The sequence below is a fragment of the Megascapheus bottae genome, chromosome 6, assembly GCF_031878675.1.
Source record: "Megascapheus bottae isolate mThoBot1 chromosome 6, mThoBot2.hap1, whole genome shotgun sequence".
Classification (NCBI taxonomy): Eukaryota; Metazoa; Chordata; class Mammalia; order Rodentia; family Geomyidae; genus Megascapheus; species Megascapheus bottae.
In genome coordinates this window covers 5,220,579-5,363,507 of record NC_143514.1, presented here as the reverse complement: position 1 = coordinate 5,363,507, position 142,929 = coordinate 5,220,579, and the positions used below count along the sequence as shown (strand labels likewise).

The following is a 142,929-nucleotide window of genomic DNA, read 5'->3' as shown; positions in this document are numbered from 1 at the left end:
AATGTTGATGCACCATACCAAGGACCCAGCACCTAGCACCCAGGGCCATCACAGCAGTCAGCACGAGAAGGGGTTGGGGGGTGTCGGAGGGGCACATGTCTCCCTCGCTGACCCCACACTGGGGTGTCACACGGAGAGGTCATCCGATCTGGCCTTGCTGCTGGCCTTGCTGAGACGCCGCTTGTCGCCCTGGTACCCAGGCAGCTGGCGGGGTCCGGGCGAGGCCTGGCTGGGCAGCTCCGGCTTCTGGGCGTAATGCATGTGGAGGAAGCCTTCCTCGGGGGCCGAGGCCGGGTCCCCGCCGGGCTGGGCGTCCGGGTGGTCCAGGTCCTGCAGCGGGAGCACGCCGGGGGCGAAGGGGGCGAAGGGGCCGGAGAGCTTGCCCCCGCCCCCGGGGCCGGCCTGCAGGCACTGGTGGAAGTCGGGCGGCGGCGTGCGGCTGGGGCCGGGCCCGGGCCGCCCGCACTCGGCCGCCGCGCCCAGCCCGGGCCGCGCGCGCTCCGCCACCGCCGCGCCCGACCTGTATCGGGCGAGTCGCTGCTTGACCTGCTTCCAGCCCAAGTGAGCGAGCTCGGCCAGGCTGAGGAGGAGCGAGAGCGCGGCCACGGCCAGCATGAAGACGATGAAGACGTTCTTCTCCGTGGGCCTGGACACGTAGCAGTTGACCGGGTGGGGACAGGGGCTCCGGCGGCACACGTGCAGGGTCTCCAGGAAGACGCCGTAGAGCAGGTACTGGCCCGCGATGAAGGCCACCTCCATGACGGTGCGGAGGACGATCGTGCACACGTAGGTGTGCAGCAGGCCGCCCTGGAGGATGACCCTGCCGGCCGCGTCCTCCCAGCAGGCCAGCTGGGCCTTCTCGGCGGCCTCCGGGCTCGGGCCGGGCCCCGCGGCCTCGCGCCGCCGCTGCTTCTCCTGCCTGCGCACCGTGTGCACGGCGTGGCCCATGTAGACGAGCGAGGGCGTGGACACGAAGATGATCTGCAGCACCCAGTAGCGGATGTGCGAGATGGGGAAGGCCTGGTCGTAGCACACGTTCTCGCAGCCCGGCTGCAGCGTGTCGCAGCGGAAGTCGGCCTGCTCGTCGCCCCAGGAGGACTCGGCCGCCGTGCCCAGCACCAGCATGCGGAAGATGAAGAGCACCGTGAGCCACACCTTGCCGATCACCGTCGAGTGCTTGTGAACCTCCTCCAGGAACTCCCCGAGGAAGCCCCAGTCCCCCATGGCGCCGGGCGGCGGCTGCGGGCGCCTCTGCTGGGCGGGAGACAGGAAGAAGAGGAAGAGGGCCACGTCGGGGCGCGCTCCCCATTAGCCGAGTGCCCCCCTCTCCCCCCCGCACACCCACAGCCCGCTCTCGTCTCCCCGGACTCAAAAGACAACCACAAGATCGCAAGCCAGGCCCAGGGGCCTGACTCCAGGGGCAAAGGTCTGAGGATCCAGCTACAGATCAAGCCCAAGAAGAAAATCCTGGGAGATGTTTATCTCTGGTGAGCCATCAAAAAGGCCGGAGTGGAGGTGTGGCTCAAGTGGTAGAGTAACAGCCCCCACTGGGAAAGGCTAAAGGGCATTGCGAGGCTCTGAGGGAAGCTCATAGGGACACACACACAACTGATCAGACAATGCCCTGTCACCTACTGTCAGTAGATCACAGGGTTCAACATCGTCAAATGGGCAGTGACCCAACCATGTGAACATCTGAGAGCAAAGAGGAGACAGAGGAAGGAAGAAATGGAAAGAAGAGAACCAGAAAGGGGAGATGACAAGAGGGAGGAGGCCGGGAATGTAGCGGAAGAACCCACATCATCCTTAAGAGAACACACAGAGGGTGAGCAAGTGCAGTTTGAACTTCTATTCCTCTCTTCTGAGTGTGAATAAATTATTAAATCTGTATTTCACTGCTCTTACCTGGGGAAAAAGGATGAAGAAACTATTACTTAACTCAAAGTGCTTTGTGTGCATGTGTGCGGGTGTGTTTTTTGGGGGGAGGGGTCATTAAACATAGTGCTGACCCTCTACCACTTAGACCACAGCCTTTTGGTGTGCTTTTTGGTGGTCAGTTGTTGATGAGACTCTCACAGACTTTTATGCCTTAGCTGGCATCAAACCTCAGTCCTTTGATCTCAGCCTCCCAAGTGAACTAGGATTTCAGGCCCGAGACACTGGTATCTGGTGTTAACTCAGAATGCTTTGAGGTGATAAGGAACACTGAATACAAGGGTCCACATTTAAAAAAAAAATGGAATAAAAGCCATTACTCACAGGGAAGAATGGATTCAGGAAAAGGAAAATACGCATCTGTCTGAGTAAAGTGCATTAGAAAGAAGAAAAGGAGCCAGGTATGGTGACTCATGCCTGTAATCCTAGCTACTCAGGTGGCTGGGATCTGAGGATCACAGTTCAAAGCCATCCAAGGCACTAAAGTCTGTGAGACTCTTATCTCCAGTTAACCACCAGAAAATCGGAAGTGGTGCTGTGGTTCAAGGGGTAGCCTTGAGCTGAAGAGTTCAGGAATGGTGTCCAGGCCCAGAGTTCAAGTTCCATGACTGACCAAAAAAGAAAAAAAGAAAAGAACGAAGAAAAGGGAAAGGGGGGGAAGCAAAGGGGAAAAAAGAAACAAGAAGAAATGGAAATTAAAAGGAAGACAAAGAAAAGAAGTAAGGAAAAAGAGAGATAGAGAAAGTGACAGCTTACATTACTCCAGGAGTGGGGATAATTTTTCACACTTACTCCCTGAAGACCTTTCTCCTCATCTTCTCCCTCTGTCTTTCATCTTTTGCAAGTCTCCAGGGATGCATAAAAGTAACTCCAGACAAAGAATGTACCACTTCTGTCTGCCAAGAAGCCTGAACACTGCCCACCTGGCTTGTGATCAAGCGATGCTATTTGCAAGGAGACTAGTACAAGTTCAAGAAAAGAGCATCTTGGGGTTGGGGTTTTTTGGTTTTTTGGTTTGTTTGTTTTATTGTCCTAGTCCTAGGACTTGAATGTAGAGCATAGTCTTTCCTGCCCAGGCTGGCTTAGAACAGTGATTCGCAGATCTCAGATCTCAGTAGGATTATAGGTGTGAGACACAGATTCCCCAGCAAGAAAAGAGCCGCTTGGAAAGGCAGAAAAACACTGCTAGGAGAGAAGTATCCTCGTGAGCTGAAGAGATGTAGGCTTGAGAAAGGACCGCCCCTCCTCCAGGACCCTGCAGAGGAAACAGAATGAAGGACCTTTCCTTTATGACTTCCTACTGACCTTCCTTCAAGGTCAGGGACGTTAAAATACCAGCCACTCAGTTCTGTGACTAAAGCTGGTTTTCCAGGACATTATCTCCCTTGGGCTACTTACAACATCAACAAACAAACAAACAAACAAACAAATGGAAAAACAGAGTTGTTGCTCCGCTGTTTTATGGGGTGTATAGAATGTGAACTCCTTTGTGGATTTCTTGGCTGGAAGAACACAAAGGAGGAGCAAAGGAAGCTTCTGGTGCCATGAAAACATTCAGATACAATGGTAATTTCCTCATGCCTTTGTTGCAATCTTCCCTGGCATGCTGGCATGTGTGTGTGTGTGTGTGTGTGTGTGTGTGCGTGCGCGCGCGTGCACGCGTGCGCGCACACACACATACACACACACACGCCAGTCCAGAGGCTAGAACTCAGGGCCTTGCACTTTAGCCTAGTTTTTGCTCAAGGCTGATGTTCTACCCTTTGAGTCACAGCTTTCCTTGCTCATATATTGACTTAATAAGGGTTTGAGGTGGTTCTAAGGTACCAGGACTCATGCTAGGCATTGGGAGTGTGGAAGGAAGGGAGAGAGACAAGGATTCTCTGGTTTAATTGCTTCTTTTTTTTCTATGAGGGCAGAAGTGATGTGTATGGGCTGGGAGGTTGACCTAGTTGGGAGAGTGCTTGCCTAGCATGCATGAAGACCTGGGTTCGATTCCTCGGTACCCTATATGTAGAAAAAAGCCAGAAGTGGTGCTGAGGCTCAAATGATAAAGCTCTACCCTAGAGAAAGTCCAAGGACAGTGCTCAGGTCCTGAGCTCAAGCCCAGGGCCTATTACTATTAATAGTAATAAGAATGCAATGTGTATTAAGAAGGAAGTTCAACTGGATACTGGTGGCTCATTCATGCCTCTAACATTAGCTACTCAAGAGGCTGAGATCCTAGTTCAAAGTCTGGATCCTGGTTCAAAGCCAGGCCAGACAGACAAACCTGAGACTTTTATCTCCAGTTAACCAGCAAAAATCCCAAAGTGGAGGTTTGCCTCAAAATGATAGAGTGCCAGCCTTGAGTGAAAAGGCCAAGAAAGAGTACAAGTTTAACCCCTTGTACCAGCACACACACACACACACACACACACACACACACACACACACACACACTGAATACCTCTGAAATTATAGACATTCAGTTTTTATTGCTGAGTGGATTTTTTTTAATCGCTGTGCAGTAATTGTTATCGCTTGTTTTGCAGAGGAGAAGAAACCTTATAGAAAACATGATTTGGTTAAAGAAACAAAGATGAATAGCAGAACTGGGGCTTTCCCCTAGTTCCCTGTCTGGGGTGGGGGGGTCATTATTTCTTAGGTCTCTGCTCCTGGAATTTCATGAACTGCTAAGTCCAGAGCACTGAGTGGCATCAGAAGGGATTCAGCTGTTGAGTAATGAGGTCAGCTTTTATGCAACCAAGAGAGCACTTGGCAGGGCGGGGGGAAGAGTCTCACAGACTTTCCTGCCAGGCTGGCCTTGGCCCCCCCAATCTCAGCCTCCTGATGAGCTAGGATTACAAGCGTGAGCTTCCACTTCTTTATTGTGCTTTGCACTGTATGGAGTGCTGAGGAAAAGAAATGCGAACGTATCCTTCGATTCAGTTTCATAGACATTTACTGAGCGTGTGTGTGTGTGTGTGTGTGTGTGTGTGTGTGTGTCCTGGTGCTTGAACTCAGGGCCTTATATTGCCCCTTAGCTTTTTCACTCAAGGCTAATGCTGAGGCTCTACCACTTGAGCCACAGATCTACTTCTGACTTTTAGCTAGTTCACTGGATATAAGTCTTACTATGACCTTGCAGCTGGTGGTATGGATTTTATATAAATAGCAATGGATGGAGGAGCGTCAAGGTCACTCAGAACACCAAATCCCACACAGATTGAGGCTGGTCCTAAACCTAGGGGGCATGCGGGCCCCTGATTCTCATCAGAAATGGGGCCTCCTGAGAAGCTGGCTTAGGACTCCCTATCCCATGACTAAGGGGTGCAGAACACCATGAGACAAGCACTAGGCCCTCCTTCCCTCTGGCCAGCTAAGCAGGGCTAAAGTTGTCCAGTGGGGGCCATCACTATACTCCTTCATGTGTCTCCCCTCAGCTTAGGGGGTTTCTCCAAGCTTGTCAAAATTAGATTGTAGGACCATTCCATAGCATCTAATTCTGGAAATGACACATGTTCTAGACAGTGTCTAAGAGGCTTCTGTTTCTCAATAAAGATGGTTATTCATAGTAATAAGAACAATACTCTGGGCCTGTGCTATTGTTCTGTTGGTCTTCCAGTGGAACATGGCACAGGAAGATGGTAAGAAAAACTTGTTTCTCAATGAAATCTTTTATTTTATATTCATTTATTTATGTTTGTGCCAGTCCTGGAGCAGGAACTCCAGGCCTGTCCCTGAGATTTTGTGCTGAAGGCTAGCGCTCTACTACTTGAGCCCAGCTCCACTTCCAACTTGTTAGTGGTAAAGTGGAGATAAGAGTTTCATGAACTTTCCTGCCCAGGCTGGCTTAGAACTGTGCTCCTCAGCTCTCAGCCTCCTGAGTAGCACAGGTTACAGGTGTGAGCTCTCAGCAGCTGCTTCAGTGCAGAGAAAGCTTTAAGAGTCCCAGGGCTCCTCTTCAATAATTCCTACAGCACAGATTCACGTCAGTCCCGATCACTGGAGAAGGTATTTGCTAAGTACCTACACTACGCTGGGCATAACAAGTGACTCCATAAAGAATACAAGCCATGCATACTTTTCTGGTTTCCCTTCACCCAATAGGGTTTTTTTTTTTGCTAAAATGGATTATGAATCCATAAAGAAGTACACGACAAGGATGTTGATTTTCAGCTACCTCAGTAATTGTTATTGGACTTTGAGAATCTCAACCACATTTTCTAGTTTATCCAGAATTTGATTCAAACTAGAATTTGAATCCAGGCGATAAAAAGATAAAGCTTGACACAATGGCTCAAGCCTGTAATCCTAGCTACCTGGAAGGCAGAGACTAGGGGATGATGGTTCAAGGCCAGCTCAAGCAAAACTATTCATGAGGCTGTATCTCAACCCACAGTTGTTCATAGGGCAAATGTGCCTGTGATCCTAAGCTGCGGGGACAATGCACGGGCTAGGACCACTGATACATTGTCATCCCTGTAATGCCAGGAAACACAAATAGAAAGATCAATGTCCATGCCAAAAATACCCACAGCCCAAAAGACTGAAGGTATGGCTCCTGTGGCAGAGCATCCACCTTTGTAGAAAGTACAAGGTCAAGTTCAAAGCCCAGTCCTGCCAAAAATGAAATAAGGATAATAATAATACTTATTAAGATGATCCTATGTACCAGGCACTCTGTAAGCTTATATGTACGTATATGTGGTATGTGTGTATGTGTGTGTGTGTAGATATGGATGCATATATTTTTGTTCATTTATTTCTGTTTATTTCTTTCTGACAAACAACTTGAAGAAACAAGAACTTTTGTCATCCTTTACAAGACCCAGAGAGGTTAAACTTGAATAAAAGCTGAAGTCAAATCCATGGGTCACATGCAGCAAAGTCTGCCCCTTTTGTTTTTCAGCCCGTCCTGGGACTTGAACTTAGGGCCTGGGCACTGTCCTTGGACACTTTTGCTCAAGGCTAGCACTCTGCCACTTGAGCCCCAACGCCACTTCTGACTTTTTTCTGTGTATGTGGTACCAAGGGATGGAACCCAGGTCTTTGTGCATGTGAGGCGAGCACTCTACCCCTAGGCCAAACTCCCAACCTATCTGGACTTTTTTTATTTGGCAACTTCTTGCCAATCAGAGGCCCTTACATTAAGGATATAAAGTTCTCCCCTGATTTAGGTTTAGGCTAGCTACATCAATCTCAGGAGAAATGACCAGGACGTAAATTCCTACTTTCTAACAATTAGAAGTGCAAGGCAGGCACCTGTGGCTCCCGCCTGTGATCCTACCTACTCAGAAGGCTGAGATCTGAGGATCCTGGTTCAAAGCCAGATCAGGCATGAAAGTCAGTTCGCCTCTTATCTCCAATTAATCAGCAAAAAGCCAGAAGTGGAGGTGTGGTTCAAAATAGAGAGTGCCATCCTTGAGCAGGTAAAGCTCAGAAACAGTGCCCAGGTTTGAAGTCAAACCTCAATACTGGAACAAAAGAAAAAGAAAAAGAATCAGAAGTCCACTATGGACCAGCGTCCCTGAATTTGATCTCCACAGAGATGAGAGAGAAGAAAGAGGCAGATGGGTGAGATAACTTCCCTTAGTTTTCCTCTTGCTCAAGCCCCTGGCAGAGAACAAATTCATCTACTCACTGACACACCGCTAGTACACAGTTGTCTCAAAGCCAGGAAGGTAGAAACAAGCCAACAGAGGGAAGCAAGTGATTCTTGATAAATGCATTTCTTTTTCTTTTTTTCTTTTTTTTTTGTAGGGGTGCGGGGCAATCCTGGGGCTTGAACTCAGGGCCTGAGCATTGTCTTGGGCTTTCTCCAGGCTAGAGCTCTACCACTAGAGCCACAGTACCACTTCCAGCTTTTTCTATGCATATGGTACCAATGAATCGAACCCAGGGCTTCGTGCATGCTAGGTAAACACACGACCGCTAGGCCAAACTCTGGCCTGCTTTTCTTCTTAAAGTGTTGGGAAGTATTTGTAAGATGTGGATTGAAAGGAAGGGAATTGGAGAAGCTAGAGACCGCTCAGATAGTAGTTTTATATAAGATACGAAAGTTAAGAAGTACTATGAAAAAACACTAGGTTGAAAGCCAGAAGTACTTTAGGATTATACTCTTTTCTTTTCTTTTTTTCCGGGACTGGAGTTTGGACTAAAGGACTTGTACTTGCAAGATAGGTGTTCTACCACTTGAGCCACACCTCCAACCCTCTTTGCTATTTACTTTTGATTAGGAAAACCCTAATTTTTTTTTTGTCGGTGATGGGGCTTGAACTCTGCACCGCGGCACTGCCCCTGAGCTCTTCAGCTCAAGGCTAGTACTCTACCATTTTGAGCCACAGTACCACTTTCAGTTTTCTGGTGGTTAATTGGAGATAAGAATCTCCTGGACTTTGGTGCCCAGGCTGGCTCAGAACCATGATCCTCAGATCTCAGCCTCCTGAGTAGCTAGGATGATAGGCGTGAGCCACTGGCCACTTGGATTCTTTTATTTATACTTCCCAGGTAGCTGAGATGACAGACACATACCTAGTGCTTTATTGTTCAATAGGGATCTAGGCTAGCCTCATAGCTAGGATTATAGATGTGAGCCACCCTGCCCAGCCACAGATATACTTCTTCACTTCCCATTAAGTGCACTGGGAAACTGTATTATCTTATTTTACAGAAGATGAAATAGAGGCTTGAGGTTAGATGACTCATGAGAAGTCTCACAATTAGTGAATAAGTGACAGGAACCCGATCAGCCTCATTCCAAAGCCGACATTCGCTCCGTGTCTCTGAAAAGGAGATGAAAGGTTGGCTGGTGAACCTGTGACCAGAACACCAGTCCCAACTTGTAAACAGGGCTCTGCTCACTTTTCCTGATGCCATATGGGAGAGGCTGCAGGGCTTCCTCCTTTTAGCTTCTGGTGTACTGGCGGGCCAGCTTTAGCATATGCTGCACTGGGGACCTCACCATCAGGGTCAGGACTCCCAGACTTCAGCATCTGCCACCATTTGGCCAGAATTCACATATAGAAAGCGATTTCCTTTTTTAGCCAGTCAGTACTGTTGGCTGAGGCCCTGTCTACTGCTGGGCTCCCGGCTGGCCAGACAGAGGGCTCTGGTGATGCACTGATGTCACATTCTAACAAAAACAGCAAAGATGCTCATAGCTAGATGCTAAGACTCTGAACTGCTAGGAATAGTGAGGCGAGGGCCTGGCCCCACACCCTCTGGTTGGGTGACTTTAAGGGCTGATCACGCTATCTCAGAAAATTAGGGGTATGTTTGGGAACTAAAGACTATGTATGTGGAAATGCCTGGATCAGTGCCTGGCCCAGGGAAGGCATCTGACAAAATGGCAGGACTTGAACTCAGGACCTGGGCATTGTCCCTTAGCTCTTTCTCTCAAGGTTAGCACTCTACCACCTGAGCCACACCTTCACTTCCAGCTTTTTGATGGTTAATTAGAAATAAGAGTCTCATAGACTTTCCTGTATGGATTGGCTTTGAGCCATGATTCTCAGATCTCAACCTTTGGAGTAGCTAGGCTTACAGGTATGTGTGCCACCTGGGCCCAGCTCTACCATGTCTTCTTTTCTTTCTGGTTGTAGGGCCTGGGCACTGTCCCTGAGCTCTTTTGCTCAAGGCTAGCACTTTACCACTTGGGCCCACAGCTCTACTTCTTGTTTGCAGGTGGTTAATTGGAGATAAAGAATCTCACAAACTTTCCTGCCTGGTCTGCTTTTGAGCCATGCTCCTCAGCTCTCAGTAGCTAGGATTACAGGCGCCAGCCACCAGTGCCTGTTTCTTTCATGTCTTTAACTCAGGCTGTTAGGCCCAAGTGTGCATGATAGGATTTCTCCCTTCAAGAAGCCGGGTGCCTTCACAACAGCACCTCCACAAAAGCAAAGTAGAAGAGAAATATGGAGGATGATGACGCCAAGGGGGAGAAGACTTATTGACTGCTGGCCTGCCACCTGTGTGCCCTGTGCTAAAGTTCCGAGTCGTGCACTTTCTGGTCAGGAGTAAGTTCTGGGTTCCCCCTGTGACAATGCAGGGCTATCATTTGCTTCGAGAGGCTCTTTCTCATGCCAGCTGTTCATTGTGGGTTTGCATAAGAGACCTCCCTGCCCCTGGATGTCAGTACACATGTGTGGCCGGATAGTGGCTGAGAGGGTCAAGCTCTTAAGTTCAGAGTGTGTGACTGACTGATTATTATAATATGGCAAGTTAGTAGCAGAGTACAGTGACTCATGCCTCAGGAAACTGAGACCTGAGGATCACAGTTTGAAGTCAGGCCCAGAAGACAAACCCAGCCCCAGGGAAACAAATCCATGGATTCTCATGTCCAATTAACCACTAAACGTGTGGGTTCAGTGGTAGAGTGCCAGCCTTGAGGAATAAAGATAAACAAGTGTGAGAGGTCCCGAGTTCAAACCCCTCCTTGCCAGAATGCAGAGTCTGATTTTCTGACTCCTCGCTAAGAAGACTGCAAAAATAGTTCCGAAAAAGAAAAGAAAGAAGAAGAAAAAAGAGTGGTAGTCATAAAAATGAATCAGTACTTGTTCAGAATTAATTATATGTCATAGCTAGCCTGCACTGTGGATAGTCCTTTTCATCCAATGAGATACAATCCAGAGAGACTTGGGCTGAAGTGATCTGAAGTCTCCATTATTATTCTGTTGCTAGGTGAGCACCTACTATGTGCTGGCACTTAAAATAGCAGACTGGGGGTGTAGCTCAATGGTTAGGGTGTTTATTTAATCCCTACTACCGGGAAGGTGGGGAAGGAGAAGGGAAAAGTCTATTTCATCTCTAGCAAACTTAATAGGAAAGTGGTATTAACCTCTTAATAGCATCTGAAGAAACAGAAGATGAGAGAAAAGTAAGTCCTCTTAAGTAACACAGCCAAAATGTCAAAGCAAATGTGACTGAAGAGCCCAGGTGGTTTGTTTTGCACTAGCTCAAGCTATGAGAGCCCTTGGTGGCATGTCAGTCTCTTTGATTCAGAGACCTTACAACATCCTTTCCCTTCACATGAATGAATGAATGCCTTTTTCCTTGCCCGTTCTTTGCTAATACGTCAGCAACAAGTGATTCAGAAAGTGTTAGCAGGCAGTCCTGACCAAGATCCAGCCTCTTCCAGCCATAGAGAGGAAGACCATGTCTTTTGTAAGAGCCCAGAAGATTTTCTGGAAAAGAAATGCTTCTCCTTCTTGGCCAACTCAACCCTTCAGGCAGGTGGGGTGGGGTAGACTGGTTGTTGGGGAAGCTTTGAGAATGCCCTGTGGGCAAGTCCCCTCCTGCTTGGGTAAGGTCTTGGACTTGCACCTCACAGGCCCTGAGTGAAGTCTGCAGATCTTCTATTCCTTCCATTTCTGTCCTGTGGAATCCACATACAGGATTCTGACTAGTTGCATTAATTGGGCCCAAAATGGAGCCATGAGGCCAGCTGGCACCAGTTGGTAACTCATAGCCATGGTGGCTGCTGGCCTATGCCCAACCTCTGCCAGGAGGACAGGCAGGAAGGTGGGTATACCATACAGACCAAAGCACAGGACTGATTAGATGTTCAAATGAATGCTCAAACGGGTACCCAGTGAATCACACCTGCCATCCTAGAGACTCAGGAGGCTGAGATGTGAAGATGGAGTTTCAAAGCCAGCCCAGGCAGAACAAGTCCCTGAGACTTTTCTTTCCACTAGGGAGGATGGATGCTCAGCTCCCGGCCTTCTCAGGTCTGCGTCTGCATAGGCTCAGAGGGACAGTCCAGGAGCAGGCTCCAAACAGCTCTGCTGCCCCCGGGAACTGGACAGGAAGGTGAGAAGTTCACTCCCGTCTCTGGAGAGTAGTGACTCAGGCACAGGGGCAATGGATGGAGGAGTGGAGGCCTTCTGTCCTACACACACCTCCAGGCACATCAACAGAGGACCCGAGCCTCACCTACTGGTCTGCATTTCTTTTCTGCTCAGTTGATTTCAATTCCAGATCTCCTGACTCCCTGTCCAGTGCTCTGCACACTGCCCTTCTCTTAGGCTAAGTGGACCCTGGTATGCAGAGCCTTGGTTTGGTAATCTCCTCCAGGAGGGTATGCTGAGGTCTAAGAACCGGTAAGGTGCCAGTAGTTCATGCCTGTAATCTCAGAAGGCTGAGATCTGATGTTCATAGTTCAAAGCCAGCTCAGGCAGCAAAGTCTATGAGACTCTTATCTCCAGTTAACCATTGAAAAGCCAGACATGAAGCTGTGACTCAGCCATGAACAGAAAAGCTCTGAGACAGCACCCAGGCCCTGAGTCCAAGTCTCTGGACCAGCACAGAAAGAAAGAATGAAAGAGGAGAAAGGAGGAGGAGGAGGAGGAGGAGGAGGAGGAGGAGGAGGAGGAGGAGGAGGAGGAAAAAGGGGAAGTAGAAAAGGAGAAGGGGGAGGAAGAGAGGAAGAAAAAGAGGAAGAAGAGACTCTATTATGACGCAAAGAGGAATTAGAAAGGCCTCCATTATGAGGTACTGGTACTGGGTGGAGTGGGGCATAAGGGAAAAGGGAAGGGCTATTCAACCTTGGTCCCTCTTCCTTTTAGAATTGCATTTGAGCCCATACAGCTGTAAACTCATGCAATGTCCTATTGAATGCCTTCAAGGAGATTTTTCTGCTAGATTCATTTCCAGCTGCAAGAAGACGAAATTGAGGCTCAGAGAGAAGAGTATCCAGCTCAAAGTCACACAGCCAGCCAAGCCAGGGGACCTGGCCCAGGTTTCATGGCCCATGTCTTGGTTCTTCTCCATCTCCTGCCGCATACTCTCCTAGATGCCTGTCTCCTCAGCCTGACTCTGGGGAAGCCTAGATTCCAGATTGGTTGCCCCCCCCCCCCGCAATGTGGGACGTGATGCTCTTCAGAAAACTAAGCAGAGAATATTTTTAAACCACCAGACATGCCTTACCAAGGGAAAAAGAAAAAAAAATCAAAACACTCTCCTCCATGCTATGGAAAAGTATTTTTAAAAAGATTCCATGCCTAGAGAAAACATCGTAAAACAGAGTTTGGGGTGGTTTTTTTTTAATTTTTTGTTTTTAAAGGTCCAATTCTCTCTTCACAAAAATGCTGGCCAACAGACAGTGGGACCCCGTTCTAACGTTCCCAGAGCACCCTATAACTGCAAGGAATCCCCCTCCCCTCCCTCCCCACTCCCAATTCTACAGCTGCCTAGAGATGAAGTCCACAGTGCAAACATCTCATTCACTCACTCGCCTTAATCTATCCAGAGCTGGCCCAGAGGCCACATGGTGGCAGGTACAGAGAACATTGCTCTGCTACTCCCTGAGGAAGTCAAGTCTCTCTGTCTGTCTGTGTCTCTGTCTGTCTCTGTCTGTTACATCCTATTCACTCTTCTGAAAAGTTCAAGGCCACCCTTACCTGCTTCTTTTCCTCCTCCCTGGAGCTTCTGTTGCTTCTCTGGGCTCTGGGTGCTTGCTCAACTGCCCACTGCTCTTTGCTCTTGAGGCTGTCAGTGGTTTGTCGGCCACTCTCTTTTTAATCCCTGTCGCCCTCCCTCCGCCCACTTCTTCCTCCCCTTTCTCTCCCCACCCCTTTCCCCCTCTGAGTCCCTCCCAACTACCCTTTGTGCTTAGGACCTGCTGCATTCATCAAGTTTTCTGCTTCCTTCCCACCTCTGCAGCCTGTCCTCCCTCCTCCCTTCCAGTGCTGTCCTTCCCCAGTCTCCTGCCCTTCTCACAGTGGTTCTTGAGGTTTGACGCTCGTGGTCCCCCCCCCCCCCCCCCCCCCCCCCGCCCCGCCGCCAGGGGCGGGGAAGCTGCTGCCTGGGGCATTGCCTCCTCACCTCTTTTCCTGTCCACTCTTCATTCTGCTGAGTCTCTCGGTGTCCCCATGTCACCATTGCCCTAAGAAACTGACAGAAAATTGGCCTTGCTCAGTGAGATTGTCCTAAGAAAAAGAAATGTTCTAAGCTGGGTGCCCATGGTTCCTGTCTGCAATCTTAGCTACTCCTGCGGCTGAGATCTGAAGATCTGTGGTTCCAAGACTGAAAAGTGTGTGAGACACTTATCTTCAATGAGCCATAAAAAGCCAGAAGTGGAGGTGTGATTCAAGGGATAGAGATCCAGCCTTGAGCAAAATAGCTAAGGGACAGTGCCCAGGTCCTGAGCTCTCAGTACCGACACACACACACACACACACACACACACACACACACAGACTGGGAATTCGGCCTAATGGTATAGTGCTTGCCTAGCATGCACAAAGACCCAGGTTCGATTCCTTGTTACCACATGTATAGAAAAAAGCTGGAAGTGGTGCTGTGGCTCAAGTGGTAGAGCTCTAGCCTTGAGAAAGCCCAAGGACAGGGCTCAGACTCTACTACAAGCCCCAGGACTGGCAAAAAAAAAGTATACATGCACCTCCACTGCACCCACATCAGTGAGCTGAGCACCCACAAAGCTTCAGAGGAATATGTTCACAAAATCCCAGCCATCCAGCATCCAGAGTAGACACCAGGCATTACCTGAAGCATAAAAGAACTTAACCTCTGAAAGTAAAGTCAAAAGGGAAAGGGAGAGGGGAGGAAAGGGGGGGAGAGGGAATGGGAGGAGAGGGAAGGGGAGGGGAGGACATGGGAGGGGAGGGGAGAAGAGGTGTTCACCATCCAGCATGATCTGTCTCTTCTCTAAGAAGACAGCACCTGCTGTGTGCAGGCTGTAGGTGAGGGGCCTCATTACATATAGGGCTTCTTATGTATGTGTACCTATAGAGAAAGATAGATGTAGATATAGACATATTTTTGTTTCAGTCAGCTATTCCAATTTCTAACTCTGCCCATTAGGATTTTTTCTTAATTCCAGTAATGAGACTTGAACTCAGCGGATGGCGCTGTCCCATCAGGTTTTCACTCCAAGCTCTTTTGAGCTACACCTTTACTACTGCCTTTTTGGTAGTTAATGAACAGACCCTTATCTGGTTTTGAATCGCAATTCTCAGATCCCAGTTTCCTAAGTGGCTAGATTACAGGCATGAGCCACTGGCACCTGGCAGTAGTCATTTTCTGCAAATTACATTTAAGGAAATTCAAATTCAGAGAATTTAAGTAACATGATCACAGCAGCCCAAATTAGTAAGCAGTAGAGCTAGGATGAAAAGTCTTAGCCAACTGTAAAACTCATCTCTGTTCTTGCCACAAAAGCATTCAGGTCTCCCAGTAGAACTGAACCAGTAAAGTTTTGTTAGATTACGTGACAAATTCAGAAACTGTGGGCATTTCTCTCCTCCACCATCTTCTCCCAACCCAGTAACTTAAGCACCCAAGGGGAAGGGATTCATTCATTCATTCATGGTGATTTTTCATCCAGGCACACAGTGTACTGTGATCGAATTCTCCCACGATGTTTCTTGGTTTACACCTATCACCTGATGTGCATCTTCCACATAAAGTGCAAGTCACAAACATTCCAACACTCTGTAAGTTGTTTCTATAGGCTAGATCTTCCATGAGTGAATAAGCTTAGGATCATAAAGAGGAGGGAAAAACATAGGGACAAACTGCCATATGGGGAGAGGCAAAAGTCCTAGAAAAAATCAAACTAAAGACTCTTGATTCTTTACCTGAGTTCCTCTATTTTTTTCCTGAGTAGTTTCTAGGCCCATAGAGCTGAGTTTAAGTCTTGACTGTCACTTACTAACTGGGTGACATTGGGTAACATAACCTCTATGTACCTCAGTTTCCTTAACTATAAAATGTGTGTGTGTGTGTGTGTGTGTGTGTGTGTGTATCCTTTAGCTAGGCACTGGTGACTCACACCTGTAATCCCAGCTACTCAGGAGGCTGAGATCTAAGGATCTTGGTTTGAGTCTAGCCAAGGCAGACAAGTCCAAGAGATTCTTTTCTCCAATTAACAGGCAATAAGCTGGAAGCAGAGGTATGGCTCAAGTAATAAAGAGCCAACCCTAAACAAAAAAAAAAAAACAAGAAAGAGGTCAAGATCCTAAATTCTAGTCCTAGCACTGGTTGCCTGTGTGTGCATGCTTACACACACACCTTGGGATGGATATGAGACAGGAGGGCAATGTGAACGCTGGTTGGTGCAAGGACTGGTTATGCATGGAGCCGCAAAAGACAAGACAATATAACACAATACACCACCAGTCTCCTCCCTGTTGTCATTAACCACCACTGGGACATAGTTCAGCATGTGAAACCATTGAAAGGCTTGTGCGTGTTCTCACACTATGGTTTTATGCCTACATCTCAGCTTCTCCACAAAATAAGGTACCTGGAAACATTGCTAACTAAGAGAAAGCTAGTTTATAAAAGCCACTAGAGTCAGGCACTGGTCCCTCATGTCTGTAATCTACCAGCTGTGGAGGCTGAGATCTGAGGATTATGATTCAAAGCCAGCTCATGCAGGAAAGACAGTGAGACTCTTATCTCCAATGGACTACCAAGAAGCCAGAGGTAGTGAGCGCTAGCCTTGAGCAAAAAACCTAAATGAGAGCACAAGGTCCTGAGTTCAAATCCTTGTACCAGAACACACACACACACACACACACACACACACACACACACACACACACACATACAGAGACCTTAAAAAGTCAAATTGTAGTTAGATCTGAACCTCCAATTTTCCAGTATCCCTCTTTCTTCCAAACCTCTAGCAACTTTGGTCAACTTTAAAAGGGCTTTCAGAGTTAATCTAACCATCAACTTTTGGGACAGCTTATTTTCTTTTGGAGAAACCCTTCCCTATCCTGTCCCCTTCAATTAGTGGGGAAGATGCCATATCAGGACTGCTAGAACCTACTACCACACAAGGAAAATTTGCCAGTATGAGCAGGGTCCCACAGAGAAACAGGTGTTGACTTTCTCTCTTGGCACTCAGCAGCAAAATGACAGTCTTCAGGCCCTGAACACAGTCATTTACACACACACACACACACACACACACACACACACACACACACCAGTGGCACCTTTAAAATTCCCCTGTCCTCTCTACCCAATGAGTCTCTGATTCTCCAAACTCTTTTCCCAAGGCACTGTGGTCCACATGCCTTCACAGCTCCCTCCCTTACAGCTTACATGGTGCCACGTGCAAATAACTTGTGTTATCGAATCTAATTGCAAGAGCAATGAGTCCCCGGAGCCTCATTGGAGGACATAAATGGGTAATTGGAGCCGAGGTTAGTGGGCTGAGGTCACACTTTTCTGTTGCTCGCTATGCAGACAGACACAGCAGGCTTTTTCAGACACAGGCTAAAAAGGGCAAGAACACTTCCAAGAAGCAAAAAACAAAAGAAATACCAACTTCCGGGCTCATGTGTGCGTCCATAGTCAAGGTCAAGTTCATACAGGTACTTCACTTGGGGCTTATTCCAGATGAACTCTTTTGGAATCTGTTCTAGGGGCCAAGAAGGAACAGGAGGAGGAGGAAGAAGAGGAGGGCAAAACCAGTGCCCAGAAGGCCTGATTCTTTCCCACTGGAGTCACAGCATAAATGCAACAACTGTGTTCAACCTTCACTTGAACTCCAAGAACCCTCAAATGGAGAATCTCAGCTCAACAAATGGGACCTTCACTCAGGAAATCCTGGATGGTAGTTTTTGTTGTTTGTTTGTTTTATATATATAGATCTAGAAGGACCTCCTTGAAAGCCATGCACTGGTAGCTTATGCCTGTAGCTGCACAGGAGACTGAAATCAGAGGATCCTAGTACAAGGGCCAGACCCAGGCAGAAAGATCTCTTGAGACACTGCTTTCCAGTGAGATCAGCCTGGAGGAGAAAAGAAAGAAAAGAAATGCTAAGCCAAAGCACAAGGTCCTGAGTTCAAACCCTAGTACTGGCACACAGAAGAAAAACTCAATGGGGTCTAGCCTGATTCTAGAGAAAGCCCGTGGGGATATTTCTGGCAGCAAGAACTGACCAGCCTCTTCCTCTTAGAACCTCCATCAGAGACACCTCAGGTAGAAGGTTCCAAAATAGTCCCCATCCCAATACGAGGCTCAGTGCAAACGGAGCTTTGGAGTATAGAGACAAGAGGATGGGAGACGTGGATGTTTCACAACAACTCCATATTCAGATCAAATGGCCCATCTAACAGGAAGGTTCAGCTCTTAGGACAGATTCAGGACACACACAAGGCTCCGCATTTGTAGGTCCTGTCTTAGACTCAGAAGATCCTAGATAGAATCCAGTCCTGTCCCTTACTTGCCATGCAATCTCTGGCAAGGCATTCAAGCCTTTAATGGTCATAATAGGGTGAGGAATGTAGCCTAGTAGTAGAGTGCTTGCCTAGCATGCATGAAGCCCTGGGTTCCATTCCTCAGTACCACATAAACAGAGAAAGCTGGAAGTGGTGCTGTGGCTCAAGGGGTAGAGTGCTAGCCTTGAGCAAAAGCTCAGTGTCCAGGCCCTGAATTAAAAAAAAAAAGGTCATAATAGTTGGGCACCAGTGGCTCACACCTATAATTCCAGTCCCTCAGGAGGCTGAGCTCAGAAGACTGGAGTTCAAAGCCAGTCTGGTCAGGAAAGTCCAAGAGACTCATCTCCAATTAACCTCCAAAATGCCAGAAGTGAAGGTCTGGCTCAAATAGTAGAGCTCCAGCCTTGAGCTTCAAAAGCTAACGGACAGCCGGGCGGGGTGCCTCACACCTGTAATCCTAGCTACTCGGGAGGCTGAGATTTGAGGACCACAGTTCAAAGCCAGCCTGGACACAGACATCCATGAGACTCCAACTAACCAACAGAAAACCAGAAGTGGCACTGTGGCTCAAGGGGTAGGGCGGTAGCCTTGAGTTGAAGAGTTCAGGAACAATGCCCACGCTGACAAAAGTCTCATGGCTGACCAAAAAAAAAAAAAAAGCTAAGGGACAGTGCCCAGGCCTTGTGTTCAAGTCATAGTACCAGTGACAAATGACAATTGTCTAATGACATCATTTTTCCCATATACCCGTGGGCACCAAATGTTTTAGTTATGACATGTTGTAAGGATGTGACTTCAGGAGGAAGGCAGAGCCACACAGGATCCCTCCATTCACGGAATTTTGTGTGACTACCTTCAGAGCTTCCTGTCTACCATCCTTCATGGACCCTTGTTTCCTCGTTTCTTGTGTTATTTTATACTTATGGCATGTTGACTACTATTTGAACCACAGCGGCACTTCCAGCTTTTTGGTGCTTAACTGGGAATAAGACAGACTTTCCTACACAGATGGGCTTTGAGTGGCTAGGATTACAGGCGTGAGCTACTGGCTCCATCTTTGATACCTTCTTAATAAAAAGCAATCTTAGCCCCGAGAGCACTGCACTCAGGAGCTGGCCAGCTTCTGGGTCTCAATTTGTAAAGAAGGAATTCCAAGGCTATCTAAAAGGAAGTCAAATTGTTTTCGGAAAACAATAGCAAAGTAACTACAAGTCATTAGCTTCCTCCCTAGGGCTTGAACTCGAGCTTGTCTGGGAGCTGGAGGGCCATTAATACTGTTTACTTAAAGACCTGGGGACAGGATCATAAATTAATTTCTGTGTAGCATTTTCTGGAATGAGAAGAAATGAGTCATGGAAGTGGGAGAATATTTGAGAGCAAAACAGAGACTTTTTTTTTAAGACACAGAAGGCTCACCTGCCTCTTTGCCTTTTCTGGTCCTCAGGTTCATTCTAATTTCTCTCTCTCCTCTCCCTCTCCCTCTCCCTCTCCCTCTCACCCTTCCTCCCTCCCTCCCTCCCTCCCTCCCTCTCCCTCTCCCTCCCTCCCTTTCCTCTATCTCCCACCCCCCTCTCTCTCTCTTTCCCAAGTCCTCTTCTGAAAGCAGAAAACCAAAAAGCCTCCATTTCTGAGTTCCCTTTAGAAGGTCTCAGAGACTGCAATTGCTTCTCAGAGGACTGCTACAGAAATTCCTTTCTCACAGGAGCTATTGTGGTGACAGGAGCAAGATTAACATTGCAAGTCAGGCACTGGGGGCTCATACCTGTAATCTTAGCTATTCAAGAGTCTGAAACTTTCCAGTCATAGTTCAAAGCCAGCAGGAAAAAAAAAAAAGAAGTCTGTGAGACTTAACAAACCAGCAACAAGTCAGAAGTGGAGGTATGGCTCAAATGGTAAAACATCAGCCTTGAGCCAAAGGAGAGTGCTTGGTCCTGAGTTCAAGCCCCAGTACACACACTTAGGCATATGCACAGGTGCACGCGCGCGCCTGCGCGCGCGCGCACACACACACACACACACACACCAGTAAAAAAGAAACCCCTGGCTGGGGTCCAGTGGTCCACCCCTGTAATCCTAGTTACTCAGGAGGATGAGATCAGAGGATGGTGTTTTGAAGCCAGCCTGGGCAGAAAAGTCCCTGTGAGATTCTTACCTTCAATTTACCACTCAAAAACAGGAAGTGGAGCTGTGGCTCAAAGTGATAGAGCACTAGATTCTCTGAGTTCAAGCCCCACACTAACAAAAAAGAAAAGAAGGAAAGAAGGATAGGAGGGAGAGAGGGAGGGAGCGAAAGAAAGAGGGAGGGAGGGAAGGAAGGTAAGAAGGAGGGAGGAAATTACAGAACTTATTGCAAAGCTTTAGGGGAAGAAAGAAAGCCTATAGTCTTGATCTATTTCCCAAAGCACTCTTAACCCAGAAAAAGTCAAAAGGTCATTGTTTTAGGTCTATAAAGGATCCAGAAATTATTTTCTACACACCTCCAAAGTTACTAAAATCCGCATGAAAAAGTGAACACAAGCCAAGCTGATTTACCCTTTCTTGAACCTAGAAGTCCCTTACCAAAAACAGTAGGTGGAAAGCAGGTGAGTTTCTAGGTTTAATCTTCACCTGTCAGGTATGGAAATACCAAGGACGGTAAGATTATCTATGCCTTTCTCGACAGCTTTGGTAAACTTGAACATCAAGCAGGAGGCAGTGCCCTGCTCTCCTGTCTCACCTGCCCTGGCCTCCACTGCTGTACATACTTGCCAGATTCTTGGGACACAGCTTTCTAGATAGCACTGAAACTATCTCAAATTCTAAGGAGCCTCAGAATTACAGGATCTAGCCTGATGATTGTGAATTGAAAGTATATTGAGTAAATGAGTGCACACCCCAATGCAAATAATTCTTTCCTTAAAGCCTTTCTCAACAGCACAAGAAGAGAAAATGAGGCCCAAGACATCACTGTCATGGTACCAGTTGGTCAATTCCAAAGCAACAATGAGAAGTGCTAGTCATTTAACTACAAGGTGCCAGTCTCCAAGATCTCATCAATATTAAACTTAAAATCAACATTACAATACAAAAAATACTTAGATTGTACACTGGGTGGACAAACCTGTCCCCAAGTCTGCAATCTACTACTAAATAACTCTGTGTGTGTATGTGTGTGTATGTGTGTGTGTGTGTGTGTGTGTGCGCGCGTGCGCGCTCACATGTGCACGTGCGCGCGCTTTAACTCAGGGCCTAGTGCCCTTGCTTGGCTTTTGCACTCAATTCCAGTACTCTACTATTTACAGCACACCTCCAGTTCCAGCTTTCTGCTGGCCAATTGGACATAAGAATCTTAGATTTGTCTCCCTGGATTGGCTTGAAGTTAGAATCCTCAGAACTCAGCCTTCTGAGTAGCTAGGATTACAGGTGTGAGCCACTGGTGTGTCACACACACACACACACACACACACACACACACACGTATAGGGAGAGAGATAAAGAGATAGAGACAGAGACAGAGAGAAAGAGATTTGGATTTACATTATGAACACATTTTGTACACATTTTTCAGTATTGTGCCAGGGAAATTTTCCATATCAGTAGATACACACCAGCCTCATCTTTTTGGCAGTGATCAGAAATATAATAAGCAAAAATGCACCACAGGCTTAAAATGTGGCTAGGTCTTCTCTGTCTACAAAGATCTCATCACCACTAGAAATCTCCAAAACTGGCATCTGGATTGCTATGGGAGATACCATTTCTCCCCTTGGCTATATCCTTGGGACCCACAGTTTTCTATTCTGTGGATTTACCAAAATTCATTCAGCACTTTTTTATTAAGAATTTCTGGCTTTAGTTAACCAACAAAACAAGTTTGAAAATACCTTTTAATTTCTAGTATAAAATAAGCCTTAGAAGTTAAGCTGTCCTAAGTAAGTTGCCCATAGGATTCAGAGCTTCCTTTCAAAGCCTTGCCAAAAGTTGGGGATGGGGGTGGGGGATAATTTCTGCTTGGTGCCAGTTGCTCATGCCTGTAATCCCAGCTACTCAGGAGGCTAAGATCTGAGGACTGAAGTTTGAAGCCGGCCTGGGCAGGAAAGTCCATGAGACTCTTATCTCTAATTAACCACCAAAACAAGCCAGAAATGGAGCTGTGGCTCAAGTTACTGAGCAGGAGCCTCCTGTAAAAAGCAAAAAACAAAACACAAAAGAAACACCAGGATAGTGCCCGGTCCCTGAGTTCAAGGCCTAGGACTGGCACACACACATACAAAAAAGCTATAAGTGGCAGTGTGGTGTGGCTCAGTAGTAGAACACCAGCCCCTAAGCTAAGGGACAGCACTAAGGCCCTGAGTTTCAAGCCTAGTAGCACACACACACACACACACACACACACACACAAAGAATTCCTGAACAAACCAATTCAAAACAAAACCAGAAAATTATTAGCCTCCTCCATTCAATAAACTTTTCCTCCTCACATACATAAAATGCCAAAGGAAGGAAGTGTACTTACTGAGTGACAGGAGACGGGGTGGGCGGGAGGGGGAAAGAGGGTGAGAATGAACTTGGCAGACCCTGGGAAAATATGTCATGAGCCTTGAAAGATTTCTAAGGGCAGAGTAGAACTTTAATTCCTGAATAGCTAAACCATGCTTTGAAAACCTTGGTTTTCCTTATTATCCTTCTACATCTTAAAAATATTTCATGTATTTATTGTGCCCTAGTCCTGGGGCTTGAACTCATAACCTCGTTTAGTTTGTTTTTGTCTCCCCAGGGCTGGCATTCTACCACTTGAGCTCCTGGGAGCTGGATAGACTCGATTCAAACATGGCATCCAAACTAAGAGACCCCAAACCAGGGATGCATACGCATCCTCTGATAGCCTCTGATAGCCACATGACCAAAGCCACCAGTGAAACTCCCACAGGACTAGCTGCACAACTAGCTGGAATGAAAATTCTGTCTTGGGGCTGGGAATGTGGCTTCATGATAGAGTGCTTGCCTAGCATGCATGAAGCCCTGGGTTCCATTCCTCAGTTCCACAGAAACAAACAAACAAAAAGGCAGAAGTGGATCTGTGGCTCTGGTGGTAGACTGCTAGCCTTGAGCAAAGAGAAGCTCAGGGACAGTGCCCAAGGCCCTGAGTTGAAGCCCCAGGACTGGTGCCCACCCCCCCCAAAAGAAAAGAACAAAGAAAGAAAAGAAAAGATTCTGCCTTGGTTTAGATCACCAATACTACCAGGACAGGATGGCATCAAGACTGAGAGAACTACTTCTTGTCGGGTTCTGGCCGTGGCCGTGAGGGACCTGTGAGGATCTGTGCTACTCGGCCATCACATCAGGTGATGGTGAAGTTGAGCAAAGAAGCCAAGCAGAGGCTGCAGCAGCTCTTTAAGGGCGGCCAGTTCACCATCCATTGGGGGTTTATCCCCCTCATCATTTACCTGGGATTTCAAAGGGGTGCAGATCTGGGAATGCCTGAACCAACAGTTTTAAGCCTACATTGGGGATAAAGGACCGTGGAGTCATCTGGACTTGGAAGCAGTCCTCGAACAGAGATAGCATGGAACGTGTACACGCTGGGTGGGATAAGACCTGGAACAGATGGCTGGTCTTCAGTTGGATAGCACAGGGCTCTTCTCAGATGCATCTGTGGTGGAGTGGAGCCTCTACTGACTTATTTATAACAGACTATCAAAATAAATATTTTCAACATTGCTTAAAAAAAAAGATTGAGAGAACTGAGTGATGATGCATGCTGTGGAGAAATCTATGTGGCCCTCTGATCTAAGGGGAACATAAATCGCAAGTAGGGGTCTGTCACCCAATCTATATACATAGGGGGGCAGGGGGCTCTGACACACCCACTGTAGTTACTGTGTACTTACACATGGCCTCATTACGATGATTGGTGCTGATGAGCTGGAAGAGGTAAGGATCATGGCAGCTACGTAAAAACATGTAACGAGAGTAATAAAATAGCTAACACTTACGTGTGTGCCAAGCAATGGGCGGAGTCCTTAACACACATTAGCTCATTTCATTTTCTCAAAATCCTGTGACTTAAGCTGGGTATAGTGGTTCATGGTTGTAATCCTAACTATTCAGGAGGCTGAGATCTAGGGATCATGGGTCAAAGCCAGTCTCAGGCAGAAAACTCTCCGACTCCTGTCCCATTAACTAGCAAAAAGCCAAAAGTAAAGCAAAAACATCAAGAGAGACCATGTAGCTCTGAGTTCAAGCCCTGGTACTGGTACAACATGTAAGCAAACAACAACAACAAAAAAAAAAAACCTGTGAAGTAGAAGCTAAAACAATCTAAATGAAAACAGAAGTTTATTTTCCTTTAAGTTTCCACAAGGATCTCAGAAAGGCCTTCTGTTGGAAGTTTCTTTGGACCTAAGGTGGAAAGACAGGAAGTTGGCTGAACAAAATTCGCCCTCGTATGCTCTTCCAGTTCTGCAGGACACACCTGCAGCCTGACCAAACATAAGGCTAAGACTGCGTCCAAAAGGGCCATTTTAATCTTACTAATGTAGAAAGAGAACTCCAGGTAAGAGAACCCTCAGGTCACCAGCCAGTACTGGGCTTAAAGTCCAGGCCTAGCTGCTGTCCCTTAGCTTTTTCCTCAAGGCTGGTACTCTCTTGAGTCACAGGCTCCACATAAAGCCTTTGACTGGTTAACAGGAGATGAGCGTCTTCTGGACTCACCTGCTGGCTTTGAGCAGTAATCCTCAGATCTCAGCCTCCTTAGTAGCTAGGATTACATGTGTAAGCTACCAGTGCACGGTTTTCACCTGTTTTGGGATGCGTATGTGTGTGTGTGTGTGTGTGTGTGTGTGTGTGCACATGCGCACACGTGCATGCATGTGTGTTTTTGCCAATCCTGGGCACTGTCCTTGGACACTTTTTGCTCAAGGCTAGTGCTCTGCCACTTGAGCCACAGCACCACTTCTGTTTTTTTTTTTCTGTGTATGTGGTACTGAGAAATCAAACTCAGGGCTTCACGCATGCTAGGCAAGCACTTTGCCACTAGGCCACATTCCTAGCTTGAATGTTTTGTTTCCGGCCTGTGGGTTATTTTAATGTCTGTGTGACCATTAATAAAGGACCACTTGGAGGCCCTGGGACCACAAGAACAAAGCTCAGCAACAATCCCAGAGTCTTCAGAACAAGGGGAGTCCCCAGGAACTGTGAAAAGTGCGTGGTGTCCTGGGTCTTGTGTGATTTATTTGGGACAAGTCCTTAAACTCCCAATTTTAATGTCTTCATTTGTAAACATGATGCTTCTGCCTGTGATGATCCATTGCCAGTTCATACTGTCATGAACTAACAAGGTCCAGACTACAATGTCTCTGCTCACAGCACTGTTCTCAGCTCTTCCTGTGCATGAAACTATACTCAGGCTTGTCAGTGGTCTGCAACCACCACAAATGGCAAAGCGCGGTGGTCGGGCAGTAAAGTTCAGGAAGTAGTGTCCAATCAAGCACAGATTTCTCCCCTGCCCAGCACGAGTTTCCTTCTGACCCATCTCCACCTTCAGACCCAAGGAGTGGAATATACCCAAACTCTGGAGTCTACGAAGTAGGTAAAAGATGGCAGCTGGGACCGGTTCCAACTTTGGGGATAGAGGATGGAAAAGAGTCAGCAAGATGCAGGAGGAGAGTGACCCCTCTTGAGGGAGGGAACAGGGGAACCAATCACAAGCCCCTGCCCCCCAGAACCTGTCCATCCCTCCACCAACCAGGCCAAGAGCATACCAAGGGGACTCCTCTTGGTAAGAGGCGTGCCTTGCTAGTTTCTTTCCTTATTTCTTTTGCTTTCAAGTAAGTCTGCTCTGCCTGCTTTGAACACTTTCCTGCTCTTCAATTCTTTAATCATCAGAGAAAATGACAGTGTCACTTGGAGTACAGACCCTCCTTGGGGTAGGATGCAGAGGGTATATTTCAACCCAACACCTTATAAAAGGTTTGAGTTTTACTTGGGACAACTCAGTAAGACAAGAAGGCTGGAAATCTAAATGACTTGGGACTTTCCAGTTGGAGCAGTGGAGACAAAAAGAGAGCTTGCACCTGCCCCAGAAGAGATCTACAGACAGCTCAGGGGCTGGAAGAAAGAGACATGAATGCAACATCTCCCTGTATGGAAATTTGCCAAGAAAAGGATGCCTTGATTTATTTGGGCCCGTTCAAAAAGATGGAGCCAGATCTGAATGAGGAGGAAGAAAGCTAACATGAATTCACTCTTCTTGGGCCCTGTTCAAAGTGCTTCATGAGTATTATGACATTCAGTCCTCACAACAATACCATAAAATGGTAACTATTATTATCAACTGTTTTACAGATGAGGAAACCAAGGCAGAGAGGCTAAACAAATTGTCTAGGCACAAAGCAACTCAGTAATTGAGCCAGGCTCCAAACCCAAACATTTCAGTTCCAAAGTCCTATAAAGATATTTTGGCCTAATATGAAGAAGAACTTTCTAAGAATCAAAGTTTGCCAATTTTTCAAAAATGGAAGGCTGTTTTATAGAAGGCTTTAAACTGAGGCTCTGGAAGTATTTTCAAGGAATGTTGTCACAATAAGTATTTCTTGACAGCAAGTTTCAGGCCGGGTGCTTATACCTGTGATCCTGGCCATTCAGGAGTCTGAGATCTGAGGAATAAATATGGTGCCAGCTCAGAAAGGAAAGTCCATGAGACTCTTATCTCCAACTAACCAGCAAAAAAACAAAACAGAAGTGGAACTATGGCTCATATGATAAAGCTAAGTGAGAGCATGAGGTCATAAAATCAAGCCCTGGTACTGGCACAAAAAGAAAAAGAAAAGAAAGGGAAAAAAAAGGAAATAACATTACATTAAGCTGAAAAGGAAAGAAAGGAAGGAGACTACAGTGGGGCAAAAGACAAAGAAAGAACTTTTCTTTTGGAAGTGGAGTATAGAATAAAAGAAATAGTTGAACACTCAAATTAGGGAGGACCAGGAAAAAGGAATGCCCAGGGTCCAGAGAACTCATAGGAGCCGATTCACCATTTCCCCAGGGCATGATTGCCTAAATAAATCAGTTCTAATGGGTTTTTGTCTTTTTGGCATTCTGCTCAAGATTGAGTGCCAGGAAAAGAACATTCCCTTGGCCTGGCTTTGGAAAGATTGACAATAAAAATCACTGGCATTTACGGTGTGTTTATTTTCTATCAGGCACTGTTCTAGCATGCATTTTCTTCTTACAGAAATGCCATGAAGCCAAGAAACTGACAGTGAGAGCGTAAGTTACCTGTCCAAGTTCAAGGGATGGTTTAGGGGCAGAGGATTCAAAGTGAGACAGCAAGAACTATACTCATTCGTCCCAGCTCAAAGGATGGAATCAGAGACAAGAAGTGCAGCAAAAGCTACACTTAGATGACTGTCTTGCAAGATTAGTTGTCTGATGACAGGCTTTTCCTCTAAGATTACAACAAGCAATTTTATACTCCACTCGTGAGGGTTCACCCCCAGTTCTTCATTGGTCAAGTACTATGGGGTTATATTCTTTCCTTTAGGTGATGCCTAAGTTGTGATACTTTCTATTCAGATCTAAGCCCCTCGTGAGGCTGGCTGGATTTTAGAAGTGGGCTTTGGGGCGCCTCTTTGTTCTTTTGTGGCAGGAAGGCTGTGTGCTTCCCAGCACATACACATACACAGCCAGAAGCCATTTTCTCATTTTATTGCAGTCCATTTTTCCCCTTGCAAATGCCCCTGACTCTCTCCCCATCAATCCTGTCCCCAAGTAGCTATGCAAGCAAGTTACTGGTGATTTTTCCATTCAGTGTCAAATGCCTTGTCTGGAAAATGGACCACCACTCACTTTATTTCTAATAGACTTCATCAACTAACACTTATTTTTAATATCAAAAGGAAAAGCACAGGTCCCAAAGTAAAACATTGATATTGACAAAGGAGGATGAGTGCTGCAATCTATGATTGATTATACATAAGCTATATAAAAGTTTGCTCCTCAAAAGTGGCTTCTGACACAAAAATTCTACATGTAAGTTGATCTATTTACCCTTTGACCATTGCAAGGAGAAAAGGAAAGGGAAAAAATGGGGGGGGGGAGTGGAAGCAAGGGACAAAAAAAGCAACAGAAAAGATAGAAGTCAGGCAAGGTGATATGCATCTAATCCCAGTTACTCAGGAGACGAAGGAAGTTATTAGCCAAGGCTATCTCAGGCATAAGTGTGAGAGCCTATCTGAAAATAAGCAAAAAAGGGAGGAGGAGGAGGAGGAGGGATGGATTACCAAATATCAACATTTGAGAGAGGAAAATACACCTATAAAAGTATACTTGAAACTAGGCACCAGTGGCTCACACCTATAATCCTAGCTACTCAGGAGGCTGAGATCTGAGGATCACAATACCATGCCAGTCCAGGGAAGAAAATCTATGAGACTCTTATCTCCACTTAACCACTAGAAAACTGAACTGCACTGTGGCTCAAAGTAGTAGTGTGCTAGTCTTGAGCAAAAAGACCCAGGACAATGCCTAGGTCCTGAATTCAAGCCCCACAATACACACAAAAAAAGTATCATTGAAAAATAACTAAGTGTCCATGTACTACAGAACCCTGAGATGCTAACGTGAATTGAAGAAAACCAAACAGGCCGATTCCCCCCCCCCGCCCCCGAAAGGGAAAACCAATGGGAAACCCCAAGCACTAGGAGAAGCTGGATCTGATCAGGGCAGGAGTTGACCGTCAGCTTTGCCTCCACATCATCACTTACGTCCATTTGAAAAAGTAACTCAACCTCTTTGATGGATGCCTATTTCTGAGGAATGTTGAGGGAAATAAGGCAGGAGGGATTGCTTTTAAAATGTATTATTATTATTACTACTACTACTACTATTTATTATTATTATTATTTTGCTGCTGCATAGCTGGGATTACAGGCACAGGCCACCACACCCACTCAGGACAGCAGAGATCTTAGTGCCACATAGGTCAAGAAAGGGCAGTACTCACAGATGTAGGCCCACAATACATAGATGAGCAGGTGAAGAGAGGAAAAAGATCCCCAGAGTCTGAGAGTCTGGAGAATGGAATGTCAGAAATGAAGCATTGAGGAAACATTGTTCCAAAAATATGATTGTAAGAACTCTCGCTGTGTCACTCTCAGAAAACCCCTCTGAAGTCTCTGGGGAGAATGCAAATGGAGCCTTGGGCTGGCATTCAGGAATCCCAGGTTGTAGCTCCTGCAGATACCAGCCAGGCTTTGAGGGCTTGGGCAGGTTATTCAGCTTTCATGATTGGAGGATTATTTTTTCTGCCAGCCACATTTATCACATCATTTAGGGGTAGGGACACACAAAGTTTTCACCAGACTCCAGTGGCTCCCATCTATAATTCTACCTGCTCAGGACACTGAGATATGAGGATTGAAATTTAAAGCCAACCCTGGCATCAAAGACCATAAGACTTATCTCCAATTAAACATCAAAAAGTGAGAAGTAGAGCTGTGGTTCCAATTAGTAGAGCAGTAGAGCATTGTCTTTGAGTGAAAGAGAGACAGAGGCCTTGAGTTCAGACTCCAGTATCAGGACACACACACACACACATTGAGAGAGAGAGAGAGAGAGACAGACAGACAGACAGACAGACAGACACAGAAAGAGAAACAGACAGAAATCTATAAAGCACCTCGTGCTTTGTGGATCTTGAACAAATGATTATCTTCCTCTTTCTCACCTTAGTTCTGAAACAATACAGCTAACAGCAATCGGTGCGGAGCAAGAAGAAGCAGCTAAGTAGATGGTACATTGGTGGCCAGCCTGGAATAGCCTCTCCACTCTCCCTGTTCTGCCTTCATCTATTCCCTGTCTAGCAAAACTGCCTCTCCTTCAAGACCAAGTTCATTACCACTATCTCAAAGGATTGTTTCTGAGAATTCCCTCTGCATGGGATTTGGTCTTCAATTTTCATACTGATTTCCCTCTGCTTCACACTGTAATTAGTTCTGAGAGAGGCCAAGGGATTATCATATTCACCTCACATGACAAAAACACATCACACGTTTCTTTCCTGAAAGTTCTTTACCTTAGGGAGGGGAGAGCCTCCTGTCACCCAGATTCCTGGCCCCTTCTGCAGCCACGTCTATACCTTGGTCCTGATATCACTCAGCATTCCCAATGAAAGGCAGGGGGTCTCCTCAGGAATTGTAAAAATCAAGATTATCTTGATTATCATTTTGTTTTGCCTGTCCTGGGGCTTGAACTTAGGGCCTGGACACTGTCCCTCAGCTTCTCTTGCTCAAGGCTAGCACTCTACCACTTGAGCCACAGCACCACTTTTAGCTTTTTCTGTAGTGAGGAATCAAACTCAGGGCTTAATACATGTTAGGCAAGCACTCTACAATTAAGCCACATTCCCAGCCCTCACCGTCCTTTAAATGGTCAACAAAAATGTTTCAGTTTTCAAATCAATAGAAAAAAGGTTTGAAGTCAAAGAAAATGTTTTAAAATATATTAATAATGTTCTTCTGGGATGCTAATACACATGTAATTTTTTTTACTACTTATATGGAATTAGTATTTAGTATTTATTTTCTGCCAGTACTAGGACTTGAATTTGGGATCTCATGCTCTTGACTGGCTTTTCTCTTCAAGGCTAGCCTTCTACCACTGGAGCCATGCCTGTACTTCTAGCTTTTTTGCTTATTAACTGGAAATAAAAGTCTCTTAGATTTGTCTGTCTAGGCTGGCTTAGAACTGTGATCCTCAGCTCTCAGCTTCTTGAGTCATTTAGGATTACAGACATGAGCTACAAGTGCCTGCTTTTGACTAGCTCTAAGCGAAGAGGGGCCCATGAAGGCTTCAGTGACCATCGTCCACAAAACTCACAATGCACTTTTGTGAGCAAACTTCCCTCGGCCTCTCCCCACCTTCCTCCTGAGGATCTAGAAGCCTGCTCCGCCTGCTCCGCATTCACAGGGAGCTTAGCCAACGCCAGCCTTGCTGAATGACCAGGAGGAAACAAAAGAAAAACCCTATTACTGAACACCCTAAATCAGGCCTTTCAACTGGCCTCTGACTGGCTTCTCTGTCTCTTAAGTTTTCTTAACTTGGGCAGGGAACAGGAATGTTATTCACTGAGTATCATGAGGACCCTTTGGTGGCTGAAGGCTTGGCTCAGTGGTTAAAGCACCATCAGGGTTCAAATCCCAGAACTGCTAGGGGAAAAAAAAAAGCCTGGCTATTCATAGAGGCTGAGACCTGGAAGATTGCAGTTTAAAGCCAACCTGAGCACAAAAGTCTGTGAAGTTCCATTTATTTCTTCTGTTTCTTTTATTTTAGTGTTATTTTTTTCTGCTAGTCCCGGACTTGAGCCCTCTCCTTGGGTTTTCTCAAGGCTAGAACCCCACCATTTGAGCTATAGCACCATCTCCAGCTTTTTCTGATTATGTGGTACGGAGGAATCAGACCTGGGTCTTCATGCATGCTAGGCAAGTACTCTACCACTAGGCCAAACTCCCAGCCCTGTTTCTTTTCTTCTTTTAAGTCCAAGACTAGAACTTGAAACCTGATGCTTTCACTCAGTACCCGATGCTTTTGTTGAGCCACTATTCCAAACCCTCTTCTTCTAATTAACTAGCAAAAGGCTGAGCTGAAGGCATGGTTCAAATGATAGAGCACAAACCATACTATGAGAAAGCAAGTTGAATGAGCATGAGGACCTGATTTCAGGCTTTGGTACTGGCAAGTGCAAGCATGCATACAAACACACACACACACACACACACACACACACACACACACACACACACACACACACACACTCAGAACCTGACCCAGGACAAAGGGCAGGAGTTCCACCTTGGGGAAGTATAACCCTCGCTCACCCCTGTTCCCTACACATAGTGTCTGGGGGCTGCTCAACCCAGGGCCTGCTCTAACTTCCTCTATTGTTTAGCCTTCACCATGCTCTGGAGACCCTAGTGGTTGGAACCACTGCCCAGACAGCCTGAGCTGACTCAGGCCAGGAGTACAATCTAGAAAGGTCTCTCTCTCACCAGAGGCTGGAGCAGCAGGCTGAGGTCTGAAGAGATTTCACTATGAAGCATATTGAATCACCCACCACGAAGTCAGGATGTTGACGAGTTTTGTAAAACTAAAGAAAACTGCAGGACTCTGGTGGCTCTCATCTATAATCCTAGCTACTCAGGAAGCTGAGCTCCAGAGCATCATGGGTTCAACCCATCCTAGGCAAGCACTCTACCACTAGGCAATGCTCCTGGCCCCACACTCTACTACTTTAAGTCACAGCGCCACTTCCATTTTCTGGTAGGTAATTGGAAACAAGAGTGTCCTAGACTTTCCTACCAGACTAGCTTTGAACTGCGTTCCTCAGATCGCAGCCTCCTGCGTAGCTAGTAGTACAGTGAACCACTGATACCCAGCTCCAAAAATATATATATTTTTTTGTTTTGTTTGATTTCAAGATTGGGTACTATGCTTGGTTCAAGGCTAGTATTGTATCATTTGAGCCATCCCTCCACTTCTTATAGTTTAGTAGTTAATTGGAGATGGAAATCTCATGGTTGGTGAGAGTATGGCTTAGTGGTAGAGTAAAGCCTTGGCTTTGATTCCTCAGTACTACATACACAGAAAAATTCATAAGTGGTGCTGTGCCTCAAATGGTAGAGCTGTATCCTTGAGCAAAAGAAGCTCAGGGAGAGCACCCAGAACCCAGTTCAAATCCCAGGAATGCCAAAAAAAAAAAAAAAAGAATCATGGTCATGGAATTTCCTGCCTTGGCTGACTTTGAACCTTGAGCCTCAGATGCACCCATGCCTAGCTAAAAGAAAACTCAGACACACATAAACTATGAAGTGCCAGGTGCTGGTGGCTCACGCCTGTAATCCTAACTACTCAGGAGGTTGAGATCTGAGGATCATGGTTCAAAACCAGCCCAGGCAGAAAAATCCCCATGAGACTCTTATCTCCAATTAACCACTCAAAAACTAGAAGTGGTGCTATGGCTGAAGTGGTAGAGACTAGCTTTGAGCACGAAGAGGCTCAGGGACAAAAAATAAAAACCAAAACACACACGCTATGAAGCTGAAATAATCAGCCCGCATGTTCTTTGACTATCTGTATCACTACAAGTTATTCTGTATAGACACATAGATGCATACGTGACTTTTCATAAACTCTGTGTACTTTTTCTAAAAGTTCGCTGTTGTAGATATTCCTGGTCCAAGGAAAATGTATGTCAGATTTATCCATCTATATATAACTAGACGTAGAACATAATAAAATATCTCTAAGTAGATAGATATTTATATAAATAGCTATATACAACTGCCTAAATAGAGATCAGCTTATACGATGTGTATATTTTTATTTGACACTCTAGTATGAATTCCTATATTACCCACCAATCATTATACGTGCTTAATCAAGAATATGACAGACACATTCTTAAAAAAAATTCAATTTCTTGCCTGTGATTTGTTGTTTTGAAGGTTCATCTGACATACTTCACGAGATAGTTTGTGACCTGGCATCTGTCAAGACCTCAAATGAAGAGATCCTATGATCTCATTCTGAACCTCTGACCGTGTTCAAAATTCAAAACCCTAAACTGACCACATCTAAAAACAAGAACTCAAAGACACAAGCAGAAAACACCACATCTGCAAAGAAATTCAAAGCCTACCCACTCCAATCACTCAATTGAGGAAGGAAATAATTTGAAGAGCCACACACAGTGTGCTAGACTCGAGGACTGGCCCGCCTACACACACACACACACACACACACACACACACACACACACACACACGTGACGCCATCCTGTCTCAGAACAAGTGATTGACTCACCACTGCAGCCATCCCACCTCCCCCATCCCACACATCTGTCCTACTATGTGTTACACCAGCCACAACCCTTTCTTCCTTTCTCTGCACGGAAGTGTCCAGCAGACACTGACCTCTATTCAGTTGATTTTTGGAAACTGAATTGAATGTAGCGAGAGGAGGCGCAGGGCCCCTGAGAATCCAGATTGCATTGCGTGCAGGAAGATGAAAGCAGGATGCTAATGGCTCCCTTTGTCACCCTAGCTACCCAGGAAGCTGAGATCTGAAGATCTAAGGTTCAAAGCCAACTGGGACAGAAAAGTCAGTGAGACTTTTATTCCAGTTAGTTGTGGGGGGGAGGGTGCAGAAATGAAGGCGCGGCTCAAGTCATAGTGTAAAAGCAAAACAAAAGAGCAATTCCCAGCATCAGACCAAGAGCAAGAGAAGTACCACGTGGACCCATTTGCCAGTGGAAGTAGCCTGGCAAATATTTATGCCCCACCCTGGGCACTCGGTGCTTCTACAAATCTTCATTCTTGGTCCAGTAGCCTGGATCCTGTGCTTCCTCTCAGCTCCCTCAATTTTGAGCTCATTGGATGCCTCCTCTGGCTGCCATTCCACTCCCCAGAACCCCATTATCCAAAGGCAACTCTACATCTAGACGCTGGATTCTTCCATTGGTCAAATCACAGACCAATTTGCTTTGCTCTGTGTGTGTGTGTGTGTGTGTGTGTGTGTGTGTGTGTGTGTGTGTGTGTGTCAGTCCTGGGGCTTGTACTCAGGTCCCTTAGCTTTTTCACTCAAGGCTGGTGCTCTACCACTTGAGCCACTCTTTCACATCAAGCTTTTTGTTTGTTAATTAGAGATTATCTCCCAGATTTGTCTTGCCAAACCAGCTTCAAACTGTGATCCTCAGATCTCAGCCACCCGAGTAGCTAGGATGACAGGCGGGAGCCACCACGCCCCACAGCACTGCATTCTTCTTAGACTCCCAAGTCCCCTCCAGTCATCTTCTAAGGACACAGCAAAGGTGGAACTGGCTATCAACTGTGAGTGGAACCAAGATGATACCAGAGCTGCCTGTCACCGCAAAGGCCTAGAACACCAGCCCCACCCCGCCCCCTGCCCTGTCCCTTTTTCAGCCTTTCTAGGATGAGTAAGTAGGCGCCACTTCCCATTCAAGGGCCCCAGCCTGGCCTGCCACTCATGTGAGGTTGCCGCCCTGTGGTGGGAGAGGTCCCTGTCCCTCGTGGAGGAGACGGGTGACAGATGCAGCCTCTCTGAACAATCACAAATCAGAGAGAACGAATCAACACAGACAGAACACCTGTCGTGGCCCATGGAGGCCTCGAGTTATTGAACCTATCCACATAGTTTAGAAAGCCCTGGGGGAATTATTTTTACATTGGGATATTTCTGCTCCCGAAGCGCTCTGGGGCCTTCGATCATTCTACATGCCTGGTTCCTGAGAATGGCAGCTTTCCAAGGAAGCTCATGTATTGGGGTGACAAAGGCCACAGACTCTGAGTGTTTCCCCAGTGATCAAGACCCACAGAAACAGAAAGGGCTACAAGCAAATCTCCCCATGGAGCTGCTTGTTTCTGGGGGATCCGGGCTCTGATTCTTTGCCATATAGGGACATAGGATTTCTTCTCAGCCCCAAAGGGGCATTGCATTCACCCTCAAATATGAAGACTGGAGCCCCGCTATCTGATCCCACGACCCCAATCTAGGTGTTATTCTGATCTGTGGGCCCTCGTTGGAGGCATATTTATATCTCAGTTCCTAAGAAATGACCAGTCTCTGTGCAGCTATGACAGATAAAGAACATAGCCTTTTAGGGCTTAAAGGATCCAAAGATGCTGGAAAAATGTAGCATGGTCTGGAAATGTGTAATCTAAAAGAACATTTTCTTGATTGTCACCAGATGTTTGGGAATTACACTTAGGAAGTACTACAGCACATTTATTGAGCAACTAGAATGGTAAAGAGAACTTAGCAAGATTACTAAGGCACAACTCAATCTTCAAGATGTCTTTGCCTAGTGATTTGGGTCTAGATGAACTTGTCATGATAATACAAAAAGGGGACAAAAATTTAAACTAGACACCGAGGCGCATGCCTGTAATCTTAGCTACTCAGGTGACTGAGATCCAAAGATCTGAGTTCTGAAGCTAGCCAAGGAAGACAAATGTGAGAGCTTCTTATCTCCAACTAGTCAGCAAAAGGCCAGATGTGGAAACATGGTTCAAGTGATAGGACACCAGCCTTTAGCACAAAAAGAAGCTCAGGGACAGCACCTAGAACCCAGTTCAAATCCCAGGACTGCCAAAAAAAAAAAAAAAAAAAAAAAGAATCATGGTCATGGAATTTCCTGCCTAGACTGACTTTGAACCTTGAGCCTCAGATGCACCCATGCCTAACTAAAAGAAAACTCAGCCACACATAAACTATGAAGTGCCAGGCGCTGGTGGCTCACACCTGTAATCCTAGCTACTCAGGAGGCTGAGATCTGAGGATCATGGTTCAAAGCCAGCCCAGGCAGAAAAATCCCCATGAGACTCTTACCTCCACATGTGGCACTGAAGAGCTGACAGTGCCCAAGCTGAGTTCAAACCCCATGACCCACCAAAACACACACACACACACACACACACACACACACACACACACATACACACACACACAAAACACTCCATACTTGGGCCATTTAACGTGGTGTGTGTATGAGTGCACACGTACCTGTGTACACACTCACACAGGTACTGGAGCTTGAATTTAGGGCCTCCCATTCTTGTGTGGCTTTGTGTTAAAGGCTAGCACTCTACCACTTTGAGCCACAGCACCACTTCCGGTTTTGTGGTGGTTAGGTGGAGATAAGAGTCTCATGGACTTTAGTGCCCGGGCTGGCTTTGAACTGCGACCCTCACACCTCAGTCTCGTGGGTAGCTAGGGTTCCAGGTGCATGCTCCCAGGGCCTGGGATTAGAAAGACCACTTTCGTGTGGAGTCTGTGACACACATCTGTGGTCCCAGCTAATTGTAACTTTTTGATCTAAGCTGGGCCTGGGCAAAAGTGTGCGAACACACACAAAAGCACTGGGGTGTGGGCTCAAGGGCTAGAGAGCTTGCAAATGAAAGATCCTCAATCCAGTATTTTAAAAATAAGGAAAGAGAATATACTTTCATGCCACATATCATGAAATCTCCATAAACATTCAGACATGAAAGACCTGAAACACCAATGGAAACATCTTAGAAGTGACAATAGGTGTGTTGTACAACTGCACAATCGAACCCAGCAACTTGATTCAGAGGAAGGCTTATCTGCTTTCTTAAAAATGAGATTGCTTGGGCCAGGGATGTGGTAGAGGGCTTGCCTATCATGCACCAAGCCCTGGTCATATCCTCAGTACCACGTATACAGAAAAAGCCGAAAGCGGCACTGTGACTCAAGTGGTAGAGCTCTAGCCTTAACAAAGCTCAAGGACAGTGCTCAGGCCCTGAGTTCAAGCCCCAGGACTGGCAAATAAGAAAAAAAACAACGAGGCTGTTAGTCACCATGTACTGATACCAATTCAAAGTGAATCAAAGACTTGAGACTGCTGCAAGAGAGAGTAGAAGCATTAGAATGTATAGGTACAGGCAGAAACTTCTTGAATAGAGTCCCAGGGGCACAACAGATAGGAGGAGAAAGACTCAAGTCTGAATACATCAAAATGAAAAGTTTTGGCATAGTTACTAAACTAGAAAGATAGCCACCAAACTGGGAGAGGATCTTACCAGCAATGTCAGACATGGTCTAAAACCCATCATATACAAGGAGCTCAAGAAAGGAACCTCTCTCAAACCTAAGAAACCAGTCACTAACTGGACATAGAAGAAGAGGTAAGAATGGCGACAAAAGACGAAGAAATATCCATCATCCCTGGGAATAAAGGAGATGCAAATCAAAACAACTATGGAGCTGGGCACAGTGGCTCACGCCAGTTATCCTAGCTCCTCAGAAGGCTGAGATCTGATGATCGAGGTTCAAAGCCAACCCGGGAACTAAAGAAGGTGAAACTCTTATCTCCAATTAACTATTAGAAAACCAAAGTAGTGCTGTGGCTACAGGGGTAGAGTGGCTGAAGAGCCCAGGGACGGCACCCAGGCCCAGAGTTCAAGCCCCACGACAACAACAACAACAAACTATGGAATTGCGTCTCACCTCAGATTGGCCAACATTCTGAATTCAAATAGCAACAAATGTTGGTGGGGATGTGGGGAAAAAAGAACTATTGGTAGGACTGCTGGAAAGCAGTCTGGAGGTTCCTCAACACACTAAACGTAGACCTTCCCTCTGACCCAACCACAGCTCTCCTGAGCATCGACCCTGAGCATCTTGAACCAGGATGTGATCATGGCACCTGCACAGCCATGCTCATCGCTCCATTGTTCACAGTAGCCAAGACATGGAAAGAGCCCAGATGCCCCCCAATAGATGAGTGGATCCAAAAATGTGGTAGCCACACAATGGAATTTTACACAGCCATTAGAAAGAATAAAATAATGTCGTCTGCAAGGGAAATGATGAAACAAATCATGGTACGTGAGGTAAGCCAAGATCAGAGAGACAAATGGCATATGTTCTCCCTGATATGCAGAAGTTGGATCTAGAATGCACTGGGATATGACAAATTATACAGGATTCTAGATCCACATATTGAGACCAAAAGAGAGTAGTCTCGGGAGAGAAGCACACAAGTGCTTCTTTATATTTATAGAAAGTAATACACATGTTGAACTCCAGGATATGGAATAAAAACTTACTTTTTTAGTTTGTGGTTTTGCTGATTCTGCCTTCTTTTCCTTATGTATGGTATATTCACATGTATATCCTCGGGAGGGTTAAGGGAGGACACACAACTCCATGGGAAAGGGGTAGAAATGTGTAGCTTCTGGACACTGAAGACAGTGAACTATACAACTTGTGGCTGGACACCGGAGGGAGGGACCAAGAGAGAATGCCATCACCTGACTCACGTCACTGTAACCCCCTACACCTCACCTCTACAATAATAGTGAAGTCAAGTTTTCTGAAATGAGGCTGCAGGGCACTGGAAGCCCGTGTTTGTCATCCTAGCTACTCTGGAGGCTGAGATCTGAGGATCGTAGTTCAAAGCCATCACAGGCAAACAAATCCAAGTGACTTTTATCTCCAACTAATCAGAAAGAAGCCAAAAGTGGAGGTGTCACTCAAGTGATAGAACACTAGCCTTGAGTGGAAAGGCCAAGTAAGAGCATGAGGTTCTGAGTTCAAGTCCAGGTACCCCCACCAAATGAAGATGAAGAAGAGGAGGAGGAGAAAAAGGAGGGAGGAGGAGGGGAGAGGAGGTGCAGGGGAGTGGTGGGCTGGGGAGGGGTGTGGAGGAAAGGGCTGTCTTCCCCTGCGCGTATCACACACTGCCTTGGCTCTCTCTTTCACGGTGACTGAATGGTATCTGTGGTTGATGGTGGATCAAGCCTTCCTGCCGTCTTCTACCTCTGCCTCTTCCTCCACCCTTCCCTGGCCACACATGACTTTTTAGAAACACTCTAATCTCTGTATTTGGCTCTGGATACAACAGTGTACTTAAATTACATGTTGTGTTTATGACCTGCTTCTCCTACAGCGCTGGGCTTGGGTGAGTAGGGAGGCACCATCTCCCATCCCGGCTCCATCAGCTCTAGGAACAGTTGCTGGCCAACAGGTGCTTGGCACTGAAATGTTTGCTGAATGAATTCATCATCTTCCTGCAGCCTCTGCCTTCCCTGATCCTGAGACTGACCTGTGGCTTTTAGAAGCTAGTTTTCTTCTGATTGCAAACTGCCCAAGACCTTGGAAATCTAGCCCTGCCCACCCCCCCCCACCCACACACACACCACTGTGCCTCTGTTTCCCCTGAAGTACAGTGAGGGGCTTACTAGATGGCTCGGAAAAGAGTATAACCATTCTCAGAGTTAGTACAATCCATTCTCAGGGCTCACCCTTAGCTTTTTCCACTCAAGGCGGGTGCTCTACCACTTGAGCTACAGCTCCACTTCCAGCTTTTTGGTGGTTCTTTGTAGATAAAGAGTCTCATGATCTTTTCTGCCCAGGCTGGCCTTAAACTGGGATCCTCAGATCTCAGCCGCCTGAGTAGTTAGGATGATGGGTGTGAGCCACCAGTAATAAGCCAAAGTCCTCTCAGCATAGACTGTAAGTGAGCCAGCACCATCCCGCTCTCCTGCCTGCCTAGTTCCCAACAGAATTCTGTGGATCTCCTGGCTGCTCCCAGTGAGACCCAGGAAGGATCGGATACTATAAATAAAATAAAAATCCAACATAACCCAAACGTCAGCAGAGAGACCTTGGCCCTCCAGATCCTGATAAGATTGACTTAAATCTCCAACCCACATCCCCTGAAGGTCAGCGCCTGCCCGGATGCCTGTGCATTCTCAGAGCAGTTACATTTCTGTGGAATCTCTGGTTCCAGAATTAGTTCACTCTATCAGCATCTCATCTTTCAGGACAGCTGCCCCCTTCTTACCCAGTCCTTTAGGTAAGAGCTTCACACACACACACACACACACACACACACACACACACACACACACACGATCATGGCCTAGTGGTAGAGTGCCTACCTAGCATGCATGAAGACCCAGGTTCGATTCCTCGGTAACAATCACATAGAAAAAGCCAAACGTGGTGCTCTGGCTCATGTGGTAGAGTGCTAAACTTCAGGAAAAGGGGCCAGGAGTTTGGAGTTTGGCCTAATGGTAGAGTGCTTGCCGAGCATGGCACAATGCTCTGAGTTCAATTCCCTGGTACGGCATACACTGAAAAGAAAGCTGAAAGTGGTGCTGCGGCTCAAGTGGTAGAACGCTGGCCTTGAGGAAAGTCCAAGGATAGTGCTCAGGCCCTGAGTTCAAGCCCCAGGACTGGCAATAAATAAATAAACAGACAAACAAACAAACAAACTTGAGGAAAGCCCAAGAAGAGTGTCCAGGCCCTGAGTTCAAGACCCAGGACTGGAAAAAATGCACACACATGCGGTCATGCACACACAGGAACATACATACACATCAAATCCTGCAAGATACTTACTGTTTTCATTACAACAATGGAAACAAATCCATTTACCATTAAATTGTCTATGGGGTTTATATGTGTGTGCGTGTGTGTGTGTGCATGTGTGTGTGCATGTATGTATGTATGTACTTATGCCACTACTGGGGCTTAAATTTAGGGCCTCATGCTCTTGCTTTGCTTTTTATTTGGGGCTTGAACTCTGGGCCTGGGCGTTGTCCCTGAGCTCTTCAGTTCCAGGCTATCATCCTACCCCTGGAACCTCAGCGCCACTTCCAGTTTTCTAGTGGTTAATTGGAGGTAAGCGTCTCACGTTCTTTACTGCCTGGGCTGGCTTTGAGCCTTGATCCTCAGATCTCAGCCTCCTGCATAGCTAGGATTACAGGAGTGAGCCACGGCGCCTGGCTTTGCTTTGCTTTCTAAGTCAAGGCTGCTACTCTTCCACTTGAGTCACAGCTCCACTTCTGGCTTTTGGGTTGTTAATCAGAGATAAGAGTCGCATAGATTTTCCTGCTCCATCTGGCTTTGAACCATGATCCTTAGATATCAGCTTCCAGAGTAGACAGGATGACGGGCATGAGCTACCAGCATCCAACAAAAAGTATGTTTGTAACGGGTCCCTCTGCTTTTCATCTTTCTCCCTTGCTAAATCTTCTTAGCCTCTCTTCTCTTTCTCACCCTGTTTATTTCTTAGGCAGAACATTTGATCAAGTACATTTCTTGTTTCTTGCTATCCTAGGATTTCATCTTCTAGAACCAAATTTCTGTCCAGTGATTGTTATTAAATAACCATGTCTAAGCCAGGACCAGTGAGCAGGCCTGTAACCCCAGCTTCTGAAGAGGCTGAGATCTTCTGCAGTCAGCCTGAGCAGAAAAGTCCATGAGGCTCTTATCTCCAATTAACCAGCAAAAAGCCAGAAATAGAGGGATGGCTCAAGCAGTAAATGTCGGCCTTGAATGAAAAATCTAAGTGAGAGCCCAAGGTCCTGAGTTCAAGACCCAGTCCTGGCACAAGGCAAAACACAAAACAAACACAAAATACCCAAACTATTTATTCTTCACAGGAATTCTGCCACCTGTGATTTTTGCTTTCATCTTGCTCCACTAAGAACTATTACACAAGACTGTCATATGTAAAGGACAGACTAGAAGCAAGAGAACTGAATGCAGAGGAGTAAAAAGAAAGGAAACCAACCAACAAACAAAAAAGGGGCATGAAGCTGGGTGCCCGTGGCTCACGCCTGTAATCCTAGCTACTCAGGAGGCTGAGATTTAAGGAGGGTAGTTCAAAGGCAAACTGGGCACAAAAGACCAGTGAGACTCTTATCTCCAATTAGCTATGAGAAAACTAGAAGTGGAGCTGTGGCTCAAGGGGTAGAGAAGCAGTCTGGAGCTGAAGAGCTCAGGGACAGTGCCCAGGCCCAAAGTTTAAGTTCCACAACTGACAAAAAATAAAAGGGGCATGAAGCTGCTTTGGGGATTTCAAACAGTATTGCAGACAAGAAGCAAAGCAGAGATTAGGGAAATCCAAGCAAGTGACCGAGTTCTGACTGCTTGTGCTGAGTCGCTTCTGTGAGATCTCCCCGGAGGCTGACAAAAAGCAAATGTCTAGAGGAAGGATGGCCCAGGAAATCTCACAGGTGTGGGGGTTTGCTGTGGGCTCTTTTCCTGAGGTCATATCCTGCCTGGGTCTTGGACTCCTTATCTATGAAGTCAATCAGTACTCCTTTCCCAAAAGGCCATCACCAGATCTTAAGTGATGTTTGCAGTTTGTTTATTTTTGTTGTTTTCGCCCATGTTTTATTAATAGCAGAAGAAGCCATAGGAGGGAAATAATCTAATAATGGTAAGGAAGAAAGCAACAGGAATTTTGAAACTTCTCCAAAATAGGTGTTGACCTGAAGATGTTAAATGAATTGATTGGCACAGGAGTTAAGATGTTCTATTCTATATTTTAATAATTAATACATAAACTTTTTAATATTTTCATGGAAAAAGATATAATTCCCAACAGAATTGTATACTAAGTGTTCAAGACTCATCTCCTGCAGGAAACCTGGTAGATACTATTTCGTACCTTCTTTTTAGATATAATGTCCCCAAAAGAAGACTCAGCTGGAAGCTGGTGGCTTGTGCCTATAATCCTAGTTACTCAAAAGGCTGTGATCTGAGGATCATAGTTTGAAACCAACCCAGATAGAAAAGTCTGTGAGACTGATATTTCTAATTAACAACCAAAAAGCTAGACATGGAGGTATGGTTCAAGTGGTAAAGTGCCAGCTTTGAGCACAAAAAGCTAAGGGACAACACAAGGCCCTGAGTTCAAGCTCAAGTACTGGCCCCCAAAACAAATATAAAGAAATAAACAAATAAGTGGTTTCTTTACAGATAAGCCTTGGATAAAGAGTTTTGCACTTAAGACATCTGTTACGTGATCTATTCGAGGAGAGCAGTGGTGGAACAGTATCCTCACTTGTAAACAGGGTTAGTCGCCATCTCAGAGAGCAATTGTGAGGCTCAAATGAGACTGTGTGTGAGACACTTGGCCAAAGGCAGGACAAGGAAGAGCCTCTGGAAATCAGCTCTTTCTCCTACTTCTCTCACCATTCTGTAACTCTAGGCCTCACTTTGGAGAACCACTATACCAAAACACCTATGTTACTTCTCCGAGTCTCAAGTAAGAATTTTGCTAACATAACACAAAGAAGCTTTTGCTTCTGGGTTTTTGTTTTTGGATTTGGGAGTGGAGGGTGGATATGTGTTGGTACAAGGGCTTGAACTCGGGGCCTAGGCCCTGTCCCTTAGCATTTTGGCTCAAGGCTGGTATTCTACCACTTGTGCCACAGCTCCACTTTCAGCCTTTTGGTGGTCATTTGGAGATAAGAGCCTCATAGAACTTTCCACTCAGCTTTAGACCTGAATTCTTACATCCCAGCCTCCTGAGTAATTAGGTTTATAACCATGAGCACCAGGCCTGGCTAAATTTTGATTTCTCACTATGTCCCTAAACTGAGTTTTCCTGGAACAAATATTGAAACCTTATGGCCTCATCAAATGAAGAGTCAATGAGATTCTTTTTTAAATACAGGAATTTACGTTACAAGTTTTTTTTAAAGACATAGTAATTAAGCTATATTCCATTATGCATTGAAAGAAGCATCTTTTGCAAGAATGAAATGATGTCAAAAGAGCAAATTCAGCAGAATGCTTGATTATTTGAGATGGGACTGTGGGAAACAGCAGAGTCATGGCAGAGACATTCTTCATTAGCTGACCACTAATGAGGTGTTAGAGTGGGCTGCCCACACTGCAAAGACCCCCAGTCTGTGTCATGGGTGACCTTTCTTTGCCAAGCAATCTGGAACATTCTGGCCCTTTGCTGTGTTCATTGAAGATTTCATGACATCTAACTCTGGGTGTTACTGAGCCAAAATGCCTGGAGAATGGGCTGAAGAATAGAGAGTTAGAGAGGGAGACATTTCCCCCAAACAGGAACAGAAACACGTGAGTAATAAGTCAAATTGCTGTATTATTTTTTTGCTTTAATCACTTCTGGCTGGGGCTTATTTTTCTCTCTATCACTTTTTATATCCTTCAGCCAAAGCTAAGCCTGGGGATTCCCACTATCCTCTCTCTCTCTAAACTCCTTTCTGCTATCTCAGCCTCAGGCTGCTTGAGGCCAGTACTGTATCTTCCAATATAGCATTTCAACTAGACAGTCCTCCCTGAATGAAAGCTGTCATTCACTACTTGACCTTGAAGTACGGACTGGATGACCTACAGTTTTGGCCACTTCACTTTGGTTAATATTATTCATAAAGCTAAGCCCCAATGGCAAGAGAAAGTTTTTTGTACATATGTATGTCAGTACTAGGGCTTGTATTCAGGACCTTTAGTTTTCACACTCAAGGCTGGTGCTCTATCTCTTGAGCCACACTTCCATTCCTGCTTTATGCTGCTTTGTGGGGCACATCACATCAGGGAAATGGAAACCTATGCTGTAGAAAAGGAGGCCTACCTCATGGCCCAGTGCTCACTTCCTGGTTTGGGGACCTAACTTGCCTGTCACCTGGTTGGAAGCCTTGGCTGTGGTTTGTGATGTAAAGTAAGGCTACCTCTGGGATTGGCCCTGAACACTTCCGCCCTCTCAGACAGCACCTGATTCCCCTTCTTTACCTCCCTCCCCCTGCCCTGCCCACCTTTGTGCTGATAGGCTCCTGCATCCTATATTAGCTAAATGGACTTCTTCAATAGACGAGTTCCTGCCTTGACTGGTCTCCCTGACACCTCTGATTGTCCTCCGACGAGGGAGGGCTGGGGGGCCATCAGTCGACCCTTTCCTTTCTCAGCTCGTCCTGGTTGGGGCATGTTCTATCCCTCTTGCAGGTCCAGAGGGACGAAGGACTAAAAACCCTGACACTGGTTAATTGGAAATCAGAGTTTCATGGACTTTCCTGCCCCAGCTTCAAACCATGATCCTCAGATCTCAGACTTTCTGAATTGCTAGGATTATAGATGGGAGATTTTCTAAGTCCTGGTCTCAACACCAAACCTGGCCACTAACCCTTTAAGCCACTTTGTTAGTGTGCTCTGTGAACCCAGAAAATCGTTAATAAAAAATGTCAGCTGGGACTTGTGGCAAAAGCCTAGAGACTTCCTTTAATGTTGATACAGATTTATTAATCCACTGTCTTGGTGAGGGATTGTTCAACCAATTGTGAATCTGCTGAACTGTGTGGGCCCGCCGTCTGTAGCCACGGAAACCCATCAGCCAAGTCAATGCTGTCGACCGAGGAAATGAGCTTAATTTGGCATCACCAATTCTGCATGAACCCCTATTGTTTTATGAAACTAACTGTGGTGGTGTAAATCCTGAACCCACACTGCTACTCCTGCTGGTATCTGCACCGTAGCCTGAGACATGCAGTAACATGATGAACTACTTGCAGTCGCTCCTCAAGCCCTCCAAGTCCAGGGCCCCAAATACCTTCCTTAATGAAAGTATTTCAAAGAACATCAACCGAAATGAAAACGGTGACTCAGGCACCTGTGAGACACACCTGTCATCCTAACTATTCTACAGGCTGAGATCTGGACGGAAAAGTCCAGGAAGATGAATCTGCAAAAAGCTGAAAGCAGAGGTGTGGCTCAAATGGTAGAGTGCCATCCTGCCGAGAAAAAGCCACTCGAAGGCATGAATTTCCTAAGTTCAAGTCCTAGTACCTATAGACCAAAAAAAAAGTAATAGAAGAGATACACTTAATCAAAGAATATGATATGCCTGTTTGCACCATTAATATATCCAAACAAAAAAAGAAAAAATAAGGTAATGCACAATGCGAATGGAAAGACTTGTAAGTAGAATTTGAAGTCCCTTTTGGCAAGAGGGGGTTTGCCAGGTGGAAGCCCAGGACATAGATAACAATCAAGAGAATAATCAGAACTAAAGCCGAGTCCTGAAATCAGACAGAGCTTCAGGAAGGCTGGGCTGCAGAGAACGCATTTATATCATGCAACAAAATCACAGCTAGGCACTAGTCAGTGACTCACACCTTTAATTCCAACTACTCAGAAGGCTGAGATCTGAAGAGCTCCAACGTAGGATGGACAGGAAAGTCTGAGATTCTTTCTCTCCAGTTAAGCAGCAAAAAGCCAGAAGTGTGGCTGTGGCCCAAGTGGTAGAGCACCTCATAGAAAGGTCATCCCACATATCCTCTCTCCCTATTTTAGGGTTCTGGCATAGAGCTGTCCAAGAGCATAAGAAAGGTTTAGTCCTAGAGCTCCTGGGGTTCAAATGGGTTGGTAATCATAGTCTGGTCTGGGTCTGCCTCCTCTACCCATGGGCGTGGGAGGGGAAATATGTTATCTTCAGTTACCAAAGTTGCTGACTAAGCAAGCACCATAATTGTCCCACCCCAGGGTGGCGGGGATGGAACTGAGAGCCTTGCATGTGCTAGGCAAGCATCTACCCAGAGGTCTCCCCCCACCCACAGTCCTTATGACTGAGGTAGCCCAAGGGTCTCTGTTCCCCCTCTCCAGTACAATAGCCCAGAATCTTTTTTCAGGAGGCAAGCAAAGGGGTCTGGAGTTAGAATCCTGATAAATCACTTTTTCTTCAGCGTGTGTGTGTGTGTGTGTGTGTCTGTGTGTGTGGTTCCTAAGGCTCAAACTCAGGGCCTGAGCACTGTCCTTGAGCTTATGTGCTCAAGACTGGCTCTCTATCACTTGAGCCACAGCTCCACTTCCAGCTTTTGGGGGGATTAATTGGAGTTAAGTCTCAAAGATTTTCTCACCCTGCCGGCTTTGAACTATGATCCTCAGATCTCAGCCTCCTAAGTAGCTAAGATGACAGGTGTGAGCCACCCAGCTTTAACACATATTTTAAAATGTTTAATATACAGAGAGCGGTGGGGAACAGATCCTGGTATAAAGCAAGAAGAAATTTTACAGAGTGGACACCTCTGTTCAAGTAAGGTCCCCACCCTTCCCGCGTCTTTGTCAACTTACTACCTCTCCAAGCCTGAGCTGGCTTCTAGCACACTAGATTTGTTTTGCTTCATCTTTAAACTTTAAAACCAAACAACCCTGTGGTATTTCCTCTTCACATGTATTGTCTGTGGGATTTATGGGCATGGGTGAGGATGCTGTTAACTGACCATTTTTGGAAAATTGCTGCTGCGTTAGCTGGCTGTCTCCAGGGCCTTGGGTGTCAGTGACCTCATATGCAGACGTCAACTCAGAGAGCAAGGCCTTGAAACCTTTGTTTTATTTACCAGAAAACTAGACTCACTGAGTTTGAACCCCACCCTTTAGTTAGAACACACTAAAACCTAGTTACTCTAGCAACAACATTAGTGATAAGGAGCAACTTCTATTTCCTGAGGTAAATACTGTTAAACCCAGGTGCTGATGGCCCACAATTGCAATCCTAGACACTTAGGCGGCTGAGATCTGAGGATCATAGTTCAAAGCCAGCCTAGGCAGGCAAATTCCTGAGACTCTTCTCACCAATGAAACATCAAACATAAATCTGAAATGGAGCTGTGGCTCACATATAGAGCAGTAGCCTTGAGAGAGAAAAAAACAATCATCGTCATAGTTGCTGAAAATGCTTGCCTCCAAAACAGAATTTCATTTGTTACCAGACTTGGGTGGTTGAGAGTTGCAGGGGTAATGGGCTGGTGATTGACAAGAACATTCACCTGAATGTTCCCAAGAGAGCCACCGCCACCCAGTGCAGAAGCCACTAAACATTTGTTGCAGCCTGGGATGAACCTGGCTTAGGGCATCAAGAAAACAGTGGGAAGTTACAGGTGCAACTAGAGGTGGCAATACAGAGACTGCTAATAAAGACACCAGTGCCAGTGGCTCACACCTGTGATCCTAGCCGCTCAGGAGGCTGAGATCTGAGGATCACAATTTAAAACCAGCCCAGGAAAGAAAAGTCCATGACGCTCTTATCTCCAATTAACCAGCTAAAGGCCAGAAATAGGCATGGTTTGAATGGTAGAGAGCCAGCCTCCAGTGAGAAAGATAAAGAACAGTACTCGACCTCAGTTTAGTACACACACACACACACACACACACACACACACACACACGGATGTCTTAATAAAGGACAGGCCCTGGCCCTGGGCTGGATGAAGAATGCCAAAGAGTCATACCTAAAACATTTCTACTCTTCCAAAAATGTGCCTGAGAAAAGCCATCTCTTTGAGGAAACTTATTCGAGATTAACTTGCAGGTCCCGGGAGCACCCGTGGTCATCTGATAGTGCACTATCTGACACCAGAGAGTGGGGTGAAAGGATCTAGAGGTGTAAAGTCAGAAGGAGAGAAGAGACAGCTCACAGAATTCCTGCCTTTCAGCTGTTGGGTGTGCAAATGGAAAAAGAAGGACCCTGCATTCCAGCAGTCTCTGTGGATGAAGAGATCACTTGGAAATGTCTCTTGTGGTGATTAGCCAGTACCCACAGAACCAAAAGCGTTCTGGACATACCTGGAGGCTGTGTGGAGTCATTGAGAGAGGCAGGGAGGTGACCAGAGAAGCCCAAAGCCCGATGCCACCAGAGGAGGAAGAAGGAACCACGAGGGCCACTGGGTGGGCTGGTGGGCCAGCCTGTCTCCCACTGAATGTGTCTGCTTTACTCTGTTGCTTTCAACCCAACCACCAATCCTTTTATAAAGCACTGGACAGTGATGGGGAGGGCAGAGGGAAGAGGAGAAAGCAGATGGAAAGAAGCAGGGCAGGCAGGCGGGCGGGCGGGGCAGGGAGGGGGGGTGGGAATCAGAGCAAAGAGAAGTTGAAAGATTGCCAGGATTTGGGGAGAAAAAGGATTGTGGGACTGAAGAAGAAGAAGGACAACCCACACCCATAGTATCTGTGCAGAGTAGATGGCAGGTGAAGCGAAGCCACCAAGAGGCATTGACGTGGGGGGGGGACAAAAGGGGCCCCAAGGGGCTTAGGATGGAGCTTTGACTCCACACTGCATCCTGGCATTGACTCAGCCTGTTGAGGTCTTTTGGGAAAAGCTACTTGATGCTCAAGGCTGAGAATTCTTCGCATCAAAAGTCTAAACAATTGTGTGGATCTACGTACATGGGGCATAGTTAGGGATTGCAAAAGCGATGGAAATAACTGAGCACAGGAACTCACACCTGTACAGCTAGCTACTCAGGAGGCTGAGATAGGAGGCTCACAGTTCAAAGCCAGCCCAGGCACAAGTCACTGAGACTCTTACTATATTTCCAATGAACTACCAACAGCTAGAAGTTGGAGATATGGCTCAAGGGGGAAGAGTTCCAGCCTTCAGCGAAAAAGTTAAGGGATAGCACCCAGGCCCTAAGTTCAAGTCCAAGTGCCAGCATGTACGTGTGTGCGTGCACACACACACACACACGCACACAGAGTGAGAAAAATAGATGTATTCTCCCTGCCACAGTTAAGACACAGTATGGACGCCACAGTAAATGTATCATATCTCCGACTTTAGTTTTTCTGCCACAACAGGAGGCCTTGAGCAAGCTATGTGTCACCTTTCTGAGCTTCCTCTCCATGAACATAAAATAGGAAAAAATAGTTAAGGAAAGAAAGATGATTATGGAGGCCATGAAATCATTAGTACTTGTCAACTGTTTTGTTAATTGAACAAAAATAACCTATTTCCTATTGGAAAATTAGATTTGCATTTTTTTCTGGAAGTAAGCTGGAATTCACTGAAGAGCAGGCTCATTTCCCTGTCAGCTGTTCTGTCTAGGTCTTTAAAGGAAGCTGCCTCAAGATACCACATTAAGAGCTCCCAACACTAAGAGAAAAGTGCTGCCAGGATCTGGGCTTCCTACCTACCGTCCCAGCTATTCAGGAGGCTGAAATCTGAAGATCAAGGCTTGGAGGCAACCTAGGCAGACAAATCTGAAACACTCTTATCTCTAATAAACCAGCAAACATCCAGAAGCGGAAATGTGGCTCAAGCAGTAGAACAGCAGCCTTGAATGGAAAAGCTCAGAGTTCAAGGCCCTAAGTTCAAGCCGCAGCACTAGCACATATAACCAAAAGGCTGTTCCTCACATACTTGTATATCAAAGAAGGAATAAAATTTTAATACCGTATTCCAATTTGGGGTGAAACTAGAATCCCGTGTGCCACCCCCCCCATTATTCTTCCTGTGTCTCCCACCAAAACCAGGATGAGAGGGTGGGGCCTGCCACCTCCACCTGGAAGCTGCTGAGCATACTCTGAGACTACGCTAAGGAACTCAGCCTCCCAATTTTTTTTATTGTACCAGTAATGGGGCTTGAACTCAGGGCCTGAGCACTGTCCTTGGGCTTTCTCAAGGCTAGAGCTCTACCACTTGAGTCACAGCACTACTTCTGGCTTTTTCTATGTATGTGGTACTGAGGAATCAAGCCCGGGTCTTCATGCATGCTAGGCAGGCAGTCTACCACTAGGCCAAGCGCCAGGCCCCCACTTTCAGCTTTTGGGTAGTTAATTAAAGGTAGGAGTTTCACGGACTTTCCTGCCTGAGTTAGCTTCCAACCTCAATTCTCAAATCTCAATCTCCCGAGTAACCAGGATTCCAGGTGCAAACCACCAGTGTCTGACTCTCAGCCCCCAAATATCTGTCCTCCCAAGCCATCCTGCCACCAAGTTTCTGTCTCCGTGACCCAATAAGCTTCTCTCTCCTTAGAAGGCCCCAACCAAATGCAAATATGTGTGCGGTATTCAGCATATCAGGCAACACAGGTTTTTATCAGCCTCAGCACCTTTGTAATCAGCAAACGCCTGGACTCAAATGATTTGACAACTTTCAGAATGTGTGGGAACGAAATCCTGCTTTGTCCCTGGGAGGAGGAGGTGAAAGGTGGAGATAAGGATTTGGAGAATGTAAATCCAGGAAAGAATTGTTCCAGCAGACCAAAGCCTAGCCTCCCCTAAGCTGGACCCCTTTTTGCATACTCTGAACTCATGGAATGGAGGGGTTGGAGAAAGGAGGGGCAGAGATGAGATCGAAGAGCTGTTACCATGGCCCAGAAGAGAAAGTGTAGGTACTCAAGAAATGACTGGTCGGTTGGATTCACAAACTTTTTGGATGGGGGGATTAACCTTGGAGTTTTGAGTTCAGGGTTTTGTGCTTGTTAGGTATGCCTCCAGCTCCTTTTGTATTTTGTTTATTTTTCATATACGGTCTTGTGTTTTGCCAGAGGCCAGCCTCAAACTGGGATCATGCTACTTGTAATTCCAGGCATGTACCACCACCATTTCCAGCTCTTTTTTCGAGATAGGGTCTTGGTAACTGTTTTTGTTCCACTGGTCTTCCCATCTCCAATTTACTCTTGTTTCACTTCCAAATTTACAAATTTACCCTTAACCACTTCATGCCAGACTTCTGAAAGTGTCCAGGGAATAGTTCCATTGTGGAACCGTGCTGGCTGTAGGAGGTGTTGCTGTAAGATAGAAGTCATTGCAGTAGCTAAGGAGAGGGGGTTGTGACAATCCAGGAAGGTAGGGGCCCTCCTGTTGGGGTTCACCATTGATTGGAGGTCTTTGCCTCTAAACACATCTTCACATGGGCTCAATATAATGGCATCCATCACTACCCACTACCAATGAAAGACTCAGTGGCATGTGAATGTCGTGCTGTAAATCTGGACTCCTCACCTCACTCTCCAGCCTTCAGTCTATTCCCCTAAATTTGTTTTGGATTTGTATACTTATACTAGGGCTTGAACTCAGGACCTTATCTTCTCATTAAGTTTTTCTGCTCAAGACTGGCATTCTACCACTTCAGCAACACCTCCACCTCTCACTCTTTGCAGGTTAATTGGAAATAAGAATTCTCACATGTGTCTGCTGAGGCTGGCTTCCAACTGTGATCCTTACATCTCAGTTTCCTGAGCAGCCCAGGGTATAGGTATGAGCCAACCAGTGCCTGGCTTATTCTCAATTCCTTCAGATGTTTTCCACTAATATATTTTAGAATAGCAAAGACAATGGCTTGTTCAAAAATTATTTTAGTTTTTTGTTTTGTCAGTCGTGGGACTTAAACTCTGGGCCTGGGTGCTGTCCCCGAGCTCTTCAGCTCAAGGCTACGGCCCCCTCCCTTGAGCCACTGGTTTTCTGGTGATTAATTGGTGATAAGAATCTCATGGCCTTTAGTGCCCAGGCTGGTTTTGAACCTCAATCCTCAGCCTCCTGAGTAGTTAGGATTACAGATGTGAGCCACCGCACCCGGCTTCAAAAATTGTTTTTATGGGACACCTCATGCTTCAGATAATTGATCACATCAAGGTAAAGGTCAACATATAAAATTGAAAATATGGCTGGGTATAGTGGGGCCTGCCTGTAATTGTAGCTATGTGGGAGACGTGGGTAGAATAGTCAAGGTCTGAAGCCAATCCTAGCAAAAACATAAAACCCTATACTAAAAATAACTAGAGCAAAAGTAAAGCAAAAACATAAAAACCTATATATTAAAAAAACTAAAGCAAAAATAAAGCCTGGCTCAAGTAGTAGAATATCTGCCTTGCAAATGTAAGACTCTGAGTTTAAACCCTAGTACAAAAAGGAAGAGGTAGAGGAGGAGGAGGAGGAGGAGGAGATCTAAAAAAAAATGTCATCCTAATATTGTAAAAGTATGCAATTCTATATATATGTATAAAGAAAAAATTCTAGAAAGAAAATACATTAAAATATTAATGTAGTCAGTATCAGTATTAACCACGGATATTTCTGGCTTCTATTACCCTCCATTAGGTTCTGCTGTTTCTCTCCTGATTCCTGGTGATCCCTAGTCCACGTGCCAGAATCTCTCACCTGGACTGCTACAGTAACCTCCTGACATGCTACTCACCCCAGACAATCAAGGATAGCCGGGCACCGATGGCTCACACCTCTCAGGAGGCTGAGATCTGAGGATGATTGTTTGAAGCCAGCCTGGACAGACAAATCCCAGAGACTCTTATCTCTAATTAACCAGAAACCTTGGGTCCTGACCCATGGGCCATTTGGGGCCTGTATGAATGAATAAAGCCAGTACTGTTGGTGAGGATTGCAGGCAAGGAAAAGGAATGATATTTTCCCAAAGATGGAGCTCCCTGTGTGCGGCTCAAGGCCTTCTGCCATCCATATGCTTCCAGAGCCACTGACAAAGGCTTCTCCCTCACTGTCGTCAGAATTTCGTTCTCACCTGTAACCCAGCCATCAAATCAGCGTCTCACACTTTAGAGTGTGGATCTCTGCCCTCGGAGTCCTCTCCACCAGCCAGGCCCTGGTCCCACCTCACGACACAGTTCCTTGCTGACTTTCTCAAGAGATGTCCGGCCTTCCCCCCACAAGTGTCTAGACTGCTTACAGTTGATTCTGCTGCAGAGTTAACAGCTGCTTGCCCCCAATCCTGCAGTCATTCCTAGGAATTAATTTAGGAACACTGGAGATCCTTGAAAAGCAGGATAGAGCTCTGGTGCCTCTTAGCTTTAGTGGGATTTAGCATCCTTAGTAACAGACTAAAAAGAAAGAAACAGAAAATCTATTAATAATTGCTTCTGAAAGATCTGTGTGCAGGCTTGGATGAGAGTAAGAATGCCAATTCTCACCTGCGATAGGAAAATAATACCATGAACTCTTCCCTATTATCAAGGTGTATCTGAGGATAAACGGAGCACACTTTGGTGTCTTGGGTTCTGTATTTATGGAACACAGCCCATGAAGCCATTTTCTGTATTTATTCGGTGCTGAGCAGAAAGAAGCAATGTAAAAACCCTAGTCCTGCATACAGTACGATGTGCCGGGTGCCATGGCTCCTGTCCATAATCCTAGCTATTCAGGAAGCTGACATGTGAGAATCATAGTTCCAAGCCAGCCTGGACAGAAAAGTCCATGATACTCTTATCTCCAATTAACCAGGGGAAAAAAGGTGTGGTTGTTTGTGGCTTAAATAATAGAGCACAGCCTTGAGCAGAAAAAAAGCCAGGCAATATCATGAGGCCCAGAGTTCAAGCCCCAGTACTGACACCAAAAACAAGGATGAGGGGAGAAGGGTAGCTGGGAATATGGCCTAGTGGTAGAGTGCTTGCCTAGCATGCATGAAGCCCTGGGTTCCATTCCTCAGTACCACATACACAGAAAAAAGCCAGAAGTGGCTGCTGTGGCTCAAGTGGTAGAATGCTAGCCTTGAGCAAAAGAAGTTTAGGGACAGTGCTCAAGTCCTGAGTTCAAGCCCCAGAAGTGGCAAAAAAAAAAAAAAAAAAAAGAAAGAAAAAGAAAGATTCCCAAGGGCACAGTATAGTAGTGTATGAGCAACAAAGGAATTTCGTATGGCTTAGCTGGCAGCCAGGAGTCAGTAGTTACCTCATTGGACTTCTGGCCCAAAGGAGTGCCTGGCTGACCCCCCACTCACTTATCAGCAACAAAGGACTTGAGGTGCACAGTTCCCAAATTCAATAGCCTTTTTTTTTTTCTTCCCATTAAAAAATTGCTCAGGCCTAAGCTACTTCCGTTCTCTATTGGCATCTTTTCACTGTGCCCAGAGAAACAATCGTATCACATTCAGGAAAGCAAGAAGCTGCCATGGCCTGCAGAGAAACAGGAACCTCCCCCGGGGGAGACAGCCAGGGGCTGGGAACAAAGACTGGGTGAAAAGGAGGGCCAGCCTTCACAGAGGCTCCAGGCTGGGGGCTGGGCCTTCCCAGCATTCAGCACAACCATCAGTCACAAAATCTGGGAACATGTCATTCTAAAGCAACACACTTTTCCTTCCCCTGCCCTCAGTACACATGCCCCGACTCCTGGGCAAAAATCTCACCAAAGGCACTGCACAGAATTCTCTTTTGTTTTCTCATTGTTATTATAAGAGTGATGTACAGAGGGGTTGCAGTTACATAAGTCAGGCAATGAGAACATTTCTTTTCAGACAATGTCTCCCTTCCTCTTGCTCTCTTCCATTTTTTCCTTCTTGTCCTCATCCACAAATTGTAAAGTTCATTTTTCCACATATTGTGTAACTCTTTAGGTCAAAGACAGGTTGATTTCTATGTGTGCCTCTCTCTTTTTTAATTAATTAATTTTTTTCAGTGCAGGTACTAGGACTTGAACTCAAGACTTAGCACTCTTTTTCAGCTTGTGTGTGTGTGTGTGTGTGTGTGTGCACACGCACGCACGCGCGCGCGCCAGTCCCAGGGCTAGAACGCAGGGCCTGAGCACTGTCCTTGGGCTTTCTCAGGTCTAGAGCTCTACCACTTGAGCCACAGCCCACTTCTAGCTTTTCTCTATGTATGTGGTGCCAAGGAATCAAACTCAGGTCTTTGTGCACGCTAAGCAAGCACTCTACCACTAAGCCAAACTCCCATCCCCTGGCTTGGCTTTTTCACTCAAGCGGGCTTGAGCCCCACTTCCACTTCTGGCTTTTTGGTGGTTGCTTGGAGATGAGTCTCTCCAATGTGTCTGCCTGGACAGGCTTCGAACCTGGATCCTCAGATCTCAATCTCCTGAGCAGCTAGGATTACAGGCATATGCCACCAGTGTCCAGCTCCAAATCCCTCTTGAATCATCTCTATAAATTTAACTGCAGCTGGGCTGCTCAGCTCCCAGCGCCCACGTCTGTGTCAGGCTCAATGGCACTCTCTCTGCTCCACCCATCCCTTCTTCTACACCCACCCTGCCCTTCCTTACCAATTCAGTGTCACCAGAGGCCCCCATCCCAAGGTTCCAGGGTCACTGCCAGTTCCCCAATCTCATTTTCAAACTCCAGCAGCACTTCCTAACTCACACCTTTCATGAAGTAAAAACCAGCATTCACAGCCAGGTGCCAATGGCACATACTGGTAACCCCAGCCACGGCAGAGTCTGAGATCTGAGGATCCAGGTTTGAAGCCAGCCCAGGCAGGAAAGCCCCTGAAACTCTTATCTCCAATTAAGCACCAAAAAGCCAAAAGTGGAGGTATAGTTCCAGGGGCAGAGCACCAATCTTGAGTGACAGTGTACAGGTCTTGAGTTCAAGCCCCTGTCCTGGAACAAATACATATGTGTGAATGTGTGTGATATATATATGTATATGTGTGTGATGTGGATCTGTGTGTGAGAGATATGAGTGTGTGTGTGTGTGTGTGTGTGTATAAGAAGTCAGAAGCAGGCGTGGATCAAACCAGCAGACAGATACGAAGAGCATAGAAAGGGACCAAAATCCAGAGGATCACAGAGAAAACGACGCACATAGGCAAGCTGGAGTCCCTGCTGTTTAGAAGCACAACTGTCTTCCTCTGGCCTTTCTTGGTAATGTGAGCTCTGCCTGTCATTTCTATGAACTCTGTGCCTTTATGCCTCCCTATGTAATTAGATCCAACCTTTTAAGAAAAAGGGTCCTGGCAGCTATGTCTCATGGTTTATGCATCAGCCAGTTCCTTTTATGTTTCCTGCTATAAACGGATGATTGGAAATTGCATTTTGGGGATCCCATTGTAAACGGACTGGAGGCTGGGCTGTTTCCTTATAACCAGACCAGTCGGCTGCTATTTAGCTGATTACTAAAGTACTTTTGGAAAGGAGATGCTGGAGAACCAGGCAGAGACAGTGAGGGAAGGACATGGGAAATGTTCCTGTCTGGCCAGTTTTGGTCTCCAATCATCTTAAGACATGGCATCAGGGAGGGTTTTTCTGAGAAACACAACCAATGGATAGGAAGGGTACATAGATGAGCAAGTAGTCAGACATGCAGACCTAGATAGAATGAGGGTTAACTTCAGGAGCTGCTCCTGCAATTTTAGAGACTCTAGATGCCCTCTGAGGCCTAGTGAACCAGGAGAAGTCCTCTTTGAGTACTAAGGTTGAGGCCTGAGAACAGGATTGGATGGAGTAAGGGCTGGGGTATAAATTGTAGAAGCCTGAAAATGAGGGCTTCTGAGACTGGGAGTAAGAGAAGGTGGATGTCACCATGAAAGAGGAGAAAGAACTCACCATTTCTCCCCCCCATACCCCAGTTCGATTCAGGCCTTCATTATTACATGCTTAATCTGCTGCATAATCTCTTCCCCAAACCCCTCCCTGACATGCCCAGAAATAATGTTTTGCAAATTATCTGGGCAACTTTTAGTCCAACCAAGTTGACACTGAAAATGAGCCACCACAGAGGTCAGCCTTTAACTACTGTCTTATAAACCAGTACATTTACAACCGTATGATTTTTTTTGTTCCGTAGCCATTTCTTCTATTCCTGGAGATGAAAAAGCTTTAGTCTCTAAAGACAACTTTTTCTCTCTCGTGTTAATTTTAAGCTTAATGATTTTCATAACATCCTTAAACTAACTGGTCTTTGTTCCCACTGGCATAGTCAAGTGGAGTTCATGTTTATACCTGCTTATAAGATAATTAGCTTAGTTTAAGAATAGACTTTATGTGGCTCTATCTTTCACTAAAGAACATGAAAATAATAAGCACAATACTGACAATGTGGAATTTAATCACTGAAGTAAGTTTTACAGCAGCGTGGTGGGGGGGCTGCATTTATTGTATTCATCTCAATATACTCATTTGTTGAACCAACAATGACATAAAGTCTTTTATTCTTGACAACTTGTTCAAAACCTGAGTGTTCAGAGTGATCACTCTAGTCTCTGAAAAAAAAATACAGAAAAAGAAAAACAATGGCTGATAAGCTGTGCCTATCTCAGGGCATAATTCCGTGAACGTATGAAACAATTATTGGCCCAGTTTTTACCCTGGAAATCCCAACAACATGACAGAGCACAGGAAGACAGAAGGATTCCCATCGATATTCAACAGAGCCAACCATGTACCAGACGGGAAAACAACTCACCAGAGGCTGATGTGTTTGGAGAGCGGTGCACTGTGGGCCAGCTGTGCTGGCCTCCCTCAGGTATTTCACTGATTGAAAGAATTTGACCCTTCATGTTTTATGATTGAGGGGTGTGTGTGTGTGTGTGTGTGTGTGTGTGTGCGTGTGTGTGTGTGATAGTCCTAGGGCTTGAACTAAGGACCTGTGCATTGTCCCTTAGCCTATTTTTTTTTTTTTTTTTGCTCAAGGCTAGCACTCTACCACTTGAGTCACAGCTCTACTTCTGAATTTTTGGTAAATTCGTAATTCTCAAATCTCTGCATCCTAAATAACTTAAGATTACAGTCACCAGCCACTGGCATTTGCCCCGACTGGCTATATTTTATCTCTGACTCTAGTGGGTAGGTGAAAGAATACATTTTCCACTCCTACCTCAGAGATATCTAGAGAGTATTTGCTCATTCTAGGCTCTTTCCTACCATGCCAGTTTCTTTCTTTTTTCCTTCCTTCCTTTCCTTCCTTTCTTTTCTTCCTTTCTTTCTTTCTTTTTTTTATTGGTCATGAGGCTTGAACTCTGGGCTGGGTGCTGTTCCTGAGCTCTTCAGCTCAAGGCTACCACCCTACCCCTTGAGCCACAGCATCACTTCAGGTTTTCTGGTGATTAAGTGGAGATAAGAGTCCCACAGACTGGCCTGGGAGTTTGGCCTAGTGGTTAAAGTGCTTGCCTAGCATGCATGAAGACCCGTGTTCGATTCTTCGGTACACATACATAGAAAAAAGCTGGAAGTGGTGCTGAGGCTCAAGTGGTAGAGCTCTAGCCTTGAGAAAGTCCAAGGACAGTGCTCAGGCCCTGAGCTCAAGCCCAAGACTGGCAAAAAAAAAAAAAAAGAGTCCCACAGACTTTGGTGTCCTGGCTGGCTTTGAACCGTAATCCTCAGATCTCAGCCTCCTGAGTAGTTAGGATTATAAGCATGAGCCACTGACACCAGAGAAAGCCACCTAGGCACTTGTGGCTTATACCTTTCATCCAAGCTACTCAAGACACTGAGATCGAAGGGTCACAGTTCAGGCAGAAAAGTTCACACACACACACACACAGAGGCCGGGATTTGGCCTAGTGGTAGAGTGCTTGTCTAGCATGTACAAAGACCCGAGTTCGATTCCTCGGCACTACATACATAGAAAAAAAAGCTAGGAGTGGTGTTGTGGCTCAAGGGTAGAGCTCTAGCCTTGAGAAAAGTCCAAGAACAGTGCTCAGGCCCTTAGTTCAAGCTCCACAACTGGCAACACACACACACACACACACACACACACACACAAACCAGCAAGGGCTGGGAGTTTGGCCTAGTGGTAGAGTGCTTGCCTAGCCTACACGAAGACCCAGGTTGAATTTCTCAGTACTGCATGTATAGAAAAGGCTGAGGTGGTGCTGTGACTCAAGTGGCAGAGCTCTAGCCTTGAGGAAGCCCAAGGACAGTGCTCAGGCCCTGAGCTCAAGCCCCAGAACTGGCAAACAAACAATCAACAAAAAAAAAAAAACCAGCAGCAATGGAGGTATGGTTTCAGGGATAGAGTGGCAGCCTTGAGAGAAAAAGCCAAGTGATGTTGCAAGGTCCTGAGTTCGAGCCTCAGCACCATTACAAAATGCTCCTAATCATTCTTAACAGAATTTGGGAGGGGGTAGACATTCAGGTAGAAACGGTGCTGCCCCAGGCTTTACAAAGGGGAGATCTCATGCCTGGGTGGAGAATGGCCAGGAAGGCAGGAGAAGAGCAGACAGGCCCCCATTGGCCAGTCAGCGCATCACAGCGCTCAGGACCCCTGCGCAGGCCAGCTCTTCATTATCTGCACCTTTAGCACTGCTTCATGTCTCCTTCATGATGGCAAGACCAAATACACAATGAGTTAAACCTGGTCTAACTCATGGGACTCCCAGCCTGGTGTCTGGTACATGCACATCTGTTGACTAAAGAGGAGACAGAACACCTTAGGCTCATCAATCTAGTAAAATATTTTAATGGTGCTAATAACTATAGCTGGAAAATTAGTGGACTGCCAGAACAAACATCACAACATTTTCCAGGTCTAATGTCCATAAATACCCTCTCACATAATCCAACCTACTGCTTCCCAGACAATCAAAAAACCCAGACACTGAACTCTTTCCATTAAAAGCAGTCAGCATTGCTTCCCAATTGCAGGTCCCTGGAAGGATGGCACATTGTTAACTGCTGACAACTCGTTTCTCCAAATTAACCCTCATTCTTCCTGAAAGATTTGCAACAGGGCACCCTTGACTCATGCCTGTAATCTTAGCTACTCAGGAGGCTGAGATCTGAGAACTGCCATTCAAAGCCAGCCCGGGAAAGACAAATCCGATAGATTTTTTTTTCCAAATAATTGCCAAAATGCTGGAAATGGAGCTGTGGCTCAAGTGGTAGAGTATTAGCTTAAGGGGAAAAGCTAAGGGACAGTGCCTAGGCCCCGAGTTTAAGTCCCAGTATTGACACCAAAAAAGAAAAGACAGAAAAAATAGGAAGGAAGGAAGGAAGGAAGGAAGGAAGGAAGGAAGGAAGGAAGGAAGGAAGGAAGGAAGGAAGGAAGGAAGGAAGGAAGGAAGGAAGGATATATTTGTTTAAGAAAAGAAAGTTTGTAACACATTAAGAAATTTGACTTATTTAAGTGGAGATCTGGGCTAGTGCCTCACATCTGTTATCTTAGTTCTCAGGAGGTTGAGAAGTTTGTCCTTCAAAGCCAGATTAGGCAGACCAATCTGAGACTACTGCCAATTAATCAGGGGAAAAAATGGAAGTAGAGCTGTGGCTCAAGTATTAAAATGCCAGCCTTGAGCTAAAAAGCTAAGCAAGAGTGTAAAGCTCTGAGTTCAAGCCCCAGTACCTGCACACACACACACACACTCACACACACCACACACACACCACACACTCACACACTCACACACACACACCACACACACACACCACACACACACTCACACACACTCACACACACACCACACACACTCACACACACACTCACACACACCACACACACACACACCACACACTCACACACTCACACACACACACACCACACACACACCACACACTCACACACACCACACACACACACCACACACACACACACCACACACACACACACCACACACTCACACACTCACACACACACACCACACACACACCACACACACACACCACACACACACTCACACACACACCACACACCACACACACTCTTAACACACACACACACCACACACACACTCTCACACACACACACACCACACACACACCACACACACACACACCACACTCACACCACACACACTCACACACACACTCACACACACTCACACACACACCACACACTCACACACACACTCACACACACACTCACACACACACCACACACTCACACACACACACTCACACACACTCACACACACACTCACACACACACCACACACCACACACACTCTTACACACACACTCACACACACACACTCACACACTCACACTCACACACACTCACACACACACCACACACACACTCACACACACACCACACACACACTCACACACACACCACACACACTCTTACACACACACACTCACACACTCACACATACACACTCACACACACACACACTCACACACACACACCACACACACACACACACTCACACATACACACGGCCCAGGAGGACTAGAACTCATAGATATTATAAAACTTGTAGAAAATTTGAGAGATGGTTCTAAATTGCGCTGATTTTTCTTTCACTTATTTATTTATTTGTCAGTTGTTAGGCTACCACCCTACCCCTTGAGCCACAGCCACACTTCTGGTTTTCTAGTGGTTAATTAGAGATAAGAGTCTCACGGTCTTTAGTGCCTGGGCTGGCTTTGAACCATGATCTTCTGATCTCAGCCTCCTAAGTAGCTAGGATTGCAGGTCTGAGCCACAGCACCTGGCTCACTTTTTTATTCTTTTCTTGTTGGAAACTAAAATTAAACAGTCAGAGACACACTATAGAAGTGCTAGGCTATAGGGCCGGGAGTTTGACCTAGTGGTAAAGTGCTTGCCTAGCATGCAAGAAGATCCAGGTTCGATTCCTCGGTACCACATACAGAGAAAAAGCCAGAAGTGGTGCTGAGGCTCAAGTGGTAGAGCTCTAGCCTTGAGAAAGTGCAAGGACAGTGCTCAGGCCCTGAGCTCAAGCCCAGGACTGGCCAAAAAATAAAGTGCTGAGCTACTCTATTCCCAGCCTTGCCTCTGACTGACTGCAGCTGTGCCAAGACAGCCACTGCAGGACCCAGATCTGCTCGTGTGTGTGTGTGTGTGTGTGTGTGTGTGTGTGTGTGTGTGTGTGTGTGTGTGTGTGTGTATTGGGTCTTGAACCCAGAGCCACCGTGCTGCCCCTGAGGAGAAGCCTGGAGTCCCTGTGCCTGCAGCGTATGCTAGGGGTTTCTGGTCATTCTGGGGACCCAAACCTCTACCCACACTGCCCCTGGCAACAGAGGCTATCAAACCTGCCTCTGGTTTGCAGGCTGGTAAGTCAAATTCACGCCATCTCAGCCAGGACATAAATGATGAGCCATCATTTTCCTAATCAATAAGGCTCCCAAGAATTTCTGTCTCCTGACCAGCCTGTCCAGGTGACCAGACTCCACCATCATGTGACCCCACCATCACGAGATCCTACCTGTCCCTCTGCCCCTGGAACAGTCCAGGGCACAGGATGAGAGGAAATGGAGGCAGGTGTGGGAGAAGAAGGGAAGGTGGCAGAGAATCAGGCTCTACAGTTTGGTGATTTGAACTTGGAGGATTGGTGGGAGATAGGCAAAACACTTCAGTGCTGAGAAAGACTTCTGAGTAGGCAGCAAAGGCAGAGGAGGAAAGCAGGGTGGGGGGACTCCCTCTGGGGTGCCTCGCTCCACCACCATGGAGGTAGGATCATTCAATAGGAGAGGACGCAGGAAGCTCCTCCTGGGAAGTAAATGCGATTATAGAACAGAATGCACCCCAACCTAGTATACTGCTGGTGGGAATGTAAACTAGAGCAGCCTGGTCCAGCCATACCACGCTTGGATAGCTATCCAAAAGATTACAAGCCACTTGCACAGCCATGCTCAGTGCGACACCATTGGCCAGAACCAAGTTATGGAAATAGCTCAGAGGCCCTCTAATGGATGAGTGGATCGAGAAAAACAAAATGAAATTTTTGCTCATCCATCAGGAAGAATAATATTATGCCATTTGCAAGGCAAACGGATGGAATGGAACAATTATGTTATATGAGGTCAGCCAGCTCAGAGAGATACCGCATACATGTTTTCTTTCATATATATAAATTATATCCAAATTATAAGCATTTATGACAACATATACAGGATCATATACAGATAAACACAACGCATTGGTTAAACAATGGTACAGACGAGAGAGAGAGAGAGAGAGAGAGAGAGAGAGAGAGAGAGAGAGAGAGAGAGAGAGAGAGAGAGAGAGAGAGAGAGAGAGAGAGAGAGAGAGAGAGAGAGAGAGAGAGAGAGAGAGAGTGAGAGAGCGCCAGCCCACTAAGGCTGGAACTGTTTTGTCAGGGTGGGAGGATGGACATGAAAGGGGGAACAGACAAATGGAAGAGGAAGGGTAGGTGACTGAAGTCATCCCACCCATATGTGAAAAAGGAACCAGGTAACTTGAGGGGATGGGAGAAGTTGGGAGAAATAGGAAAAATGAGGGAAGGGGAGACATTGATCAAAATACTTGGGATTTAAGCCTGGTGCAGGGCTCATGCCTGTCATCCTAGCTACTCAAGAGGCTGAGATCTGAGGATCATGGTTCAAAGCCAGCCCTGGCACAAAAGGACCTGAGACTCTTATCTCCAATTAATCACTGGAAAACCGGAAGTGGTGCCATGGCTTAAGGAGTAGGGTGGTATCTTGAGCTAAAGAGTTCAGGAACAGCACCTAGAGTTTAAGCCCACAACCAACCAACCAAAAAAAAACCCAAAAACTTGGGACTCATAAACTGACATGTTGAATTGAAACCCCTCTGTCCAATCACTTAAAGACTATGGAAGACAATTAACACACTAACAGGAATCCCTAATCAAAACCCAGCTCAGCCTCTCCTTCCCCACCCTGATCCAATGCACATCTGTCCGGGTGCTTCTGAAGAGTTCACTCCACACTCCATTCAAGCCTTAGGTGGGGCTACAAGGAGGAAGCGAGAGGCAGCACTGCCCCCCAGTGGTGCAAGGCAGACTTCGGCGATGGTGGGGCCGCTTTGCTGGACTGCCAAGGCACAATCGTGAACCAGCGTTGGAGTGGAAATTCAATCCTCAGACCCACTGGGCATCCAAAAGGGACTCTCCAGTCTTTCACCTTCCCAGCCACCTTTCAGGCAGATCATTTAGAACGGTTTTGATTGTTTTTGGTGTGTACTAGTGCAAAGACTTGAATTCAGAGCCTGAGCACTAACTCGGAGCCTGGGCACTGTCTCTTATGTTGTTTTTTTGGTTTGGTTTGGTTTTTGTTTTTTGCCAACCCTGGGCTTGAAATCAGGGCCTGGGAATTTTCCCTGAACTTCTTTTGCTCAAGGCTAGCACTCTACCATTTGAGCCACAGCATCAGGCTTTTTGCTGGTCAATTAGAGATAAGAGTCTCATAGACTTCTCTGTCTGGACTAGCTTTGAGCTGTGATCCACAGATCTCAGCCTCCTGAGTAGCTAGGATTACGGGAGTGATCACCCTGGCTCCTAGAGACCTTTTAATGACGGGGGTGGAGGAGAAGGGATAGTTCCGTAACTCCGCAGATCAGAGCTCAAGTTGCATCCTTGGCTGGGCACCCGTGGCTCACACCTGTTATCCTTGCTACTCAGGAGGCTGAGATCTGAGGATAGCGGTCAACGCCATCCTAGGTACAAAAGTCCATGAGACTCTTATCTCCAATTAACCACCAGAAAGCTGGAAATGGTGCTGTGGCTCAATGTGGCAAAGCACCAGCCTTGAGCTGAAGAGTTAAAGACAACACCCAGGCCCAGAGTTCAAGCCCCACAACCAACAACAACAACAACAACAACCAAGTTGTGTCCTTGTTTCCATTTTGGTTCACTTTGCCAATTTGCAACGGAGTGATTTTCATCCTCCTTAAATCAAATAATAAATAAATAGATCTCTTGGGCACTGTGGCTCATGCCTATAACCCTAGCTACTTAGGAAGCTGAGATCTGAGAATTACTATTGGAAGCCAGCACAGGAAGGAAAGTCCCAGACTCTTATTTCCAATTAACTACCAAAAGGTGGAAATGGAGGTGTGGCTCAAATGGTAGAGCACCAGCCTTAAGCAAAGAAGTTAAGGGACAGGGTCTAGGCCCTAAAATCAATCCCAGTACTGGCACAAAAAGGAAGGAAGGAAGGAAGGAAGGAAGGAAGGAAGGAAGGAAGGAAGGAAGGAAGGAAGGAAGGAAGGAAGGAAGGTTGGTTAATTCAGAGACCCCCCCCCCCTCTCAACCAGGACTAGGCTGAGTAGAGAAGGCAGTGAAAGAATTCTGTTGACTGATACAGGTCTGGGCCTTTAGTTCAAAAGCCAAAAGAGACAAGAGTGGAAGTCTGGTGCCCACTGAGCGGTGAAGAGTCCCCTTTCTGTGCTGTCTCTCTGGACTGTGGGTGGCTCTGTCCCCACCCAGGGGCTGCCCTCCCCTCAGTTCCACGTCAAGGAAGTGGGAGGCTGGTAGACACTCCACGTGGGCAGGCATAGCTGAGCAGCCATACTCACAAACACAGAGCCTAGACTGAGGACCCGGCTGCTGCCGAAGGCAGAAGGCAGAAGTGAGAGAGGCGGAGGAAGCCAGGAGCCAGCCTGTTTCCATAGATACGGATTTCAGTTGCATTTTATGACAGCTGTGCCAAGCTGCCTGGAGAGGCATTGTTCAGATGCCTGGGGACCCACACAGAAGGAATATGCAGTAAGAAGCATTTTTTTTTTAATCCACATCATTTCCTTTCCAGTTTCAGACCAAGAGCCCCATAGGCCTTTGCCCTTTCTGGCAGTCTTTAAACTAGGCGCAATCTGAGCAGTGCCCCCCGAAAATCACAACATGGATCTGGGTACTGGTGGCTCACACTTGTAATCCTAGCTACTCAGGAGGCTGAGCACTGAGGACCAAGGTTCAACACCAGTCCAGGTAAGAAAGTCTATGATACTTTATCCCCAGTGAACCAGTAAAATGCCAAAAATGGAGCTGTGGCTCAAGTGGTACAGTGGTAACCTGCCCTGAGTTCAAGTACCAGCAGACACACACACACACACACACACACACACACACACACACACACACACGCTCCTATTTGCCAAACTTTCATAAAATAAACATGACTAAGAAGCATTCCCTGCCCTCATAAATCTCATAGACTGGTGAGAGAGACAGACATAAATAAATCACTGGAAAACAACAACAATAACAACTAGATAGAGTCAGGGGAGAATTCCTGGAGAAAATGAAATCCAAATTGAGCCGTAACCAATGAATCAGAGTTGGGAAGGGGAAGCTCAGTGGATGACAGCAGAGGCTAAGAGCAAGCATGGAGGCTAGAAAGAGAGAAGATGATGGGGTAAGGATCTCTGAGAACCAGGTCGGGGACAAGATGCAGGAAGAAGCAGTGCTTGGGCATCAGAGAACTCCAGGTACCATGCTAAGGAGAACTCCAGGCTCCAACAGGGCACTGGTGGCTCTTGCCTGTTATGTTTGCTACTCAGCTGACTGTGTTGATGGCGCCATCTTGTGGTAGAATTGCAGCATGACCCCCACCCCACCAAGGTTATTTCTGAATAACATTTAGTTCTAAAAATCTGTAGTCACCTATTTAAACCACAATATAGTTCAGCAAAAGAATGATTATATGACTATTGAATCTATATCACATGCCAAGAACCGGAGAGATGAACAGATCAATCTAGTTGTTTGGAATCTCTGTGAGCTGGGGACCATACAGGGCTTCCGTGGAAGCTCTGGCTGGCTGGGCAGTTTTGACTCAGAAGTTTTCCTGTTCCTGCTTCAGGATCCATGGCCTTCAACTTCAATCTGGACTGATTCAACTTTATTTGAATCGAATGGTAAATGACTAAAAGAGAAGCAAGGTATTCTGATTTGCTTATTTCTGCCAGTCCTAAGTCTTGAACTCAGGGCCTAGGTGCATGCCCTTAGCATTTTGCTCCAAGCTGGCACTCTACCACTTGAGCCACAGCTCTCTTTTTTGCTTTTTTGGGGAAAGGGGGATAACTAATTGGAGATAAGACTCTCACAGACTTTTCTGCCCATTAGCTTTAAGCCAGAATCCTCAATCTCAGCCTCCTGAGTAGCTAGGATTACAGATGTGAGCCACTGGTGCCTGGTGAGAAGCAAGCTTTTTTAAAAAAAAATATTAGAGCAACTGACCCAAACTAAATCTAATCTCGTTGTCATCGAAGCAAGCCAACCAAACAGACTTGAGGCTAGTAACAGGAAAAATACTTAGGAATTTGAGCATGAAACCAGTCAGATAACTACTTAAGCAATGAGGTAGATTTTTTGGTTTGGTTTGATTTGGGGTTTTTGGTAGAAAATATGCCCCTTTGGTAGAAAATAGGCCGGGAGTTTGGCCTAGTGGTAGAGTGCTTGCCTATAAGGCACAAAAACCCGGGTTTGATTCCTTGGTACCACATACATAGAAAAAAAAAAGCCAGAAGTGGTGCTGTGGCTCAGGTGGTAGAGTTCTAGCCTTGAGAAAACTCAAGGACAGTGCTCAGGCCCTGAGCTGAAGGCCCAGGATTGGGAAAAAAAAAAAGTTTGAATCATAGTTTGAAAATTATACTTTATGCAACTTTAGGAGTCACATCTGCTACTCTCTTGCTACAAAGCTCCTTGTATATTTGTTTGTATTGGTTTCCTATTGCTACTGCAATAGTTATCATAAACTTAAAAATCTAAAACATTACACATTGCCTGGGTGGTGGTGGGTTATGCCTACCAACGTAGCCACTGAGGAGGCTGAGACCTGAGGGTGTGGTTCAAAACCAGCCCAGGCAGAACTACGTATGAGACTCATATCATTAATTAACCAGCCAAAAACCAGACATGAGGGTGAGGCTCAAGTGGCAGAGGACCAGCCTTGAGCAAAAACAGTTAAGCAAGAGTGCAAGGCTCTAAGATCAAGCCTTAGTCCTGGCATAGGAAAAATAAAAATAAAGAGATAAGTTGATCTGTGCTGCTAAAGTTGCCAAGATGAAAGTGAAAAGAGAATTAATATGCAATTTCTTGGTCTCATTTCTATTTACATGCATAAAAAGGGGTTGAGATGGTCCCACAGAAAACTCCAACACAGTCTCACTTGGGATAGCAAAGGATGAAGAAAATAAAAAGAAACCTTTACATTCTACCCTGCATAAGTTCTATATTATTTCATTTGTTTTCGTGGTACAAATATTTGTGCCTTATGTTTGTCTTTTTTGCAAATGTAAGTATGTGCAGACCAAATACAAGTGTGTGCAGACTGGATTCCCCTTTAGTTATCTAGAGAATGTTCACAGCTATGCTGATTTTTTTTTCAGAACAACAACCCAAAACAACTGAACACTTTTCAAGTGCTAACTGGTGATCACAAAGACAGGAGACCCCAGTGCCCTGAGGGTCAGCACTGTAGACTGGACTTCCATAATCAAAGGAGACAGCATGGGCAGCCAGAGAAAACACAGGCTTTGGAGGCAGGCAGAGATTCTTCCAGACCTGGACCTCCTCTTTCTGTCTGTGACTGGAAGCAAATTGCTTAAATCCCTGAGTCTCCATTTTAAAAAGAAATGGAGCTAAAAGTGCCTACCCTCTGCCATGCACGTGCTGCATGGATTCCAATGGTTCAGGTTGAGGGAGAAAGGCAGAAACACAAAGGTTCTGGCTATCGAGGTCAAAACAATGAACAATTCCAGTAGCTGAAACTCCCTGCAATCTAGTTGCAGGCATTTGCCTTGTATTGGAATCACCTGCAGGGTTTGTGAAAATGCCTGGATGATTTCTATCTTGAGGTTTTCATTCAGTCCTGGGGTGGGCATTGGAAATTTACACTTGTCACAAGCCCCTGGGTGATGGCGAAAGCAGCTGGTGAGAGGAGCTGCTCAGAGATGCATCCATGAGAATGGATCTCAGAGAATCCTCCATGGATGGGGTGCTTCTCCTCACACTTCCCCAGACCCCAAGAATGCCACAGACACTCCCTCATCTGTGTCCTGTTCAATTTCTGACACCTGGCTAATTCTGCCCAAAGTAAGTGAGCCCAAGGACTTGGAATGGTTCAGGTGAAGAATTGGATGTAAAAGTGAGAGCCAGCCAGGCCTGGGCCAGGCCTGCTGTGTGCTGGGCAGAAGGACAGGAAGTGTGCCCCTTTCTGCATAAGCAGATTGGGAAAGATAACTTTGTTAGCAGAAGGCTGGGCCGAGGGGCCTCGCTCTATAGAATGGACACAATCTGCTCTCATGCATGAGCCGCTCTGCATAATGGAAAGCCTGGCCTTGCTCTGACAACTCGTCTGGGTTGAAAATCCTCTCACCAGTGAGGTGCCTCCAATTCCCCCTCCAGACCCCCCCCCCCCGCCCCTCAGGGCACCCGAACCCTTGAACTCATGGTAAAAAAGAATCTGTGGCTCCCCACCGAATCAGCCAGGGAGGAGGGAGACAGAAATGTGACTTCTCCTCTAGTTCTCTCCAGATGGACCAACAAGAAAATGTTCTCCTCCCCAAGCTGGCAAAGCAAAGGGATCCCCGGATTTCTCCCTAAAAATGGCCATGCTAGAGGGTGTGTACAGGGGGAGTACTAGTTGGGCTTGAACTCAGGGCCAGAGCATTGTCCTTTAGTTTTGTCACTTAAGGCTACCACTTGAGCCACACTACCACTTTTAGATTTTTGCTAGCTAATTGGAGTTAAAAGTCTGTCAGGGCTGGGAGTTTGTGCTAGCGGTTGGTGCTTGCATGCATGCATGAAGACCTGAGTTCAAGTCCTCGGTACCACATACATAGAAAAAAGCCAGAAATGGTGCTGTGGCTCAAGTGGTAGAGCTCTAGCCTTGAGAAAGCCCAAGGACAGTGCTCAGGCCCTGAGTTCCAGGCCCAGGACTGGCTAAAACAAAAACCAAAAAAAAAAGTCTTTATTGTTATAAAGGTAATGTAGAGAGGGGTTTCAGTTACCTAAGTCTGGTAATAAGTACATTTGTTTTTTGGACAGTGTCACCTCTTTCCTCACTCCTCATTCCCTTCCCTCTCATTTCCCACCTCTAGTTGTATAGTAGTGTCTAATGAGTATCACGGCTATATTTGTTCACCCCTTGTCCCTCCATTTCTGTGCCCCACTCCCAAAAATATACCAATGAACAAACAAGACAAAAGGAAAAGAAAACCAGAAGAGCAAAATGGGCGGGGTGGGGAGGGGTCTGGAGGAACTCTCTTGTTTCCATTTCCTGGGGTTCATTTTGGTAAATATTATTTTATATGATCAGATGCACACGTGCATTGTGTCTTTTTAAAGATAGATATTGCTCAACTAGAGGTTTCAAGACACAAGCACATGCCCCCAGTGGAAACCAGCCTGGTTTGAGAGGGGCCAACCAACCACTGTCAGGGGTTTTCTCTCACTAGCCAGCTCTTGCAGGGCACACATCCAGTGACAGTACACTTAACACAGAGACCAAAGAATCATGAGTTTGAGCCAGGTGCAAGGGGCTCATGCTTGTAATCCTAGCTATCCAGGAGGCTGAGATCTCAGGATCATGGTTTGAAGCCAGTCTGGACAGACAAATCTAAGAAACTCTTATCTCCCATCAACTACCAAAAAAAAAACCCCAAAAAACCAGAAGTGGAGCTGTGGCTCAAGCACTAGAGCACTAGCTGTGAGTGCAAAAGCTAAACAAGAATACAGGGTCATGAGATCAAGCCCCGGTATTGGCACACACGTCACACTACATGTGCACACGCACCTCACACACCCCACACACACATAGACACACACACATACACACACACCACATACACACACACACACACACACTATCATGAGTTTGAGGCCAAACTGGACTCCCTAGTGAGATCTTGTGTAAGAATAAAAAGAAACCCCAAAATATTCTCCGATGATGAGGAAAGGCGGCTCTGGGCTGCTGTCACCAGGGATGGTGTCCGGTGGCCCAAGTCCATCGTCCCTCCCAAATCGGCCCTCCCACCCTCCCTCAGAGCCCCACACAGCGCTCCCATTCTCTCCCTCCTATTGTGTCCCTCACATCCCTCCCTTCATAAAAGCTGTCTGGCTGGGAGCTTAACATCTTGCTGGTCAGTAAAACCTCCCCATCAAGGCCCATCCAGTCATATCTGCTCAGTCGTGCAGCAAGGGAGGGCAGGGTGGAGAAGTGGGAGGTGGGCTTTTATTTTAGATGTCAAAGGAAAGTCACCAACATTGGCATTTTGCTGCTGAGTGCCAAGAGAGAAAGGCAACACCTGTTTCTCCGTGGGACCCTGTTCATACTGGCAAGTTTTCCTTGGGTGGTACCAGGTTCTGGCTGTCCTCACTAAACGAAAAGCGGAAGGAGGGAGGGATGGAGGGAGGAAGGGATTTCCTTTGAAAGAAAATAAATTTCCACTAAGGTTGACTTAGATTAGGAAAGCTTGATTCTAACTCTGAAAGCCCTCTTGGAGTTGACTGTAGTTGGTAGAGGCTTGGAAGAAAGGAGGATACCAGAAAATGGGGGTTTAGATAGAAGAGACTTGACTTCTTATGGTGGGTTTTTTTCCTTTCGCTTTTCTTTTCTTTCTTTCTTTCTTTTTTGGTAATAGGATTTGAACTCAGGACCTCAGCCTCTTGCTTGGCTTTTTCATTCATGGCTGGTGCTCTACCACTTGAGCCATACTCCACTTGCAGGTTTCTGCTGGTTTCTTGGAGATAAGAATCTCACAGACTTTTCTGCCTGGGCTAACTTCAAACTATTATCCTTGGATCTCAGGTTTCTGAGTACATAGGATTACTGGCATAAGCCACCAGCACCTCGTCTTTGCAATTTTCAGAATGAATTAACAAGTTCCAGGAATCCAGAAGGCCTTCAACCAAGTATTCCATTTGTGAATGAGTTTTGTTTCTCTTTTACTCAGACTCCGCAATCAGAATTAAAAGTGGTCATTGTTGATTGCTGTGTGTATAGGAGGATTTGTCCACTGTGTTTCCAACATGAAATCATTTAATGGAGCACAGGAATGAATCAGGCCCAGGCTCAGAAACCCTTTCTGGGAGTTTCAATTCTGTTGTCTGTTTGAGAGCAGCCGGTTAATAGCTTCACTGAAAACAAGAATGTTAGTACATTTATGACTGTATTACAAACCACAGTGGTAGATGGTCCTCTATGGCTTGGAAAAATTTGTGAACATGGATATGTATGCAATATTTTGGGCTGTCCTCAAAGCCAGGACAAGACAAGGCTCCACTTGCCTGTAAATGCACCTGGGCTTGGAGCTGGAAAACCAGGTCTCACGTTCCACTCTGTATGCTCTTCTAGCTGAATCTTATTTATCTTGGGAATCTTATTTACTCTCCAGTGTTTCCTCCCTAGAAATGGTGCCTCAGAAGGCCTCATTCCCTAGATCTCAAAAACGTGACTGGAAATGTCAGTTCTAGCTCAAGACTGAGTTTTCAGCTGCTGTGATGACAATAATAATAATTAATAATAATAATAGACCATGAAGTAAATAATGTTGAACATTTTTCATCAAGTTAAATATGCTCCGTGTCAAGACTTCTGTCTTTTGGTCTATAATCATGTCTTTTTTGATTTCATGCTATGAAAAACATCCCTTTATGCCAGGCACTGGTGGCTCACATCTGTAATCCTAGCTACACAGGAGGCTAAGGTCTGAAGATCTTGATTTTAAGTCAGCCCATGTGGGAAAGTCTATGAGACTCTTCTCGCCAATGAACCAGCAAAAATACAGACGTGGATGTGTGACTCAAGTGGTAGAGCACCAGCCTTGAGTAAGAATGCTCAGGGACAGTGCCCAAGCCCTAAGAGCTTCCCCCCCCACAAAAATCCCTTTTGGCCAGTCCCAGGGCTTAAACTCAGGGCGTAAGCATTATCCTTGGGCTTCCTCAAGGCTAGCACTCTACCCTTGAGCCAAAGCACCACTTCCAGCTCAGTAGGTGGGACTGAGGAATTGAACCCAGGGCTTTGTGCATGCTAGGCAGGTACTCTACTGCTAGGCCATGCTCCAAGCCCCCCACAAAAATCCCTTTTTAGGAAAGAATGGTGACAACCAACTGTAGTCATTTAGTGATTTCCTAAGTTTCTTATTTTTATGTCTTTGTTCGGCAAAATACAGACTGACCAGCATTATTTTTAGTTTCCTTATTTTCTTGGGAAGTACTCTAGTCTGTTGATTCCAATGCCAGATGACTGGGCAGCTCAGAGGTGACTCTGAGGCTTGAGACGAGGCACACAGAAGCTCAGTGAGTACTGGAGGACTATGTCCTAGTAGCCACTCAAGTTCTTGTCATCTTCCTCCTGTGCAGCGTTCCCAGAATGCGGAAAGCCCTGGCTTAAATGCTTAAATTCCATCAGTATGCTTTCTATCTGGACTAGGTCTGCTCACTTGTTTTTATTTTTATTTTAACTAGTTGAATAATGTGCTCACTAAATGTATACTAACAACATAAAACAGAATTATCCCTACGAAGAAAGGTTCTTCCTTCGGTTTAGATTTCATGTGTACCAATGGATTCTCTTGCTCAGCTGATTTGACTTCCTTCAACTTTCCCTTGTGTGTGTGTACAGAAACCTGAACTCTAGGTTTCAAGTCCTTACTTGACTTGTGTACTCAAGGCTGGCACTCTGCCATTTGAGCCACACCTCCACCACTAGCTTTTTGCTTGTTAATTGGGGTCTTGGATTTGTTGGCCCCAGATAGCTTTAAGCCCTGATCCCCAGATCTCAGCCTCCTGAGTAGCTAAAATGACAAGTGTGAGTCAGTGCTCAGCTTAAATTTTCATTGAAAATCAAGAACCAAGCAGGAAATTAGACACCAATAGTTCACACTAGCTACTCAGAAGGCTGAGATCTGAGGTCATTGGTTCAAAGCCAGCCTGGGCAGGAAAGTCTATGAGACTCTTATCTCTAATAAACTATCCCCCAAAAGCCTGAAGTGGAGCTGTGGCTCAGATGGTAGTGTGCTAGTTGGGATAGCATCCAGACTCTGAGTTAAAGTCCCAGAACCAGCATGCATGTGCGTTCACATGAACACACACACACACACACACACACACACACACACACACACACACGAATCAGGCAGGGGCTGGACTTCAGCATTTGCCTAACATGTGCAAGGTCCATTAATTCCATCATTACCATTGAAAAATTAAAAGGCAGGCGCTCAAGATGTTTTCCCTTAGCTCTTCTTGACTTCCTCCCCTGTAGTTATTCTGTTGTATTACCCTGACATTGGAAAGCTTATGCCCTTAATTATCCCCTTCAATTATCACAAGATAATTTGTAATTAGGAAAAAATAGCACTGATGGCTCATACCTGTAATCTTAGCTGTACAGGGGGCTGAGATTTGAGGATTATATTCAAAGCTATCTTGGAAAGACAAATCTAAGGAATCTGTATCTCCAAAAAAACCAGAAAAAGGCTAAAAGTGGAGCTGTCTCCCAAGTGGTAGTGAGCCAGCCTTGAGGAGGACAGTCAAGTGAAAATGCTAGATTTTGAGGGCAAACACCAGTATCAACATACACACACACCACCTCCGCCACCAAAAACTCTTAAGACTGGTGCAGGTAGGACATGCCTATAATCCTAGCCATTCAGAAGTCTAAGATCTGAGGAGTGCTGTTCAAAGTCAGCTTGGGCAGGAAAGTCTATGAGATTCTTATTAACCAACAGAAAGATGGAAGTAGAGCTGTGGCTCAAATGGTAGGGCACTAGCTTTGAGCAAAACAGCTCAGGGACAGCACCCAGGCCCTGAACCTATGCCCCAGTACCAACACACACATACACACACACACACACACACACACACACACACACACACACATGCACGTGCGCGCACACACACACACACAGTAGACTACTGGAAGGACATACTTTCTCTTGGCTTTCATGTGGAAGTTGTTAATGAGACTGTCAGTGTCATAAATGTGTATTGTGGCATTCATATGACAAGACTCATTGTTCTTCCCATTTATATTTTTCATCTTACACAAAATAAGCCTTTTGTCCAAAACAGCTTGTTTGAGATGAGCTGGCTACCTGATACTTAGTATTTCTCTGAAAGTTACTCTCATAGAGCCAAAGGGAGAAAACTAGGTTTAGGGAACTGAGCAGCTTGGGGATTTTGTCGTTGTTGTTGTTCTATTTTGTTTGCATGTGTATATGCCAGCATTGGGGCATGAACTCAGGGCCTCGTGCTCTCATCTGGGTATTTTGCTTAAGGCTGAAGTTCTACCACTTGTGCTACACTTTCACTTCTGGCAATTTGGTGGTTACTTGGTAAGAGTCTCACAGACTTTCCTGCCTACTGGTTTTGAACATCAATCCTCAAATCTCAGCGTCCTGATTAGCTAAGATTATAGGCATGAGGTATGAACGCCCAGCCCAAAGCTTACACTCATTATTACCTAATTATTAACTCTGACGTCTATGGAAATCTCACACAGTGAAGCATTTTATTCTATGGTATGGTGGCTCATGAAAGATAAAACCAGAATAGTTCCTATAAAGGATTTCTAGATTTCAACCTTGAGAACAGAAAACATATATTAAGAGTACAGAAGTTCTCAAATTGTATGACTCTGATCACAGGCAGTATTTCTTTTCTTTTTTTTTTTTGTCAGTCATGGGGCCTGGGCACCGTCCCCGAGTTCTTCAGCTCAAGGCTAGTGCTCTACCACCTGAGCCACAATACTACTTCCAGTTTTCTGGCAGTTAATTGGAGATAAGGGTCTCAGGGACTTATGTGCCCAAGCTGGCTTTGAACCATCATCCTTAGATCTCAGCCTCCTGAGTAGCTAGGATTACAGGCCTGAGCCACCGGCGCCCAGTGTACTTTAGCTTTTTTGTTGAAGACTAGAGCTCTACCACTTAATCAGCACCCCCACTTCTGGGTGCTTTTTTTTTCGGGGGGGGGTGTTGATTGGGATAAGTCTCATGGACTTTCCTGTCTGAGCTGGCTTTGAAGCACAGTCCTCAGATCTTAGCTTCTTGAGTGCTAGGATAAAAGGTGTGAGCCACTGGTGCACAGCTACAGGCAGTATTTCTTAACTACTGGTGTAGGGAAAAGAACCCAGCCTTTAGAATCAGGCACAGTACTTCTGGTTGATTGCGGTCCATTCTTAGACTATCTAGTTGCTCAAAACATCAGTTTTCTCATTTTGGAATCAAGTTAGTAAATCCTTAAGCACCTCTTGTCTATCCCTCAAAACGTACTCAAAAAATAAGAGCGGGATGCCAGTAACTCATACCTGTAGTCCTAATTATTCAAGAGGGTCCAGGTTGAAAGCTAGTGCAAACAGAAAAGTCCAAGAGGCTCTTACCTCCAATTAAATAGCAAAAAGCTGAAAATGGAGGTTTGGCTGAAGTGGCAGAGCATCAGCGTTGAGTGAAACTAAGAGTTCAAGATCTGAGTTCAAGTCCCAGTACCAGCAAAGAGAATGAGAGGGAGAGATGCAGGGGGTCTCTTCCATATTCCAAACATTCAAACATACAATTACTACATATTCCAAAATAGTCAAGATTAAAATAGCTAGTCAATTCATACATAGAAAAAGAATTTGGGGGAGCTGAAGGTGTGGCCTAGTGGTAGAGTGCTTGCCTAGCATATATGAAGAAGCCCTGGGTTTGATTCCTCCATATCACATACACACAAAAAGCCAGAAGTGGTGGTGTGGTTCAAGTGGTAGAACACTAGCCTTGAGACAAACCCAAGGTCAAGCTGCAGGACAAGAAAGAAAGAAAGGAAAAAAGAAAGAAAGAAAGAAAGAAAGAAAGAAAGAAAGAAAGAAAGAAAGAAAAGAAAAGAGAAAGATAGTGAAAAAGATAAGGGATGATGCCCAGGCTATGAACTCAATCCCCAAGATTGGTATGGACACATACACACACACACACACACACACACACACAAAAAAAAAAAACTGGGAGTAAAGCCATGGCTCAAGTGGTAGAACGCCAGCCTCAGTCCAAGAGGGACAGGCCCTGAATTCAAATCCCAGTCCCAGCAACCAAAAGAAAAAAAAATGAATGGAGCCTGCTGGGTGGCTCACACCTGTAATCCTAGCTCCTAGCTACTCAGGAAGCTGAGATATGAGGATCAAGGTTCAAAGCCAGCCTGGGCACAAAAGAACCTGAGACTCTTATCTCCAATTAACCTCTAGAAAAGGTGAAGTGGGGCTTGGCTTGAGGGTAGGGTGGTAGCCTTGGGCAGAAGAGCTCAGGGACAATGCCCAGGCCCAGGGGTAGGGTGGTAGCCTTGAGCGATAGAGCTCAGGGACAGCGTTCCGGCCAAGTTCAAGGCCCATGACCCCCCCACACACACACAACACAAAATGAATGAAAAGATATACCTAATTCAAGTTACCAAGGAAGCTAATGGAGGCAGATTGCGTGCATGCGCGCGCGTGTGTGTGTGTGTGTCTGTGTGTGTGTGTGTGTGTGTGTGGCGTGGGATTTAAACTCAAGGCCTGATGCTGTCCCAGGGCTTTTTTTGATCAAGGCTAATGCCACAGCTCTACTCCCAGCTTTTTTTTTGGGGGGGGAGAGGGATGGTTAATTGGAGATAAGAGCTCATAGATTTTGCTGCCCAGGCTGGCTTTGAACAGCAATTCTCAGATCTTAGCCTCCTGCTCAGCCAGGATTAGAGGTGTGAGCTATCAGAGCCTGGCCAAGGGGCAGATTCTTTTGTGTGTCTTCTGTCCCCAGAACTAGTCTGCACAAAGAAAAGAAGTCTCTTGACACAATGATGGCTGCGGTCATTGAGAAAGAAAGAAAATTAAAGGCTAGGGGTTGGAGAAGTGGCTCATTTGGGAGAGGGCCAGTCGAGGACCTAGAGAGAAAACAAACAAACAAACAACATGCCAGGAAACCCCCGCAATTGGTGTGTGCAGGTCTACTCAACATCTGCTGTCTCCTCCCTTCCCCTCCCTCCCCCTTCCCTCGCCATCCTCCCGCAGGGGTGGCGCCATGGGCGACTGGAGCTTCCTGGGGAACATCCTGGAGGAGGTGAACGAGCACTCGACGGTGATCGGGCGCGTGTGGCTCACGGTGCTCTTCATCTTCCGCATCCTCATCCTGGGCACGGCGGCCGAGTTCGTGTGGGGCGACGAGCAGTCGGACTTCGTGTGCAACACGCAGCAGCCGGGCTGCGAGAACGTGTGCTACGACCAGGCCTTCCCCATCTCGCACATCCGCCTGTGGGTGCTGCAGATCATCTTCGTGTCCACGCCCTCGCTCGTGTACGTGGGCCACGCCGTGCACCACGTGCGCATGGAGGAGAAGCGCCGGGAGCGCGAGGAGGAGCCGTGCGCGCGCGCGGGCGCCGAGGCGGAGCAGGCCAGCATCCGCAAGAGCAGCAGCAGCAGCAGGGCCACCAAGAAGTTCCGGCTGGAGGGCACGCTGCTGCGCACCTACGCGTGCCACATCGTCTTCAAGACCCTCTTCGAGGTGGGCTTCGTCGTGGGCCACTACTTCCTCTACGGCTTCCGCATCCCGCCGCTCTACCGCTGCAGCCGCTGGCCCTGCCCCAACGTGGTGGACTGCTTCGTGTCCCGGCCCACCGAGAAGACCATCTTCATCCTCTTCATGCTCTCCGTGGCCTTCGTGTCGCTCTTCCTCAACGTCCTGGAGATGAGCCACTTGGGCCTGAAGGGCCTCCGCTCCGCCTTCAAGCGGCCGGCCGGGCAGCCGCCCCCCGGCGACCTCCCCGAGAAGCCCCTGCACTCCATCGCCGTCTCCTCCATCCAGAAGGCCAAGGGCTACCAGCTGCTGGAGGAGGAGAAGATCGTCTCGCACTACTTCCCCCTCTCCGAGGTGGGCGTGGTGGACGCCGGCCCGCTGTCCGCCAAGCCCTTCGCTGCTCCGTTCGAGGGCGCCCTGGCCGACGCGCCCCGGGCCTACCCGGAGACCCTGCCTTCCTACGCCCAGGTGGGCGCCCCGGACGGGCCGGGCGAGGAGCCGCCCGCCGACCCGGCCGAGCCCGAGAAGACCCCCGAGGGGCCCGAGCCGGCGGGAGGGCCCGAGGGGGACGAGGCCGAGCCGCCGGGCGTGGCCAAACAGGAGCTGCCGGCCCAGACCCTCTCCAGACCCGGGCTCCCGGCCGAGAAGGCCCCCTCGCTTTGCCCGGAGCTGACCGCCGACGACAGCAGGCCTCTGAGCAGGCTGAGCAAAGCCAGCAGCAGCCGCGCCAGGTCGGACGACCTAACGGTGTGAAGCGGCTCGGCGCCGGGCAGCGGTGACGCCGGGAGGTGCCCGCCGGCCTCCCGGGATTCTTCCCCAGCCCTCCGCCCGCCGCACCCCGTCGCGCCCCGCCCCTCCTCGCCCTCCTCGCCCCGTCCCATCACCGTGCGTGCTAAGAAGTCCCTCTGTAAACGGCCCCCAAAGTACAGCCATTGTCCAATAGAGGTTTCCGCTCCGGTGTTGACTGTCCTGTTTCTCTACCCCAGCAGCTGTGGGTAGATTTCATTTGTATCCCCGTTTCTCCATGGAGACCCCACAGAACGGTGGTTACCTCACAGCTTTTCTTTTCTTTTTTTTTTATGTCCTGTCTCAAGCTCGCACCCAGCAGACTCCATCCATGTGACCACATATCAGGGCTGTCAACCCCGAATGGCAGCTTGGTGCTGGTGGCTCACACTTCTAATCCTGGGTAACTGGGAGGCTGAGATCGAAGGATGGAGATTGGAAGCCAGTCTGTTTTCTTTCCAAAGGACTCTCTCCAGTTAACGATACCGAAGCTGGACTGGAGGCATGGATCAAGAGATAGCGTCAGTCACGAGTAGTGAGCACCAGAAGCCCAGGCATGAGGCCCTGCTGCTGGCTGGCACACACACACACACACACACACACACACACACACACCATATATATATAATATATATATATATATATTATATATATATATATATATATACTACAGGATCCAGGCAAATGATCTCAATTGCTAACATGGGCCTGTTGTAATTCCCTGGAAGGAGATGGGGCCCTGTAAAATCCAGTGTTACCTGACTATCTGATTTTTCAGGAAAAGCCAGAACCAAGCATTGGTGGCTCCTAACTGTAATCTGAGCTACTCAGGAAGCTAAAATCTGAGTATCGATGGTTCAAAGCCATCCCGGGCAGACAAAATAAATCGCGAAAGTCAGAAATGGAACTGTGGCTCCAGTGGGGCAGTGCCAGCCTTGAATGGAAAAAACCAACCAAGAGCACAAAGCCGGGGGTTAAAGCCCCTGCACGAGAGAGAGAGAGAGAGAGAGAGAGAGAGAGAGAGAGAGAGAGAGAGAGAGAGAGAGAGAGAGAGAGAGACTAGAAATTGGGACTTTTAATTGAGATTTCCAAAAATATTCATGTTGGTAACCAAATAACTGTGTCCAAGCCAAATTTAACCTATGGGGCACCAATCTGTAACCTCAGCCCAACAGTCCTTTAGAATTTGTCCAATTATTTGTGGTCTCAACTTGTTTTTGTGGCTTCCAAAACTCATTTCACTGCTCTGGAATGTTTACTTTAAATTGTCAGTCCAAACGTCTGACCATTTTGGGGGGATCACTGTAGCCCCTGGGGTCTGAAGCAACGACATGCTTTCTGTTAGAAGGAATTCTTCCCTGGGCACCATCAGAGAAAGCCAGCAAGATGCCAGATGAAATGCTCTGGCAGTGTGATCACAATTTTTTTTCCCATAAAGCAACAAAGATCTTTTTTTTTCTTTTTTCCTTTTTAAATTCTCCTCTTCCAATATGAGTACTTAACTGTTATTACCTTTAATCCGAAGCTGGGAACGAGCTTGAGGAGATCTGCTCAAGGCCCGTAGTGAAGACTGTCAGCTCCTAGGCCTGGGTCCGGCCTAGGGTGACTACCCAAAGAGCCCTCCAGCCAGGTGCCGGTGGCTCATGCCTATAATCCTAGCTACACAGGAAGTAGATCGGAGATCACATCTTGAAACCAGTGAGGCAGACAGACCCTATCTCCGGATGAGATTGTGAGGCTCTGAGTTCAAGTCCCAGTACAGGCACCAAAAGCAAACAAACATGAGAAACTAAAAAGAGCCACTATAGGATACTAAAAGGGAGCCTCGTACTCTGATAAATGGATGCTAAAGCATTCAAGCACCAGACAGGGTCAAGCTTTATCCCTGAAAGATATATAGAAGCTAAAAGACTCAAGAGAAATCCCATAAGTCTTCTAGCTTGTACCCCCCTCAAACCAGCATGTTTCAAACATAAAGCCAGTCAAGGGACAACTTTAAATTCAAGTACATGTCTCATGTGGGGCAATTTTATCCAAAGCCAATCAATTTTCAGATGAGAAAGTAATAACTAAGATAATTCATCTAAAACAAAACCATGCCAAAATTGTGGACTGACATGCCAGGAATAGGAGAGTAAGAACCTAGACTAGAGACCAGTAGATCCCCCTACCAAAGGGATCTTGTGTCCTGCCTTCTCCCCTGCCAACACCACCCCAGAGTTTAGAAGTCATTTTCACTCCCTTGTTACTGTTAACACAGTCATTCCAAAGCAAGCCTCTCCAAAGCAAGCCAAACTATCCCTCATTACAATTAGTATTCTCATTCTAAAACAAAAGGACCTAAAAATTGTTTCCTCTAATATGAGGCTGTTTGAGGCTGTTCACTCCTGCGGAATGATATTTAAAAGAGAAAACCTGTAGACCTCCTAGTCTGGAGGTTGAGATCTGAAGGTCATGGCTCAAACTCAACCCATGTTGACAAATCCATGAGATTCTGATCTTCAGTTAACAAGCAAAAAAGCTGGAAGTGGAGCTATGACTCAAGTAAGTGGTAGAGCACAATTCTTGAGAAGAACAAAAGCCAAGTGAGAATGCTAAACCCTGAGTTCAAGCCCCAGTACCAGAAAAGGAATGAATGAATGAATGAATGAATGAAAGCCTCAAATGCATTTTGCCTAAGATAAACCAAAATAACAAATGTTGAGTAGTAGGATGTATTAAGATCTGGTCAGTTGAAATAAGGAGACATTTATCTTAAAGACATGTGACTTTCTGGATAAGGCTTGAATCTCACCCTTGCAGGGAGTTTTTATTCAAACACAGACTTTGTGTGTGTGGTTTGAGAAGTAACTACATTTCCAAAAGGAGAACCAAAAAGCTACAGTTTTAAGAAAGTGTTCATGACCAGTACCAGAAAAGTATTTATCTCCATTTATATAAGGAAGAAAGAAAAATAGAAAGGAAGGAAGGAAGACATCCTGATTTAACTGTCTGTGGGTTTGTTTGGAGCCACAGAGCTGCAGCTAAGAGCTGTTCGTTTCTTGGCATCCACTGGAAAATAACTGAATTAGCTTTTTTTTTCCCAAAGCAGCTCCCGTCTTCAATGCTTATGCCTGCTCTGCCTGCATAGAAATTTCCATTTTCCCCCGTGATTCTTCCCCATAAAAACAGGAAGCTGCTGAATGTCAGTAGGTCACCTTGGCTATCAGTCTGTTACTCAAGCTCAAGTTGTAGAGCATCATCCCTGAACAAAACAAAAGGAAAGAAAGAAGGAAGGAAGGAAAAAGACAAAAAGGAAAAAAAATAGGCAAGAGTTATAGGCCCTAAGTTCAAGTACTGGCACAAAAAGCAAGAGGGAATCTATTTTGGAAGAAATAAACCTAGGCATCAAGTGACTGGTGCTCTTTCTAAGTCTGCCATGTCGTATCTGTGCTTTCTGTCTACAACCTAGACATGGCATTTACCACCTAGCCACCTCTACGGGAATGAGTTGCCCCCTACACTTGGAATCTGCCAAATGGTGCCTACTTCCTGAGAGATTCCTCCAACTGCAGCTATGCCTGGCAGTTACCTGGCCTGGCAGTTACCTGGCAAGAATTTTTCAATGTTAGTATATACTCTGAAGACACAACAAAATCTTGATCCATATATTTATTAGGAACTTTCATCAACCACATGAAATGACTGGGGATGGGGTACCCATACCTAAAGCCCATCATCCTAGCTACTCAGGAGACTGAGATCTGAGAACCACAGTTCAAAGCCAGCCCAGGCAGACAAATATGAGAGACTCATCTCCAGTTAACAAAGAAACTGTAAGAAGTGGAACTGTGGTTCAAGTGGTAGAGCATCAGCCTAGAGAGAAAAAGCTAAGCAAGAAAGGAGGCCCTGAGTTCGAGCCTCAAGTATCAGCATTTAAAAAAAATCAATTTCAGGCTTGGAAATGTCATCCCTAACCTAATTTCTGGGTCATTGCAGAAAGACCTCTCTGCTTCTCACCATGACTTAACAGAGGAAGTACCCATATCACAGTGGGTAACTTCTTGCAAGTCCCTAAAGAACACATAAAGAGAAGTAGCCACCCCTGGGACAGTCTCTCACTCAAGGCAGGAGAGAGTTCATGGCCACTGAAAAAACTTTCTCCTAGAACTTGTCAGCCCATACCTCATGGAAGGCCAAGGGCGAGAACAACACACACCACTGCTCCATCCAGCATTAGGCACGTATGATGTAAGAATAGGTCCAGGACACACAACAGCATCTCCCTTCCCACTCCTCCAAATCCTCTCCCCTCCCCCTGCACCTTCTTCCCTTGACCCTGATGAGCCTTCTATGCATATCATAGTACAAATTATTGAAAACCCAAATTAGCAAAGTCTAGATGAAAGAGGGTAGGAGAAAGTTTGGATGGAAAAGGCTTGAGTTCAAATGAGACATGGAAGATGTAGCAAGTGTATGCCTGGCAGTCATTGTGAATAGATGGAGAGGATTTCCCTTATTGTAGTTACATTATTAACACTAAATATGGACATGGGAGAAGGAGAAGAAAAGGAAAGGAAATTTGAGGTTCACAGTTGGATAAGAGGCCACACCTGTAATCTTAGTTACTCAGGATGCTGAGATCTGAGGGTTGAGGTTTGAAGCCAGCCTTGGGCAGAGAAATCCAAAAGATTCTTACCTTTAATTAACCATCAGAAATGCTGGAAGTGGAGGTATGGCTTAAGTGGTAAAGTGCTAGCCTTGAGCAAATAAAGCCTAAGTATGAGGCCCCAAGTTCAAGACCCAGTCCCAGCACCAAAACAAAGTGCTAAAGATCCTCCAAATAGAATGGACTCACTATAGATGCCAGCATCAAAGCCCGCCCTAAGTTCCCCCAGAGCAGTCTAGAATGCTTCAGTATCCCCCAGAGTTACCTAGAGAGAAAAGCAAATCGTTCCATTGCCTTGTCTGTATCTGCATTTTGTTTTCCATCTGTGAAAAAGGATACTAAAAGTTGAACAAAGAAACAACAACCTTCACAAGCATCCTGGGCAAATCTGCTAAAAGAGGCATTGGTAGACTATCAGACCTGTTTTCTTCAACCCTCTCCATACTGTATCAGACTAATAATCACTGTTAGACTGTTATGAAACAAATAAAAACTAACTTTTCACCATTCTTGTTGTTTTTTTTCTTGATTTATCAGCAGAACGAGGTAATGAAAAACCTGTCTCAGTCTCTAGATGTTCTTCTTTTGGGGATGAGGACCTTAGAGGGGACAGAAGTGGAATAATGATGAACCTTGAACAATGAACTCTCTGTAGGATAAAGAAGTCCTAGCTAGAGGCTGGTAGCTCACGTCTGTAATTCTAGCTACTTAGAAAGCTAAGATCAGAGGGTTTCAGTTTAAAACCAGTCTGGGGAAGGAAAGTCTATAAAACTATTATCTACAATTAACCAGAAAAAAAGGCCTGAAGTGAGCTGTGACTCAAGTCTAGAGCATCATCCTTGAGTAAAAAGGCCAAGTAAGATCGTGAGCCCTGAGTTCAAGCCCCAGTACCAGCAAGAAATAAATAAATAAATGAAAGCTTAAATTTCAAATCTTTCTTCAAAGAAAAGTTTACATCATGATTCACTCAAGACAAAAAAAGAAGAGCTTTGAAGAATTCAAGAAGGCAAAAAGGGAAGGGACTAATAATGAATAATGACATTTAATTACAAAATAGCACAAAGTTAATTAAATGTAACTATAATAATCCTCTAGACACATACTCCCCTCACTCAGGTACTGGGACTTGATCTCTGGGTCTCAAATCTGCTAAGCAGGCTTCCTGCTACTTGAGCATACCCTAGGCAAATAATTTTCAGACAGGGTCTTGTATTTTCAATTTTTATTTTATTTTTTGTTGGTCGTGGACCTTGAAGTCTGGGCCTCGGCACTGTCCCTGAACTCTTCAGCTCAAGGCTACCGCCCTACCCCTTGAGCCACAGCACCACGTCCCGTTTTCTGGTGATTAATTGGAGTTAAGAGTCTCACAGACTTTAGTGTTGGGATGGTTTTGAACCTCGATCCTAAGATCTCAGCTTCCTGAGCCACCGTGCCCAGCTAAATTTTATTTTTCATTGTTATTATAAAGGCGATATTCAGAGGGATTACAGTTACGTAAGTCAGGTAATGAGTACATTTCTTTTTTGGACAATGTCACCCTTCCCTCGTTCTATCCCAGATTTTCCCTCTCATCCCCACCCACAAGTTCATTTTCAACATAGTGTCTGGTGAATACCACTGCTACATTTGTTCACCCTTTGTCTCTCCATTTCTGTGCTTTGGGTCTTGACTTTTTTTGCCCCATTGGCCCAGTCCACAATATTCCCATTCATGACTCCTGCATAGGTGAGATGACTGGTGAGTATCACCCAGCCAAGGGCTTTGTTGTTGAGATGAGGTCTCTTAACTTTTTGTTTAAGCTGGCCTTGAGCCAAGATCCTCCAATCTCTACCTCCTAAGTAGTTGGGCTCACAGGGGGGACAAGAAGGGTGAGCAACTACAGCTAGCCAAATGTGATTTTTTTTTTTTTTTGCCAGTCCTGGGGCTTGAGCTCAGGGCCTGAGCACTGTCTTTGGGCTTTCTCAAGGTTAGTGCTCAACCAACTAAGCCACAACACCACTTTTGGCTTTTTTGTGTGTATGTGGTACTGAGGAATTGAATGCTTTGTGAATGCTAGGCAAGCACTCTACCACTAGGCCACGCTCCTGGCTCCCAAATGTGATCATTATTAATAATATTTAAGCTAAGATTAAAAATCCCAGATCATGTCAGGTGCTAGTGGCTCACAACTGTAATTGAGGTTTGAAGCCAGCCTGGGCAGAAAGGTCTGTGAGACTCTTAGCTCCAATAAATGACTCAGAAAAATCTGGAAGTGGTACTGTGGCTCAAGTGGTTGAACGCACAGAGATTCAGGGACAGTGCCCAGACCCTGAGTTCAAGCCCTAGAACTGGCAAATCATCATCATCATCATCCCAGATTATACTAACATAAATTGTGTGGAGTGCAAGGAATAAGAGAGAATATGAAAATGCATGCCTCAATTTTCTTAACTTACAAGACTATTATTAATTTCTGTTAGTAAATAGAAAATGGGGTACAAAGTTTATTTTGAAACAAAATACTTCCAAACTACTAAGGGAAACAAATCAAACAACTGATGGTGGCTCACACCTGTAATCCTAGCAGCTCAGGAGGCTGAAATCTGAGGATTGCAGTTCAAAGCCAGCTGGGGCAGGAAAATCCACGAGACTATTATCTCCAGTCAACTACAAGAAAATGGAAATGGAGCTGTGGTTCCAACTGGTTGAGTATTAGCCTTGAGCAAAAAAGAGCTCAAGGACAGCGCCCAAGCCCTGAGTTCAAGCCCCACAACTATATATATATATATATATATATATATATATATATATATATATATACACACACACATATATACATATATATATACTTATACATATAGAGAGAACATTGAATCAAACACATGATCATTAAACAAAAAAATCCATCCATATAAAATATAAAAAACATCCATCATTTTTTTGTAAGAAAAAAAAATGAGACCTCGGACAATATGAAGCCCAGAAGTATAGACAGGAGCAGAGGGTTGGTGGAGCACACTTGTAATCCTATTTAGGAAGCTGGGATCTGAGGATCAAGGTCCAAAGCCAGCCCAGGTAATAAAGCTCAAGAGATTCTCTCTCTAAATAACGAGGGTGGGGAGGAGAGCAGCTGGAGGCACGCAAGGCTCAGATGGCAGAATGCCAAGCCAAGCAAGTGCCAGCATAAAAACAAGAAAAGAACCGTGCCTTCTGTGCCAGTACTGGGGCTTGAACTCAGAACCTCACTCCATTCTCTTCCCTTCCCTTCCTTCCTTTCCCTCCCTCCCTCCCTTCCTTCCTTTCTCAGTGCTCCACCACTTGACCCACGCCTCAGACCTCAGCCTCTGCCCCAGAGCCTGCAGAGTTGGACTTCCGGTCCCTCCCATCGACGCCCGCCCCTTTCAATCCGGCCGCCCCGCCTTAGGCCCCGCCCCTGGCGCCCGCTCTAGCCGAATGTGGCCGGATGTGGCCGCTGATTGGCCGGCGAAGTCGCAGCTTGATAGCGTCACTCTGGAGCCCATACAAGTCAGCGACTGCCGGCGGGCAAAGGCCGCTCGCCCGCGGGTGCCGGTGGCCCTAGTGTGGCGTTGTCATGGGGCGTGGGGAGCGGAGACTTCACCATGAGTTTCCTGATCGACTCCAGCATCGTGGTCACGTCCCAGGTGAGTCACCGGCGCCCCACGCGCAGCCTCACTCCGGCGTCGCCCTCGGGGCGTTGAGAGGGGCGCCCCGCGCCTGCCCCCGCGCCAGTCACTCCTGAACCCCGGGAGAAGCCGGCCTCTACCCGCGCCCCCCACTCCAGCATCCATCCCGGACTCTCCTGGCCACTGTGGGGGGCGTCACCCAGCCTCAGCGTTAGGAGCTCGTACCCCGGCGAGGGCGGGTTCCCACAGGTCCCGGGGCTCCGGGACCGCGAATGGACCGGGCGCGGGCATTGGGCGTGCAGGTCAGGGCTGAACGCCCTGGTTTGGGGTGCAGAGGTGTTGTCCCAGAGACAAGGGTTCGTCTGTGCATTGACACATCACCCTTCGCCCTCGGATCCCTCTTTTCTGATCGTTTTCAGTCCCGTGTTTCTTAAGTCGTCCACCTTCGTTCATTCCTACAGTCACCATGGATCATTTCTTTAGTCCCACCGTGCAGAACTCTGAGCGTTCAACAGGTTAAGACATGGCCATCCCTGCACAGTAGGCGCCTGTCTGTTGTGCTTTCTGCTTTTGGGTCGTTGCTCAGGAGGACAATAATGTCCTCCTGGTATTGGTCACTTAGGTATTTATTTTTCTGAGATTCTGTCTTCCTCCTAAGGTGTAGACGCACCTCCAAATGAAAGCTCTAGAGAAGCAATTATTGGAGCTGCTCACAGGTGGCTCGCACCTGTAATCCTCGCTATTCAGAAAGCTGAAAGCTGTAGATTGTGATTCAAAGCTAGTCCGGGAAGACAAGTCCTCCAGACTTTTACCTGCAGTTACCCAGTAAGAGCCTGAAAGTGGAAGTGTGGCTCTAGTGATAGAGCCTGAGGCTTAAGTGAAAAGGCCAAATAAGAGGGTTAGACCCTGAGTTAGTGCCCCAGTACCAGCATCAAAAAGAAGAGAGCCAGGCAACGTGGCTCAAGCCTGTCACCTTAGCTGCTCAATAGGACAAAATCTGAGGAAAGCTGTTCAAAGCCAATGTAAGAATGCCAGTGCGACTCTTATGTACCATCAACCGCCAAAAACCAGAAGTGGGGCTGTGGCTCAAATGGTAGCCTTGAGCAGAAAAGCTCAAGAACAGTGCCCCAAGCCCTGAGTTCAAACACACACACACACACACACACACACACACACACACACACAGAATAAGCTTTAACTTTCACATATGTATCCACAGGAGATACTAAAGTTAACTGTCCAGCCTGCTCAGAACTAAGATCCAAAGAACTTTTATATAAAATATTTCCTACCCATTCTTTGTCATTTAAATATTAGCAAAAATTTAAAAAAAATACCACTCTAGGTAAGTTTTACGATCAAAGTAGTCTTTCATTCTGGCCACCTTTTTCATTTCAGTATTTGATTTTCTTCTTAACATTGTTATTGTTTATTTGTGTGGTTTTATGTTTTGTTATTTGTGGACTTTTCAGATCCAAGATACAGTCTTTCTTGTTCTCTCTTTTACTCCCTAATATCTGGCCCAGGACTGGCAAAAAAGAAAAAAAAATTCCCAACTAATTCAAGAATAAAACCGGAATTAGTCAATGTGTGTGTTTGTAGATAGAAGGTTCTGTTTACTAGTGAAAAAACAACTGCCATGTAACAATTTGATTCAGAATCAGCAAAGATGGGATCCTGCACTCTTGTCTTCACACTGAGATGAAAAGTACTTCTCTAGATTCAGCTGGGTGGTAGAGAAGCTAAGAATAGTCTCTGAGGGGCCGGGAGTTTGGCCTAGTGGTTAAAGTGCTTGCCTAGCATGCATGAAGACCCGGGTTCGATTCCTCGGTATCACATACATAGAAAAAAGCCAGAAGTGGTGCTGAGGCTCAAGTGGTAGAGCTCTAGCCTTGAGAAAGTCCAAGGACAGTGCTCAGGCCCTGAGCTTAAGCCCAGGACTGGCAAAAAAAAAAAAAAAGAATAGTCTCTGAAGCTCACATACAAAAAGGACTGTCTTTCTACCCCTCCTCCCTTCTTCATGTTCCCCCTTGTTTCCATGTACTTAGTGTGTTTGGGGCTGAGAATGGAAAATGGTTCTCCCCATTTCCAGAAGAAATGCATAAAAGTTAACCACAAGATGCAGAAGAAAAGCAGTTGCTATTTATGCAGTTCTTTGTCAACTTCTCCCTGGAGTTTTTGTTTGTTTTTAATATTTGATAGCAAGGATCACCTATAAGCCAAGAGTCCCTTACATGGAAACTTGTCTGGTTCATAAAGTGATTATCAAAACATTATTTCTCTAGCCTTAAAAAAGCCCAAGGACAGTGCTCAGGCCTTGAGTTCAAGCCCCAGGACTGGCAATAAATAAATAAACAAAGCATTTCCCTGAAGATGCGTATTAATATTCTTTCTTCTTTCTCCCCTAGATTCTGTTTTTTGGATTTGGATGGCTTTTCTTTATGCGCCAGTTGTTTAAGGATTATGAGGTAAGGAGAACTGTGTTCTGATTTTAAGTATATGAATTTAAATTATTTAAACTGGGACAATAAAAATGCTCTGTTAAAGAAAGCTCATGTTCATTTCCAGGACAGCAAACTTTGCCAAATGAGACTGTTGTATGTAGTGGTGAGGCTCCAGCCTATGATTTGTGCGTTTACAAGTAAAGACATGGGCCGGGAGCGCTGCCTAGTGGTGGAGGGCCTGCCTAGCATGCACAAAGATCAGGGCTCCACACCTCAGTACCACATACACATAGAAAAAGCTGGAAGTGGTGCTGTGGCTCAAATGGTAGAGCCCTAGCCTTGAGAAAGCCCAAGAACAGTGCTTAGGCCCTGAGTTCAAGCCCAGGACTGGCAAAAAAAAAATTGCCTATGTAGCTGTGAACTCATCAGTTTCACATTTTCAGTTAATGCCAAAATCCTAAGGCTAAATCTGTTTTTTAATTTTTTTTAGTCATGTGGCTCTTCAGCTCAAGGCTAGCACCTTACTCCTTGAGCCATAGCACCACTTTCACATTTCCGGTGGTTAATTGGAGATAAAGAGTCTCATGGACTTTATGCCCAGGCTGGCTTTGAACTGCGATCCTTAGATCTCAACCTCCTTAGTATCTAGGATTATAGGCATGGGCCACTGGTGCCTGGCTTAAAATCTGGTTTTTATTTGTAGCCTCGGATTTTGAAAAATCACAACCTTCAAGTGGACATTTCCTAAGTAATTTTCCTTATTCACTAATGATAGCAGTAGTTATAGATTACTGGGTCATTTCTAGAACATTCTTCATTAAGCCTCCCTAGATAATTTGAGTTGGTGTCAGAAAGTATCCAGAGCTCTGGAGATTCTCTTCTGTTCTATACTTGATGGCTTCTGTCAGAAGGTTACAGAACTGATGCAAGATCTGCAGAGGGCTAGCTGATGGGAGCACCAAGTGGCGAATTCAAGCCCTGGTACTGGCACACCAACAAAATAGTGGGCAGAGCCGTGGGTGTTTTTGTCAGTGAGTATGGGAATTCTGAGTTCTGCTCTGATCCTTTCCCTCCAGCCTGCGTTGTCCTCTAACCACAAGAGAGCAATCTGGCATTCACAGTACTTCCCACCTTCATGTACCTTTGCCCCAGGGCCCACTTCCAGTGTCTTGTCTATTTCTCCATCCTAAGTAGTCTGACTTGTCTCTTGGAAGAGATTTTCCATTAACTATTTCTCTTTTACTTTCAACAGGTGCGCCAGTATGTCGTCCAGGTGATCTTCTCTGTGACTTTTGCGTTTTCTTGCACTATGTTTGAGCTTATCATCTTTGAAATCTTAGGAGTGCTGGATAGCAGGTGAGGAAGAACCTCCATAGTTGTCCCTTGAGGAGTCTTCCCGTTCCCTATGATAGGTCACCTGAAGCTCATGACAAAATGCCCACCCTGGGGAAAGCTCCACCTTGAATCCTGCAGCAGTCTTCCCACCTGTAGGTCTCACAAATCTGTCAACTAGTTTGGGGAAGATTGTGAGTTATAGGAAAAAATGTGAAGAACTCACTATGAGACCCCCCAGTCCCAGCCTCTCTTCTAGAAGCTCTTTTTTTTTTTTTTGGCCAGTCTTGAGCTTGGGCTCAGGGGCTGAGCACTGTCCTTGGACTTTCTCAAGGCTAGAGCTCTACCACTTGAGCCTTAGCACCATTTCTGGCTTTTTTTTCTATGTATGTGGTACCCAGGAATCGAACCCGGGTCTTTGTGTATGCTAGGCAAGCACTCTACCACTAAACCAAACTCCTGGCCCCTAGAAGCTCTTTTTTTGTGTGTGTCAGTTGTGAGACTTGAACTCAGGGTGCTGTCCTTGAGCTTTTTTGCTCAAGACTAGTACTCTACCACCTTGAGCAACATCTCCACTTCCAGTTTTCTAGTGGTTAACTGGAGATAAAAGTCTCATGGTCTTGCCTGCCTGGGCTGGCTTTGAACCCCAGTCCTTAGATCTCAGCCTCCTGAGTAGCTAGGATTACAGGCATGAGTTACCAGTGCCTAGCTTAACATTTTTATGAAAGTGTGTATTACATTGTTCAGAAGGACTTGATTGTGGTACTTCACATGCATGTATACCATACTTTAATCAGATTAAACCATGGCTACTCACTTCCCCTAACCCCTAAGATCTTTTGGAAGACTAAAAGGAAAGAAAGTTGCCCCTCAGTGCCTCCCCTCCAGTGCAATTCCCTGATGTTTCTTTCAGCTCCCGTTACTTTCACTGGAAAATGAACTTGTGTATTATTCTGATCATCTTGGTTTTCCTGGTGCCTTTTTACATTGGCTATTTCATCGTGAGCAACATCTGGCTGTGTGAGTATGCGCCTCCCCCTTCCTGCCAGCACACACTGGTGATGGGGATTGCTGTCCTGCACAGCTGCATGTCCATATTTCCACAGCTGCTGTTATTTGGAGCATCTCCAGCAAATTAGACTGTTCACAAAAGGAGTACTCAACAGAGAATGAGAGCTTTGTCCTGCGAAGCTTTACTTCTGCCCCTTCTATGCTGAGTTTTGGTGGTGCTGGTAGTACTGGTGGTGGTACCAGTACTGGGCTTAAACTCAGAACCTCAAGCTCTCACTTGATTTTCTAATCAAGGATGGAATCCTACCACTTTAGCCACACCTCCACTTCTGGCTTTTGCTAAATATTTGGAGATGTCCTAGTTGGCTTTGAACTGTGATCCTCATTTCTCAGCCTCCTGTGTAATATGGATTACAGGCATAGGCTACTGGCACCATCTATATATACTGTTTCTTTTCTTTTTCCCAATCCTGGGTCTTGAACTCAGGGCTTGGGTACCAAGGAATCGAACCTAAGGCTTTGTGCATGCTAGACAAGTATTCTAGGCCATACTCCTAGGACATTCTTTTTTTTTTTTTTTTTTTTTGCCTGTCCTGGGCTTGAGCTCAGGGCCTGAGCGCTGTCCTTGGACTTTCTCAAGGCTAGAGCTCTACCACTTGAGCCTCAGCACCACTTCCGGCTTTTTTGTATGTATGTGGTACCAAGGAATCGAACCCGGGTCTTTGTGCATGCTAGGCAAGCACTTTAACCACAAGGCCAAACTCCCAGCCCTCCTAGGACATTCTTTAGTCATGTCTAGTGCTTGAATTCAAGGTTTGGGTGCTCGCTATTTCTTAACTTGAGCCAAGTTTCTCTTAGGGTGTGGGGGTATATTCACTAATACTTGAGTAGTGAAATCACCTGTCAAGTTAGCAGCCAGCTAAATACTAATTTGTATTAGCATAAGTGTATATAGAGATAGATAGATAGATAGATCGCTCACTCGCTCTCTCGCTCCAGTCCTGGGAGTTGAACTCAGGGGCTGAGCACTGTCCATAGGCTTTCTCAAGGCTAGAGCTCTAGCACTTGAGCCACAGCACCACTTTTGACTTTTTTATATATATGTAGTACCAAGGAATTGAACCCAGATCTTTGTGCATGGAAAGCAAGCACTCTACCACTAGGCCAAACTTTCAGCCATAAGGTAATATTTTTAAGTAGAACAAGCTGTGTAATATCTGTTTTTTCTAATGAGCTTTTCTCCTCTTAGTACATAAACAGCAACTGCTTTTTTCCTGCATCTTGTGGTTGACCTTTATGTATTTCTTCTGGAAACTGGGAGAACCATTTCCCATTCTCAGTCCCAAACACGGTGAGTACATGGGAACAACTGGGAATGTGAGGAAAGAGTTGACTTTTTAATTTTGAATAAAAAATAGATGTAATTTTTAATTTTTTTTCCCTAAAAGACACCTGATTTTGAAGCCAGTTGCTTTTGGCTTAACACCTGTAATCTTAGTTCCTCAGGAGGCTGAGATCTGAGGATCAGGGTTCAAAATCAACCCACTTACCTCTAATTAATCAGCAAAAAGCCAATAATGGAGGTGTGGTTTAAGTGGCAGAGTATCAGCTTGAGTGGAAAAGCTAAAAGACAGCACCTAATCACTAAGTTCAAGCCTAAACCAGACAAACAAAAAACTTACACATTTGTCTTAAAATTATTTACTCATAAATTCAGCACATTTATTTTTTATTTAGTTTTGTTGTTGTAAAAGTGATGTACAGAGGGGCCGGGAGTTTGGCCTAGTGGTAGAGTACTTGCCTAGCATGCACAAAGACCCGGGTTGGACTCCTCGGTACCACATACATAGAAAAAAAAAAGCCGGAAATGATTCTGAGGCTCAAGTGGTAGAGCTCTAGTCTTGAGAAAATCCAAGGACAGTGCTCAGGCCCTGAGCTCAAGCCCAGGACTGGCAAAAAAAAAAAAAAAAATGTACAGAGTGGTGACAGTTACATAAGTAAGGTAATGAATACACTTCTTGCTGAACATTGTCACCCCCTGCCTCATCTTCCCACTGACTTACCCCCTTCCACCAAGTTGTTAAGTTCATTTCCAACATAGTGTCTTGTGAGTATCGCCGTTGCATTGGTTCACGCTTTGTCCTGCAATTTTGTTATTCCCCTTTCCCAAATCATATAAATGTATATACAGGACACAGGGTACCAAAATCAAAGCCAGTGACAACAGGAGATAAACCAAAGGAAAAAGAAAAAAGAAATAACTTCACACAGTACATTAAAAAAATAAAACAACAGGGACTGGGAGTTTGGCCTAGTGGTAGAACCACTTCCAGCTTTTTCTGTGTTCGTATTACCAAGGAATTGAACCCAGGGCTTCCTGCATGGAAGGCAATCACTCTACCACTAGGCCTCCCCTAATTTTTTTTTTTTTAATTTTCACACCTTTTTCTGAAAGCACTTTGCTTTGTTAGAGTCATGCTCCCTAAACAAAACCATTAAGTAGTACTTACAATAACTGCATTTTGCTGTTGTCATGTCCCATGTCTGTGCCTTTCTATATATGACAGAGAAGCACCACATCAATCATTAAGGTCAGCTGCTTTGAGTTAGGTCTGTGTATTGGCAGGTGTTGTGAATGATGATTGTTTTAAGATTGGAGGGGGAGGCTGGGCACAGTGTCTCACACCTGTAATCCTAGCTACTCAGAAGCCTCAGATCTGAGGATCAAGGTTCAAAGCCAGCCCAGGCACTCTTATCTCCAATTAATCATCAGGAAACTGAAGGTGGTGCTGTGGTTTAAAAGGTAGGGCGGTAGCCTGGAGCTGAAGAGCTCAGGGACAGCGCCCAGGCTCAAGAGTTCAAGTCCCACGACTGACCAAAGGAAAAAAGAGGGTGGAGCACCATCTGGTCGCATTGCCTGACGGTGTGCTTTGGCGATTCCAGGCATCTTATCTATAGAGCAGCTCATCAGCCGGGTGGGCGTCATCGGGGTGACCCTCATGGCCCTGCTGTCTGGATTCGGTGCTGTCAACTGTCCCTACACCTACATGTCCTACTTCCTCAGGTAATGCATGCAGTCTCTCTCTTCCATGGCTTGAGTGTGAACCCCACCTTGCCACCATCTTCAGTAGTTATGTCTGGATCTGTGACATGGCCTGTTTATCCCTCTTCCTATGGGTATCAACTTGGAATCTTTCTAAATGAGTCGTAGCACTTAGACTGTGCTATTTGTCCTGTATTCATTTTTTTCTTTCCCTTTTCATTTTTTTTTGTGTGGGGGGGGTTATACTCTGGTTTTCACTCAAGGCTTGCTAAGCGAACACTACCATTTGAGCCACTCTGCTGGTCTTTTTACATTACTTTCAAGATAGAGTAATGTCTCTAGATCAAAGCTAAGAAAGTTAAGCACTTCTGCTACACAGAGACCCCAGAAAAATTGGTAATAAGAAATGAGAGCTTCCAGATGCCAGTAGCTAACACTGTAGCTGCTCAGGAGGCTGCGATCTGAGGAGTTATATTTGAGGCTAGTTTCAGCAGGAAGGTTCATAAGACTGTTATCTCTAACTAGCAGAAGTGGAGGTGGAGCTCAAGTAGAGCCAGCCTTGAGCAAAAGATGTAGGGGACAGCTCCCAGGCCCTGAGTTTAAGCTACAATATTGGCACCAAAAAAAAAAAGTCAGTGATTCACATTGTAATCCTGTAATCCTTGCTACATAGGAGTCTGAAATGGGAGGATTGCAGTTCAGATCCAGCCTGGGCTAGAAAGACCATGAGCTGCTTATCTCAAGTTGACTACCAAGAAGCTAGAAGTGGAGCTGTGACTCAAGTGGTAGAGCACTAGCTTTGAGCAAAAAAGCTAAAGGACAGTGCCTGAGCCCTGACTTCAAGTCCCAGAACTGGCACACAAAAAAAGAAATGACAGCAAAAGTATTTTGACTTAGTTTGGTCATTTAATATCTTCTGTAGAAAGGCAAGATCACAATTAGGGTGAATATGTTTCTCCAGCTGGCCTGTGTTGTGCCCGGGCACGGCCCCCAGCCCTGCTAACCATGTACACTTTTGCAGGAATGTGACAGACACAGATATCATGGCACTGGAGCGGCGGCTGCTGCAAACCATGGACATGATTGTGAGCAAGAAGAGAAGGTGAGGGCGGGCCTTTCCAAGTCTGTGCTCTGGTCTGCTGCTGGGTGCTTGCCTGCACCCTGCACCTGGATGCAGAGGCAGAAGTGTGAGGCCACAAAGATAATACTAGTATGTTAAGACCTATAGAACCCCTAGAAGAGCGAGGACAACCATTAAACTTACCACTACTTGGTTTTCATTCTTGGCCTTCATATATTCATTCATTTAGTTGTTTTAGAAAACCTAACATCTAAGCTGAGATCTGAGGATCGTGGTTCAGAGACAGCGTAAAAAGTCTGTAAAACTCTTACCTCCATTGAACAACCAGAAAGCCAGAAGTGGTGCTGTGGCTCAAGCGGTAGGGTGGTAGCCTTGAGCTGAAGAGTTCAGAGACAACGCCCAGGCCCAGAGTTCAACCAAAAAAAAAAAAAAAAAAACCACACCAAAAAAAACCCCTGATATCTGCCAGGCACTAGATTCCAGGGCTAGAATAATGAACAAGGTAATCATTTCTCACCTTCACAGAGTTTATTAATCTACTGTTTAAATTATTGCCAGGCACAGTGGCCATGTTTGTAATCCCAGCTATTTAGGAAGCAGAAGTCAAGGCAGTATTGTCCATGGTTAGCCTAGGCAAAAAGTCCAAGACACTATCTTAAAAATGAACTAAAGAGGGCCAAGAGTCTGGCCTTGTGGTAGAGTGCTTGCCTAGCATGCACAAAGACCCAGGTTCAATTCCTTGGTACCACATACATAGAAAAAGCTGGAAATGATGCTGTGGCTCAAGTGGTAGAGCTCTAGCCTTGAGAAAGCCCAAGGTCAGTGGTCAGGCCCTGAGTTCAAGCCAGGACTGGCAAAAAAAAAAAAAAAGTAAAGCAGAGAAGTACTAGAGCTGTAGAGTACTTGCCTGCTACCAGACCCTGCATTCAAGCCCTAGTCTCACCATACAAATAAATGAATAAAAATAAAGTCATTGTTTTAAGTATAACCATAAAAGGGGCTGGTAGTTTGGCCTAGTGGTAGAGTGTTTGCCTAGACCCAGGTTCGATTCCTCAGTCTCACATTCATAGAAAAAAGCCAGAAGTGGTGCTGTGGCTCAAGTGGTAGAGCTCTGACTTTGAGAAAGCCCAGCGACAGTGCTCATGCCCTGAGCTGAAGTCCAGGACTGGCAAAAAAAAAAAATATATATATATATATATATATTTATGTATATAGATAGATAGATCCATAAAAGTAACAGTAGTACTGTTGATGGGAGTGCAAACTCGTTCAACCACTATGGAAAGCAGTGTGGCAGTGCCTCAAAAGACTAAACATAGGAGCTGGGAGTTTGGCCTAGTGGTAGAGTGCTTGCCTAGCATGCACGAATACCCGGGTTCGATTCCTCGGTACCACATACATAGAAAAAAGCTGGAAGTGGTGCTGAGGCTCAAGTGGTAGAGCTCTAGCCTTGAGAAAGTCCAAGGACAGTGCTCAGGCCCTGAGCCCAAGCCCAAGCCCGGCAAAAAAAAAAAAAAGACTAAACATAGAACTCCCCTATGACCCAGCAATTCCACTACTTGGCATTTACCCAACCATCCAAAAACAAGGTCATACTAAATCCACTAGCACAACAATGTTCATTGCAGCACTATTCACCATAGCAAAGATATGGAACCAACCTAGATGTCCCTCAGTTGATGAGTGGATCAACAAGTTGTGGTATTTGTACACAATGGAATTCTATGCTGCTGTCAGAAAGAATGACATCGCCCCATTTGTTAGGAAATGGAAAGACTTAGAAAAAATCATATTAAGTGAAGTAAGCCAGACTCAAAGGAACTTAGGCTCAATGGTTTCCCTCATTCGTCATAATCAGTAGAAACCTTGGGCTCTACTAGCAGAGATCTGCAATAGAGCAAAATCTGGATACATAAGGCCATATAATGTGAAGCTAATTGAAAGGACCTCCAGGATATTGAAACAAAAGCCATATAATGAATGATTGTTGTCCTTAATGTACTATGTTGTCTCTCATCTCCTTTGCTGTCCCTTGGTTATCTCATATTGGTATAGTATCTCACTTTGTTTTCTGATATAGAATTTATTTGTATTTGGATATTTGAAATTTGATAGGGAAGGGGGGAAAACCAAGACGGGTGGGGGGTGTGGGGGGGAGGGAAATGGGTACCAAGACATGTGAAAGGGTATCAATGTATGTGAATTAATGCACCTTCTATCTGGCAAATATCATGTAACCCTTTTACTAATTACAATAAAAAAATAGAAAAAAAAAGTAACAGTAGTAAGAGATAGTTATATAGAAAGAACATTATTTGAGCTTCCAAGGTTATTCTCCTGTTTCCTACATTTTTTTTAGTCATTGACAATAATTAAAGGTGAAGTTGTAAGCTGTGACTCTGTAATCCTAATTGCTCAGGAGGCTGCAATCTGAGAATTGTGGTTAGAAGAAAGCTGGAGCAGAAAAGTCCATCGGTTATCTCCAGTTAACCAGCAAAAAGCCAGAAGTGGAGCTGTGACTCAGGTGGTTAATCACCAGCCCTGAGGAGAAAAGGCTAAGCAAGAGCACAAGACCGGGCCAGGAGTTTGGCCTAGTGGTTAAAGTGCTTGCCTAGCATGCATGAAGACCCGGGTTCGATTCCTCGGTACCACATACATAGAAAAAAGCCGGAAGTGGTGCTGAGGCTCAAGTGGTAGAGCTCAAGCCTTGAGAAAGTCCAAGGACAGTGCTCAGGCCCTGAGCTCAAGCCCAGGACTGGCAAAAAAAAAAAAGCACAAGACCCTGAGTTCATACCACAGTACCAACACCAGAAAATAAAAGTTGTGACAAAAGCAACAACATTCCCAAGCCTCTCATACCTGTTGCAGTCCGAGTTGGCTCTTAGCTGTACATGTTATAGTTCAGTTCTCCTGTCAGCCCTTGTCTGATCAGGGTGAAGGTTTGCAGTCCTTTAAGATTTCAGTATTATTTATTAAGCTGAATAGTTCTCAGAAGCATCAGCCTCATGACTTAATGAGCACAGTCTTCCAGTGGTCTTACAGGCATAGAGGCAGCTAACATGACAACACTGGCTCCTGGGATTCATTAACATCCTTTCCACTTAGTCCAATCTAGAACTAGTTTGAAAATTCTCATTCTTGAAAAGTAGGGACCAGTATCTAACAGTAGAGGGCGACAGCGAGACAGTGAGCATTGTCCAATACTAAATAACCTCTTGGCTGAAACAGTAGGATGAACACTGGATAAAATTTCTTTGTGTGCCCGGGAGTTTGTCCCAGTGGTAGAATGCTTGCCTCGCATGTATGAAGACCTTGGTTCGATTCCTCAGTACCACGTACACAGAAAAGCCAGAAGTGCTGTGGTTCAAGTGGCAGAGCACTTTCCTTGAGGAAAAAGTCCAAGTTCAAGCCCCAGGACTAGCAAAAAATAAATAAATAAAATAAATAAATTTGTGTATGTGGGGAGGGTGGTGTGCATGCTAATATTGGAACTTGAACTCGGAACCTGAGCATTATTCCATAAGTTTTTCAAAAAGGTAGTATTCTACCGCTTGAGCCACAGCTCTGTTCCTGCCTGTTTTGCATTTTTATAATTGGAGATAAAGTGTCTCATAGACTTTCCTGTCCCGGCTGGCTTTGAATTATAATCCTCAAATCTCAGCTTCCTGAGTAGGATTGCACATGGTTCTTTAGGTGAATAAGCTATTTTATTCTTTCCTCAAATGCCGGCTGTAAATATAATTATGGCCCTTTGTAGTTGACAGTATCTGTTCTGATGTTATAGTGGTCTGATTGTTACAAACATGCAGAGATGAGGGATTAGAGCTCTAGCTTCTATGGAATAGAGCCTGTTCTCAAGTGGATGGCCTACACCAAATTCTTGGCTCCTCAGCCAAGGCCGTGTTGCTTCTGGGAGCATGTCCCCCTAAGTGCATGGCCCTACAGACCAGTGCTGTAGTGGGAGACTGGACAGTGCTGGAGGCTGGAAGTGACTGAGACCAGGCAGGGAAGCTCTGGACTGACATTTATGTTTTCTTTCAGGATGGCCATGGCTCGCAGAACCATGTTCCTGAAAGGAGAAGTGCACAACAAGCCCTCAGGCTTCTGGGAAATGATAAAGAGCGTTACTACTTCAACAGCAGGAAGTGAAAGTATCCTTTGCCTCTCCCTCCTGTGGACCCCTGGCAGAAAAGAACAGCAGCATGAGGGGTAGACCCTTGTCAGAGTGAAAGTGGTATCTGAGTCCACGCTGCCAGGGCAACGCTCAGGAAGTCTAGTGTACAGAGCCATCTTTCCACACTCACACAAGACCATGAAGTCATTGCCTTTGGTCCTAAAAAAGTCAGTCTTTCCATTTTACAGAGAATAGACCCAGCGAGAAGATGCCTCATGGTAGTTTGTGGCAAAGCAGGGAACAGAGCTGTGAGTGATCTCTGCTGCTGAGTTCTTTGATTAGTTTTACTATATTCCCCAACTCTGGAAAAACATAAAACATTTTGGTTCTCTTAAACAGTGGCTTAATGGGATGGCCCATTTCTAAAGTCAGCAGTATTCTTTTTTGTGTGTGTGGGGTCATGGGGCTTGTACTTGGACTAGACGCTGTTCCTGCGCTCTTCTGCTCAAGGCTACCACCCTCTCTTGAGACAAGCCTCACTTCCCGTTGTCTAGAGGTTAATTGGAGATAAGTCTCAGATCTAGGCCAGAAGTTTGGCTTAGTGGTTAAAGTGCTTGCCTAGCATGCACGAAGATCCGGGTTCGATTCCTCGGTACCACATACATAGAAAAAAGCCAGAAATGGTGCTGAGGCTCAAGTGGTAGAGCTCTCTAACCCTGAGAAAGTCCAAGGACAGTGCTCAGGCCCTGAGTTCAAGCCCAGGACTGGCAAAAAAAAAAAAAGAGTCTCAGATCCTTTTGTGCCCGGGCTGGTTTTGAACCATGATCCTCAGATCTCAGCCTCCTAGGTAGCTAGGGTTACAGGTGTGAGCCACCATACCCAGCATCTTTTTAAAAAAAAAAAAAATTATTGGGGCCAGGAGCGTGGCAAGCCCGGTTTGATTCTTCAGGTGGCCCTGTGGCTCAAGTGGCAGAACTCTAGCCTTGAGCAATTTGTCCAAGGACAATGCCCAGGCCTGAGTTCAAGCCCTAGGACTGCCCCCCCCCCCCAAAAAATGCATATATATACACACACACACACACACACACGAGGTAGTTATATGAAAGGGTTTCAGGGGTTGGGAATTTAGCCTAGCATGCATGAAGACCCAGGTTCCATTCCTCTGTATCATATACATAGAAAAAAGCCAGAAATGGTGCTGTGGCTCAAGTGGTAGAGCTCTAGCCTTGAGAAAGCTCAAGGACAGTGCTCAAGCCCTGAGCTCAAGCCCCAGGACTGGCAAAAAAAAAGGGGGGGAGGGGGGCTCAGTTCCATGAGCCAGAATGAGAGCAGTGTGTGTGCATCCAGTTGCCCTCCAATTGCCTCCCGTGGTTCCCCCTGACCCATCCCATCCACACCTTCCACTTCCATGCACTAAGCAAGCACTCTACCACTAGGCCAAACTCCCAGCCTGAGAGGTTAATGTTTCTAGAGAAGATACTGATCATAAACCCCAGCCTGAGTTGCAAGTCATTAACTGTTAGGTCCCTGGTCAAACATTGAATTTATTTAGGTAATGTAGAAGAAAACTGTACCTTGTTAGAGGTAATAATACAACAAGTGATGTTGACTCACACCTGTAATCCTAGCTCCTTAGGAGGCTGAGACATGAGGATTATGGTATAAAGCCAGCCCAGGCAGAAAAGTCAAGCAAACTCTTACCTCCAACTAACCATCAAGAAATTAGAAGTAGAATTGTGGCTGAAGTAAGAGAACACTAACCTTGAACAAGAGAACTAAACAATAGCATTTACCCACTGGGTTCAAACCCCAGTACCAGGACCAAAGGTATATTATTATCCAACCACTTTAGATTGTATTTGGTTTAGTAAATAAAGCAAAACCATCTCTCCTAAATACCAGGACTGGGAGAAGCCGCATAGATAGGTGTTTGGATTTATGTTGGTAGGAAAATGGCTCTGAGATAGGAAATGTGAATACGCAATGCCTGGGATCTGCTAAGCAGAAAAATCCAAGGACAACTGCTTTCTCCATGGCTGTTTTTATACTTCTACATGATTTTAAACCTTGATGCCCATTTTGTACCAGATCTTATGCAAATCCAACAGGAAGTAGATTCTTTGGAAGAACTAAGCAGGCAGCTTTTTCTGGAAACAGCTGATCTCCATGCTACAAAGGTACAGAACTGTGATTTTTACTTACGGTTGAAGAGAGAACACCACTAAGTGGTTTTTCCGGTTCTTCTGTGACCAAACAATGAGTAAGACAGACAGCTCACAGCTGCAGTAAGCTGTGAATCATTCGCAGGGAAGGGCTTCTTTATGTGAAATCATGCCTATTGCTGGCAAAATCCTTAACATTATCCAAAGGATTGTCAGAAGAGGCTTTTCAACATCTGGGAAGCTGGAATACACCACTTCCTGTTGACCCAGAATAAAGATGGCAGTTTCTGTGGTGCCTTTTATTCCCTAACAAATTAGTATTACTACAATAGTAGAAGGTACCTCTTTGCCATGGTCCAGCGTTATGCCTGTAATCGCAGCCACCCAGGAGAGTAAGATCTAAGTGCTACCTAGTAAGAAAGTCCATGAGATGTTTTCTTCCAGTTTCCACCAAAAAACCAGAAGTGGAGCTGTGGTTCAAGTGGTAGAGTGCCAGCCTTGAGTGAAAAAGCGAAGGGACAGCACCCAACCCCTGAATTTAAGCTGAGCATTGATAATAAGATACTTGTCCTAGTCTCTGCCTTGAAAAGCATTTGATAAATGTTGGCTACTAGTATTTGATACACATTACTATTATTATTTAATGTTATATGTACTTTTTCAAATTGGTCTGGAACATTTCTTTAGCAATGATAGACAAGTTTACATTTTGTTGAGACTAACCATGTTTTCTGTATGTTTTTCTATGTTTTTCTTCAGGAGAGAATAGAATACTCCAAAACTTTCAAGGGAAAATATTTTAATTTTCTGGGTTACTTTTTCTCTATTTACTGTGTTTGGAAAATTTTCATGGTACGTATGTTGCTTTTTAACGGTCAGTGTTGGGCAATTTTCCTAGGAATGGGGCCGGGAGTTTGTTTGGCCTAGTGGTAGAGTGCTTACCTAGCATGCACGAAGGCCTGGGTTCGATTCCTCAGTACCACATACATTAAAGAAAGAGAGAGAGAAAGAAAAAGCCAGAAGTGATGCTGAGGCTCAAGTGGTAGATCTCTGCCCTTGAGAAAGTCCAAGGACGATGCTCAGGCCCTGAGCTCAAGCCCAGGACTGGCAAAAAAAAAAAAAAAAAAAAAAAAAGATTTTGTTGTTTTGGGTTTTTTTCTGTTGGTCTTTGGGCTTGAACTTAGGGTCAGAGTGTTGTCCTTGAGTTATTTATGCTCAAGGCTAGCACTCTTACCACCTGAACCACAGTTCCACTTCCAGCTTTTAATTGGAGATAAGAGTATCATAGGCTTTACTGCCTAGGCTAACAGGCATGAACCACTGATGCCTGGTTATTAAGATGGATTTGATTGATGTGTTTGTTGTATTTGAGTCCCAATTTTATTGAGTGTTGACTCAATAAGAGACAGTGTAGGCTCAGCCTCACGCTTTTCCCCTCTCCTTGGTTCTTTTAGAAGATCTAGAAAGGAAAGTTGCATGTTTCTTCTCAGAAGTCATTAATGAGCCATGTATAGGTGTATGAATTGATTTCACAGTTGTGTGTGTGTATGTGTGTGGTTTTTTTGTTGGTCATGGGGCTTAGACTCTGGACCTGTGCACTGTCCCTGAGCTCTTCAGCTAAAAGGCTAGCGTTCTACCACTTTGAGCCATAGTGCCACTTCCAGTTTTCTTGTGGTTAATGGGAGATAAGAGCCTCACAGACTTTCATGTCTTGGCTGGCTTCCAACCTGATCCTCAGATCTCAGCCTCCTGAGTAGCTAGGATTATAGACGTGAGCTACCAGCACCCAGCTCACAGTTTATACTGTTTTTCATATAACTATAATCTCAACTCCTACTTTTCAAACCAAAATAGAAGTGCCTCACCCTTTTGCATAGTTCTTATACCTAAAAACTTAAATGTAATATAAATTCTACAATGCGTTTCTGTAGATTGTTTTCTGCACACATCACTCTTACTCTTTGGTGGCTCTCCCTTAGTCTTACACTCTCTGGTTTTCTGTGCATTTTTGGTACGTGTGTGTATGTGTGTGTGTGTGTCTTTCCTCTGACTCAGCTGTAGGCATTCATGGATTTCAATGTCACCATGGAAAAGGCTGATTGTACTTTCCACTTTGGTGACTTCCCTATTGGGGCTGGATTTGAACAAAGAGGAGCTTAGTCAGCTTGTTTGGTAATTTTGAACAATGTGGATGAACGGGGGATTTTGAGTATAATAAACTCAGTACCACTCAGATGATGCTGGGAAATCTTACTTCATTCAGTGAGAAGGGCTGGATGAAGATCCTAGCTACTAAAATGATGTATCCTGAGATGCAGCCTTTAGCAGAGCTAATCATGTATTAAAGCTTCATTGTAGCAGAAGTCACTTCAGGTAAACAGCACTTATTTTAAAGTATGCAGTTTGGCTGGCACTGGTGGCTCACACTAGCTACTCAGGAGGCTGAGGTCTGAGAACATGGTTTGAAGCCAGACCAGGCAGGAAAGTCTTTGAGACTCCTATCTCCAAATAACCACCAGAAAATTGGAAGTGGCACTGTGACTCAAAGTGGTAGAGCGCTAGCCTTGAAACAGAAAAGCTCAGTGATGGCACCTAGACCCTGAGTTCAAGCCCCATGACAGACCCTCACCCCCCTCCCACTCCCAAAAATGCATTTTGGTAAGCTCTGCATTGGTGTATACGTGTGTAACAGCTATCATCATAGTTAAGATTGAAAATAGCCACTTGCAGATTTCCTTGTACTTTCCTCAGGCAACACCCAATCAGCTTCTTAGAATTGTCAGCCATTTGTAGAAATATAATACTCTTTCATCTGATTTATTTTCCTCAGTGTGATAAGTAAAGTTTGAATTATTGTGATATCAGTCATGTATTCCTTTTCCACTGGTGACTAGTATTCCTTCCTGTGACTGTCCTTTCCCCTAGAGTGGCTGATAGTTTCCGATGTGGGCCTGTAAGATGTGCTCTGAATACAAGTCTGTCTACGTATAGTCATTTCTCTTGGGATCAACATGTAAAGGCGGTGTACACTCAGCTTTTGAAGAAAGATCCTATTTTCCAGGACTACAGTATTTATGCTCCTGACAGAGTTTGAGGTGTCTGGTCATTCCATAGCTTTACTGACACTCAGTGGCATCAGTCCTCTGTCTTAATGGACTAGAAGGATCAGGGCAGCAGGGCAGGAAGGTTTTGTTTTTGTTTTTATGCCCATCCTAAGGCTTAAAACTCAGGACCTGGGCACTGTCCCTGAACTTGTTTTGCTCAAGGCTAGTACTCTACCACAGTTCCATTTCTGTCTTTTTCATGGTTAGAGATATTAGTATTATAAACTTTCCTGCCTGAACTGGCTTCAAACCATGATCCTCAAATCTCAGCCTCCTGAGTGACTAAGATTATATGTGTGAGCCACTAGCACCAGGCTGGGTTTTTTTGTTGTTTTGGTTTGGGGTTTTTTTGTTGTTGTTTTTACCAAATTACTACTACTACAATTTCTGAACATTTTTATTAGAGCCGAAATAAGTATTACACTCATCATATGTGGGTAAGCCTTTTGCCATTTCTCCCCAAGGTGTAGGCAGCTTTCTATCTTTTGGTTTCTTATACTAGACATTTCATGTAAGTTGAGTGTGGTGTTTGTGGTCTTTGTGATTGGCTCCTTTAACTTAGCATGAAGTTTTTACACTTCCCCCTATTAATAATACTGTTGGGTTTTGTTTGTTTTAGTAGCTCAATAATGTCCATGCTGTTATATGGATAATACCATACTTTGTTTTTCCATTTACTACTTAATAAACATTGAGCTGTTTCTACTCTTGAGCTATTATCAGTAATGCTATATAAACATGCATTGGGGCAGCCATTTTTCAAAGGATGTGTGTTTTTATTTCTCTTACATATATGCCTAAAAGTGGAATTGCTGTGCCAAATATTAACTATTGTCAGACCATTTTCCACCGTGGTGATAGTAGTTCACGTTCCTGTTGGCCATGTGTAAGAGCAGTGCCACCTTCCCCACATACATGCTAAACAGTACTTGTTGCTGTCTGTCTTGCGTTTATTATATAGTAGATAAGAAATACTAGCTCATTTTTTTTTCTTTTGGTCGGTATGTGCCAACCTAGGCCTTGAATTTGGTGCCTCATCACTGTCCTAAGCCTTTTTTTTTTAATTTTCTTGCTGCCACTTCAGCCACACTTCTACTTCCAGGTTTTGGTTAATTGGAGATAAACGTTTCACAGACTTTCCTGCCTCCTGCTGGCTTACAACCATGATCCCAGCTATTAGGCTCCTTAGTAGCTAGAAGTACAGGCATGAGCCACCCAGCTTTCTCTCATTCTTGATATTGTTAACTGGAGGCTTTTCCCCTTTTTAAAAAAATCCTCATATCATTGTTCAAAGCCTGCCTGGGGGCCGGGAGTTTGGCCTAGTGGTAGAGTGCTTGCCTAGCATGTACAAAGACCCAGGTTTGAGCCAGAAATGGTGCTGAGGCTCAAGTGGTAGAGCTCTAACCTTGAGAAAATCCAAGGACAGTGCTCAGGCCCTGAGCTCAAGCCCATGACTGGCAAAAAAAAAAAGAAAGAAACAAAGCTTGCCTGGGCACTAAAGAACCTGATAATCCTAAGGGTAGGGTGGTATCCTTGAGCTAAAGAGCTCAGGCTAGAGCCTGAAGAACTCCCAGGCCCAGAGTTCAAGCTCCATGACCCACCAAAAAAAAAAAATCCTCATATATATTATATATTTCATAATTACAATCCTGGCTCTTTTTTGTTTTGTTCTTATTTTTTCCAGACCTGGGGCTTGAACTTAGGGCCTGGGCACTGTTCCTGAGCTTTTGCTCAGGGTTCACACTCTACCACATAAGCCTCATTCCCAGCGGTCTTTTTGTTCTTAACAAGGAAAAGAAAAAAAAAAACCAAACTATTAGTGGTTTAATAGGTTTTATTGAACCTTTCTAGTAACCAACTCTTGGTTTCTAATGGTATTATTTTTCTACTTCCTATTTCATTATTTGTTTTCAGCTCTTTATTATTTTCTCTTGCTTATTTTGGCTTATATTTCTATTACTACAGAAGCTGAACTCATTAATTGGAAGCTCCTTCTGATAAGGGTGTTTTATAGCTGCAAATCTCTTGTAGGCAGGCACTGGTGGCTCACACCTGTAATTCTAACTACTTAGGCTGAAATCTGAGGGTCATAGTTCAAAGCTAGCGTGGACAGAAAAGTCCATGGACTTCCTTCACCAGGTAGCCAGCGAAGAAGCTGGACTAGAGCTGCAGCTCAAGTGGTAGTGTGCCAACTGTGAGCACAAAAGCCAAGTAAAAGTTTAAGGCCCTGAATTCCATCCCCAGGACTAGCACAATTAACTTTTTTCCTTTCCTTTTTGGCCTGTCTTGGGTCTTGAACTTAGGGCCTAGGCACTGTCCCTGAGCTGCTTTTGCTTAAGGCTAGTGCTCTACCACTTGAGCCACTGCCCCACTTCTGGCTGTTTCTGTGTATATGGTACTGAGGAATGGAAGCCAGGGCTTCATGAATGCTAAGCAAGCACTCAACCACTGAGCCACATTTCCAGCCCCTAATTAATTTTCTTGTATATTCTTTAAACTGCTTCTCACAAATTATAATTTCTTGTATTTATTTAAAGATGCTTTTCTATTTTCTCTCAATTTCTTCTCTGATTCATAGATCATTTTCAGGTACATTTTAGAGTATCTAGGGCTGGGATGTAGCTCGGTATCTAGCAAGTGCAGCCTCCGGGGTTGGATCCACAGCACCCAAAACAAAAAAAGACAAAGTACCTGGGGAATCTTCCAAGCACATGTCCCCCGTTCCCCTCACCCACAACTAACTTGGCCTTGCACTTTCTCAGTTTCCTTGCCTCAAGCTGGCACTCTACCATTTGAGATACCTCTAGCTTCTAATAGATCTTTAATTTCATGTAGTCAAAAGGAACATACTGTATATGATTTAAATTTTTTGAATCTTGTTGTGGCTCTGTCCTCACGTAGCCAGCCTTCAGCATGGTAAATGTTCTCTGTGCCCTTTAGTAAATAATGTCATGTATTTCTAATGCTGTGTGTTGTTTTACTATCTAGAACATTTTATAATTGTCAGATCAAGTTGATTGATAGTGTTGCTATCAATTTTTGCTTGATATGTGTTACAGCTTTGTTATTTGCTAAACATTTTGAATCATTATATGTCCTTGTTGGAAGTGATCTTATCCGTATGAAATGCTTCTTCTACTATCTGGCAGTATTTTTACTATAAAATCTTCATCTAATGTTAACGAAAGCTTTCCATCATTCTTGATTAGTGTTAATGTATTTTTTTCTTTCAGCCTGTTTGTCTTTTATTTTCACATTTAAAGTGGCTATCTTGTGCATGACATGTACAGTATAGTTGGGGCTTGCCTCTTTTTTTTTTTTAATCAGCTCTAACAGTCTGCCATTTCAGAGTTGTTTAGGCCAGGGATTAGCAATCTATAGTTCCCAGGCAGAATCCATAGCCAGGCCCATTCAGTTCTGTGTTATCTGTGACTGCTGTCACACTACAGTGGCTGAGTTTGCTGACCCAGGACTTAGTCTATTTGCATTTAATGTGATTATTGGTATTGTTAGATTTAAAACTACCATGTTGCTCTTGGTTTCTAATTGATCCATCTCTTCTTTTCCTTTTTTTTTTTTTCCCTCTTCACTTTGTACCAGTACTGAGGCTTGAACTCAAAGCTGGCACTCTGCCACTTGAGCTAGAGCTCCACCTTTGACTTTGTACTGACCAATGGGAGATAAGAGTTCTAAGACATTCCTACCAGGCTGGCTTCAAAATGCAACCCTCAGATCTTATCCTCCTGAATGACTAGCATTATAGGCATGGCCTTTTTGTTTTTGTTTTTGTTTTGGTCAGTTGTGGGGCTTGACCCTCAGCCTGGCTACTATCCCTGAGCTCTTCACTCCAGGCTACTGCCTTACCCTTTGAGCTACAGCACTACTTCCAGTTTTCTAGTGGTTAGTTGGAGATAAGAGTATCATGGACTTTAGTGCCCAAACTGGCTTTGAATGGATCCTCAGATTTCAGCCTCCTGAGCAGCTAGGATAACAGGCATGAGCCACTGCGCCCAGCTCCCCTCCTTTTTTCTTAGGTTGCCATATCTTTGCTCATAGAACATTCAGAAAATAACCTTGGAATTTTTCTATAATCTTTCTCTTGATTCCATCTGCCAGGATGTTAGCTTTCCAGCATCCAATAAATTAAGAATTAAATATGCTGACTCTTGAAAGGAAGTGTGAAAAGCCAAAATAGATTTCTTACTCAGTGGTGCTAGGTTTAATGTAGAACTTCATTTTTACAACATTGACCTTAAGATATATTAAGATTTGTTAGGATTATTAACTCTGTTTCAGATGACTTTTGAATAGTGATTATGAAGGTATTCTAATGATGAGGTATCTCGATCTCTGCAGGCAACCATCAATATTGTTTTTGATCGAGTCGGGAAAACTGACCCTGTCACAAGAGGCATTGAAATCACTGTGAATTACCTGGGAATCCAATTTGATGTGAGAATTATGTCAAGATCCTGGTTTGTTATACTTCTTTCTGTTTTATCTGCTGTAACTCGTGAAGGTTTTTCTTCCTTTTTGCCACTACGGATGCTTCCTTTTTGCCACAAGGGTGGCACTCTACTCCTTGAGCCACAGCTTTACTTGTGGCTTTTTGGTGACTAATGGGATAGAAGTCTTTTATCTGCCCAGGATGACTTTGAGCTGAGATCACAACCTCCTGAGTAGCAAGAACTGCAGGCAGGAGCCACCAGCACCCAGCCATAAGGATGCTTTTGAATTAAGCACAGGGTCACCAAACTGCTTAGGAGTAAAGGCGTCATTGTGGGATTCCAGTGAACTTGGCTATTTCCTAGAATTTACCTAAGAATACCCATGTTATTTTTTTTTAATTCCTTCAAGTTATATGGTCGAAACTTCATAAGTATTAGAGATAACCAACCCCATTTTGAGCTCACTTCCTAATAATCCCTTTTCTTCATAGCACATCAAGGCTGCATCATTAGCTGGGTTGTTGGGTTTTGTTATTGTTGTTTTTCATGATTTAATATACCTTCCTTTTTTTTTTTTTGGTCATGATTGGATTCATTTTTTAAGGGAGATAGCCACTGCAGTCCTTCAGTAAATGCTTGCTTTATTGATTGATTGATTGATTGATTGATTGGCCAGTCCTGGGCTTTTTATGCCAGCGCCTGAGCACTGTCCTTGGGCTTTTCCTCAAGGCTAGGGCTGTACCACTTGAGCCTCAGCACCATTTCTGGTTTTTTTCTATGTATATGGTACCAAGGAATCGAACCCGGGTCTTCATGCATGGTAGTCAGGCATTCTACCCCGAGGCCAAATTCCCGGCCCAGCAAATGCTTTACTTTTTACTCATTCTTTTTCTTCCCTGAGAAGGGAAAAATCAAAGCTAGGTGCCAGTGGCTCACATCTACAACCTTAGCTACGCAGGAAGCTGAAATCTAGGGGATCACAGTTCCAAGCCAGCCTGAGCAGAAAATTCATGACAGTCCATCTCTAAAATAACGAGAAACCAAGGCATCAAGATGGCAGAGTAGTGACCGATTAATCCAAGCTCCCTCTGATTAAACAGAGGCATGAGGCCTCTTAGCATGGACCTCCACTTCATATGACGTCACCAAACAAACAGGAAATAACCAGTGTTGGGCAACAGCCATGAAGATTCAAACTTAAGCATCTAGAAGAGGGGAAAAGAGAAACCAAAGCAAGTGCCCAGTGCTGCAGACTTCAGCAAGAGCCATCCCAACTTCTTTTTCTTTTCCTCTCCCCCCTCCATTTTTCCCCTTACTGCAAAGTCACCAGCAGACAACAACAACACAGTTGTGACCAAAAGCTGAATCTGGGGACTGGAGAAGGCAGCACAGCAGCATGTTCCAGTATCGCCATTATCAGACAAAACAGCTACACAAGGAAAGAACTCCACAGGGAAACTACAAGAATCCAAAGCGGCCTTCAACCCCTAGGAATAGTTTCAGCAGGGCCCAACACCAAAGAGGGCAACAGTGAGTCTCAAACCCTGGAAAGGGCCTCAGTGTAAGAGTCATAACGCTGGTGAACAGACACAGTGGGGCCTCTAAGAGCTCGCACATGCCTTCCTAAGGTGGACACCGCCAGCACCCAGCTGGGTTCTGGACCCAGCCCAGCCTGCCCGTGCATCCCCACAGGGGGACATTACTGGTGCCCCCAGCATTGAGGGTTGCTCCCAGACAGTGCCAAAAGCCACCAGGGCATCCCCGAGTGGAACATCTATTCTTACTGCGTGGGGCCCACACCTCGCAGGCCCCTAAAACCTATCGGTGTTTTGCCGCACAGGACACCCTCACCCACAGCGCCCCGGGGCCTGCACCCACCTGCCTCAATATCCTGTGCTACATGCTGCTCAGTGCAGTGGTTTGCATCTAAATGAGCAAATACAAAAGGATTGAGATAACTCCATGTGTTTTGTCTGATCACAGTGGAACTGGATCTCAACAAGAAAAGAAACACTCAAACACACAGAAACTGAACAGCACACTGTTAAACAAGTGAGACACAGCAGAAGTAAAGGAGAAAATGAGAAAGTCCTCAGCATTCAATGAAAATGAGAACACTTCCTACCAGACCCTCTGGGATACAGCAAAAGCAATACTTCGAGGAAAACTCACAGCTCTAAGCACACACATATAACAGAAACAGCTCAGGTAAATAATTTTACGATTCAACTAAAGTTGCTAGAAAAAACAGGAACTAACAAACCCCAAACTACTAGATGGAGAGAGAAAGCAAAGATTAGGGCAGAAATCAATTAACAAGACACCAAAACAGCTACATAAAGTCAACATTTCAAAAGCTTGCTCTTTTGGTGTGAAATTGACAGACCACTAACTAAACTGACTCAAACCAAAATTAGAGATGCCAAAGGACACCACATAGTCCAAGAAATACAAAAGATTATAAAGGACTGTTTTCAAATCCTATGCCCAATAAGATGGAAAATCCAATAGAAATGGATAAATTTCTAGATACATAGAAGTTGTGTAAGTTGAACCAAGAAGACAAACCACTTAAACAGGCCCATACATGCAAAGAAATATAAGGAAGTAATCAGAAGTCTTCCAACAAGGAAAATCCCAGGTCCTGATGGACTCATAGCTGAATTCTATAAAAGCTGAACTAACACCAGTACTCCTCAAAATTTTACATGAAATAAAAATAGAAGGATCAATTACAAACTCATTTTAAGAAGTCCCCATTGCATGCATCCCAAAACAGATGGGGGTCCAGTAAAAAGAAAAACTATAGCTCAATCTCTGCAGAGCTCTGCAATAAAATACCAAATCATTCACCAAGTAATCAAAAAAGTCATACATTATGACTAGATGGGTTTCATCCGAGAAATATAAGGTTGGTTTAACTTTTAAAAAAATCATTAACAGAGCCAAAGACAAGAACCACCTGATCATCTCTAGATGCAGAGGAGCCTTCAACAGAATCTAACATCTACTTATATGTTACAAACTCTGGACAAGCTAGGAGCAGAAGGAACAGACTTCAGATGAACTCCAGGAAATGGAAATTAATGTCTTCCTTAGTTTTTTATTTCCTTTTGTTGATGTTTGTTCCTTTGTCTTTGGGAAAATAAGGAGGGACATAAATTGAAGGACAGAGGGTTTATGAACTTAGCAGTGGTACTCACTAAACACTATGTAGAAAATGAACTATACAACTTAACTTTTTTTGTTGGTCATGGGGCTTGAACTTAGGGCTTGTGCACTGTCCTTGAGCTATTTTCTCAAGGTTAGCACTCTAACATTTTGAGCCACAGCACCACTTCCAGTTTTCTGATGATTAATTAGAGATAAAAGTCTCACAGGGACTTTCTTGCCTGGGCTAGCTTTGAACCACAGTCCTCAGATCTCAGCCTACTGAGTAGTTAGGACTATGGGCATGAGCCACCAGGGCCCTGAATTATAATAACTTAAAATTTAATGAAAAAAATAATAAAGGCATCATATGAAAGGTGAATGCCTAAAAATATTCCCTCTAAAATCAGGAACAAGGCAAGAAAATAAAGGCATTCACATAGGAAAAGAAGTCAAGCTGGGCATGGTGGCTCATGCCAGTAATCCTAGCTCCTTAGGAGTCTGAGATCTGAGGATCACAGTTCAAAGCCAGCTGAGGCACTGAAGATTGTGAGACTCATCTCCAAGAGGTGCTAGCCTTGAGCTGAAGAACTCAGAGATGATGCCAAGGCCTAGAGTTCAAGTCCCACAACCAACAAAAAAGAAAGTCAAACTATCCTTACTTGCAGATATGATCTTAAATCTTTTATGTCTTAAGGACCTGAAAGACTCTATCCCCAAGCTCCTAGAGCTGATCAATAATTTTGCAAAGTAGCTGAATATAATTTTTTTTTTTTTGCCAGTCCTGGGGACTGAACTCAGGGCCTGGGCTCTGTCCTTGGATACATTTTGCTCAAGGCTAGTGCTCTGAAGAATTGAACCCAGAGCTTCATGCGTGCTAGTTGAGCACTACCACAAGGCCAAACTCCTGGCCCAAATACAAAATTTATCCACAAAATCAGTACCTTTTCTCTTCTACCAACAATATGCAAGCAGAGAAGGAAAGCAGGATACAACTCCATTTGCACTAGCCTCAAAAGAAAAAGAATTTGGAAATAAACCTAGCCAAGGAAGTAAAAGGCTTTTACAGCAAAAACAATCCAAAAATTCATACGGAACAACAAAAAAGCCCTTGAGCAGCTAGTGCAGTTCTACCACAAGGACAAATGGAATTACATCAAAATAAAAAGTTCTGCACAGAGCCGACATAGTTACTAAACTAGAAAGACAGCCAACAGACTGAGAAAAGATCTTTTTTACAATACCTCTAACAAAGGCCTAATATTCAAAGTGTACAAGGAGCTCAAGAAAGTAGCCCCTCCTACATGGGCAAAGGAGCTAAAAGGCTTTTCAGAAAAAGAGGTAAGAATGACAGACACAGGAGGGAATGTTCATCGTCCCTGGACACAAAAGAAATGCACATCCAAACAACCTTGAGAGTCCATCTTACTCGGGTGAGATTGGTCAGCATCATACACTGGAAGAAAAATCTTGGCAGGGCTGAACCCTGTCGCCCTGTTGGTGGGATTGTAAACTAGTACAACTCTGGGCAGCACTCTAGAGGCTCCTGCAAAAAAGAGACATAATCTGTACCACCCAGCCACACCACTCCTGGGCGTCTACCTAGAACTCTACAACTTGCGGGTAGGGATGGCAGGGAAAAACTGGGAGAGAGCTAGGGAAGGGTGACATTGTCCAAAAAGACATATACTCTTGGCTGGGAATGTGGTTTAGTGGTAGAGTGCTTGCCTAGAATACATGGAACACTGCCATTCCTCAGTACCACATACACAAAAGGCTGGAAGTGGCACTATGGCTTGTGTTAGAGAACTAGCCTAGAGTACACAAGCTCAGGGACAGTGACCAAGCCCAGGACTGGCAGGAAAAATAAATAAAAGAAGAAAGAAATGTATTATGTATTTATTTTTTGGTCATGGTGCTTGAAGTCTGGGTCTGGGTGCTGTCTCTGAGCTCTTCAGCTCAAGGCTAGCTACCACTTTAGCCAAGTGCCACTTCCAGTGGTTAATTGGAGATAAGAGTCTCACAGAATTTCATGCCCAGACTGGCTTTGAATTCTCAGCTCTCAGCCTCGTGAGTAGCTAAGATTACAGGCATAAGGCACCAGCACCTGGCAAGAAATGTACTCTTTACCCGACTTAGGTAATTGTAACCCCTCAGTACATCACCTTTATAATAACAATTAACATTTTTAAAAATAAAAAACAATAAGCCAGGCACTGGTGCCTCATACCTATAATCAAGGCAATCTGAGGATTGCAATTCAAAGCCAGCCTAGGCAGGAAAATCTATGAGATTTTTACCTCCAGTTAACCACCAGAAAACCAGAAGTGGCACTGTTGGCTCAAAGTGGTAAGAGCACTGTCGTGCACACTGGCTCATACCTGTAATCCTAGCTACTAAGGAGGCTGAGATCTGAGGATCAAGGTTCAAAGCCAGCCTAGGTACTACAAAGTGTGTGACATTCTTATCTCCAATTAATCACCAGAAAACCAGAAGTGGGGTTGTGGCTGAAGGGGTATATCAATATCCTTGAGCTAAAGAGCTCAGGGACAATGCCTAGGCCGAGTTCAAGTCCCATGAACAACCAAAAAAAAGAGGTGGTAGAGCACTAACCTCGGGCACAAAAGCTCAAGGCTAAGGCCCTGGGTTCAGCCCCCAGGACTAACAAAAACAATAATCAGCAAAAGAGCAGGGCTGAAGGCATGGCTCAAGTGGTAAAAATAGAATGTTGAGCAAGTGTAAAGCCCTGAGATCAAAGCCCAGAACTGTCCAGAAGAACAGAATCCACCTCCCGCTCACAGTCACCTAAGTGAGCCAGCACATCCTTGCCTTCTGACCTCAGCAGGGAGCTAATAGCCCTCTTCTTTGTGTGCGGCAGGTGAAGTTCTGGTCCCAGCACATCTCCTTCATCCTGGTTGGCATCATCATCGTCACGTCCATCAGAGGACTGCTCATCACGCTCACCAAGGTACCACCTCGCTTCCGTTCTTGCTTCTGAAATCTTAGGCAACTCTCATGAGTACTTTGAAGAAATAGGAAAACAAAATTGACGTGTCCAGCTGCTATGTAATGAAAATACACAGCCTCCTATACCAATCCCATGCAAGTATCAAATGTCATGGGTAAGGAACTCCTGTCTACTGCTATGTCACCGTCGTCTGTAATAGAACTTGGCATGTAAGCTAGGCACTGATGGCTCACACCTTATCTTAAGCTACTCAGGAGGCGGAAATCTGAGGATCTGAGCCTGGTTAAAACCTGTCTGAGCAGCAAAGTTTGTGAGACTCTTATCTCCTGTTAGCTACCAAAAAGTCGATAGGACTTTTTCTTTTTTCTTTTTTGCCAGTCCTGGGCATTGTACTGAGGGCCTGAGAACTGTCCTTGGGCTTTCCTCAAGGCTAGTGCTCTATCACTCGAGCCACAGCACCACTTCCAACTTTTTTTTTTCATATATTTTTTATTGTGATTAATAGAAGGGTTACATTATATTCACCGGATAGAAGATGCATTACTTCACATACATTGTTACCCTTTCTCATGTCTTGGTCCCCATTTCCCTCCCCCCACTCCCGCCCCTCATCTTGTTTTCGCCCCTTCCCTATGCGATTTCAAATAACCAAATAGTTCAGCTTTTTTATGTATGTAGTACCAAAGAATCGAGCCCGGGTCTTTATGCATTCTAGGCAAGCACTCTACCAGTAGGCCAAACTCCTGGCCCCTCCATAGGACTTTTATCTCCAACTAACTACCAGAAAGCTGAAATGGAGCTGTGGCTTAAAGTGGTAGAGCACTAGCCTTGAGCACAAAAGCTTAGGGGCAGCATCTAGGCTCCGAATTCAAGCCCCAGAATCAGCACAAATTAAAAAATCTAGGCAAATAGTCATTCAGCAAACAATGTTAGATATTGAGGTTAGAAGAATAATTGTGAAACTCACCTGTAAATCTGGAGCTGGGTGCCAATGGCTCACATCTGTAATCCTAGCTACTCAAGCAGTTGAGATCAGAGGATTGTGGTTTGAATCCAGCTCAGGCAGAGAAGCCCAGTTAATCAGCAGATCTCTAACCAGCAAAAGCCACTAAACTCTAATCAACTAGCCCAAAAAACAACCAAACTAGAGGCATTGCTCAAGTGGGAGAGCACCAGACATGAGCAACAGGCCAATCAAGCCAGAGCTCAAGGCTCTGAGTTCAAACCCCATTGTGACACCAGAGGGAGCAAGAGGAAGAAGGGAACGGGGAGGGGAAGAAAGCAGAGAAGAAGATTGGGCTGTTTTCTGACCAGTGTATGAGGACTGTACGGAAGTGGGAAAGCTCTCCCCTTTCATGGAGGTGTAAGGATCTCACAATCGAAACGCTGTTTGAATAAAAGAGATGTGGAGATTGAGACAGGAAGGGACTTCAGACACAAAGCTGCTCAGAAACAGTTCAGGAGCCTTTTAGCCATTCCAAATGCCTGGAATGGCCTGCAGATGGAGGTTTTAATGCTTGTGGTTACACTGTTGAGATCGTATGCACCAACGAACTTGTGAATCTTACTAGGTTAAAAATGCCTTCGCATGTGCCTGTGCCTTCGTAGTTTAACCAGCAGCTCAAGGAAGAAACTTACCTCACCTCAGTAGTCTATTTAAACTTTATTTTTCTTTTTTTTGTTGTTGTTGTTGCCAGTCCCTGGGGCTTGATCTCAAGGCTGGTGCTCTACCACTTAAACTATAGCACCACTTCCTGTCTTTTCTATATATGTGGTACAGAGGACTCAAACCTAGGGCTTCATACATGCTCAGCAGGCCCTTTACCACTAGACCACACTTAACTCACCTCTTTATAGCCTTAATATATAAACTGACATAGCAAGGACTAGAACATGGAAGAGAGACACTTTTTTTTTTTCTTCAAATTGGTGCTGGTACTGGGGCTTGTATTCAGAGCCTAGGTGCTGTCTCTGAGCTTTTTGGCTCAATGCTGTTGTTCTACCAAAGCTTCACTTCCAACTCTTTGATGGTTAATTGGAGATGAGAATCTCATGGATTTTCCTGCCCTAGCTTGCTTCTAAGTACAATTTTCACATCTCAGCTCCTTGAGTAGCTCAGATCAGGGACATGAGCTACTGGTGCCCATGAGAAGAGATACTTTCAGTGAAAGATTAGCCATGTGAACCATTTCTTTTGGGGTATATGAACCTAGCAGTACATTCTTACATGGCTCTCTCCTCTTTCTTGGCAGTTCTTTTATGCCATCTCTAGCAGCAAATCCTCCAATGTCATCGTCCTGCTCTTAGCACAGATAATGGTAAGGTTATTGAATGTGCTTTGTGTGTGCAACTGTAAATATCACAATTTTTTCCCTTTTTCTTTGTGTCAGTCCTGAGGCTTGAACTCAGAGCCTGGGCGCTGTCCTTTAGCTTTTGTGCTCAGGGCTGGTGTTCTGCTCCTTGAACCACACCTTCATTTCTTGTCTTTTGGGTGGATTGGCAATAAGAATCTCATGGACTTTTGTGCCCAGGTTGGCTTTGAACCTTGATCCTCAGATCTCAGCCTCCTGAGTAGCTAGAATCATGAGCCTTTGCCACTGGAGGCTTCAGCAGTGTATTCGTGTCCTCCAGTCACGGGTGGTGTCTTGGCAGGGCATGTACTTCGTGTCCTCCGTGCTGCTTATCCGGATGAGCATGCCCCTGCAGTACCGCACCATCGTCACCGAGGTCCTGGGAGAGCTGCAGTTCAACTTCTACCACCGCTGGTTTGATGTGATCTTCCTGGTCAGTGCCCTCTCCAGCATGCTCTTCCTCTATTTGGCTCACAAGCAGGCGCCAGAGAAACACACGGCACCCTGAAAACCAGTGCTCTCAGAATTTGGGGGAAAAAAATGGAGAAACAATGGAGACTGGGGCCTGGATTTTAAAAAATGCTCTGGAAGCACACTCTTCCTCCAGCATGTCTTCCTCCTCGGATGGTGCTGGGATCCGGGGCATCGATGGACCTGAGAGGCCTGGGTAAAGACAGCCTCCCGTGTGCATCAGGGCTGGGGCCAGAAGGGGAAGGCACAGCGCGAGTGAAAATGCACTGCAGCTCCAGGGCAAGAAGCGTGGCTGCAAACACCTGATTCTGTAAGTCTGGCTTCCCGTGGAGCTGGGTCTGACATTCCCTTGAGGTTGACTGTTATTAAAATCACATATTGTAACCCTTTGGCCTAAGGTTCACTTTATCAAGCAAAGCTTGGTTTTCTGCTTTTGGTTTTCTGCTTTTGTGAGTTAAAGGCTCCCTTCCCTGCCTCATGAAAATAACCATGAGGTTGTCCATTTTCTTGCCAGTCCCGGAGCTTGAACTAAGGGCCTGAGCACTGTCCTTGGACACGTTTTGTTCAAGGCTAGCCCTCTTGCCAGTTGAGTCATAGCACCACTTCCAGCTTTTTCTGTGTATGTAGTACCAAGGAATCGAACTCAGGGCTTCACGCATGCTAGGCAAACATTCTACACTAAGCTACGCTCCTGGGCCAGGTTTTCCATTTTTCTAAGAAAGGAATGATGGAAAATGAAGGAGATTCTGCCAGAGAGATTTTAGGTTTGACCTTTTAATTTTTTTGTTTTTATTTCTGTATGTGTTTGTGCCTAGGACTGGGGCTTGAACTCAGGGCTTGGGCACTGACCCTTACCTTTTTATTTTTTATTTTTGTTGGTTGTGGAGTTTGAACTCTGGGCCTGGGTATTGTCCCTGAGCTCTTTAGCTAGAGTCTCACGGTCTTTAGTGCCTGAACTGGCTTTGAACCATGATCCTCAGATCTCAGCCTCGTGAGTAGCTAGGATTACAGGCGTGAGCTATCACGCCCAGCTTGACCTTTAGCTTTTCTCTCTCAAGGCTGGTGCTCTACTGCCTGAGCCACACCTCTCCTCCACTTCCAGCTTCCTGCTGGTTAATTGGAGGTAAGAGTCTCTTGGACATTTATGCCCAGGCTGACTTTGAATCTCCCTCCTCAGACCTCAGCCTCATGAAAAGAATGTATAGGCTATGTTTAGGTGGGTACTGATCTCATATGGTTCCTTCCTATATGCCCCTTTTTCTTTGGGATAAATTGTTGACTATATTTCACTGGAGTAAGACACTTCCTATCCAGGGAGGCAAGTTCATCAGTACAAGAAATTGTTGAAAAAATTTTAGACTACTCAAATAGAAATTGGGAAATTCAGGATTTTATTACCTAGAAATCTTTTAGTACTAAAGTCTTATTCCTGGATGATGTCCAGGATTCTAGAAAGCCAATGAAGATTAAAGCATACAATTATCTAGTAGTCTGGCATCAGTAGTTCACGCCTGTAATCCTAGCAACTAAGAAGGCTGAGATCTGAGGATTGCAGTTCAAAGCCAGCTCGGGCAGAAAGGTTTGTGTCTTACTTCCAATTAACCAGCCAAAACCAGAAGCTGAGCTGTGGCTCAAGTAGTAGAGCACTGAGCACCATACCTGAGTGAAAAAGCCCTTGAATACTAGCACCAAAAAAGAAAGTTCATTCAAAAGTACTAGTCAAGTTTTACTAACAAGAAAGTTTGAGGGGCCTGGAGTTTGGCCTAGTGGTTAAAGTGCTTGCCTAGCATGCACGAAGACCCGGGTTTGATTCCTCGGTACCACATACATAGAAAAAAGCTGGAAGTGGTGCTGAGGCTCAAGTGGTAGAGCTCTAGCCTTGAGAAAAGTCCAAGGACAGTGCTCAGGCCCTGAGCCCAAGCCCAGGACTGGCAAAAAAAAAAAAAAAAAAAAAAAGAAAGTTTGAGCAGTTCAAAAGGCATTTTCATGCTATTTATTATGGCAATCTTAATACTGTTACAAAAGCATAATTTTAATAGGACCATCTGCTCAGATACTTTTAATTTGCAGTCCTCACATATACAGATATAAATCATCTTTGGTGCTGATAGAATCTCCAGAAGAAAGAAGTATCATCAAACAGAAATGTAAAGTCAGAGCTTGGAAGATTTAACATAAAGAATCTGGCTTCTGCCTTTGGCCTGCCAAAGATCATCACACACACACCATCCTGCCAGGAGAGGACAGCAGAAGATAATCACACGTGCTTTCTGGCATCCTGTCATGAGCAACGAACCAGTGAGCTCATTTCCTGAGAAAGTCGTTTCTGGATATTTCACAGGAACCGCATCAACCAGAGCCATTGCTCACTCTCTTCACATCTGTGTATCTTCAGATTGGGAAGACGAATGTGAAGCTGTGCTCTGGGCCTGCTCAGGAGAAAACAAGGCTGTTATGAGTGTGCATAGATGTGTGTATGCATGTATATTTGCATGTATATATGTAAGGTACTTTTTTTTTTCTGTAAGTTTTCTATTTTAGTTCTACCTATGTGTTCCAGTCCTAGGGTTTCAACACAGATCCTGAGTGCTATCCCTGAGCTTTTTTGCTCAAGGCTGGCACTATACCACTGTACCACAGCTCCACTCTGGCTTTTTGGTGGTTAATTGGAGGTAAGAGTCTTACAGTCTATCGTGCCTGGGATTCTAACTGCAATCCTTAGATCTCACCCTCCCAAGTAGCTGGGATTATAGGTGTGAGCTACCTGCATCTGGTTTTAGTTTTATAATTGACCTCTAATAAGAGAAGTTGTAGTTTGGTTTGGTTTCTTTTTTGTACCAGTACTGGGGCATTTTACCTTATGATCTCACTTGGTTTTTTTACTCAAGGCTGTCTCTCTACTGTTTGAGCCACTCCTCTGATTCCAGCCTTTTTTTTTTTTTTAATATTTTTTATTGTAATTAATAAAAGGGTTACATGATATTTGCCAGATAGAAGGTGCATTAATTCACATACATTGATACCCTTTCACATGTCTTGGTCCTGGTTAACTGAAGATAAAAGTTTCACAGGTTTGTCTCCTCAGGCCAGCTTCAAACCAAGATCCACAAATCTCATCCTCCTGAGTAGTTAGGATTTCAGATGTGAACCAATGTTCAGATTTCAGATGTTCAAGACAATGAATGCTTTGTGTTCAGCTTTCCCGAATACAGTCAGTGACAATTCTGTGTGTCCATTAGATTACCTGTTATTTGATATCACCAGCCAGTATAATACTGAAACTTTTAGACTCTTGGCATTCTTTTATGAATTTGGAACCCATGTTTTTGAAAATTGGACAAAAATAAAGCAGACTTCCTAGCTGAGCACAAGCATGGTAGCTCACACCTGTAAATCCTAGCTACTCAGGAGGCTGAGATCTGAGGATTGCGGCTCAAAGCCAGCCCAGGCATTAAAAAGTCCGTGAAACTCTTATCTCCAATTAATTACCAAAAAACCAGAAGTAGTGCTGTGGCTCAAAGGGTAGGGTAGCCTTGAGCTGAGGAGCTCAGGGACAATGCCCAGGCCCAGATTTCAAGTCCCACAACTGACAAAAAAAACAAATATATACACAGAAGTGCTTCATCTGTCTACGTAAGGCTACGATGCCTGTCAGTTATCCTACCATCCTTAATCACCTCCACTGCCCAAGGAGGAAATGTAACTGTGATAGCATTTTACTTGTCTAATATAAATTCCGATAACAGTCCTACATATTACCCCTGTTTTCTAAATGTGAAGCTGATAAGCTTCTGATACAACCAGAATTAAGTAGGAAGACTGATTCAGCTTCTTCTGGAGTTCTCCATTGTGGTTTTGTTAACATTATTTCTGGAGGCACTGACTAGATAACACCATGTTATCTAGGACATTTGTCCTTTGCTGGGATCTGAGGATCAGATTGGAAGTCAGCCTGGTCAGGAGAGTCACTGAGACGAGCCACCAGTGGTATAGTGCCAGCCGTTAGCAGACAGGCCATGCAAGAACAAAAGGCCCTGAGTGAAGCCCCAGTACCAGTATCAAAAAAGCAAATGCCCTTATACTGCCTTTTCTCCTTCACAATACTTTGATGTGTTGCTTATCTATGTTAAGCATCTCCTAATACTGTAGAAAGCCTGCTGGCCACTGGTATGGGGTATGGGATTTGTGGTACCAGCACACACTGCTCTGCTGTAGATGACCAAAGAAAAGGGACAGCCAGCCACTCACTCGCTCCCTTGCCACATGCAGGCTGGGCTCCGGCTCCGCCAGTGCTTCAGCCCGGGCATCGGGCAGGGGCTTGGCCATAGCAGACACGATGGCGATATTCTTCGCTTGGAAGTAATCGTAGGATTTCTTTGCACAGACCAAGAGCGTGACTTCCTTGCCACTGCTCTGGATCCTGTCCACCACCTTCTCGTAGGGCTCCTCCAGCACGTTCTCCCCGTCCACCTCCACGATGATGTCACCATCCTCCAGCCCAGCCATGGCTGCAGGGCCTCCGTTCTGTACCTGGGGACAGAGACCTGGGTGTCACTTCCCAACCATGGGCAGGGCGTGTCTGATTAGCTCCCTCTCCAGTAGTAGTTTGAGGGCAGGGGAGTTCAGAATTCAATCATTTTTTGTATGCTAGGCCTCCACTTCTGGCTTTTTGTTGTTTAATTGGGGAGGTTTGAGTCTCATAGAAGCCAGGCACTGGTGACTCACGACTGTAATCCTAGCTACTTCGGAGAGGCTGAGATCTGAGGATCGAAGTTCAAAGCCAGCCTGTGCGCTAAAGCCTATGAGACTATTCTCCAATAAACCACCCGAAAAGCTGAAGTGGCACTGTGCCTCAAGTGGTAGAGCACCAGCCTTGAGCTGAAGAGCTCAGGGACAAGTGCTTGGAATTGTGACCCTTAGATTTCAGTCTCCTGTGGGGTTACAGATGTGAGCTACCAGCAGTGGTTGAGAGTTCATTCTTGACTATTACTTCTTGAGACACAGAGGCTAAGGGTTCCCTTTTCTCTTCTGAAAGCTCCACCTTCCCCGGTCACATGAGCTGTATGGCTCATTGGCTGGCTGGCTGTCATGCTCTGTCTTCAGATCTCAGGTCCCCTTTCTGGACCCCCAGTCTGAGCACCACAGAATGACTTCTGTCCGCCTGCCAGGGTAGAGGCATTAGGCCAAATGCAAGAAATGGACAGGCTGCCCTCAATCACGGATGACTGTCACTGCCAGAGTCTCCTTGCCATGTTTGAGCTGACGGAAAGCCTCAGTGGAACAACTGGGGGAGAGGAAAGGTGATGTTTGGCCCTGACTTGGTGTGCAGGAATGGAAGATCTGGGCTCCAGAGAAGCCTCATTATGAAGCCATCAGTGGGCGAGGGGAGCTGAGCTTCTCCTAGTTGGACAGCAAGAATCGATCACCATACCTCCTTGATGAAGGAGCCAGGCACACCCTGAATCGCATTTAGATGAAAGCCATAGCCGTTGTCTCCCTTAACCAGCCTGCAGAGTCTCGGCATAGGAACTTCCTCCATCGGATCTGGGCTTGGCATAGTCAGAGGAGCAGAGGTCGAAGCCGGAGCCTGGGTAACCGAGCCATTAGGCAGCCCTCCATTTTTGTAGTAGAGAAACGGAGAAAATCCAGCCTTTTGAACATCGAAGGGGACAGCATTAGAGGTGCTGGTTGGCTAGACAGGGTGGCACATGTGTTCCACATGCCCACATGGATCTAATGGAAGGCTGTCAGATTAGGGCCCCAACCATGAAAGGCATAAGAGATAGAGCTTGGTTAGAGGGGCTTTGAAAATAGGCAGATGACATGCATACATAAACAACTAGTAAAGAATTCAGGGGCCAGAGCGTGGCCTAGTACACACACAGGGGGAAAAAATCTAGACACAGTGTTGTGGTTTAAGCACAAGAGAAAGCTCAGGGACAGTGCCCAGGCCTTGAATTCATGCTTCAGGACTGGCAAAAAAAAAGTTCTGGGGTGTGGAGGCATGTCTCAAGGGGTCCAGCACCGGGCTTGAGCAAACAAAGCCAAGTGAGAACATGAAGCCATGAGTTCAAGCCCCAGTATAAACACACACAATTTAATCCTTTCAAAATCTGCGGTCTGAGGATTCAACCCGCTTAGCACTGTCGTGTGCGTGTCCGTGTGAGCTTTAGCTCAGCCAGTTTGGAGAACCGAGTAAGAATAGCCTGAAATCTGAGGGCATGGCTAGCCAGGCCCGCTGGCTCTGTGGAGTTCCTGGCCTGTGCTACTCACCAGTCGGTACATACTGTCTGTGTCCTTGTCCACCACCAGCAGTGAGGTCTGCTCACCGCCCTTTCTAATCATCTCCACCACACTGTCATGATCCAGCCTTTCCACACACTGCCCGTTCACAGCCACCAGCAGGTCATTCTTCTTCAAGCCAGCAGCCTCTGCTGGACTTCCAGAGTCTATGTCCTTGATGACTTGACCTACCCTCCCCACACAGACACAAAAGTCAGAAAAGCCCCTCAACCGATAAACTGGGAGCCCTGCTGGAGCCCAAGGCCCTGATGAAGCAGGTAGAAAAGGCATGCTGATGACAAAGTCGGGAGTTGGTGGCTCACGCATGCAATCCCAGCTACTCAGGAGGCTGAGATGGGTAGATCACAATTTGAAACCAGTCAGGGCCAGAAAAGTCAATGAGACTGAACACCAATGAACCACCAAAAGGCTGGAAGTAGAGCTGTGGCTCAAGTAGTAGAGGAAAAAAAAGAAAAAACCCGAGTGTGAGGCCCTGAGTTCAAGCCTTAGAGGCCAGTCCAAAAAAACATAGAGAGCTGGGCTGGGGCTCATGCCTATAATCCTAGCTACTCAGGAGGCTGAGATCTGAGGATCAAGGTTCAAAGCCAGCCCAGGCACTTCAAAGCTCATGAGACTCTTAACTCTAATCACCAGAAAACCAGAAGTGGGGCTAAGGCTTGAGGTAGGCAAGGAGTAAGGCAGTAGTCTTGAGTTGAAGAGCTCAGGAACAGTACCCAGGCCCAGAGTTGAAGCCCCAAGATGGACAAAAAAGATACAGACAGACAGATAGACAGAGGAGCCTGGTGGTAGAGTGCTTGCCTAGCATGCACAAAGCCCTGGGTTCGATTCCTCGGTACCACATACACAGAAAAAGGCAGAAGTGGTGCTGAGGCTCAAGTGGTAGAGCTTAGCTTTGAGAAAGTCCAAGGACAGTGCTCAGGCCCTGAGCTCAAGCCCCGGGAGTAGAAAAAAAATAGTATTTTATGTATATATAATTAACCTTGGCTTCCAGCCCTGCATGTGGCACTCACCCATGTGTCCTGGTTCTGTGTGGTGGTCCTTGCACACGTGAGGGAGCCCACAGGCCCTGCCACATCTCACCTGTGTGTTCAGGGCCTGCCCTCAGGTAGAAGCCATAGCCGTCGCTCCCTCTCTTCATCTCCACCACGCGTGGCCTCAGTGGCAGCAGCTCCAGGCTGGCTGTGTCTCTGAGGATCGGCTTCTTCTGTTCTCTGTGGCGCTTGTATGTGTCTCGGTCCATGAGCAAGAAGACAATGCGGGCTCCGGCCTTCTTCACCTGCCACACACACACACAGATGAGCCACACAGACCCCACAAACATGGCTAGGGGGTCACTTGCTCCACCTCCCAAGAAGCAGAGGCTGCACAGCTGAATGGAATTTCTGCATTGTTGCTTCCTTTTTTAGTGTGTGTGCCCACAGTAGGACTTGAACTCAGGCCCTCATATTCTTGCTTGGCTTTTTTTTTTTGGGGGGGGGGGTGTCATGGGGCTTGAACTTGGCCTGGGTGCTGTCCCTGAATTCTTCAGCTCAAAGCTACCACCCTACCCTTGAACCACAGCCCCACTTGCCATTTTCTAGAGGTTAATTGGAGTCTCAGATCTTTTTGTGCCTGGGCTGGCTTTGAACCGTGATCCTCAGATCTCAGCCTCCTGAGTAGCTAGGATTACAGGCTTGAGCCACTGTGCCCAACTCTTGCTTGGCTTTTTAGAAACCCTCGTGGATGGTTCTCTACCCCACAGGCCACAACTTTTTGCTGGTTCACTGCAGATAAGAGTCTCACAGACCTGTCTACACAAGCAGGCTTTGAACTGTGATCCTCAGATCTCAGCTTCCTGAGTAGCTAGGGTGACAGATGAGACAGCAGCAAATGCTGCCAGCAGATCTGCTAACAGCAAATGCTGTTATTAATTGAAGAAACAGCTCAACTGGATTCATCTTCAGTCCCTCCCGTGTCCTACCCACCATTTTTATCACCTCCAGTGTTATTAGAGGAGAAGATAGGAATGGGTCGACTTACCTTCTCCACCACCTGCTCGTGGTTGGCATTCTCCACGTTCTCTCCATTCACCTCAATCAGGTGGTCGTCAGACAGTACCCCCGCTCTCATGGCCACCCCGTGAGGGGTGATGTCAGTCACGCAGACCCCCGCTTTCCCTGGGAGAGAGCCCAGCATGAGGCCGTGGTGTGGGAAGACGCCAAGTCCACTCGCAGAGGGTTTCCTCTCACCAGGTGAGATTACAATTCCCCATTCTAGAGCTAACGTGGCCCACAGCTGCTGTCTGGCACCGAGAGAGGCTTGGTGAGCGCTAGCTCGTGCGCCTCTCTGGAGCTGTGCCTTCTCTGTTGTGCTCTCAGTAGGTGCGTGGTCTATCATTGTCTTATCACTGGCCCCCGCGCCTCTCCCTCCACGTCATTCACGTCGCCTCCTGCCTCCCTGTCCTCACACAGGGAGCATGCTGCTGGATCTGCCCGCCGTGCCCTCTCCTTTGCCCCCCTCCTTCCCATCCAAAACACATGTCCTCGCTACGGGAGGCAGACGTCTGGGCATCAAGGTTTGAAGCCAACATGGGTAGAAAAGTCCATGAAACTCCAGTAAACTACTCAGAAAAGGCCTCAAGTGGCGCTGTGGCTCACGTGCTAGAGTGCTAGCCTTGAGCACAGAGAGGCTCGGGGACAGAGCCCAGGCCCAGAGTCCAAGCTCCAAGATCGGCAACAACAACAAAAAAATCTTCCTAATATTTATTGAACTGTTCATTGTTCAAGGGATTTTACCAAGGTGTTTTACTCATGCCTATTCTTATTCCTCAGTCAGTTTAATCATATGTTGTATATACATATGTGTGCATATAGCATATGTATATTCACAAATATATGTGTACATATTGTATAAGTTTATATGCTATGTCTAATGTCCAAACATATGAGAAAACAGCCTTTTCTCTTGGAGCCTGGTTTCATGCGATATGATTTTGCCATGTCCATCCATTTCTTGCAAATGGCATAATTTTATATGTCTTGATGAGTGAATAAAATTCAATTTTGTGTGTATGTGTATATACTTCATATATTATCTGGATATTGTATGTGTGTACATATGTACATAGAGTATAGTGTGAGTTATATTTATATGGTGTATTCTACATACATACATTACATACCTACATATATACCACATGTGTATATGTACATTTATGCATATATACACTAAATACATATACTAAATGAGAGAGAGAGTGTATGTATGTGTGTGTGTGTGTGTGTAAAATCATATACTCCATCTTCTTGATCAGGTCGTTGGTAGGACATCAGGGCTGTTTGCATAACTCCTGGAAATCAGTTGCAGCTCCTGGCACAAAGCTGGGCACAGACATTTGATTTGAATGGAATTTCTGAGCTAAGGAATGTCGGGTGGCATTGCCTCTTGAACCGTGCCCACATTTCCTCATTGTTTCGTACTCCCTTTCCCTGCATGTGTACAATTAGAAGGCGTCTGTTGAGTCCTGTCCTCTTTCATTGGAACTGTCACCAACCATTGGTAGAATCAGGCAGTGGCATGTAGCGAGACCAGAGGCCTGGGGCAGGGGAAAGCATGCCCAAATGGAGGTGTTATAACTGAGGGGTTACTAAAAGAAATGCGGGGGGCTGGGAGTGTGGCCCAGTGGTAGCATGCTTGCCTAGCATGTATGAAGCCCTGGGTTCGATTCCTCAGTACCACATAAACTGAAAAAAGCCAGAAGTGGTGCTGAGGCTCAAGTGATAGAGCAGTAACTTTGGGCAAAAGGAGTTCAGGGACAGTGCCCAGGCCTTAAGGTCAAGCCCTAGAACTGGCACAATAAACAATGCCAGCAGTGCTTTCAACATACTTGTATTTCAATCCAGGCAAATTTCTCCTTACTAAGAGATCTGAGATTCAAATCCACCCTAAACAGAAAACTTCAGGAGACTCTAATCTCCAATTAACCAGCAAAAAGTCAGAAATGGAGCTGAGACTCAGGTGGTAGAGCACTAGCCCACAGCAGAAAAGTCAAGCAAAAGATGTAGTTCCTAAGTTCAAGTCCCAGTACTGGCATAAAAACTAAAGGTACCTGGGGCTGGGAGCATGGCATAGTAGTAGAGTGCTTTCCTGTCATACATGAAGGCCTGGGTTCAATTCCCTAGTACCACATACACAGAAAATGCTGGAAGTGGTAGAGCGTAGCCTTCAGAAAGCTCAAAGATAGTGCTCAGGCCCTGAGTTCAAGCCTCGGAACTGGCAAAATAAGATAAAATAAGGTAACTATTATGAAGAACCTCATTTCTGTTGCCTCCCTTCACCTCAAGGGAGCTAGTTAAGTATAAGCAGCTAAACACTGGTGCCTGTAATCCTAGCCATTCAATAGATAGATCTGGGGATCACAGTTCAAAGCCAACCAGGGCAGCAAATCTGTGAGATGGGACTCATCTCCAACTAACAGCAAGGAACCAGAAGTAGCAATGGGGTACAAGTGGGAGAGGACCAGGCCTTGAACAAAAAACACCTCAAGAGCCAACACCCAGGCCTGAGTTCACAAGCAAAAAAAGAGGGGCCAGTGCCCAGCATGCCTTGCGGCTGTCCAGCGTCCTGGTCCCTAGGTTCTTGACTCCATAACTATGGGGGGCGGGGGGTTATAGCAGCCGCGACGTGTCTGCTAGAGGAGAAGAAAGTCATTCACCAGTGGCAACATCTGCCTTCTAGAAGGCTGCGGTCCACGCCACCCACACCCCCACACACTCACCTTGCACCGTTTGCAGAGAGAAGCCATAGCTGTTTCCATCCTTCACCAGGTAGCAGAGCCGTGGCCGAGTCCACGACTGTGCCTCTCCATTCACCACGGCAGCCATTTTCCTACCATTCAAACCCAGCTCTTTCTGACTGTCACTCAGCTCTCTTAGGTCCACCTGTTTTTTGATGGCTTTTTCATAGGAATTCCCATCCAGAACGAGTAAACTCACTGAATTCCCACTCTTTCGGACAAGGTCCACCACCTAGGAAGCAAGGGGAAATTTTCCAAAGAGGAAAAAAATATATTTTTTGAAGCCGGGACTGGGCCTTGAATTCATGGTCTAGACTCTGCCCTTTAGCTTTTTGTTCAAGGCTGGGTCTCTACCATTTGAGACATAGCTCTACATCTAGCTTTTTGGTGGTTAATTAGAGATGAGTCTCAAGGACATTCCTGCCCAGGCTGGATTTGAACCACCATCCTCAGATCTCAGCCTCCCGAGTGGCTAGGATGACAGATGTGAACCCCAGCTCTGGGGCTTGTGCTCTCTGTCTGGCCACTGGAGGCCATGGCAGCTGATCTCACTCCCTGTTTACAAGCAGACAGGGCTCCAATCACCTTCACCCCAGCACCCCCAAATCCAGGAGAGATTAGGCTGGGGGCCCAGCACTGTCAGGAAGCCATCACAAAACAACTTCTTGAGGATCATGATTCAGAGCCAGCCAGGAAAGGAAAGTCTGTGAAACTTATCTCCAATCATAGAAAAAAAACAGAAGTGGAGCATGGCTCAAGTGGTAGAGCACTAGCTGTGAGCAAAAGGAGCTCAGGAGTGGCACTCAGGCTCAAGAGTTCAAGCCCTGAGACTGGCAAAACAAGCACACACAGGTTCTTCTGAGAGACGAGTGTGATCCTGGCCCTGATCTTGAAGAGAGGCCTGCAGCATGCTGTCATGAAAAAGGAATCTGGCAGATCCAGAGTTAAGGCTAGACTTTTGCACATATTCACTACATTAACATGTCAGCAAGATAATTTAACTGTGAATGTAATAGATACCTCATAAGGCTGCGGGCGTTAAGAAGATCATTAGTAAAAGCTAGGATTTTATTAATTAATTTTAATTTATTACAGGCTTATACCTGTAATTGTAGCAGAGGAAACGGAGATCTGAGGATCCTGATCGAAAGCCATCATGGGAAGACAAATCCAAAAGACTCTTCTTTCCAATTAACCAGCAAAACAAGGGAAGTAGAGCTGTGGCAGAGCACAGCCTTTTTCTTTCTTTCTTTCTTTCTTTTTTTTTTTTTTTTTTTTTTTGGCCAGTCCTGGGGCTTGAATTCTGAGCCTGGGTACTGTCCTTGGACAATTTTTGCTCGACTAACACTCTGCCACGTGAGCCACAACACTACTTCCAGTTTTTGGGGGGTTTGTGGTACCAAGGAATCCAACTCAGGGCTTTGTGCATGCTAGGAGAGCACTCTACCACTGGGCCACTCTCCTGGCCCAGAGCACATCCTTGAGTAAAAGAAGCTAAACAAAAATGTGAGGCCTGGAGCTAAAGCTCTAGTGCTGGCATGCACACACACACACACTACATAAATATATATATATATATAGTGTGTGTATGTTGTGTGTGTATGATATATATGCATATATATGCACACATACACACATAATTGTAGGCATATATATACACATATGTACAATATAATTTCATATATGTGAGATAGATAGATAGATGAACAGAGAGCCTAGCAGAGTTTCTGGCCTATTACAAAAGAATGCATATTGGATCCAACATAATTAAATTATAGTCTCCGTTAACTGTAGGAGACTTGATTGGCCAATGTAAAGTATAAGGACAATCCTTGCTAGTGGCAGGCAAGAAAGAATCAAGTGTCCAGGAAGATGTGAAGGCTGAAAGGACAAGAACACTCAAGAACGCCAGAGGTCGTAGAGCCACCTTTTCTTATTATCGGCCAAACAGTCTCAATGCTTTATTTCTCTATCGTCCTATTCCTAATACTGGTCGTAGGCCTAATTGAAAATAAACTGCTCTACTAGGATATCAATCTTACTTGGGTCTTGTAAACCTCTCACCTGCGCGTGTTCTTCCTTGTCCACGAAGATGCCGTTGACCCTGAGAACCCTGTCCCCGTCCAGGAGCCCAGCCTTCTCTGCTGGACTTCCCTGCTCCACCACCCTGACCAGATGGCCATCGGTGTCCTTCTCAATTCGTAAGAAGAAGCCGTAAGTTTGTCCTTCTTGTTTGGAGAGTTTACATTCTCGAGGGTTGAAAGTGGCGGCCATTTCTGTAGCGGGAAAAGATAGATCTGTGGGAAAGAAAATGGTGCTGGAGTAACAGATATCGCTGGGTGTGAATGGCCTGGGCACTGTAGCTGAGCTTTTGTTCGAGGCCAACACTCTACCCTTGAGCACGGCTCCATTTCTGGCTCTTTTTGGTAGTTTATAGGAGCTAAGAGGTTCATGGACTTTCCTGCCTAGGCTGGGTTTGAACCGCAATCCTCAGATCTCAGCCTCCTGAGTAACTGGGATTGCAAGCGTTGAGCCTCTGTCACTGGATGTGGACTATTATTTTTACTCCTCTACCACCCATGAAGCGGTTGGCCCAGTCCCATCCCCACACAGCAATGCAGCGGTACTGAGTGTTCTGAGGCCTCGGTCCAGGGCCTGTCATAATTTCCAAATCTATTTCTGCAACAATGGCCTCCTCCTTCAGACCCACATACGTGGACACTGGACACAGATGCTTTCATTTCAGTTTCTCCAACCAAACTCTTCTTTGTCCCTTGCCCCAAAGAAATTAAGTCCAGGCTGGGTGCATTGGTTCAAACCTGTAATACTGATGGAAGCTGATTTCGGAGGTGAAGTTCGGGAGGATCATGGTTCTAGGTCAGCCTGGGCAAAAAGTTTGTCCAACAGATCCCATCTCAACTAAGAAGAAAGTTACATATGCCTGGCATTGGTGGCTCACGCCTGTAATCCTAGGTACTCAGGAGGCTGAGATCTGAGGATCAAGGTTCGAAGCCTGACTGGGCAGGAAAGCTGAGGGACACCAGTTAACCAGCAAGAAGCCAGAAGTGGAGGGTGCAGGTCAAGTGGTGAGTACCAGCCTTGAGCACAGAAGCTAAATGAGAGCTGAAGGCCCTGAATTCAAACCCCAGGACTGGTGCGCGTGGCACGCACGCATAGGAAGAATGGCAAGATCAGAGTCTAGTGACAAGAAGAAAGGCAAAGACCAGGTAAGAGGCTTTTGCAATAAGCATCGCCTATAACCAAAGCCTGACTTGGCCTAGAAGCTAGGCCAAGATAGAATGAAGGTAACAGCGGGGGTGGCAGCCAGGTTTCTCCATGCAGAGGTGACAGCAGAGATTCCCATACTCCAGTCACCCAGCCTGGCAGCCAGCAGGACCAGCAGGCCTGCCCTGGCCACAGCTTAAAACCAAGAATTATAATAATGATCATGAGAAAGCTGGGTCTGGTTTTGATTTCACTCTGCTGGTGGTGCAAAAACATGAACATGTCTTTTGTTATTTTGCCAGTCCTGGGGCTTGAACTCAGGGCCTAAGCACTGTCCCTGCACTTCTGGCTTTTTCTGTTTATGTAGTACTGAGGAATCAAACCCGAGGGCTTCATGAATGCTAGGTGTGCATCCTGCCACTGAGCCACATTCCCAACTCCCTCTCCCTTTTATGTGTTTGTTCTTCCTGGGACTTGAACTTGGGACCTGGGTGCTGTCTCTAAGCTTTTGTGCTTAAGGGCTAGCACTCTACAACTTAAGCCACAATACCATTTCTGGATTTATTTTATTTTTGCCAGTCCTGGGGCTTGAACTCGGGACCTGCACAGTATGTCCCTGAGCATCTTTGTACTTACGGCTAGCACTTTACCATTTCAGCTACAACTTCACTTCTGGCTTTTTCTGAGTAGTTTATTAGAGATAAGAGACTCATAAAATTTCCTGCATGGTCTGGCTGTGAACTGCAAATCTCAAAGCTCAACCTCTTGAGTAGCTAAGATTACAGACATGAGCCACAATGCCAGGCTTGATTTCTTTTTATTTTTATTTTTATTTTTGATGGAGGTAAGCGTCTTAGAGATTGAAATCTGAGGATCGAGGTTCAAAGACAACCCAGAATGATAGATCTGAGAGACTCTTATCTCTGAACAGCAAAAAGCCAGAAGTGGAGGTGTGGCTCAAGAGGTAGAATGCTAGCCTTGGGTTAAAAAAAAGCTAAGCAATAACACCAGACTTTTGAGTCCAAGCCCCAGTAATGGCGCAAAAATAAATCCAAGTGAAGGGAGTACAGGTTATTACCATCACAGCCAGGCTGAGAGCTCCAGTGCCATCAGCTGTGACCCTTGGGCCTGCTGTCCTGTGCTAGCTACGTTGGTCTCTTTCACATCCTAGCACAGAGGCTCAGCGTACAAAGTTGCTTCTGACAATGGAAAAGCAATGTTTTTGGCTCACGCCTATAATACTAGCTACTTAGGAGGCTGAGATCTGAGAATCACAGTTCAAAGCTAACCTGGGTAGGAAAGATCCACAAGACTCTTATCTTCAGTTAACCAGCAGAAAACTGAAGGGGTGGTGCTGTGGCTCAAAGTAGTAGACCACTAGCCTTGAGCAAAAGAAAACAGGGACAGTACCCAGGCCCTGAGTTCAAGCCTCATGACCAACAAAAAGAAGAAAGATAAAAAAAAAAAAAAGATAAGAAAGAAACCCTATAGTAGCTGAAGCTGTGGCTCAAGTGATAGATTGCCTGTCTAGAAAGTGTGACTCCCTGAGTTCAACCCCCAGTGCTTTGTGAACCACATATATTATATCAGTTCCAGCTATTTGGAAGCCGAATCAGAAGGAGTCCTTGTTCAAGACCAGCCTACACAAAAGGAGGAAAAGGAGAAGGAGAAGAAGGAGTAGGAGGAGGAGGAGGAAGAGGAGGAAGAGGAGGAGGAGGAGGAGGGAAAGAACAAAGGAAGGAAGGGAGGGAGGGAGGGAAAGAGGGAAGGAAGAAGGGAAGGAAGGAGGGAAGTTGACAAGACCCTATCTCAACCAGTGGATGGATGGCCTATTATTCCAGCTATGTGAAAAGTCTAAAGGAGGATCATGGTCCAGGCCAGCCTGCATCTAAATACAAGACCATATGCCAAAAATAAAGCATGGAGAACATGAGCCAAATGCTGTAGTACCTGCCCTATCCAGTGACATGAGGCCCTGACTTTGACCCTGACAACCACTTCCGAAAAAAACAATGTGAAAGCAATTCCATTTCATCCATCCGCAGAAATCTTGTCCCTAGAGCACATATGCTGTCATTTCCATGAAGACAGTGCGTTAAAGTCACCTGAATTCCTCCCTGTGGGATGCCAACACTCAAGTATATTTGCTTTGAACCTATCAAAAACAGAAGGATGACTAAATCTTGTGAACTGTTGCTTCTCCCTTGCTGTTTGGCCTTAGCTGGTGACAGATTTCAAATGGGAGGAATTAGAGCGAGTTTGGCAACCACATCTGGGAGGTCAGCCTTCAGGAGGATGAAGCAAGAGGGTCACGAACTCTACGCCCGTCCACATACCAAGAACATATCTTTAAAAGACAACAAACAGGGCTAGGCATTGATGGCTCACACCTGGATTCCCCCTCTCAGGAGGCTGAAAGCTGAAGATCTAGTTCAAAGCCAACCTCAGCAGACAAATTCAAGAGATTCTTATCTCCAATTAACCAGCAAAAAGCCAGAAGTAGGGGTAGAGTACTAGCCCTGAGTAAAAAGGCTAAGAAATTGTACCCAGGCCCTGAGTTCAAGCCCCAGTACTGGCATTAAAAAAATAAATCAAATATGGGAAATGAATAAATTAATATATTGAGAATTATCTGAGATGAGTATCAGAGGCCACATGAGTAATTTGTGCCTCTTGTATGATAAATAGAATCTGCTTATCACAAAGTAAGTCCATTTACCCCTCCCACCCCAGCCATCGTAAACAATACTTTGTCCTATATGGCGGGACTCTAGTCTAAAGTTCAAGGCCTTCACACACTAGTTGCTTAGGTAACCGTTTTAGGAAGAAGAAATGGAGGTATGGAGCCAGAGATGCACACACAAGAGAGGAGGCCCTTATACTGATGAATGGGTAAACTGAGGTAGCCACACCCCCTTGATGGTGGACTGTGATGGGAGAGGCTCCCCCCCGAGTCAGTATCTTCTGATAATTTTGTGCCAATACTGGGGCTTGAACTCAGGGCTTTGCCTTCTTGAGTTTTCCACTCAAAGCTGCTGTTCTAACACTTGAGCCACAGCTCCACTTCTGGCTTTTTTTTCCCCCCCAGTCCTGGGGCTTGAACTCAGGGCCTGAGCACTGTTCTTGGGCTTTCTCAAGGCTAGAACTCTACCACTTGAGCCACAGCACCACTTCCGGCTTTTTTTCTATGTGGTATCAAGGAATTGAAACAAGGTCTTTATGCATGCTAGGCAAGCACTCTACCATTAGGCCAAACTCCCAGCTCTGGCTTTTTTTTTTTTTTAACTGGTTCATTGGAGACAAGAGACTTTCAAATTTGTATGTCTGGACAGGCTTTGAGCCAGATCCTCTGATCTCAGCCTCCTGAGTAGCTAGGATTACAGGCATGAGCCACCACACCCAGCTCAAATCAACATCATTTACTGGGCACTTTGCACGGGCTCTCCACCACCATGATTCCCATATGTCTGGCTTGTTCCCCAGTCCTCCTCCCCTCCCTGCCTCCCGTCAGACTTCCCAATCTTGTTTTCTGGCTCATCAACCTCAAAAACATCATTCAGGAAACCAAAGTCCTGACTCCAAGGCAGGCACAGGTGTCTCATGCCTGTAATCCAAGCTACTCAGGAGGCTGACATCTGAAGATCCCTGTTTAAAACCAGGCCAGGCGGGAATGTCCAGGAGACTCTTATCTATAACCAGCAAAGCTCCAGGAGTGGAGGTATGGCTCAAGCGGTAGAGCTCCAGCCTTGAGCAACATGTTAAAAAACTGGAACCTTCCCCTCCCCCTTTCAACAAAAGTCTCAACTCCTTGCTAGGACTGTGAGGTTCAGCCAGGCCACCTCAGGTCCCTCCACTGCTCACACCACAGCTCCCGGCTGCCTTTTGCTCTGGCCACAAACTGCTTCGGAACCTTTCCACTACAGAGTCTTATTGCTAGTAGTTGTTTAAGGAAACATTTTTCTCAAGAGACCGAATCCAAGACCTTCCCGTTTGCAAGGCACAGTCCAAACATTAGTGTATACACAATCCTTCCATACTACCACTCCAGAGCGATCTCTAGTCAAACATCACTTATATGTTCAACAAGGGATATTACATTTACTTTTTATGCTAGTACTGGGGCTTGAACTCAGGACCTCATACTCTCTTTTGGCTTTTTCACTTAAGGCTGGCACTCTACCACTTGAGCCATAGCTGTACTTCCTGCTTTCTGTTGGTCAATGGGAGCTAAGACTTCATGGATCTTTTTTTTTTACCCAAGCTGGCTTTAAACGGCAATCCTTAAATCTCGACCAGATAAGATCCATTTAATCTTGCAGATGGGGCAGCTGTCAGGGTTCCACCTACTTGAGATGCAGGGTACTGTCCTGTCTTCTAGGAGCTCAAAGTCCAGGAGTAAGGGTTCAAAATACAACTAATAAACAATGGTAGGAAACAATACTGAAATGTTTTAAATGATTTATAGCCATCCACGGTCATGGAGTTTTTACTAGGCTCTAGGAACCAGCCTGTAAATGTTTTATGAATTAATCTGAACAGGCCATTTGACTATGAGAAAAGGACTGAAAAGTTAAGCTGGTTTTACCTGGCTGTTGGTATAAATCCATTCTGGATTCAGGCAATCCCAACTTCCCAGACTTGAGGAGCAGAGTGTTATGGGGACACAGAGCACCCCCGGGGTGGATGAAACAGTCCAGGGGGCCTTGGGAAATGGGATAGTTCAGAACGACCAGAGCACATGCATTTGACAAAAGAAAAAGATCTGAAGATGCCCACTAGTAGCTTACACTGTGATCCTGCCTGCTCAGGAGACTGAGATCTGAAGATCAAGGATCAGAGCCAGCCCAGGCAGAAAATTACCTCTAATTAACCACCAGAAAACAAAGTGGCACTGTGGTTCAAGGGGTAGGGCGGTAGCCTTCAGCTGAAGAGCTCAGGGACAACCCCCAGGCCCAGAGTTCAATCCCCACAACCAACCAAAAAAAAAAAATGGCCGGGAGTTTGGTCTAGTGGTTAAAGTGCTTGCCTAGCATGCATGAAGACCCGGGTTCGATTCCTTGGCACCACATACATAGAAAAAAGCCGGAAGTGGTGCTGAGGCTCAAGTGGTAGAGCTCTAGCCTTGAGAAAGTCCAAGGACAGTGCTCAGGCAAACATCTGGATGGAATAATGGGAAGAGAAAAATAAATGATCCTCAAAACCCAGGGGACACACATTGATGTACTGAATAGAATGTCTACTTACTGGTAGGTGAGAATGGAGAAATACTGATGGCTGTACTTAAGGAAATTTAAAAACTGTTTGCCAGTCCTGGGCTTGAGCTCAGGGCCTGGACACTGTCCTTGGGCTTTCTCAAGGCTAGCACTCTACCACTTGAGCCTCAGCACCACTTCTAGCTTTTTCTGTGTATATGATACCCAGGAATGGAACCCAGGGCTTCGTCGTGCATGCTAGGCAAGCAATCTACCACTAGACCACACTCCTAGACCACTTAAGGAAATTTGATAGAGGTATTTGATGTAAACCCTAACATTGCATTTTGTATCATCCACAAGCCTAAATTTATAGCCTAACTGGATGTGTGTGTCTGTGTGTGTGTGTGTTAGTACCGGGGCTTGAACTCAAGGCCAGTGCTCTCCCTTGGCTTTCTCACTCAAGGCCAGTGCTTTATCACTTGAGCCACATATTTTTTTTTTTGCCAGTCCTGGGCTTGGGCTCAAAGCCTGAGCACTGTCCCTGGATTTTCTCAAGGCTAGGGCTCTACCACTTGAGCCACAGCACCACTTCTGGCTTTTTGCTACATATGTGGTACCGAGGAATCGAACCCGGGTCTTCGTGCATGCTAGGCAAGCACTCTACCACTAGGCCAAACTCCCGGCCCCTTGAGCCACACTTCTACTTCGGGCTTTCTGCTGGTCAATAGAAGGTTATAGAATCTCATGACTTTCTCATCCTGGCTGACTTCAAGCCCAACTCCTCAGATCTCAGCCTCCAAACTCACTAGAATGCCAGCCATGAGCCCTGGGTCCCAGGCTTGAAGATTCAGAAGCTGCTAAAGCCAGGACAGATCCCGGGGCCCCTCAGCTCCTTTGCTGAGGGGGGAAGAATCACCAGAAATCCATTCCTACTCCAGTGCCCATGCACTCATCAACCCACCAGACAAGGGAATTCCTGGGATCTTCAGGCAACGCATGTCCAAGTCCAGTTTGCTACTCATCCAGTGTCCATGCTAAAAAGTGCAAATCGTTTTTACACAGTCACACTCAAGACTTAACATGACCTGACAGTGGCAGCCTCCTCTTCCAAGCAGCAGCATTGAAAAAACCAGAGTCTGCAGGGCGCAGTGACTCACACCTGCAATCCAAGCTAGTCAGGAGGCTGTGATATGAGGATGGAGATTCAAAGCCAATTAACCACCAAAATGCCTGAAGTGGAGCTAGAGTGCCAGCCTTGAGTGGAGACAGGTAAGCAATAGCATCCTGAGTTCAAGGCCCAGTACCAGCACGAAGAAAACAAAAACAACAAAAAAGCAAGCATCTTCCATTTGTGTTTTATTCCCCCAAACACATTGCTATTTACTAGTTTATTTTCAGAACAGCCCTGGGGAAACAGTGACAGGCCTTCATTTAACAATAAAATTGAGGCTCCGGTTGGCTAAGTAACTTGGTTAATGGCTTGGCACAAACAACAGAACCCAAACCTGGTTTGGTTGTCTTCCCACTAGATGAGAGGCAGCTGGCTAGCCAGCAGTGTAGATGTCATCAGTGACTCCATATTCTATGGTGCCGAGACTATAACATGCAAACTCAAAGTCCCCGAAGCATGCACGTAGGAAAGAATAAAGATAGATTTTATGTGACCAGATACCCGGGGACAGAAAGCAGGCAGAGCCCTGGGACTTAACCCAGGATTGAGAGCTTTGACGCCACTTTGCGGAAACTTCAGTAAAGAAGGAGCAACACATTCCTCTTGTGTAACCAACCTCATCTACACAGCTGGCTCCAAAGCTGACACAAGTATTCACAGCAGAGGAGCCCTGGACTAGAAACTCTTATTTCAAAGAACCGAGCACCGGGGGCTCAGGCCTGTAATCCTAACTATACAGGAAGCCCAAACCTGACACATCCTGGTTCAAAGCTAGCCAGGACAGAACAGTGTGTAAGATTCCTCTCTTCAACTGATTAGCAAGAAGCTGAAAGTGAGAACTAGGAATGTGGCTTATTGGTAGAGTGCTCGCCTAGCATGCATGAAGTCCTGGGTTCGATTCCTTGGTACCACATACACAGAAAAAGCCAGAAGTGCAGCTGGGGCTCAAGTGGTAGAGTGCTAGACTTGAGCACAGAGAGGCTCAAGGACAGAGCCCAGGACCCGAGTTCAAGCCCCAGGACCAGTTTGGTGGGGAGAGAGGGACTGAAAATGGAGCTCAATTGGTAGCATAGCAGCCTTGAATGGAAACACTAAAGGACAAATGATCAGGCCCCAAATTCAAGCCCCAGGATCAGCAGCAAAGCAAAAACAAAAACTGTAGAGAGGTGCCAGCCTCTCAGTTCACCCCCGATTCAAATTTATCCCCCATCAAAGGGACTGGCCTTGCCCATGGGCCTGTCTCTTGTCCTGGGCTGCCAACTATGTACTAAGGAAGAAGGCAAAGGGAAAGGCGGAAAGCGGATAGGTCAGGCCTGAGAGCTGAAGAACAGGAGCCATTCTTACCTGGGAAGAGAAGGAGCTGCCCTTCTGTCACTGAGGAATTCTCTCTGTGGACAGCAGAGTCTTGGAACTCACTGGACTTTGAACACAGATTGATTTAAAAGCTGATGTATTTAACAGGGGTGTGTGGTCTCAGTTCACGTGACCTCTGGCCTGTTTCCTGTCAGCTGGCTGAGACTTGAGCTTGAAAGTCTGAAAAATCTCCCAGTAAACCCAGCAGCGCTCTGGCCTTCCTGCCAGCCTCCGGCCTCCTTGCCAATCAGTGTGGTCAGCTGCCTCTGCCCCACGCCCAGACCAGGAGGAGGGTAGAAGGGAAGGAGGGTTGAAGAGGAGGGGTGCCCTAGCCTCCTGCAGAGCAGAAAAAGTGTGACACCCCACTCGAAGGAAGGCAAGGTGGGCAAGAACCTCAGACAAAAAAATCAAAGGCCCTTCAGCTCCTTACCTGGGACTCCTTTCTCTCCCTAGGAAATCAGCAACCCTGCAACCCTGGCTACTCAGGAGGTTGAGATCTGAGGATCTCGGTTCAAAGCCAGCCTGGGCACTAAAGAACGTGAGACTCTTATCTCCAGTTAATCACCAGAAAACCTGAATTGGCGCTGTGGCTCAAGGGGTAGGGAGGTAGCCTTGAGCTGAAGAGCTCAGAGAGTTCAAGCCCCACAACCAACCAAAAAAAGTTGGAAGTGGAGTTGTAGCTCAAGTGGTAGGCACCGGCCTTGAATGGAAAAGGCCATCACCCAGGCTTTGAGTTTAAGTCTCAGTACCAGCACCAAAAAGAAGAAAAAGACAACCTCTCATATACTGTGAGTTTTTTTCCTTTCTCACCTGAGTGTGGATTTTATTTTCCAATTCTTTTTCTCCAAACACTTAAAAGCCTCCGTGTGTGTGTGTGTGTGTGTGTGTGTGTGTGTGTGTGTGTGTCTGTCTGTCTGTCTGTCCGTCCCTCTCCCTTTCTCTGACCCACAAGGCCAGCAGGGCAGGTGGGAGCCATCTGCCGGTCTTCCTCAATGGTCCTGCTGTAGCTGTGGCTGTTTTCACCACCCTGGCCCTCGCCCCTCTGGGATCCCCATCAGCCACGCCCATCGACTCCTCCCACCAGCACTGCCCAATCCTCTGCCCACTCTACAGCACCAGGGCAACACAGTG

At 45.7% G+C, this 142,929-nt stretch overlaps 4 protein-coding genes and 1 pseudogene across 6 annotated transcripts in view; 3 read left to right on the top strand and 2 right to left on the bottom strand.

The window, feature by feature from the left end:
* Gja5 (gap junction protein alpha 5) overlaps nucleotides 1-13,427 on the bottom strand; it is a 13,508-nt gene extending 81 nt beyond the window's left edge. Inside the window, exons 1-2 of one of the 2 annotated variants that reach the window (XM_090334160.1) lie at nucleotides 13,320-13,427; nucleotides 1-1,254 (exon numbers count right to left, since the gene is read on the bottom strand). The exon at nucleotides 1-1,254 is cut by the window's left edge and continues 81 nt beyond it. In XM_090334160.1, coding sequence (XP_090190286.1) covers nucleotides 127-1,224 — 1,098 coding nt within the window. In that variant the 5' untranslated portion in view covers nucleotides 1,225-1,254; nucleotides 13,320-13,427 and the 3' untranslated portion in view covers nucleotides 1-126. The remainder of the gene's footprint in view (nucleotides 1,255-13,319) is intronic. The other variant, XM_090334159.1, reaches the window with a different exon arrangement.
* A 10,016-nt stretch (nucleotides 13,428-23,443) lies between these two features.
* On the top strand, nucleotides 23,444-23,611 carry LOC150061285 (mitochondrial import receptor subunit TOM7 homolog pseudogene; annotated as a pseudogene).
* Nucleotides 23,612-78,549: 54,938 nt separating this feature from the next.
* On the top strand, nucleotides 78,550-79,794 carry Gja8 (gap junction protein alpha 8). Its single transcript, XM_090333672.1, has one exon. It carries the CDS (start codon nucleotides 78,550-78,552, stop codon nucleotides 79,792-79,794), a length of 1,245 nt encoding a protein of 414 aa, XP_090189798.1.
* An 8,185-nt stretch (nucleotides 79,795-87,979) lies between these two features.
* Nucleotides 87,980-120,161, top strand: Gphra (golgi pH regulator A). The gene is made up of 14 exons (XM_090334158.1): nucleotides 87,980-88,116; nucleotides 90,507-90,566; nucleotides 91,795-91,898; nucleotides 92,788-92,894; nucleotides 94,135-94,236; nucleotides 95,829-95,949; nucleotides 96,950-97,030; nucleotides 101,051-101,160; nucleotides 103,212-103,300; nucleotides 104,045-104,137; nucleotides 110,746-110,841; nucleotides 116,866-116,955; nucleotides 119,208-119,273; nucleotides 119,608-120,161. Exons 1-14 carry the CDS (start codon nucleotides 88,075-88,077, stop codon nucleotides 119,812-119,814), a joined length of 1,368 nt encoding a protein of 455 aa, XP_090190284.1. The 5' UTR covers nucleotides 87,980-88,074; the 3' UTR covers nucleotides 119,815-120,161.
* A 1,577-nt stretch (nucleotides 120,162-121,738) lies between these two features.
* Nucleotides 121,739-141,924, bottom strand: Pdzk1 (PDZ domain containing 1). Of its 2 annotated transcripts, none has more exons than XM_090334157.1 (9): nucleotides 141,790-141,924; nucleotides 132,919-133,130; nucleotides 130,837-131,086; nucleotides 128,100-128,236; nucleotides 127,161-127,356; nucleotides 126,051-126,247; nucleotides 125,209-125,427; nucleotides 124,026-124,307; nucleotides 121,739-122,206 (listed from the first exon to the last, which is right to left on the bottom strand). In XM_090334157.1, the coding sequence occupies exons 2-9, from the start codon at nucleotides 133,126-133,128 to the stop codon at nucleotides 122,153-122,155; spliced, it is 1,545 nt and encodes a 514-aa protein (XP_090190283.1). In that variant the 5' UTR covers nucleotides 133,129-133,130; nucleotides 141,790-141,924; the 3' UTR covers nucleotides 121,739-122,152. The 2 variants fall into 2 exon arrangements, with proteins under 2 accessions (XP_090190283.1, XP_090190282.1); XM_090334156.1 differs by having other exon boundaries at nucleotides 132,919-133,151; nucleotides 141,790-141,923.
* Between the last annotated feature and the right edge of the window lie 1,005 nt (nucleotides 141,925-142,929).

Excerpts from the sequence above, each read along its gene's own strand:
- Gja8 (XM_090333672.1), top strand. The coding sequence starts at position 78,550 with ATGGGCGACTGGAGCTTCCTGGGGAACATCCTGGAGGAGGTGAACGAG.
- Gphra (XM_090334158.1), top strand. The coding sequence starts at position 88,075 with ATGAGTTTCCTGATCGACTCCAGCATCGTGGTCACGTCCCAG. Across the intron at positions 92,895-94,134 it reads CGTGAGCAACATCTGGCTGT|TACATAAACAGCAACTGCTT; the intron begins GTGAGTATGCGC and ends TTCTCCTCTTAG. Across the intron at positions 119,274-119,607 it reads TGCTCTTAGCACAGATAATG|GGCATGTACTTCGTGTCCTC; the intron begins GTAAGGTTATTG and ends GTGTCTTGGCAG.
- Pdzk1 (XM_090334157.1), bottom strand. The coding sequence starts at position 133,128 with ATGGCCGCCACTTTCAACCCTCGAGAATGTAAACTCTCCAAACAAGAA. Across the intron at positions 131,087-132,918 it reads ACAAGGAAGAACACGCGCAG|GTGGTGGACCTTGTCCGAAA; the intron begins GTGAGAGGTTTA and ends CTTGCTTCCTAG. Across the intron at positions 126,248-127,160 it reads GGCAGGCCCTGAACACACAG|GTCAAGTCATCAAGGACATA; the intron begins GTGAGATGTGGC and ends TGGGGAGGGTAG.